This window comes from Salmo salar, chromosome ssa16, assembly GCF_905237065.1.
Source record: "Salmo salar chromosome ssa16, Ssal_v3.1, whole genome shotgun sequence".
NCBI lineage: Eukaryota > Metazoa > Chordata > Actinopteri > Salmoniformes > Salmonidae > Salmo > Salmo salar.
Window position 1 is genome coordinate 18,808,226 of NC_059457.1, and position 126,988 is coordinate 18,935,213.

At 42.9% G+C, this 126,988-nt stretch overlaps 6 protein-coding genes and 2 non-coding genes across 14 annotated transcripts in view; 1 reads left to right on the top strand and 7 right to left on the bottom strand.

Annotated features, from left to right (window-relative positions):
• LOC106573330 (protein NEDD1) overlaps positions 1-13,635 on the bottom strand; it is a 16,195-nt gene extending 2,560 nt beyond the window's left edge. The window contains exons 1-14 of one of the 3 annotated variants that reach the window (XM_014148288.2): positions 13,458-13,635; positions 12,393-12,536; positions 12,070-12,164; positions 11,842-11,958; positions 11,493-11,633; positions 11,054-11,283; positions 10,580-10,784; positions 9,784-9,958; positions 9,508-9,618; positions 9,350-9,403; positions 8,910-9,011; positions 8,377-8,609; positions 3,190-3,373; positions 69-204 (exon numbers count right to left, since the gene is read on the bottom strand). In XM_014148288.2, the coding sequence (XP_014003763.1) occupies positions 69-204; positions 3,190-3,373; positions 8,377-8,609; positions 8,910-9,011; positions 9,350-9,403; positions 9,508-9,618; positions 9,784-9,958; positions 10,580-10,784; positions 11,054-11,283; positions 11,493-11,633; positions 11,842-11,958; positions 12,070-12,164; positions 12,393-12,528 (1,919 nt within the window). In that variant the 5' untranslated portion in view covers positions 12,529-12,536; positions 13,458-13,635. Of the gene's footprint in view, positions 1-68; positions 205-3,189; positions 3,374-8,376; positions 8,610-8,909; positions 9,012-9,349; positions 9,404-9,507; positions 9,619-9,783; positions 9,959-10,579; positions 10,785-11,053; positions 11,284-11,492; positions 11,634-11,841; positions 11,959-12,069; positions 12,165-12,392; positions 12,635-13,457 lie in introns of all 3 variants that reach the window. The other 2 variants (XM_014148289.2, XM_014148290.1) reach the window with 2 other exon arrangements.
• Positions 13,636-24,091: 10,456 nt separating this feature from the next.
• On the top strand, positions 24,092-30,218 carry cssa16h15orf40 (chromosome ssa16 C15orf40 homolog). Its single transcript, XM_014148291.2, has 4 exons — positions 24,092-24,431; positions 29,266-29,395; positions 29,567-29,694; positions 29,788-30,218. The coding sequence occupies exons 1-4, from the start codon at positions 24,234-24,236 to the stop codon at positions 29,878-29,880; spliced, it is 549 nt and encodes a 182-aa protein (XP_014003766.1). The 5' UTR covers positions 24,092-24,233; the 3' UTR covers positions 29,881-30,218.
• Positions 30,219-42,535: 12,317 nt separating this feature from the next.
• LOC106573332 (40S ribosomal protein S17) lies at positions 42,536-49,801 on the bottom strand. Its single transcript, XM_014148292.2, has 5 exons — positions 49,702-49,801; positions 48,621-48,772; positions 45,465-45,570; positions 42,972-43,037; positions 42,536-42,660 (listed from the first exon to the last, which is right to left on the bottom strand). The coding sequence occupies exons 1-5, from the start codon at positions 49,702-49,704 to the stop codon at positions 42,583-42,585; spliced, it is 405 nt and encodes a 134-aa protein (XP_014003767.1). The 5' UTR covers positions 49,705-49,801; the 3' UTR covers positions 42,536-42,582.
• On the bottom strand, positions 43,213-43,341 carry LOC123727934 (small nucleolar RNA SNORA71). The gene has a single exon (XR_006759896.1). It is a non-coding gene; the product is annotated as a small nucleolar RNA SNORA71 (small nucleolar RNA).
• On the bottom strand, positions 45,739-45,868 carry LOC123727933 (small nucleolar RNA SNORA71). Its single transcript, XR_006759895.1, has one exon. It is a non-coding gene; the product is annotated as a small nucleolar RNA SNORA71 (small nucleolar RNA).
• A 4,016-nt stretch (positions 49,802-53,817) lies between the features above and the next one.
• LOC106573333 (casein kinase I) lies at positions 53,818-118,557 on the bottom strand. 2 transcript variants are annotated; one of them, XM_014148293.2, is made up of 14 exons: positions 118,263-118,557; positions 96,724-97,065; positions 90,843-90,883; positions 90,507-90,576; positions 74,492-74,643; positions 74,077-74,311; positions 70,376-70,461; positions 69,934-70,018; positions 69,301-69,449; positions 68,817-68,924; positions 65,424-65,537; positions 64,257-64,363; positions 62,818-62,841; positions 53,818-61,597 (listed from the first exon to the last, which is right to left on the bottom strand). In XM_014148293.2, the coding sequence occupies exons 2-14, from the start codon at positions 96,893-96,895 to the stop codon at positions 61,543-61,545; spliced, it is 1,398 nt and encodes a 465-aa protein (XP_014003768.1). In that variant the 5' UTR covers positions 96,896-97,065; positions 118,263-118,557; the 3' UTR covers positions 53,818-61,542. The 2 variants fall into 2 exon arrangements, with proteins under 2 accessions (XP_014003768.1, XP_014003769.1); XM_014148294.2 differs by lacking the exon at positions 62,818-62,841.
• Positions 118,558-119,440: 883 nt separating this feature from the next.
• Positions 119,441-121,416, bottom strand: pclaf (PCNA clamp associated factor). Its single transcript, XM_014148295.2, has 4 exons — positions 121,162-121,416; positions 120,465-120,548; positions 120,080-120,254; positions 119,441-119,609 (listed from the first exon to the last, which is right to left on the bottom strand). Exons 1-4 carry the CDS (start codon positions 121,205-121,207, stop codon positions 119,573-119,575), a joined length of 342 nt encoding a protein of 113 aa, XP_014003770.1. The 5' UTR covers positions 121,208-121,416; the 3' UTR covers positions 119,441-119,572.
• Positions 121,417-124,376: 2,960 nt separating this feature from the next.
• Positions 124,377-126,988, bottom strand: part of LOC106573335 (cilia- and flagella-associated protein 44) — a 4,263-nt gene continuing 1,651 nt past the window's right edge. For all 4 annotated transcript variants that reach the window (XR_006759691.1, XR_006759692.1, XR_001321318.2 and 1 more), the window contains 2 exons: positions 126,860-126,988; positions 124,377-124,968 (listed from right to left, as the gene is read on the bottom strand). The exon at positions 126,860-126,988 is cut by the window's right edge and continues 47 nt beyond it. Coding sequence is in view for 1 of the 4 variants with exons in the window: in XM_014148296.2 (XP_014003771.1) it covers positions 124,965-124,968; positions 126,860-126,988 (133 nt within the window). In the remaining 3 variants the exon portion in view is untranslated. The remainder of the gene's footprint in view (positions 124,969-126,859) is intronic.

Sequence of the window (126,988 nt, forward strand, 5' to 3'; positions counted from 1 at the left end):
GAACAGAAAAACAGTGCACAAGACGGTTCAGCAACTGTAAGAGATATGCTGTGAGAAGGTGCACCCACCTGAAGTCTTCCAAGGTCTCATGGATCATGTTGCGGATGAACTGGATCTGCAGAGATGTGAGGGGAGTGCCTCCACCCTCTGCTCCAACAGCCTCCACTATTCTCTCTGATAGCGAGGATGCCACTGCCAAAGACACTGACAGGGTATTTTCCATTAGTTTCGTCAACTCACTACCACACACTGTACATGTAATGTTGTGCATACATAATTTCATATTTTACAATACTGAACAAAAATATGAACGCAACATACACCAATTTCAAATATTTACTGAGTTAAAGTTCATAAGTAAATCAGTCAATTGAAATAAATAAATTAAGCCTTAATCTATGGATTTCACATGACTGGGAATACAGATATGCATCTGTTGGTCACAGAAACCTTTTAAAAAAAGGTAGAGGTGTGGATCAGAAAACCAGTCAGTATCTGGTGTGACCACCATTTGCTTCGCAGAGTTGATCAGGCTGTTGATTGTGGTCTGTGGAATACAGTATATAGCCTCGCTACTGTTATTTTACTGTTGTTTTTTATTTCTTTACGTATCTATTGTTCCCCTAATACCTGTTTTTTTTGTTAAAAATTGCACTGTTGGTTAGGGCCTGTAAGTAAGCATTTCACTGTAAGGTCTACACCTGTTGTATTCAGCGCATGTGACAAATAAACTTCGATTTGATGTCCCACTCCGTTTCAATGGCTGTGCGAAGTTGCTAAAATTGGCAAGCACTGGAACACACTGCAGTACATATCAACACAGAGCATCCTAAACATGCTCAATGGGTAACATGTCTGGTGAGTATGCAGGAACATTTTCAGATTCCAGTTATTTTGTATAGATCCTTGCGACATAGGGCCGTGCATTATCATGCTGAAACATGAGGTGATGGCAGCAGATGAATGGCACGAGAATGGACCTCAGGACCTCACCAGACATTATCTCTGTGCATTAAAATCGGCATCAATAAAATGCAATTGTGTTCGTTATCCGTAGTCTATGCCTGCCCATATCATATAATATATATATATAATATGATATATTGCTATGCAGACGACACACAATTAATCTTCTCCTTTCCCCCTTCTGATAACCAGGCGGCGAATAGCATCTCTGCATGTCTGTCAGACATATCAGTGTGGATGACGGATCACCACCTCAAGCTGAACCTCGGCAAGACGGAGCTGCTCTTCCTCCCGGGGAAGGACTGCCCGTTCCATGATCTCGCCATCACGGTTGACAACTCCCTTGTGTCCTCCTCCCAGAGTGCTAAGAACCTTGGCGTGATCCTGGACAACACCCTGTCGTTCTCCACTAACATCAAGGCGGTGACCCGATCCTGTAGGTTCATGCTCTACAACATTCGCAGAGTACGACCCTGCCTCACACAGGAAGCGGCACAGGTCCTAATCCAGGCACTTGTCATCTCCCGTCTGGATTACTGCAACTCGCTGTTGGCTGGGCTCCCTGCCTGTGCCATTAAACCCCTACAACTCATCCAGAACGCCGCAGCCCGTCTGGTGTTCAACCTTCCCAAGTTCTCTCACGTCACCCCGCTCCTCCGCTCTCTCCACTGGCTTCCAGTTGAAGCTCGCATCCGCTACAAGACCATGGTGATTGCCTACGGAGCTGTGAAGGGAACGGCACCTCCATACCTTCAGGCTCTGATCAGGCCCTACACCCAAACAAGGGCACTGCGTTCATCCACCTCTGGCCTGCTGGCCCCCCTACCTCTGAGGAAGCACAGTTCCCGCTCAGCCCAGTCAAAACTGTTCGCTGCACTGGCACCCCAATGGTGGAACAAGCTCCCTCACGACGCCAGGACAGCGGAGTCAATCACCACCTTCCGGAGACACCTGAAACCCCACCTCTTTAAGGAATACCTAGGATAGGATAAAGTAATCCTTCTAACCCCCCCCTTAAAAGATTTAGATGCACTATTGTAAAGTGGTTGTTCCACTGGATATCATAAGGTGAATGCACCAATTTGTAAGTCGCTCTGGATAAGAGCGTCTGCTAAATGACTTAAATGTAAATGTAAATATAACCCCACCGTCACCATGGGGCACTCTGTTCACAATGGTGACATCAGCAAACCGCTCGCCCACACAACATTATACACGTGGTCTGCAGTTGTGAGGCCGGTTGGACATACTGCAAAATTCTGAAAAATGACAGAGGCAGCTTATGGTAGAGATATTAACAATTAATTATCTGGAAACAGCTCTGGTGGATATTCCTGAATTGCTCTTTTTTTCTCTTCGTGGTATCCAATTGGTAGTTACAGCCTTGTCTCATCGCTGCAACTCCTGTACGGACTCAGGAGAGGCGAAGGTCGAGAGCCATGCGTCCCCCGAAACACGACCCAACCCAACCAAGCCGCACTGCTTCTTGACACAATGCCAGCTTAACCCAGAAGCCAGCCGCACCAATGTGTCGTAGGAAACACCGTATACCTGGTGACAGTGTCAGCGTGCATGCACCCAGGCCCGCCACAGGAGTCGCTAGAGCGCGATGGGACAAGGACATCCCTGCCGGCCAAACCCTCCCCTAAGCAGGACTGCGCAGGGCCAATTATGCGCCGCCCCATGGGTCTCCCGGTCGCGGCCGGCTGCGACAGAGCCTGGACTCGAACAAGGAACTCTAGTGGCACAGCTTGCACTGCGATGCAGTGCCTTAGACCACTGCGCCACTCAGGAGGCCTGGTGGACATTTCTGCAGTCAGCATGCCAATTGCACACCCCCTCAAAAAGGAGACATAGTGTTGTGTGACAAAACGGCACTTTTTTTTAGAGTGGTCTTTTATTTTCCTAGCACAAGATGCACCTGTGTAATGATCATGCTGTTTAATAAGCTTCTTGATAATCCATCCACCTGACAGGTGTGGCATACCTTGGCAAAGGAGAAATGCTCACTAACAGGGATATAAAAACATTTTTGTGCATATGGAAAAATAATGGGGTCTTTTATTTAATCTCATAAAACATGGGACCAACACTTAACATGTTACATTTATATTTTTGTTCGGTGTAGTTATGTATGCTATAATACATGTTATGCTAAATTCATTGATATAGCATATTATCTACAGCTCTCACCCACACAGACAAATAACAACACAAACTCACCTGGTACAATAATGGGCAGCGCACCATTTAGGGGCGTGTTATAGCTCAGCTGGGCCTGCACATCATTGGTCCTCAGGCCGGGTTCAGGGGTGAAGAACGGCGGTGCTGGTTGGCTGTGTGAGGTCTGGGCTGATGACGTGGTTGGGGCTTCACCCTCCAGACTGGAACCACTGCCCTTCTCATACTGTCAGTCGAACAGACAACAGGTGAAGAGCAGCTTGAACATTGTCTCCAGTTTCAGTACTGCCTGGACTGCAACTTGCTTAGAAGCCATTAAATCCTGCATCCATAGTCCTATTTTGAGAAGCCTTACAGTAGAAGCCAGGCATAAAATAATGCCTATTTCAGAGGGGGTTTGCTTATGGGTGGGAAACAACTTTCATCTGTATAAGAGGTTGACTATTGTGTACAGTGCCTTCAGAAAGTATTCACACCCCTGGACTTTTTCCACATTTTGTTGTGCTACAGCCTGAATTTAAAATGAGATTTTGTGACACTGGCCTACACACAATACCCAATAATGGCAAAGTGGAATTATGTTCTTAGATTATTTTAAACAAATTAATTCAAAATGAAAAGCTGAAATGTCTTCAATCAATAAATATTCAACCCCTTTGTTATGGCAAGACTAAATCATTTCAGGAGTAAACATTTGCAGACATTGAATATCCCTTTGCGCATAGTGAAGTTATTAATTACACTTTGGATACATCCAGTCAATACAAAGATACAGGTGTTCTTCCTAACTCAGTTGCCAGAGAGGAGGGAAACCTCTCAGGGATTTCACCATGAGGCCAACAGTGACTTTAAACCGGTTACAGAGTTTAAAGCCTGTGATAGGAGAAAACTGAGGATGGATCAACATTGTAATTACTCCACAATACTAAGCTAATTAACAGAGTGAAAATGAAGCCTGTACAGAATAAAAAAGATTCCAAAACATGCATCATGTTTGCAACAAGGCACTAAATCTAATTTTATTAATCACATGTGCCGAATACAACAGGTTTAGACCTTACAGTGAAATGCTTACTTACAAGCCCCTAACCGACAACGCAGTTTAAAAAAAAATACGGATATGAATAAGAGATAAAAGTAAAAGGTAATTAAAGAGCAGCAGTAAAATAACAGTAGCGAGACCATATACAGGGGGGTACCGATAGAGAGTCAATGTGCGGGGGCACCGGTTAGAGGTAGTATGTACATGTAGGCAAAGTTATTAAAGTGACTATGCATAGATGACAACAGAGCGTAGCAGTGGTGTAAAGGAGGGGGGGGGGGGGGCAATGCAAATAGTCTGGGTAGCCATTTGACTAGATGTTCAGGAGTCTTATGGCTTGGGGGTAAAAGCTGTTTAGAAGCCTCTTGGACCTAGACTTGGCGCTCCGGTACTGCTTGCCATGCAGTAGCAGAGAGAACAGTCTATGACTAGGGTGGCTGGAGTCTGACAATTTTTAGGGCATTCCTTTGACACCGACTGGTATAGAGGTCCTGGATGGCAGGAAGCTTGGCCCCAGTGATGTACTGGGCTGGTCGCACTACCCTCTGTAGTGCCTTGTGGTCGGAGGCCTAGCAGTTGCCATAGCAGGCAGTGATGCAACCAGTCAGGATGCTCTCGATGGTGCAGCTGTAGAACCTGTTGAGGATCTGAGGACCCATGCCAAATCTTTTTAAATCTCCTGAGGGGGAATAGGTTTTGTTGTGCCCTCTTCACAACTGTCTTGGTGTGCTTGGACCATGTTAGTTTGTTGGTGATGTGGACACCAAGAAACTTGAAGCTCTCAACCTGCTCCACTCCACTGAGAATGGGGGCGTGCTCGGTCCTCTTTTTCCTGTAGTCCACAATACTCTCCTTTGTCTAGGTCACGTTGAGGGAGAGGTTGTTGTCCTGGCACCACACAGCCTCCTTATAAGCTGTCTCGTTGTTGTCGGTGATCAGGCCTACCACTGTTGTGTCATCGGAAAATGTAATGATGGTGTTGGAGTCGTGCCTGGCTGTGCAGTCATGAGTGAACCGGGAGAACAGGAGGGGACTGAGCAGACACCCCTGAGGGGCCCCTGTGTTGAGGATCAGCATGGCGGATGTGTGGTTACCTATCCTCAACACCTGGGGGCAGCCGTCAGGAAGTCCAGGATCCAGTTGCAGAGGGAGGTGTTTAGTCCCAGGGTCCTTAGCTTATTGATGAGCTTTGAGGGCACTATGGTGTTGAACGCTGAGCTGTAGTCAATGAAAAGCATTCTCACATAGGTGTTCCTTTTTTACAGGTGGGAAAGGGCAGTGTGGAGTGCAATAGAGATTGCATCATCTGTAGATCTGTTGGGGCGGTATGCAAATTTGAGTGGGTCTAGGGTTTCTGGGATGATGGTGTTGATGTGAGCCATGACTCGCCTTTCAAAGCACTTCATGGCTACAGATGTGAGTGCTACGGGTCAGTAGTCATTTAGGCAGGTTACTTTAGTGTTCTTGGGCACAGGCACTACGGTGGTCTGCTTAAAACATGTTGGTAGTACGGACAAGGAGAGGTTGAAAATGTCAGTGAAGACACTTGCCAGTTGGTCAGCGCATGCTCGCAGTACACATCCTGGTAATCTGTCTGGTCATGTGGCCTTGTGAATGTTGACCTGTTTAAAGGTCTTACTCACATCGGCTGCGGAGAGTGTGATCACACAGTCTTAACGGAACAGCTGGTGCTGTCATGCATGTTTCAGTGTTATTTGCCTCGAAGCGAGCATAGAAGTAGTTTAGTTCGTCTGGTAGACGAGCTAAACAGCTCTCGGCTGTGCTTCCCTTTGTAGTCTGTAATGGTTTGCAAGCCCTGCCACATCTGACGAGCATCGGAGCCGGTGTAGGACGATTCGATCTTAGTCCTATGTTGATGCTTTGCCTGTTTGATGGTTCGTCGGAGGGCATAGCGGGATTTCTTAGAAGCTTCTGGGTTAGAGTCCCGCTCCTTGAAAGCGGCAGCTCTAGCCTGTAATCCATGTCTTCTAGTTGGGGTCACTGTGGGGACGACGTTATCAATGCACTTATTGATGAAGCCAATAACTGATGCGGTGTACTCCCCAATGCCATCGGAGGAATCCCAGAACATATTTCAGTCTGTGCTAACAAAACAGTCCTGTAGCTTAGCAGCTGCTTCATCTGACCACTTTTTTTAAATCGCTCTAGTCACTGTTGGTTCCTGCTTTAACTTTTGCTTGTACGCAGGAATCAGGAGGATAGAATTATGGTCAGATTTGCCAAATGGAGGGCGAGCTTTGTACGCGTCTCTGTGTGTGGAGTAAAGGTGGCCCAGAGTTCTTTTCCCTCTGGTTGCACGTGACATGCTGGTAGAAATTAGGTCAAACGGATTTAAGTTTCCCTGCATTAAAGTCCCCGGCCCCTAGGAGTGCTACCTCTGGGTGAGCGTTTTCTTGTTTGCTTATGGCGGAATACAGCTCATTCAATGCTATCTTAGTGCCAGCCTCTGACTGTGGTGGTATGTAAACAGCTACGAAGAATACAGATGAAAACTCTCTCTGTAGGTAGTGTGGTCAACAGCTTATCATGTGATACTCTACCTCAGGCGAGTAATAGCTCGAGACTTCAGTAGATATCGTGCACCAGCTGTTATTTACAAAAATACATAGTCCGCTGCCCCTTGTCTTACCAGACGCTGCTGTTCTATCCTGCCGGTACATCGTATAACCAGCCAGCAATATGTTGATATTGTAGTCATTCAGCCACGACTCCGTGAAGCATAAGATGTTACAGTTTTTAATGTCCGTTGGTAGTTTAATCTTCCGCATAACTCATCAATTTTATTCTCCAAGGATTGCACGTTGCTTGCAGAATGGAGGGAAGTGGGGGTTTATTCGATCACCTACGAATTCTTAGAAGGCAGCCGCCCTTCGGCCCCTCTTTCTCCGCCTCCTCTTCATGCAGGTCACGTGGATCGAGGCCTGTTCCCGAGGAAGCAGTATATCCTTTGCGTCGGGCTCGTCAGAGTCGTGAAAGGAAAAAAAGGATTCTGCCAGTCCGTGTTGAGTAATCTCAGTCCTGATGTCTAGAAGTTATTTTCGGTCATAAGAGACAGAAGCAGCAACATTATGTACAAAATAAGTAACAAACAATGCAAATAAACACAATCGGCTGGGGGAACGTAAAACGTCTGCCGGCGCCATCTAACACTGCAACAACAAAAAAAGAAAGTGGCACAGCAATTCATTTTTTGTTCTGAAAACAAAATGTTACGGTTGGGGCAAATCCAATACATTACTCAGTACCACTCTCCGTATTTTCAAGCACAATGGTGGCTGCATCATGTTATGGGTTAACTTGTAATCATTAAGGACTGGGGAGTTTTTCCAGGACAAAAAAAGATACGGAATGGAGCTAAGCACAGGTAAAATCCTAGAAGAAAACCTAGTTCAGTCAGCTTTCCACCAGACACAGGGAGATGAATTCACCTTTCAGCCGGACAATAACCTAAAACACAAGGCCAAATCTACACTGGAGTTGCTTACCAAGACAGAGAATGTTCCTGAGTGGCCGAGTTACAGTTGACTTAAATCTACGGCAAGACCTGAAAATGGTTGTCTAGCAATGATCAACAGCAAATGACAGAGCTTGAAGATTTCTCAAAATAATAAAATGGGCAAACGTTGCAGAATCCAGGTGTGGAAAGCTCTTAGAGACTTGCACCATTGGCATTGATTACAGCTGTTTCTACAATGTATTGACTCGGATGTGAATACTTAGGTAAATTAGATATTTCTGTATTGATTTCCAATAAATGTACAAACATTTCTACAAACATGTTGTTTTCACTGTCATTATTGAGTATTGTGTGTATAAAATATAACTTTAATTCATTTTGAATTGAGGCTGTAACACCAAAATGTGGAATAAGTCAAAGGGTATGAATACTTTCTGAAGGCACTGCACATTTTGACAGGAAAAACAGAGACTAAATCAGAGGTTTCATTTCTGGTTCTGGGGCCTCCCTGATCGACACATTTTTGTTTCAGCCCAACACCCTCACATTTGATTCAAGTAATGAACGTCCTTAAGTATTTGTATCAGGTCTGATAGTGTTGGGCTGGGAAGACCCCAGGACAAGAATTGAATACTCCTGGTTCAAATGGTCTGTGTCAGCATTCCAAGTTGGTCAAGGTACAACAGCTGATTGAATAAGGTAGACTGACCCTTTTTGAGTCCTGTGTGTCTGTCTGCGCTGGTGCAGGAGGCATGGCTAGCTCCTCTTTGATTGGTGAAGGGGTCTGGAAGACAGGCAGGGGGCTGTAACAGCGCCCTCCTCCAAGGGTGCCCAGGGGATTCTTGTGGTGTGGGGGCCCACCAGAGTAGGTAGGGAGGAAGTCCAGATTGTTTCCTTTCTTCCCATTTGATGCATCTGCAGTCATTCCATGGGTTTTGTAATCTGCAAAGATCAAGTGAATCAATGGCATTACCGTACCTACAGACTTCCAGTCATTACGCTAATGCTAGTTAAGTGTTGGCTCACGAAACTACCGATAACTTCCTCCATACTGCAGGCGGAGACAAAAAAATTGTATCCTCAAGTTCATCTGACTCTGGGTAAGTAGAACAAGGTAAACGCAAGAATCTCTCAGTTTCCCTCTATTAAAGTGGAAAGGGTTTGGAAAAGTTTGCAGGTTTGTGAAGCTATGCAGAACAATGTGAACTTTGAATGTCAAGAGAAACACAAATGGAATCTCACCCTCTCGAACAGGAGAGAAAATGTCCAGACTGTTGCGTCCCACTTTGCTGAACTTCTCCATGCTTTGCTGCCCTTCTCTGGAGAACATATCCAAACTGATCGCTATGGTACATACAAACAACAGCCACAAATGTGGTCTCAATCATGTACACCAGTATATATGAGATGTACAGTGGACAGTGAACTTTATTGAATGTTTATAGCAGTGTTTCTCAATCCATTCCTGGATGAACCCCACATGGTGCACATTTTTGTTCTAGCCCAGCACTAACACACCTGATTCAACTACTCGCCAAGCCCTTGACTAGTTGCATCAGGTTTATTACAGAGGGATAATTGAAAAAGACGCACGTCTTCAACTCATGGTTAGTGGTGCAGGGTCCTCATGACCATTCATTCAACCAGAGAACTGTAAAAGAGGACATGGCAAATACACCTACCATTCCCTTTGATTCCACCAGGAGCATCACCACTCATCCCGTGGGCTTTGTAATCTAAAGATAAAGAAAACAAGCTGTCAGTTTGAAAAGAAAACAGAGAGGAGAGAGAGAGAGACTGACAACTAAATTGAAGAGTCAAAGACAAGTGTGGAGCTCACCGTCTCTTACAGGGGAGAAGATGTCCAGGCTGTTTCTACCCACGCTGCTGAACTTGTCCAGACCAGGCAGGCAGTCAACACCCAGCTGGCCCTCTGCCTCTCTGTGTGTGCCTACATATATATTCACACACACACACACACACACACAATCTGCTCTCTGGACCTCTAAGCTCAGGTTTGACAACCACTGGTCTAGACCATGAATTAGAAATCGGCTGGTGTTTCAGGTCAGGATGTTGGCCAGGAGTATATTTGAGGTACTAGAGCGAGTCTGACCTGTGCCCTGGGCTTGTCCATCCCCTCTTTCTACTGCATGGGGTGCAGGCAGGCTAGAGGGGGGTTTGGAGGTGGAGCTGGGGGTAGTTACTGGTAGGTAGGTACTACCCAGCCTGGTTGAGATCCTCTTGCTTGTCTGGGCGCTGGAAGACTTGCTGGACACTATTTTACTGGACTAACAGGGGAATAACCAAGGGACATGGTTAGCTTGAAAGGGTCAAGTTTAATTGATCTCAGGTAACACATGCCAGTTAAATACCTACAAGCTACAATACTGTCTCTGTTGAGATCTGTATTTACGTTTTAGAAGCATTTTGGTCCTTAATTAGTCAGGAGCCCATACAATGCAGGGCTTACAGTGCATGCTGTCAAGAGATACATACTGAACTGACAAAGTGCATTACTCTGGGCAAATGCTTTCTGTAAAAGCAAAAGGGCACAGCATTTCCCATCAAGTGAAATAGAACACTCAATTCAAAAGCATTTGTGTCACAATAAGTGTCAAACTATTTACATAAATTAAGGAATTAAAAAGACTTGGTTCCGTACAACATGCACAACAGACCAAAGAAAACCCACATGGTCTTGGCGTGTCCCCTTGCGCAAACAAATGTCATCCCAAAATCTCAAAACCAGTGTCTTAGTCACAGTACAGCTGCAGTCCCAAACAAAAATCTAATTTGAACTCAGTTTAGGAAATTCCAATTCAGGGATTGTAAAGATTGCTGTTTATTTTAAACTTTTCAAATCTTGTGACTGGAAATAATTGATAAGTGCGCTGTGGTGTGTAGCCTACCTTAAGGTGTCTGCTCTGGGAGCTCTGGAAGCGCAGGCTGGTGATGGAGGTCTTGTGTGCAGTGGCAGTCTTGGTAGGGGCGCTGAGGTTGCGCAGGTCGTACAGGTACAGTCTGCCCTGGGTGGAGCCCACTACCAGCCCTGCCCCATCTGGAGTGAAGTCAATGGCCGTCAACGGGGACTCCACACACATGTTGCGGAGAATACTGCGAGAGAGGGAGCGGAAACAAAGAAACGTCAACACTGTACTTGAAAGCACAAGAGCCAGTTTTAAAGTCCCCTTTGCGCTGTTGAAGAACTAATCACTAGTAAAGGACAGCTTCATTGACAAAATACAAAATAATGTGAACGTGTTTTGACCCCCCAAAAAATTGCAACAACAAAGCTTGTAAAAAAATACCAAGGTAACAGGCTCTCTCTCAGTCAAACAGTATCTCTAAACTTGTTTGGTCAATACTAAACCCCATGCTCTTACATCTTGCTGGAGGTGTCATAGCAGATGATCTTCTTGTCCAGGCCCACGGTGACAAAGAGCAGGTCGTTGGCAGGAGAGAAGGCCAGGCCCGAGGCGGGGGCCTTGTGGGCTCCATCAAACACGTGCAGCTCCTTCTGAGTGTTGGCGTCCCACAGGACCACAGAGCCGCTATCTGACACACTGCCCAGCAGGGAGCGCTTAACCACAGAGTACTTCAGGTCGTGGATGGGCTAAGGTGGGAGGAGCGTAATTTTAGACCTGAGGCATCTTAATTGTCCCCATTTTTGTCATTGTCTTCTATCCTTCAGCCTCATATTGATTTGATGACCAGTAACAACCCCTAGCCCCTACCACTCAGGCACTGGGATAGAATTGGCTAAGTATACGCAAAGGGTCATGGTTACAGTGTTAAGTGTGTCAGGTCCAACAGAACACTCACCTGGTTGGTGCCGTGTCCAAAGGCATTACTGGACAGGTTGGTGGTGATGCTGTGCAGGATGATGTCACCACTGGTTGAGCCCGAGGCGATGTAGCTGTCACTGCCGTTGAAGGACACGCACGTCACCTCCTCTTTATGGTCCTGGTGAGAGAGGGGAGGGACAGGTGAGGATGTAGATTGCACCTCGAGTCCTTGAGCCTCTGTGCTAGTAATACAGGTAACTCTAAAATGCCTCAATATCTACACCAAAAGCTTGGACCAGGTGTTCAGGTGAGATGTGTTCAAAATATAAGTACTAGAACATAGTTCCCATGGGTAGGGTCACAGGTCCTGGTAAGACTGAGGGTACCTTGAGGGTGCGATGAAGCCTCTTGGCCTTCAGGTCCCAGATGTTAACAGAGTTATCAAGCCCCCCACTCACTAGGTATTGGGACGTTGAGTTCAGACTCACACGTGTCTGCTTTTTCTGAGGACAAAAAAATATTATAATAATGTGACAACATGCGGGAGGGTAATGAATTAGAATGGAACTGAAAGAGTATTTACTGGCCCTGGCTGTCAGGCCGCATACACTCACCCCCTCTGCAAGCTCCACCACTGGGATAGGAGAGGACTTGAGACTGGATACCACCAGCTTGTCTCCTATACTGCTGGCACTTACAAGATACTGATCTGAGGAATCAAGTCAAGGCAACTGACTGCATATAGTCATTTATGTCACAGAACAGAACTGGGTGGATGAGAAAAATGACCTAAAAAAGAAATAGTTTGCATGAAGGTGTGGGGGCTGCTCACCACTATAGTTCAACTAGAATGTGACGAGAGCAAAGGGAAAACAAAAAAAGAATCCATTATAACATAGGTACCTGGACATGCCCAGAGGGTTAGTAAGAAGGATACTGTTGCTGCTCCAGCACACTTGGGCCACAGGGTGTGTAGCGCTATGCGGGTTGAACTGTTCCAAAACTGTCATGGAGGCTGAGTCCCAGATCTTAACACAGTCGCCCGACGACACAAGATGCGTCACCTCCTCCATAGCAACGGCTGCAGAGACACAAGGACTGCTGTGAGTGATGCCGCACACACACTCCCCGTTGTCAGATGGATGCAAAATGAGATGCGTTTACTGAGAAGTAACGCCGCTGCCAAGAAGCAAAGATGTTTTGAACTTGCAGTGGGTGTCTTTTCTCTGCAGTGAGACTGATATGACAAAGACCCTGAGTGATCAATGATAGAGAACTACCTCCCATCTACAGAGAGAAAGCCCATGTTAAGAGAATTATTTCACAACAAATTTTCAGAGAAGCGAAAACAAATAACGTTAATGACGTAGCTAATAAATGAGCAAGCTATACAGAAGAAATGCATAATAAAACAAGTTCAAATGACATTTCAATTGGTAACAGGCTATTTAGGTTCGCTAGCCCAAATGGAGATTTGGACAAAGCTGAGAAAAGTTCTTATCAAACATTGCTACATGCACTATCAGATAACTACTCCGCTTCTAGTTACGTTAGCTATGTTTATCAAGTCACAAGAACATTAGCTAGCTAGAACCATTAGTAAAACAGCTAGCTAACGTTAGCCAACTAAGCTAAAATGTAAACAGCTAGCTAAGTTACAGTAGATAAGTTAGTTAGCCTGAATTGGCAAGCGAGTTGGTGGTTCTTTTGACTATTCAAAATTATCAAAATGTGCAACAAAGCTGCTGTAAACACCTAAGTTAAATGGATAGCTAGTGAACCTACTAAAGTTAATTAACTAGTTAACCACAGGTAGCTAACGTTAGCTAGTTAGTTGAGACTACTTCTGCGAAGAAAGAGTAGCTAGCATGTAAACGTTAGCTAGCGGCTAAATTTGAAAAAGTTGCTAGCAAACGTTAGATTAGCTAAATAAAGTTGAAAGTATAGGGTTTGGTTATACTATCTAGCTAACGTCATTAGTCAATTCATGGCACTCACTTACTTGTTACTGATTTCCTTGTGAAATTGTCCTATGAATTGTCACAAACAATTACAATAGTGTGCAATTGCAACCCGCAATTGGCTGCGATCCTGCATGTGGGCATTCCTGCATTTGCAGCCAGGACAGCGGCCCCCCGAAGTCCCCAGTTCCAGTTGGGAAGCAAGCCATCTCATGTATACAGAGGACACTGGCGGTACTACAGTTTAACTGAGCCCAGAAAGACAACTCATAGACGCCCCCATAGAGAACTCTATTCCACATCAGGTAACTGATGGAAGCAGTAAAATTGTATTTAAAAAACCCAGATAAAATACACCTTAAGGAACAGCGGGGGACTGTGAAGCAACACAAACATAGGCAAAGTCAGATGCATTACACACAGGTACACATGGATTTTGTAAGTGGTAGTGGTGGAGTAGGGGCCTGAGGGCACACAGTGTGTTGTGAAATCTGTACATGTATTGTAATAAACTGCCTTAATTTCGCTGGACCCCAGGAAGAGTAGCTGCTGCCTTGGCAGCAGGTAATGGGGATCCATAATAAGTTAAGACGTATTTAGACTGTGTTGTTTGTAACTACCCTGGTAGGTTGACTGACAACCTGAATCAGGTTGCAGGCACTGGTTACAGTTTAAATGTTTTTCTTGAGTGGGCAGCTTGATGAAAGCCAGTCAATATTTAAATCACCCAGAAAATATACTTCTCTGTTGATATCACATACATTATCAAGCATTTCACACATATTATCCAGATACTGACTGTTAGCATTTGGTGGTCTGTAGCAGCTTCCCACCAGAACGGGCTATAGGTGAGGCAGATGAACTTATAGCCATATTACTTCAACAGTATTTAACATGAGATCCTCTCTAAGCTTAACAGGAATGTGGTTCTGAATATAGACTGCATCACAACCCCGTTGGCATTTCTGTATTTTTGGTAGATGTTATAACCATGTATTGCTACCACTGTATCATCAAAGGTATTATCTAAGTGAGTTTCAGAGATCAGAGTCAGAATATGAATGCCATCCGTTACAAGCAAGTTGTTGACTTCATTAACCTTATTTCTTACTAAGCTACATATGTTAATATGGCCTATTTTTTAGCACTTTTCTGGGTTACTTGATTGTTTTTAATGCTTTATTGGGAAGGTTATCAGAAGTAGACTTGCTCATGTTATTTATATTGGAGCTGATCGTGCACGGTGAGCTGCACACAGTGGACTTCCTACTAGGGGACACCACCTCAGTGCTAACAGTGTAACTCTGGTTCATTGCACATGATTACTGCATACAATAGCTGTAGGATCAACAGAGTTATTCAGGGCAGTTAGGGGGACATAAATTAAATTACTTACATTGTGTCTGCCAACGCCCCTGGGATAATGTACATTTGATGCAGCATTATGACAACTCAGTGTCACAATGGTAGGGATTAACTGAACTGGTCTTGAGTACATTTTCTGAAGTTCTGAGCTAGCCCTCCTGATATTGTTTGACCCCACATGGACTACGACAGTGTCAGCTCCCGGCATCTGTCATAGAACAGTCGGAAGCAGCCTTGTAATGTCATGTACTCGTGCTCCTGGGTAGCACAGGATTTTTGCACTGGGAACCAAGATGTTTCTCACCATCGAGCTGTCGATGATGACAGCTGGTGAAACAGCCGAGGAGGTCCGGCCGTTCTTTCGCCTCGAGTGATTTAGAAGACCCCTCAAGGACTGAAGGGCGGTGGGGCCCGATGGACCTGAGCTTGCTGTAGTATCCATTGTGGATGATGAATGGGCCGGGTCTCTTGGCAGCCTCACGGTCTGATGAGGGTGGCAGCTCTGAGGATCTGAACCCGAGGTAGAAGCCACCGGAGAAGGAGACAGAACAGAGGACCAAGGCTCAGGTACCTCCGGATCCGATCTCGAATTGGAAGCCCCTAAGGAAAAAGGCGCTGGAACCTCTGGATCCAGGGTGGCAAAGCCAGCTCTAGTCTGTGTCCAGTCCGGGCTGAACATCTCCAAGGAGGCACCCGATGCCAGAGGAAGCTTTCTTCGACTTCCATGGCACGTGACATATCTCCATGGTTGGTTGGTTGGGTCGAGAACAGAAACATCCCCTAAGTCCATTCTCCAGGGAAGGGGGAGACTCCTTCGGGGAGGGATCCCTGCAGAGTCCCGTCCATTCGGCTGTGGAGAGCCAACACAGCAGCAACACTTCCACCAGACCAGAGCGGCGTCCGGCTACTGGGGTGGAAGGAACGCCATAATATCCTATGTCATGTCTAAATAGAGTGTTGTGAACATTGGCTGAACATTGGCTAATGCTGACCAAAAGCTCAGTTTTAATGGATGATGTCTGGTGAGAGTAGATATTCCTCAGTTCCACCATCCCACTCAGCTCCTTATTATAGCACACTAAGGCAACACCCATAATAAAAAGCCCCATTGGCCAAAAATGCAGCCTACCACTCATGCCCTCCTCCTTGTTTGGCTCAAGTAATTTGTTTCCATCCAAACCTCCATACCTCTTCCTCCATTTGCGTCATAGAGAATGGGTTCTCTGGAAACTGGAAAAACAAAAGATTTTCAGTATATTACTTGGTATATTTTTGTCAATAAATATGATTGTTTATCTTGGTAACCAAATTACATTGTCTCTCAATAGATCGGGCTACATTTACATTTACGTCATTTAGCAGACGCTCTTATCCAGAGCGACTTACAAATTGGTGCATTCACCTTATGATATCCAAAGTGTCACAACCAAATGAAACAACAAATTATTTCCTGTTTATAATTAATGGATCAAGTGAAGGAGAATGACAACACTTGAACAGCACAGTTAAAAAGTAGTAATGGCGCAGAAGGAGATGGCTGCCATCTTACGATCCAGTACCCAATTGTGCTAATGTGTATGTTTTTAAGCGTTATTTGTAACTTATTTTGTACATAATGTTTCTGACACCATATCTTATGACCGAAAAGAGCTTCTTGATATCAGGGCAGCGATTACTCACCCCGTACTGGAGGAATTCTTCTTCTTCAACGAGTCGGACGGGAAGGATTTACTCCAGACACCTGACAAGGCCCTCATCCCCGTCATTCGCAGGAGGAATAGATGGAGATATCGTGGACGAAGGTCCGGGTGCCTTGTAAGGATCCATCGCAGAGAGGGTAATCTACCTTTACCATCAGTCCTATTAGCCAACGTACAATCAATTGATAATAAAATGGACTAACTACGAGCACATATATATTACTAACGGGACATTAAAAACTCTAATATCTTTTGTTTCACTGAGTCGTGGCTGAACGACGACATGATTAACATACAGCTGGCGGGTTGTAAGCTTTTCGGCAGGATAGAACAGCGGCCTCTGGTAAGACAAGGGGCGGCGGCCTATGCATATTTGTAAACAACAGCTGGAGCATGAAATCTAAGGAAGTCTCAAAGTTTTGCTCACCTGAGGTAGAGTATCTCATGATAAGCTGTAGACCACACTATTTACCAAGAAAGTTTACATCTATATTTTTCGTAGCTGTCTATATACCACAGCAGACCGATGCTGGCACTAAGACCGCACTCAATGAGCTGTATACGGCCAAAGGCAAACAGGAAAATGCTCATCCAGAGGCGGCGCTCCTAGTGGTCGGGGACTTTAATGCAGGGAAACTCAAATCTGTTTTACCTCATTTCTATCAGCATGTTAAATGTGCAACCAGAGGGAAAACAACTCTAGACCACCTTTACTCTACACACAGAGATGCGTACAAATCTCTCCCTCGCCCTCCATTTGGCAAATCTGACTATAATTCTATCCTCCGGATTCCTGCTTACAAGCAGAAACTAAAGCAGGAAGCACCAGTGACTCAGTCAAGAAGAAAGTGGTCAGATGAAGCAGATGCTAAGCTACAGGACTGTTTGGCTAGCACAGACTGGAATATGTTCCAGGATTCTTCCGATGGCATTAAGGAGTACATCACATCAGTCACTGGCTTCATCAATAAGTGCATCGATGACGCCGTCCCCACAGTGACCATACGTGCATACCCCAACCAGAAGCCATGGATTACAGACAACATCTGCACTGAGCTAAAGGGTAGAGCTGCCGCTTTCAAGGAGTGGGACTCTAACCCAGAAGCTTATAAGAAATCCCGCTATACCCTCCGACAAACCATCAAACAGGCAAAGCATCAATACAGGACTAAGATCGAATCGTACTACACCCACTCCAATGCTTGTTGGATGTGGCAGGGCTTTCAAACTATTACAGACTACAAAGGGAAGCACAGCCACGAGCTGTCCAGTGACACGAACCTACCAGATGAGCTAAATTACTTTTATGCTACCTTCAAGGCAAGAAACACTGAAACATGCATGAGTGCACCAGCTGTTCCAGACGACTGTGGGATCACGCTCTCCGTAGCCGATGTGAGTAAGACCTTTAAACAGGTCAACATTCACAATGCCGCAGGGCCATATGGATTACCAGGATGTGTACTCTGAGCATGCGCTGACCAACTGGCAAGTGTCTTCACTGACATTTTCAACCTGTCCCTGACTGAGTCTGTAAAACCAACATGTTTCAAACAGACCACCTTAGTCCCTGTGCCTAAGAACACTAAGGTAACCTGCCTAAATAACTACCGACCCGAAGCACTCGTCTGTAGCCATGAAGTGCTTTGAAAGGTTGGTAATGGCTCACATCAACACCATTATGCCAGGAGCCCTAGACCCAGTCCAATTTGCATACCACCCCAACAGATCCACAGATGATGCAATCTCTATTGCACTCAACACTGCCCTTTCTCACCTAGACAAAATGAACACCTATGTGAGAATGCTATTCATTGACTACAGCTCAGTGTTCAACACCATAGTGCCCTCAAAGCTCATCACTAAGCTAAGGACCCTGGGACTAAACACTTCCCTCTGCAACTGGATCCTCGACTTCCTGACGGGCCGCCCCCAGGTGGTTAGTGTAGGGAACAACACATCCGCAACGCTGATCCTCAACACGGGGGCCCCACAGGGGTGCGTGCTCAGTCCCCTCCTGTACTCCCTGGTCACTCATGACTGCATGGCCAAGCACGACTCCAACACCTTCATCAAGTTTGCCGATGTCACGACAGTGTTAGGCCTGTTCACTGACAACGATGAGACAGCCTATAGGGAGGAGGTCAGAAACCTGGTCGTGTGGTGCCAGGACAACAACCTCTCCCTCAATGTGATCAAGACAAAGGAGATGATTGTGGACTACAGGAAAAGGAGGACCGAGCACGTCCCCATTCTCATCGTCGGGGCTGTAGGGGAACAGGTTGAGAGCTTCAAGTTCCTTGGCCAACAAACTATCATGGTCCAAACACACTAAGACAGTTGTGAAGAGGGCATGACAAAGCCTATTCCCCTCAGGAGACTGAAAAGATTTGGCATGGGTCCTCAGATCCTCAAAAGGTTCTACAGCTGCACCATCGACAGCATCCTGACTGGTTGCATCACTGCCTGCTATGGCAACTGCTTGGCCTCCGACCGCAAGGCACTGCAGAGGGTAGTGCGTATGGCCCAGTACATCACTGGGGCCTAGCTTCCTGCCATCCAGGACCTCTATATCAGGCGGTGTCAGAGGAAGGCCCTAAAAATGGTCAAATACTCCAGCCACCCTAGTCATAGACTGTTCTCTCTATTACCGCACGGCAAGCGGTACGGGAGCATCAAGTCGAGGTCCAAAAGACTTCTTAACAGCTTCCACCCCCAAGCCATAAGACTCCTGAACAGCTAATCAAAGGGCTTCCCAGACCCCTCTTTTACAGTGCTGCTACTCTCTGTTTATAATCTATGAATAGTTACTTTAACTCTTCCTACATGTACATATTACCTCAATTACCTCGACTAACCGGTGCCCCCCCCCCATTGACTCTGTACCGGTACCCCCTGTATATAGCCTCGCTTGTTATTTTACTGCTGCTTTTTAATTATTTGTAACTTTTATTTTCTATTTAAAAAATGTAAATCTATTTTTTACTTTTTTCTTAACTTCTTAAAGCATTGTTGGTTAAGGGTTTGTCAGTAAGCATTTCACTGTAAGGTGTACACCTGTTGTATTCGGCGCATGTGACAAATACAATTTGATTTGATTTTAATGGACACCAGCAAGAGTAGATGTTGTGATGGTAACAACTAATGGGGCTCCAAATAGACATTAAACCATTTACTTGGTTTTAAACAACATTGTGCATAACTAACCATGTTCCAAATGCGTTATGACCACTGAACTCCACTAAGACAAGTCTAGTCATGATGTGGGGGATAAGTAGTCCATCTCTAGGTGAGTTTATGACATGTCAATCTATCATCAGCGTCTCCACATGAAGCAGCACCTGGGCTGCATGTTTCCTTTGGTATGGGCTGCATGTTTCCTTTGGCATGGGCTGCATGTTTCCTTTGGCATGGGCTGCATGTTTCCTTTGGTATGGGCTGCATGTTTCCTTTGGTAAGGGCTGCCTTGCCTTCAGTTAACTTCCATGCAATGTCACATTGCATTTACCTTTTTTGCTATGACTGGAAAATATGTATGCTATTGCTTTTCCTAACATCTGACTATTATGATAAATATTAGTTATTCTTACCATAGATAAGGATTTCCCTCTGTGTCTTGGCTTGGACTGTTTTCCATTGAGGGATGAGTCGGTCACTGGATACTTGGTCCACGTGTGAGTGTGTGTGCTGTGTGTTTTGCTGCTTGCTCTGAAGATTCTGAAGAATGGGATGAACTTAAAGGGGATCCAGTGAGAAAGTGGGTGGGACATTATTTCAGAAGGAATGCTGAACTACTCAACTGCAAGGAAAGGCAGTCATAGGTGTTTTTCAGGGGTGTGGTAACGTTATAGAATGTGAACATTTAAAAATATTTTGTATTTATTTATTTCACCTTTATTTAACCAGGTAGGCTAGTTGAGAACAAGTTCTCATTTGCAACTGCGACCTGGCCAAGATAAAGCGTAGCAATTCGACACATACAACAACACAGAGTTACACATGGAATAAACAAAACATATAGTCAATAATACAATAGAACAAAAGAAAACAAAAAGTCTATATACAGTGAGTGCAAATGAGGTAAGTTAAGGCAATAAATAGGCCATGGTGGCGAAGTAATTACAATGTAGCAATTAAACACTGCAAATTTCTGTTAAAGCTGCAATATGTCACTTTTGGGATGACCCGACCAAATTTACATTGAAATGTTAGTTATCGATCTGTCATTCTTATTGAAAGCAAGTCTAACAGGCGGTAGATCTGTTTTATGTGTGCAATTTCTATGCTTCCCGTTCTTAGGCTTAGTTTTTGCGTCTTTTACTTTTGGTTTTGTAAAATATAATATTTTAGTTTATGAACAATATTTTTCACAGCGGTTTAGATGGTACAATGATTCTCTACACTATATTGGCTTGTTTTGTCACCTAAACTGAAATTAGGCAAACTATTTGAATTTTAGCAGCCAGGAAATGGCGGAGCATTTCTGCAAGTTATGGCACAGTATATCACTATACTGCAGTTGTTAACACTGTAGTTATTCCATTTCATACATATTTATGTTGTTTGTAACCTACTGCTGTGTGTTATATGGCTAATGAATGAAGTTCTTATGTAGCTGCCCTTCAACTAAAGTAATACAGAACATGTTGAAGTATACTAGACATAAAAAGTGAGCGAATTGTTATGTGGGCAAATTGTTATGAATTTAATTTTCTGAATGCCTTTACAAAAAAAACGTTTAGAAAACATGCGCAGATAACGCGCAGAGTTGACACCGATGGAGACACGCTGTTGCAACTTGCCATGCGCAGGCAGACCTGTGTGAAATTATCCACAATAAGGATTAGCCACAAAACTGCCATTTGCAGTTCGTCTTCAAAATAAAGGTCCCCAATTGAAAATGATTAAAACGAATACAAATAGTGGAATCATGGCATATTTTGACAAGATAATGCTAAACAAGTTCGGAATGTTATATAAATTCAACAAATGACAAAAATGTGTTCATTTTATCTGTTAATAAAAATCTGTTGAAATCACACTGTGGATGTATTAGACTTTATAATTGCATTGGGGGCATACTTACAGTGCCTTCAGAAAGTATTCACACCCCTTGAGCCTTTACATATTTACAGCTGGAATTGCTAAATGGATTACACTGAGATTTGTGTCACTGGCATACACACAATACCCCATAATGTCAAAATGGAATAATGTTTTTAGAAATCTTTACGAATTAATGAAATTGTGTCAATAAGTATTTTTCCCCTTTGTTACGGCATGCCTAAATACGTTCAGGAGTAAAAATCTGCTTAACAAGTCACATAATAAGTTGCATGGACTCACTCTGTGTGCAATATTAGTGATTAAATGATTTTGGAGCGACTACCTCATCTCTGTACCCCACACATACAAGGTCCCTCAGTCGAGCAGTATTGATGCAAACATGATGCAACTGTAGCTAAGATGAGGTGAGGTCTGCCCATAATAAAGTGCTAATCTGCCTTCTTAACAACACTATCAACAAGGCAGGTCCTACAGGCCCTAGTTTTGTCACACCAGGACTACTGTCCAGTCTTGTGTTCAGGTGTCATAGAGGGACAGGCTGCCCAGAACAGGGCAGCACGGCTGGCCCTTAAATGTACACAGAGAGCTAACATTAATAATATGCGTGTCAAACTCTCCTGGCTCCAAGCAAAGGTAAGATTGACTTCATCACTACTTTCTTTGGTAAGAAGTACTGACATGTTGAATGCAGTTGTGCTGTCTGTTTAAACTACTATCACACAGCTCAGACACCCATGCATACCACCAGGGGTCTCTTCACAAAGTACTACATAGAGCCATGACTACATAGAACTATTCTACATCAAGTAACTAATGCAAGCAGTAAAATCTGATTTAAAAAAACAGATGAAAATACACCTTATGAAACAGAGGGGACTGTGAAAAGGCACATAGGCATAGACACATGCATGCACACACACATGATACCATACTCACTATACACACACGCACACATGGATTTTGTGTTGCAGGTATGTGGTAGTAAAGTAGTGGCCTGCACTAACTGCTGTGAAATCTGTTGTGAAATGTATTGTAATGTTTTTTAAATTGTATGTGGTGCGGCAGGGTAGCCTAGTGGTTAGAATCCCCGAGCTGACAAGGTACAAATCTGTCTTTGTGCCCCTGAACAAGGCAGTTAACCCACTGTCATTGAAAATAAGAATTTGTTCTTAACTGACTTGCCTAGTTAAATAAAGGAAATATATATAACTGCCTTAATTTTGCTAGGCCCCAGGAAGAGTAGCTGCTGCCTTGGAATAATAAATACAAATACAACTCAGTTGCCAGAGAGGAAAGAAACCGCTCAGGGACTTCACCATGAGGCCAATGGTGATTTTAAAACAGTTACAGTGTTTAATGGCTGTGCTATGAGAAAATTGATGATGGATCAACAACATTGTAGTTACTCAACAATAGTAACTTAAATGACAGAGTGAAAAGAAGGAAGCCTTTACAGAACAAAAATATTCTAAAACATGCATCTTGTTTACAATAAGGCACTAAAGTAAAACTGCAAAAAAGGTGGCAAATAAATGTAATTTATGTCATGAATTCAAAGCCTTACACAACACATTACTGAGTACAGCTCTTCATATGTTCAAGCATGGTGGTGGCTGCTTCATGTTATGGGTATGCTCGTCATCGGCAAGGAATAGAGAGTTTTGTAGGATAAAAAGAAACGGAATAGAGCTAAACACAAGTCCTAATGGTGCATGGACCTAGTTCAGTCTGCTTTCCAACAGACAATGGGAAACAAATTCACCTTTCAGACAGGACAATAACCTAAAACACAAGGCCAAATATACACTGGAGGTGCTTACCAAGAGGACATTGAATGTTTCTGAGTGGCCTAGTTACAGTTGACTAAAATTGGCTTGAGGATCTAAGGCAAGACTTGAAAATAGCTGTCTAGCAATGATCAACAACCAACTTGTTAGAGCTTGAATTATTTTTTAAAGAATAATGTGCAAATATTATACAATCCAGGTGTGCAAAGCTCTTGCTGTAATCGCTACCAAAGGTACCAAAGGGATGTGAATACTTATTGTAAATTAGGCATTTTATTTTCAAAAAACGATCTAACATTTCTAAAAACATGTTTTCACTATCCTCATGTAACACAAAAATGTAGAATACGTTGAGGGTTATGAATACTTTATGAAGGCACTGTACAGCCTAACCTATGGATTGTGCACCCATGAAATGCTAATATTTGTGTAAACTCTACACAGTTGTGTTCTGTGAGTGTCAGTGAGAAGGCTGATACCCCATTTCATGAGTGCACAATCAATAGGTTAGTCTGTACAGTGCATATAAGTATGCCCCCAATGCAATTCTAAAGTATAATACATCCACAGTGAGATTTCAACAGATTTGTACTTTTTTTGTGTCAAATTAACAAATTATTGTATTTTATTGAATTTATATAACAACATTCCGACTTTGTTAAGTATTATCTAGTCCAAACATGGCATGATTCCACTATTTCAATGGGGACCTTTATTTAGAAAGCAACCCGGAAATTACACTATTGTTGCTCATCTTTATTCTGGCTAGCTTCACATAGGTCCCAGGCAGCACTCTGTGCAGTAGTTTTGTTAACATTTTCTGACCGCTGTGCCTTGACGTTACTGGAGATTAATAAAACAAATGCACTGTAGTTTGAATAGTCACTGAGATTCCTTGATGTTCACCCAAACCCGTTCTCTTCGTTTAACCCGGACAACATTACTTCAGGTGTTACATTTGAGCAACTTTATCCAAAAGCATCTGTCTCTCTACTTCTGTCGGAGACTGTCCTCATCATCACACCGGCTTGAGGGACCTTTGGCAGCAAGAAGAAATTACTCTGGAAACCATAACATGCCCAAAAAGGACAAAACGGTAGGGCTGTGCTAAAACAATGTCCGTGTAGTACAACCTCCGCCTAGTACAGTACCCTGCCCAGAATTTAGTCACTGCTACTATGCGGCTACAACCTGCGGTACTCAACCCGGCACCTTAGAGACTGCTACACTATGTGCATAGTCATTGAACACTGGACACTTTAATAATGTCTACATACTGTTTTACCCACTTCACATGTATATACTGTATTGTAAAAGCCAATTTATGCTTGATCCGAAAATGTGGTCAGAGGCTTCCTATGGAGGTTGTGACGCAATTACGGAGCCTCTGGGGCATGCAGAGGCCAAATCAAACTCTGTTCCGTTCTAAAATGTTGTAATAATGCGGAGGGCTCTGTATAGCTCCGCATTGACATGCTTGGTCGACAGTAGGTGGGGTGGTACGTGCTGTATAAACACAAATTAACTTCCTTATCAACTTCCTTCACAATAGCTCTGCTCCACTAAGCTATGAAAGCCTTGAAGTCTGCGGAGGCTGCATTGCATATGCATATGTAAAAACATGCATATGTTTTTATTGATTGCTACACTAAGGGATGGTACATTTCATGCTATCATCATGCTTTCATTTGTGTTTGGAGCTCATTATCAGTTTAGAAGTTAGAGTGTTAGCAAGGTAAATGTCCCTTACTTTGAGCCAGTGTATGTGAGGTGAGTTGAGTGGTCGGAAATCCCGCTCATTACTCGCGGAGCGGTGCACCATTCAAGTACTCAATGTTGTTTCCAACGGCTCCGCTAAAAACCGCAGCTCCAAATTCACTCCATTCATTAATATTACAATTTAACCAACACCCATCTATTTTTGTGACTACCTGGACCTACCATTTGGTTTTGAAGTATTGAAACCAAACCATATGATTTTAATGAAAAGTATTTTAATAAACAAAATTAAAAGAAGCACTCATCATTTCAAATAGGCTACATGTCTTATCAAACAGTATATACACTCTAAATAGGTCAGGAGCCAGACAGGGAGACTAATAAGGAAAATTAATTACTTGGGCCAAATTATTTCAATCATTTCAAGGCTATAGCCTACAAAGAAATACATTGTGAAGCATTTGTGAGTGTGACACACTAGGCTGACAGAGACATTAAGCAGTCAACATTTAGTTGTATTAAATCATTATAATCTATAAATTGTGCATATAGACTGACTTACTTATAATTCAATACAAATTAAATGAAAAATGCCTTATTAGGCTCAGTGTCTTTGAATTCCTTTTTGGAAACACGAGTTTGGCCAAAATCTGTGGCTTCAGGCACATGTGATGGTGCCTGGACAGCAGGCCAGCAGTGGAGAATATCCTCTCTGTGCTTGCAGAGCCACTGGGGATGCTAAACACCCTTCGGGCCACTCTTGCCAGGCTGGGCAGGGATGCGGAGTTGTAGATAGGCTTAAAGGTCGGCTAAATAACCCTGTCAAAACGGAAAACTCGAAAGAAGTAATATGCCAGGCATATTGGGCCAAAATTAATGATGGTCTATTGTATAGATAATAGAACGAAAATGAACTAAACATTTAAGAGATCAGATTATTATTATTTTTTAAATACTTTGACACACTTAGCTAGCTACCCACTTTCTTCCTTTCTGTAAAAATGTGCACATAGTAAGTACACCATCATGCTTTCAGGATACATGTATTTTCAGATTCCACAATGATTATGTAGTTGTGGACACGACACCACTGCATTCCATCTTGCTCTTGGTCCTCCTCATCTTTGTAAGTCACCTTGATTTTGCACCTGTGTGCGTTATCAGTTTCTTTATGAAAATATTTAGCGAACTCCATGACAGTAGCTAAAGCATGAGGCTATAGCAGCACACAGGTAGACGACAAATGCATGCTGGGCGGGGCATGCCCTGAGCTTGTGAAGTGAGCACTACTTGGAGTGCTCCTGGAGCGGGCGAGAAGTCCAACACTCCAGCCTTTGGCAAACTCGAAACTCGCTCAAGTTAAATTGGGCACACACTGCTCCTCACTCCAGCTTTGCTCACATACTCTGCTTGGGGCATCTAAGCCCTGAATGATGCCTGACAGGCAGTCCTGTCTCCCAGACTGTGTGCCACCCCCAAGACTACAGCCAATCACATGCAAGCAACAACGCAGCTGACTTGGCTAGTCTTATGAGTGAGCGAGCAAGCAAGCTAGCTAGTCTTGTTAGCTATCTAGCTAGCTAGCTTGTTATCTATGCTGGTTGTTAGCTTACATAACCGATGTGTATAATAGTAAGGGATACTTTTATGGAAAATAATAACATTTACAGAGTGGGTGAGCTCCATTCCTGACAGGCTGATCAGATTCAATAGCAGCCTGAGAGGTTGATACAGTGCATTCGGAAAGTATTCAGACCCCATCCCTTTTCTACATTTTGTTACATTACAGTCTTATTCTAAAATTGATTAAATATTTTTTTCCCCTCATCAATCTACGCACAATACCCCATAATAACAAAGTGAAAACAGGTATTATAAATGTTTGCAAATGTATTAAAAATAAGAAACAGAAATACCTAATTTACATACATATTCAGACCCTTTGCTATGTTTGAACAACTTGATTGGAGTACACCTATGGTAAATTCAATTGATTGGACATAATTTGGAAAGGCACACACCTGTCTATATAAGGTCTCACAGTTGACGGTACGTCAGAGCAAAAACCAAGCCTTGAGGTCGAAGGAATTATCCATAGAGCTCCGAGAAAGGATTGTGTTGAGGCACAGATCTGGGGAAGGGTACCAAAACATTTCTGTAGCATTGAAGGTCCCCAAGACCACAGTGGCCTCCATCATTCTTAAATGGAAGAAGTTTGGAACCACCAGTACTCTTCCTAGAGCTGAGCAATCGGGGGAGAAGGGCCTTGGTCAGGGAGGTGACCAAGAACCCGATTGTCACTCAGACAGAGCTCCAGAGTTCCTCTTTGGAGATGGGAGAACCTTTCAGGAGGACAATCATGTCTGCAGCACTCCACCAATCAGGCATTTATAGTAGAGTGGCCAGACAGAAGCCACTCCTCAGTAAAATGCACATGACAGCCCACTTGGAGTTTGCCAAAAGGCACCTAAAGGACTCAGAACATGAGGAACAAGATTCTCTGGTCTGATGAAACCAAGACTGAACTCGTTGGCCTGAATGCCAAACGTCACATCTGGAGGAAACCTGGCACCATCCCTACGGTGAAGCACGGTGGTTGCAGAATCATGCTGTGCGGATGTTTTTCAGTGGCAGGGACTGGGAGACTAGTCAGGATCAACGGAAAGATGAACGGAGGAAATTACAGAGAGATCCTTAATAAAAACCTGCTCCAGAGTGCTCAGGACCTCAGACTGGGGTGAAGGTTCACCTTCCAACAGGACAACGATCCTAAGCACACAGCCAAGACAACGCAGGAGTGGCTTCTGGAAAAGTCTCTGAATGTCCTTGAGTGGCTCAGTCAGATTCCGGACTTGAACCCGATCAAACAACTCTGGAGAGACATGAAAATAGCTGTGCAGCGACACTCCCCTTCCAGCCTGACAGAGCGTGAGAGGATCTGCAGAGAAGAATGGGAGAAACTCCCCAAATACAGGTGTGCCAAGCTTGTTGCGTCATACCTAAGAAGAGTTGAGGCTGTAATCGCTGCCAAAGGTGCTTCAACAAAGTACTGAGTAAAGGGTCTGAATACTTACATAAATGTAATATCAGTTTTTTTTGTATACATTTGCAAAAATGTCTAAAAACCTGTTTTTACTTGGTCATTACGGGGTATTGTATGTAGATTGATGAGGGGGGAAAAAATATTAAATCAATTTTAAAATAAGGATGTAACGTAAAAATGTGGAAAAAGTCAATGGGTCTGAATACTTTCTGAATGCACTGTAAATCAGTTCCTACCTTGTTGGCTGTTTCATAGGTTAAGCTCCTTGCAGAAAGATTAGCAAACAGTGCATTATGTAAACGATCAAGAGTTAATTCCTGGCATGCTGATTAGATTCAACAGCAGCCTCAGAGGCTGGCAAGTCAGGATGCTGCCTGGTAGGCTGTCTGCATGGAGCCTTACAAATGAAACAGCCTACAAGGCAGCATCCTGATTGAATCTGATCAGCCTGCCAGGAATAGAGCTCACCCACTCTGGTTTATTTGCATCAGCCTATAAAGCGCTGAGTGTTAATCTGCTTGCAAGGAGCTTTACCTATAAAACAGCCTAAAGCATCTAGACATCAGCCTCTGAGGCTGAAATGTAATCTGATCAGCCTGTCAGGAATGAAGCTCACCCACTGTGAGTGTAAATATTATACACAAAACATGAAGTGTCACTTATAATTACACACATATCAGTTATGTAAGCTAACAACCATCATAGATAACAAGCTAGCTTGCTAGCTAGCTAACAAGACTACCTAGCTAGCTCACAAGACTGGCCAAGTTAGCTGCGTTGTTCCTTGCATGCAATTGGCTGTAGTCTTGGGGGCAGCAAGCAGACTGGGAAACAGGGTTGTCTGTCAGGCATCGTTCAGGGCTTAAATACCCTGCGTTGTAATCAACCTGTGGCTGCTTGATGAAGTGGTTATCATGCATCTGAAGAAATTAATAGATGATTCGTGGTACTTTTATTGTTTTGTGATCTCAACAAAACAACTTTTGTTATGTAGTGATCATGAGATAAATAAGTTGTGATCTTGACATAATGAGAACTATTTTTTATTTTATTCATATGTCCTCTCTGGAGAGGTTTGGTTAAGCTAATTGAGTCAAATGAACTTTCATGCAGACCAATGGCTACTTACTACTGTACTGTACAAATGTTGTGCCTCTCTCTTCCTCAGAATAAAACTGTAGGCCTACAGAAGGCGTCAGAGAAACCTTCACCTTCTGGGCCAGTAGCTCGAAACAAGAACGGAGTGGTGACAATTTCAGTGCACGCGAAGCCTGGATCTAAACAGAACGCAATTACAGGTGCACTCTTTTTGTATGCCGAAACATTATGGCAATAGAAACTCAACTATGAGACTAATTGAGGGCTAGCCCCATATTTGTGTGCTCACATTATTTGTGTATTTTTTGTATGTAATAGATTTAACATAGCTAGGCTATGTATTTTTTTTAAAACAAAATGATCTTTCCCAGATGTGTCTATAGAGGCAGTAGGTGTCGCTATTGCCGCACCGCCAACAGATGGGGAGGCCAATGCGGAGCTTGTGCGGTATCTCTCCAAGGTGCTGGAGTTGAAGAGAAGTGAAGTCGTTTTGGACAAGGTTTGTTTATATAGCCTACTGTGTTGCCCATAACAGAACAGTTTTTTACATTTAAACTAAAATGCTGCATCATGTCCTTATGTCTCTCTGCAGGGCTCCAGATCCAGAGAGAAGATTATCAAAGTGACTGGGTCACTAACCCCGGAGCAGGTGTTGGACAGGTTAAAGCAAGAGGCTTCTGGATGACATCATGGAGGACATTGTATTCCTGGTCCTATGCACCTTTACAGTATTGGTTGATTTTCAGACATCTATGGAAAACAGCTCAGATAAAACAAGATAGTAGCTATGTGTTTGCATCAGCTGATACATACACCAATAAATACACAATATGTGACATGCCCTATATGGAAGCATTCTACAATTATTTGAAATGTATAGGGGTCTGAAATGATTCCCAAAATGTTGAAAGAACCCTTGTTTACGGAGGCCATCCTCTCTCTTTTCTCAGAAATAATTAGCTGTCTTATCATCTTTTGCACTATGATAGTTAAAACATTTTAAAAATATATGAATCACAATGAGTCTTGCCTCAGGTGTGGTTACTTATTTGATTGCTATTGATGTGTCATGTTCATACTGATAAAGTTATCTTAAGTTCCCACCTTTTCAGCCCATCTACCTTCAGCGCAAGAGATAGCTCACGGTATGTAGAAATGGCGCTGGAATGTATAGCGTCCGTTTTACGGGCTCCTGTCCAATTCTGCTATTTTGTGTGTTTTTTGCCGCTGATCTTAACTTTCTTTGTACATAATGTTTCTGCCACCGTTTCCTATGACCTAAAATATCTTCTGGACATCAGAACAGCGATCACTAACCTCGATTTGGATGAAGATTTCTACTTCAATCAGTCGGCGGCGGAGGACATACTACCCACCCCGGACCAGGCCCTAATCCTGACACTCAGAAGAGAAAGAGATATAGAGGCTGATGTGCAGGTACCCTGATGAAACTATGGCGGCGAGTTAATAAACCACCTCTACCCTCTGTTCTATTGGCGAATGTACAATCACTGGAGAACAAACTGGATGAGCTCCGTTCGAGACTATCCTATCAACAGGACATGAAGAACTGTAATATCCTATGTTTCTTGTAAACTTGGCTGAACAAGGACGTGGATAATATTCTAGCTTGTTTTTTTCTATGCATCGGCAGACATACCTCATGATAAGCTGTATACCATATTATTTACCAAGAGATTTCATCTATATTTTTCGTAGCCGTCTATTTACCACCACAAACCGATGCTGGCACTAAGACCACACTCAATGAGCTGTATAGGGCCATAAGCAAACAGGAAAATGGTCATCCAGAGGCGGCGTAAGACTGCTAAATAGTTAACCAAAATGCGGACTATCTGCATTGACCCTTTTTGCACTAACTTTTTTTGACTCATCACATACTCTGCTGCTACTGTTTACTATCTGTCAGTTTGTCTACCTCAATTACCTCTTACCCCTGCACATCCACTCTGTACTGGTACCCTTGTATATAACCAACTTATCGTTTCTCATATGTATCTATTATTACTTTTATTTTGACTTTGTTTTACTTTTCTGTTATTTCTTGTTATTTTCTTTCTCAGCGTTGTTGGGAAAGGCCCGTCAGTAAACATTTCACTGTTAGTTCACACTGTTCATGAAGCATGTGGCGAATAAAATTTGATAACATTTGATTTGATTAGTTATATCTTTTAGAAAATAGCTTAGATCCTTTTGCCAGTAAAATGTTTTCCCTGCATTCTATTTGTTGCCCCTAAAACTTACATGAATATACCAAACATTAGGAACACCTTACTAATATTGAGTTGCGCCAAGTTGGCTGGATGTCCTTTGGGTAGTGGTGGACCATTCTTGATACACACAGGAAACTGCTGCGCGTGAAAAACACAGCAGTGTTGCAGTTCTAGACCAAACCAGTGCACCTACTACCATACCCTGTTCAAAGGCACTTAAATCTTTTGTCTTGCTCATTCACCCTCTGAATGGCACACATATAAAATCCTTGTCTCAATTGTCTCAAGACTTACAAATCCTTCTTTAAGCTGTCTCTTACCCTTCATCTACACTGATGGAAGTGGATGTAGCAAGTGACATCAATATGGGATCATAGCTTTTACCTGGATTCACCTGGTCAGTCTGTGTCATGGAAAGAGCAGGTGTTCTTAATGCTTTGTTTACTCAGTGTATGTTTTGTTTATTTTCTTTGACCACATGTAGGTACCAGTATTTATTTCTGTATCTTTTTTTCCCTCATTCTTTTCCCCCGTTTTATCCCCAATTTTGTGGTATCCAATTAGTAGTTAGAGTTTTATCTCATCGCTGCAGCTCCCATAGGGACTCGGGAGAGGCAAAGGTCGAGAGCCGTGCGTCCTCCAAAACATAACCCAACACAATGTCCACTTAACCCAGAAGCCAGCCGCACCAATGTGTCGGAGGAAACACCGTCTACCTGGCAACCGTGTCAGAGTGCACTGCGCCCGGCCCGCCACAGGCGCCGCTAGGGGTCAAGGACGTCCCTGCCGACCAAACCCTCCCCTAACCCGGATGACGCTAGGCCAATTGTGTGCTGCCCCATGGGTCTCCGGTTCGAGGCCGGCTGCGACAGAGCCTGGACAGAATCTCTAGTGGCACAGCTGCAGTGCCTTAGACCACTGCGCCACTCGGGAGGCCCTTTATTTCTGTATCTTATTGTTGTAGTTGTGGTAAATGAAATGGAAATGGCAGTGAATTCTTAGTGACTCCATCTCCCCTGTGGTGTGACAGCGGGACAAGGCAGTCAGCCTGAAAACTACTTTTAATCAGGCTGTGGATTAATATTTGATTCACAGAAGGAATTAACCTTTATTTTGAATGTCCTTTTATTTACTTTCATGCAGCTGCTTACAAAAAACGTGACAGGATGACTGCTATATTGTTGTTTGCCCCCTTACATTTTTAAATCTGATTACATAGTCCAGATAACATGTACAGTAATCCGTTACTATGCAACCTGCTCAGCTCCAGAGGACCCAAGTAAGGGCCTCCAGCCCTGTCGGAAACCGAGCAGCTTGCCACATGCAGGCGCTCCATTCCCTGGGTCTCCCTCATCATGCTGGGCTCCACTGTGTACAACAGTTCCTCATCGATCTGCTCCCTCTCAAAGGCTTGGCAGTACTGGCCCAGGTTGAGCAGTCGCTGGCAGGAGTACACATGTGCCACACTCATGTCCGGTAGAGAGAGAAATCAATTAGAGAGCACTCTAATTAAGGAGCAGAAGAGTGGGTGCCATGAGCCGCCAGAGGAGGACTGGGAACTGGAGTTCTCCAATGAAGGGTTGGAAGTTTGTGTCTAGTGATTTGTAAATATTGCTGCTTTTCTCTGTAAAGTAGGAGGCTCGATTTTCTCCAAAGGTGTTGGCAGAGGTTGATTTCATCATCCTGCTTCTGAAGGCTCATGTCGATTGGCTTCACTCCATGTATTCATGACCAATGTTCCCTCAACATATTTGCAGCACTGAGAAAATGTCAGGTCTGCTGAGCGCAAACTTGAACGTTGTGAAAATTCTGTGCAACCTCCAGTTCTTGTTTACTGTGAACATGGAGGGTGTACCTGCTTTAAGTTATAGTTTTAACAGTGGCCATGTAGGTTAATGTGGCTATTTGATCATAATGTAGGCTTACCAGACTGTCCTACCATCAAAAACAATGGAGAAAATGCATCACATAACATTTTAACATGGAAATAGCTGTTCTATCATTCAGCATACAATAGCCTGAAAATGTTGTGTTGTTTGATGCAAGAAACCACTTTAGAAAATATAATGCATTATTATTCCCATACCATTACTACAGAGAATCACACAAATTATGCTACCCTCTGCCTATTGGCTACTTAGCTTATTCAAGCCTGTCTCAAAATACAACACTGCCACTTTAAGGGGAAAAAAAGCTCTTTACCTGACTCGCTTTTCAACAATGTCTGGAAATGTATATGTTTTGTGCTCTTGTAGGAAGCAATCCCCTATTGCTGACTCCTTTTTTAAGGAGGGAGGCCAGGTACGTATTGCGGAGTGCAAGTGCGTATTGCACAAGAGACAGAGGCTATAAGTTAGAAGCTTACGCATAACCCATCGTTCTTTAGCTAAATATAGGCTAATACTGCATTTAATTTATTACCTGAAAGACGTAGGCTAGGACAGTGTCAAGAAAAAGTATGTGAACCCTTTGGAAATACCTGGATTTCATAAAATTTGATCCGATCTTCATCTAGGTCTATCTAGACCTTTAAACAGGTCAACATTCACAAGGCCGCTGGGCCAGACGGATTACCAGGACGTGTGCTCCGGGCATGTGCTGACCAACTGGCAGGTGTCTTCACTGACATTTTCAACATGTCCCTGATTGAGTCTGTAATACCAACATGCTTCAAGCAGACCACCATTGTCTCTGTGCCTAAGAGCACTAAGGTAACCTGCCTAAATGACTACAGACCCGTAGCACTTGTCCAGATGGGTGGGGGCAGTGTGCAGTGCAATAGAGATTGCGTCATCTGTGGATCTGTTGGGTGGTATGCAAATTGGAGTGGGTCCAGTGTGTCTTGGATGATGGTGGTGATGTGAGCCATGACCTGCCTTTCAAAGCATTTCATGGCTATGGATGTGAGTGCTACGGGGCTATAGTCATTTAGGCAGGTTACCTTGGCGTTCGAGGACTATGGTGGTCTGCTTGAAACAAGTTGGTATTACAAACCGGGTCAGGGATAGGTTGAACATTTCAGTGAAGAAATGTTCTAGCTGGTCAGTACGTCCCCTGGTATTCCGTCTAGCCCTACGGCCTTGCTAATGTTAACCTGTTTAAAGGTCTTACTCACATCGAGAGATAGATCACACAGTCGTCCGGAACAGCTGGTGTTCTCATGCATGGTTCAGTGTTGCTTGCCTCGACATGAGCATAGAAGGCATTTAGCTCATCGTCTGGGTTTCCCTTTGGAATCCTTGATAGTTTACAAGCATGTCAACAGTTTCATTAAGATGAGGTGAGGTCAACTTTGTAGCAAACTCTATAGCAAACTAAATGTAACATTAAAGCACAGCCAAAAAGTAATTAGGAGACAAACATTTAATGAGTGTCTTAACTGATAAGAGACCTTGTTTTGATCAATGGAGGAAGTCAATGGGATTGATTTAGGTTGTACGGAGGTGAATTGCTATTTCTGTTCCTGGGGATGAATTGAGATTGATTGGGTCAGTTGGTGTTATTTAAGTCCTCTCATCTGGCAGTGACATTAGTCCTCCTCAATCACTACTGCTTGATTCAGAATAGGTAAGGCAAGAATTTTCTGTGAGATTTTCCTGGTAATCTGGCTCATTTTCTAAACTTTTTTCAACACAGAGGAGATTAAGGATGGAAGCTGTTGGAGGATGGTGTGTGTTGGGGAAATGGGGGTGGAGGGATAGGGTGTGAGCACAGTGAGTTTTGAAGACGGGCTACGTAGGCAGCGCTAAACAGACCTCAAAAGGAGACAAGCGGGAACCAAATTGTGGCCAATAGCCAGGCGGAAATTGGCAGAGGAACAAGGGGAGGATTTTAAACCCTTTTACTTGCCCCTCTTTTGATGGATATTTATAGCAGGTTTCACAGCACTGAATAGTGCAAAACCCATTTTTATTGTGCCCTGGGCACACAGAACTGGAGAATAAGATTTGGCTTTCATCCTTGATGCGCTTGGTTGAGACGAGATTACATGATGCTGAATCCTAACTTGAAATAACTTTTTTAACACAAACTGTCAATATCAATGCATGATTTTACCAGTTTAAGTTATGTACTTATGACTCAAGTTGATAATCTGCCTTATGCAAGGATGAAAAATACATCAAACACTATATATCCTAATCATAGTACATTGTACAACTTTTTTACCCCGCTTTCTCCCCAATTTCATGGTATCCAATTGGTAGTTACAGTCTTGTCTCATCACTGCAACTCCAGTAGAGACTCGGGAGAGGCGAAGGTCGGGAGCCGTGTCTCCTCTGAAACCAACCTTGACACAATGCCCACTTAACCCGGAAGCCAGCCGCACCAATGTGTCGGAGGAAACACCATGCACCTGGCGACCTGTGTCAGCGTGCACTGTACCCAGCCCGCCACAGGAGTCACTCGAGCGATGGGACAAGGACATCCCTGCCGGCCAAACCCTCCCCTAAGCCGGGCGACGCTGGGCCAACTGTGCGCCACCCCATGGGTCTCCCGGTCGCAGCCAGCTGCGACAGAGATCATAGTACATTGTTGAACAGTCCAATATCTATATCACTGCAGTTCTACCTGCTACCAGTGGTGCTTGTGTTATTGAATACCTAAAAATAAAGTATAAAATAGGTTACTTTAACTGTGTAATAACCATTTTACCATGTCATATCATATTCTTAGTGATTACCTGGTATTCACTATACAATATAGTTCCACCAAAGTTTCAATAGAGTGCAGAAGGGTATTGTGGTTTGTGTCTGCTATCATTTCAGATATGGTCTGATACCCCCCCCCCCCCCTCCCCCTATCTCAATCTCTACTGATTGGCCTGGTGCACCCCTTTCAAATCCACATCACTTAACCAGACCCATAACCTGCCAGTGGACACCAGGGTACGCTCTTCATCACAGCCCATGAAAAAAAGGGATGTAGCATGAAATGGGGCCTTTTATCTGTGAGCTTGATGACCGTCATATAGACGCGTCTGGAAAAATAAAAACCACAAAGAGACCAGAGGAAAGAGTCACCCATACTGGCCTTCTAACACCACTTCTATCTGATCTCTCATCCATGGATTGACCAAGTCCAAATTTGTTAAGCTTCAGAGGTAAGTCAGCAGTGGGATAGAAGGTGGTATAGCTACTAGTCTGTTGTCTTCCATCTTCTCAAGTAGTAGGAGACACATTTTTCTGAGTGATTGTCTCTAGATGGTTGACTGAAGTGTGCTGATGTCACCCTAGCTTCCCATTATGTTATGTTTGCTGAGTGTAATATGTTTACCTAGCCTTATTTTCAGGGGTCATTGAATTCTAGAGGGTTTACAATAGGTCTTCTTACTGAATCATTTCAGGGACTAAATCATTTTGTGGCCTGACCGATGCCACAACTCCTGAACTATCTTGTCTTCATGGCAGATATCACATTTTCATTGTGTAACCGATGTGAAATGGCTAGCTAGTTAGCGGTGTGCGCACTACTAGTGTTTCAATCGGTGACGTCACTCACTCTGAGACCTTGAAGTAGTTGTTCCCCTTGCTCTGCAAGGGCCGCGGCTTTTGTGGAGCGATGGGTAACGATGCTTCGAGGGTGACTGTTGTCTGTGTGCAGAGGGTCCCTGGTTCGAGCCCAGGTAGGGGCGAGGAGAGGGACGGAAGCTATACTGTTACAATTGCAAATGCCTCGAATCCCAGAATGTTGATACCATAAAGGCTGAAACAATCGGAGCATTTTAAAGTCAATGAAAGGCTGTCCTTTTTGGTCAATGAGCTGGAGTGAGCTGGCTGGAGCCCATGTGGAGAGCTGACTTGACTTCTGCAATCGAAAGCGCCTGCAACAATTATACCTCTATCTGTGTGGCGTGTGCTCCTGCCAAGCAGATTTGAATGAACTCCTTGTGTGCCGCTTAAAGTGTGCTTCCCATTTGGCTCAGCTTAATAGCTTTTTCCGGGTTGGAAATTGAAAACCAAACTAACCCAGGCTGATGTGTATTTGTATGGATATTTTGTGATTGGCCTAGCACACTGCTCTCGCTGCCAAGAGGACACACTCTCTTGACCTCCATTTTGGTAAAGTTATGAGATGACAATCACATCTACCTTTTAGAATTTCAATGCAAAACAGAATTTGCGTCAACATAATAATATGAACATATGTTGCAGACCTTATTCACTTCAACATACTGTATTATGTTAAACATGACATGACTAAACATAATCCAACACCCATAATCCAACACTTTTGTGACAAGGACTATGGATTTACAGGACTAAGAAGAAAAGCTCATGTAAATAACAGTATTTATTCAATGACTGATTTGGGGGGCTTTAGCAAAAGCGGTGTCACTCTGCACAATTAACATAGCAACAGGAGTTTGCTCCTATTATGTACCTGCCGAGTCTGACACACACAAACACGGTTTGTTTACAAGGCCCTGTTAACTTGACAGATTTTGAAATACATGGCAGCAGTGACTTTCTGACACCCAAAATGATTAATAGATTAACCTCTTTTGTACATAATATATTATGAAATATTATTCACATTAGTCATGTAATAAACTAAACAAACTTTAATTTAATGCAGAAAAATATATGTAGGTGTACAACAGTATATAGGCTATTCCACTAGAAAAAGGCATATGGTTTATCTAAACTGAAAACATGACGTCTTATCTTTGCACTGTTCCTCTGTGGATAGAAGCGCGTTACAAACAAATATCTATTAGCAAGCTAATCTCAGAGCTTCAGGGAGAGGGGATCATCATCTCATAAAGAGATGCATACACAAAGAAGCCAGTGAGAAAATGTTTTAAACTCTAAGGGGTGGTTTCCCACACACAGATTAAGCCTAGTCTTGGACTAAGAAACACTTTCAATTGAGAACATCAATTGAACAAGTGTCTAAGTGTAGGACTATGCTTAATCTGTGTCCAGGAAACCGGCCTTAAATGCCGAAGTTCCAAATTACTTACAAAATGTAGTCCAATGAATACATAACTGACTGTTCATGGTAGGCTATTCATTGAAGAAACTCTGAGAATACATTATATATACAAAATGGACACCCCTTCAAATTAGTGATTCGGCTATTTCAGCCACACACGTTGCTGATAGGTGTATAAAATAGAGCACACAGCCATACAATCTCCATAGACAAACATTGGCAGTAGAATAGCATTACTGAAGTGCCCAGTGACTTTCAACGTGGCACCGTCATAGGATGCCACCTTTCCAACAAGTCAGTTTGTGAAATTTCTGCCCCGGTCAACTGTTAGTGCTGTTATTGTGAAGTGGAAACGTCTAGGAGCAACAATGGCTCAGCCACGAAATGGCAGGCCACACAAGCTCACAGAATGGGACCGGCGAGTGCTGAAGCGCGTAGCACGTAAAAATCATCTGTTCTCAGTTGCAACACTAGTGAGTTCCAAACTGCCTCTGGAAGCAATCTCAGCACAATAACTGTTCGTCAGGAGCTTCATGAAATGGGTTTCCATGGCCGAGCAGCCACACAAAAGCCTAAGATTACCATGCACAATGCCAAGCGTCGGCTGGAGTGGTGTAAAGCTCATCGCCATTGGACTCCGGAGCAGTGGAAACACGTTCTCTGGAGTGAGGAATCACACTTCACCTGGTAGTCTGACGGACCAATCTGGGTTTGGAGGATACCAGGAGAACGCTACCTGCCCCAATGCATAGTGCCAACTGTAAAGTTTAGTGGAGGAGGAATAATGGTCTGGGGCTGTTTTTCATGGTTCGGGCTAGGCCCCTTAGTTTCAGTGAAGGAAAATCTTAATGCTACATCCTAGACGATTCTGTGCTTCCAACCTTGCGGTAACAGTTTGGGGAAGCCCTTTTCCTGTTTCAGCATGACAATGGCCCCGTGCACAAAGTGAAGTCCATACAGAAATGCATTGTCGAGATCGGTGTGGAAAAACTTGACTGGCCTGCACAGAACCCTGACCTCAACCCCATCAAACACCTTTGGGATGAATTGGAACGCCAACTGTGAACCAGGCCTAATCTCCCAACATCAGTGCCCGACCTCACTAATGCTCTTTTGGCTGAATGGAAGCAAGTCCCCACAGCAATGTTCCAACATTTAGTGGAAAGCCTTCCTAGAAGAGTGGAGGCTGTTAAAGCAGCAAACGGGGGACTCCATATTAATGCCCATGATTTTGGAATGAGATGTTAGACAAGTAGGTGTCCACATACTTTTGATCATCTAGTGTATAACCAACTTTCCAGAACATTTTAACAAATTAATTCAGTTTTGTTTATTCCAATAAAAATGATCAGATAATATATTCAAATATTAAACTGCCCATGTCTGTATTCTATGCACTAGCAAAGACCAATAGAGCAAATATGATTCTGTAGGGCACTTGCTGGATATGGGCTTCCTACCTACGTAGGTTAATTAGATCAAGGCAGAGCAATTCAATATCAAAAGTGAATACAATCACCGAAGAGCAAACAAAAGGATGGAAAACTGCAGGGATTGGTCATTTGAATTTAATATCCCAAAGAGGAAATATAATTTAGGGCGCTTGGTTTGTGAAGCACTTTTCCCGAACAGGACCATGGTGAGCTTCATGCTGTTGACGTCTATAATGTGTGCTGCTGAAACGAGCGACTCTGAAATGGAAGTGGATTTGGAAACAATTAACAATCACGACTTCTATACACAAAAACCGAATCTACCGAACGAAAAACGTCTTGTAAATCGAGCTATATTGTTTCTCTAAATGATGCATATGCTGATGTCGCCAGGCAGTTTTTGGCATTTACATTCTTCAGGACTACCTCGATAAATAGTGGCCTAAATTATTCTACATACAAAATGAAAAGCACACTGTTCCAGAGACCATAATTGGTGTAATTTACCTTTCCTCAAAATGTGAAATATATCGTTTAAAGGACTATTACGTAAACTACACAATGAAAGACAGACCAGTCAGAGCTTGAATTCCTGTAATAGGTTGTGCATTTTATACTGTTTCGACAGCTTGTAGCTCTACATGAAGTTCTAGAAAAACTGCAGACCAAAATAATTAATCCATGGGAAAATACATTTGGCCAAGGTACCACGGTAGGATTCAGTCTTTCTCTTCAGTTTAAATGCAATGTACTATTTTTGGTAAATGACCAACAATTACAAAATGCAGAATGACAACATGAATACTTTATTATGGTAAAGTGTTCTGTAACTAGGCTATTGTAAAGTCTACTCAAATATGTCGTTGGATTATTTCATAAATGCTTACTGCTTTACATGATAATATTGGAACCTACATTATCTTCATTGTTTTAATGTGGCGCTGTCTGCTGATGGTCCGTTTTTTTTGGGGGGGGGGCGGCAGGTCGCCTTGTGGTTAGAGCCGTTGGGCCAGTAACCGGAAAGTTGCCAGAACTAATAAGGTATAAATCTGTCGTTCTGCCCCTGAACAAGGCAGTTAACCCACTGTTCTTTGGCCGTTATAGTAAATAAGAATGTATTCCTAACTGACTTGCCTGGTTAAATAAAATAAATGTAACGTTACCTTTTTCAGCGCGACATGTGAGCATTGAAAAATGTGTGACTGTCCACGGGGAGCTTTCTGCAATTTATTTCTGTTGAAGTGCTTGTGAATGTAGATTACTGGATCTTTCACTGCCATTTAATGGACAGACAAATGTAACAAGCCATTATTTTATTTTTCAAATACAGTTGGACTATATTAAATGTTATGGTGGGAATGTTATGGTGGGAACCAATGAGATAGCGACGCGCTTAGACGTACAGTTGAGTTTAGAGAAACATTTTAGTGTCATCTAAAACGTAGCCGAACTCTACAGATTGCGCATTAAAGTGTCATAACTTCTTTCGTCTCTTCTTGGTCTCTGAATTCTCCGTTTCTAGTGTTCCGTTTCTCATTAAAACTTTAGATCTTTGCAAAATGTTATATGTATTTATAAATGCATCATGAAGCCTATGTTTTAAAGGCAAAGTAATATAGAAATAGGATGTCTTTATATTATGCTGTTCTTGTGATAATATCTTTTGGAGCATTTCAACAACCATACCTCAAACCACAGGGCCTTTAATTTATTGTCATGGTTTTCTGTCATGATATATAAAAAGTATATGTTCAAAATAAGGCTGATTAAAGCGAAGTCCTCAGCCTGGGTGTAAGCTGAAGAACTAAGGGAAAATGTGTCAGGTTCACAAACTTCATTGATCTAAAACTCTACTTATAGTCATGTTTTTGTATTAACAAAATTGTAAATAATGGAATTTAATCATGTCTTTCAATGTCCACTTAAGTGGAAGTGCAAAATGTAAAGACGCCATTTGATCATAGATGGAACTGAGTTTTAAAGTTCTTGGGTCAAATGGAATGTTTGTTCTAATCCACTCAATCCAAAACCCTACAATGGTTTTAACAGTACTGTGCAGTCCTAACTCAAGAGCTCGCGAATGTAAAGTTAAATTAATCTCACTTCACAATGCTGCTGTAGTAGTGAGTAATACAAGACGTATGTATAGGAACCCAACCTTATTGCACAAAGCCTGCAATGACAGGTCAGCCAATTGAAACAAGCACATGAACGAGGACTAAGCACTTACCCAATTCTCATTTTCCCACATAGCATGATTATTGCTTTCCCATTCTGAAAATGGTTCAAATCCCAATTATCCTGCAGTGTGCACTCATGCGTTTCTACTTGTGCTTAACCAGGAATGGGCAACTCCAGTCCTCTGGGGCCAGAGTGGTGTGTCACTTTCTCATTTACATTTTAGTCATTTAGCAGACGCTCTTATCCAGAGCGACTTACAGTAGTGAATGCATACATTTCATTTCATGCATTTTTTTTTTTTACTGCCCCCCCCGTGGGAATCGAACCCACGCGTTGCACACACCATGCTGGCGTTGCAAACACCATGCTCTACCAACTGAGCCACAGGGAATGCTCGTTTAACACAGCTGATTAAACGAATTGCATTCTAAACTGAAGATCATGATTAGCGGATTATTGGAGTCAGGTGCGTTAACTGGGGCATAATTGTGACACCAATCCAGCCCTTGAGTTGCCCATCCATGTTCTAGACAGCAACACCACTAGGAAACACTGCTTTTTGTGTACTTTTTTTATTTTATTATTAAGCGATATTACAAATGCCTAGACTCCTCTTGGTGTCTTGAAATTCATTCCGACAGTTGGCTGGGTGACTTGCAGGTTCGACAAACTGCCAAAGTCCTGGAGGAAGGAGGAAGATAAAATCAAATTTCACCATCAAGTTACCACCAGAATACACCACAGGTTAATGCTAACAATGTAAATGGCAGAAGACTGGTCTTGTAACGCCGAGTAGTTTCACCCTGAAGTTAAGACTGGGGAGGACGTGGAAGATATTTTAAAGATGCAGGGTTTGACAGGTCCTGGTATTCCAACAAACACGGGCAAATCTGTCATGGTTCCTGTACTATCAATGACTATGGCAACAATCATGCCATTGCCACATTTTATACAGGGTTAAAACCAAGGTGTCATCTTCACGCTGGACTTACCAGTAGCTTGAGCATCTCCTTGGTGTCTGGGTCGACCTCGATTATCTCCTGGTCGAGAGCAGACACCTGGAAACAAAAACAAAGATTTAGTTACTGCGCTAATGGCATGTCGGCGCTGTCCACCAAACAATGTATTAACAGTGTGCATATTAAACAGGCAACACTGCCACATGACACCAATTCAACAGCGCATACAGCAGTTACTGGTTGCCTGGGGCAAGATTTGCGGTCTTAACACATTTTTTAAAAAGATATAGGGTTTGACAGGAACAGGTATTCCAACAAACATGGGAAAAGCTTTCAAGATCACTATTCCTGAACTATTAATGACTATGGCAACAGTCATGCCATAGTCACTTTCGATACAGGGCAAATCAAAGAGAATTTCAGATTGATTCCAAAGGTATCACATCCCAGACTGAAGATTCCCAATGGCAGCAACGCAAGGCGATTGTTGATGACTAAAAGCAGTTTATGAGAATGCATCTTATGCATCTAGGCAAAGTAGAAGCATGCATAGTTATCAGGGCTTGACATTAACGCAGTGCTACAAATTGGTTAGGATTCTCCTCTATTCAATACTAGCCATGTCATTCTGACAAAGTTAAAAAAATATATTCTTAGAATAGCGTAATTGACAAGTAATTCCAATGCTGTCAAGAAGTGAATACAATATTTTAACCTTACAAATAGATTAACATCTTAGTTAGCTACCTCGCCCACCTTAGCCATTTGATCCCTGGTTCATTGAATGAGGGAATTATTTTATGAAAACATAAAACGTATTTGGTTATAATTGTAATGTTTCAGGGTGGCCAACCCTCCTCCAGGAGATTCCAGAACTATTGGGTGCGCAGGCTGTTTTAAAATGGCCCTGCTCGAACACACATTGTTCAGCAGGAGATACTGTACAGGAGATACTGTACAATATATTGGATCAGAGACCAGCAGCCTTCCATTGTCAATACCAGTGATAATGAATGAATGTTACGCTGAACACAAATATAAACGCAACATGTAACGTGTTGGTCCCATGTTTCATAACCCAGAAATTTTTCATACGCACAAAAGCTTATTTCTCTCAAATTTTGGGCACAAATTTGGTTACATCCCAGTTTGAGAGCATTTCTCCTTTGCCAAGACAATCCATCCACCTGACAGGTGGTAGAATATCAAGAAGCTGATTAAACAGCATGATCATTACACAGGTGCACCTTCCCTGTGGCTCAGTTGGTAGAGCATGGTGTGTGCAACGCCAGGGTTGTGTGTTCGATTCCCACGGGGGGCCAGTTAAAAAATAAATAAAAAAATGCATGAAATTAAATGTATGCATTCACTACTGCAAGTCGCTCTGGATAAGAGCGTCTGCTAAATGACTAAAATGTAAATCTAAAAAATTGGATAATAAAAGGCCACTAAAATATGCAGTTTTGTCACAGCACAATGCCACAGATGTGCAATTGGCATGCTGACTGCAGGAATGTCCACCAGAGCTTTTGCCAGAGAATTGAATGTTGACTTCTCTACCATAAGCCGCCTCCAACGTTGTTATAGAGTATTTGGTAGTATGTCCAACCTGCCTCAGAACCGCAGACCACGTGCATGGTGTTGTGTGTGCGAGAGGTTTGCTGATGTCGATGTTGTGAACAGAGTGCCCCATGGTGGCGTTGAGGTTATGGGCAGGCATAAGCGACGGACAACGAACACAATTGCATTTTAATTGATGGCAATTTGAATGCACAGAGGTACCGTGATGAGATCCTGAGGCCCATTGTTGTACCATTCATCCGCCGCCATTACCTCATGTTTCAGCAAGATAATGCACAACCCCATGTCGTAAGGATCTGTATACAATTCCTGGAAGCTGAAAATGTCCCAGTTCTTCCATGGCCTGCATACTCATCAGACATGTCACCCATTGCGCATGTTTGGGATGCTCTGGACCGACGTGTACGACAGTATGTTTCAGTTCCCGCCAATATACAGCAACTTCACACAGCCATTGAAGAGGAGTGGGACAACATTCCACAGGCCACAATCAACAGCCTGATCGACTCTATGCGAAGGAGATGTCGCACTGCACAAGACAAATAGTGGTCACACCAGATACTGACTGGTTTTCTGATGTTTGAGTTTGCCTCTACAGCTAGCAAAGAGACATTGTCAGCCTCTACTCATGAGATTCTCACAGGCACACGACTGATGGCCCCATTACCATGGTAACCTTAAAGGGGCAGTTGAAAATGTGTCTGATATTTTGGCTAAAAGTTCACAGAATATTAAATTCAGCAATATACCACATTATTTCTTACTAGTAATACATTTCTTGTTTTAGAAACATTGCTAAGCAATTTCATGTTTTTGGGGGGGTGGTGGTGTAATATTGGCATAAAAATATATTTTGGCTGGTAAAAACGGTGGTTGGTAGATGTTTGTAAATCTAAAGTTGAAAGTTATTTTTAGGCCCTGTGTGGGTGGGGGGGGCACACTTACTTCTGGGACGTAGTTGTCCCTCCTCTCCCTCTCCTCCTCCTGGAGCTTGATGGAGATGCCTCTGACGGGGCCCCTCTGGATGCGCTTCATGAGATGGGTCACATACCTGAGTGCACAATCAAGAATCCAGTTGATTCACATTCAACTTCACAATTGTCACAGCATTCGATCACACCATAGGTTCAAGCTTTTAAAAAATTGCAAGATCACTAAAAACTAGCCTAACATGAGAACGAGGTTTCACACAAGTTTAGATTGTTGCGGATGTGGAAGATGTTTGAAAGATACAGGGTTTGACAGGAACAGGTATGCCAACAAACACGGGAAAAGCTTTCAAAAATCACTGTTCCTGTACTATCAATGACTATGGCAACAGTCATGCCATAATCACTTTCGATACAGGGTTTTAAGTGGCGAACTAGCAATAATTAGCTAGGTCAGGGATATGATAGAATTAATGAGTCTGTCCATCCAAGCCAGTGCAGCAGACTGGCTGTGATTCTCCCATGCTATTACAAGTAGTGTTGAACTCCAACCTGACTGAACTGCAGCATAGTCAATATTAATTAAATGAACAAATGTAATGGATGAGCTACTTCAGGGTTGACCAATATGTTTTATGTTGACAAACTCAAATTCAATCCATAGGCAACACCAGCCACAAAACACAGCATAGACTAGCTTCTTTTAGAATCCGAGAGTGAAATACTTACTCGTCTCCATCATGGAGGCTCAGCATTACCGAACAGTCCTATTACAAGTCCTATGAACAAACTTTACCCGTCGTCTGCTGATTTTGTCCCCATTTCAGGGGTAATCAGACAAAATATACACAGGGAATCATCATCAACCCAACCTTCAGTACACTGGTCTGTTTATCGGTTCTTCACATGCGACAAACACTTGCACAATATGGCCGAGACGAACCGAACATTGTCCCACACAATCAGCTGGCAAATTTCACACAGTTCCAACAGATGGAGAGGAAACGTGCTTAGGTCAATTACGTTAAGCTTACTTTCGGCTATCATTTCCATATTGTGCATCAAGTGCAATGCGTCAGGAGATTGAAAAAACAAGCGACAAAACCTACAGGCGCCGCAAAAAGTCAGATACACTTCTGTGGATACCCCATCTCCACCTCCTACCGTCAAAAAGACCAACAGCACAGACAACCGGTAAAGTAAGTGTAAAGATAATTGTATTCAACATTCTGGCTTGTAGAGACTCCTGCGTCTTTTTCAGGCAGACTTCTTCCAGACTGAATATCAATGGGGTAACCGTGGAAACGGTCTGACTTTCAAGCAATGTCTAAACATGAGTCATTCAGCGCAACAAATTGAAAGGGGAAGAGCAGTGTAAAATAATTTGATGACATGTTATGCAACTCAGTGGTGTTGGTGTCATGATGACAGTATGGGGTATATCTTGTCCAATGTGATAGTGCCTCATCCCATAGCATCCATAAAGATCTCAGTACAAAGGGGAAACCCCTAAACAATCCACCTTAACCTGTTAGGGATAGGGTGCAGTATTTTCACGGCCGGATAAAAAACGTACCCGATTTAATCTGGTTACTACTCCTGCCCAGAAACTAGAATATGCATATAATTAGTAGATTTGGATAGAAAACACTCTAAAGTTTCTAAAACTGTTTGAATGGTGTCTGTGAGTATAACAGAACTCATATGGCAGGCCAAAACCTGAGAAGATTCTATACAGGAAGTGCCCTGTCTGACAATTTGTTCTCCTACTAGGGCATCTCTATCAAAAATACAGCATCTCTGCTGTAACGTGACATTTTCTAAGGCTTCCATTGGCTCTAGGAAGGCGCCAGAAAGTGGAATGAGAGGTCTGCAGTCTCTGGGCGAAAAACAGCAGGGGTTTTTGTGAGTGGTCCTTCTGAGGACAATGACACTGGCGCACGCGTGCACGAGACGACTATTATCGCTATTTTACGAGAAAAATCGCATAAAAATTTATTTTAAACAGCGTTTGACATGCTTCGAAGTACGGTAATGGAATATTTTGAAAAAATCTTTTCACGAAACCTGCCGGCGCGTCACCCTTTGGATAGTTACCTGAACGCATGAACAAAACGAAGCTATTTGAATATAACTATGGATTATTTCGAACCAAAACAACATTTGTTGTTGAAATAGAAGTCCTGGGAGTGCATTCTGACAAACAACAGCAAAGGTAATCCAATTTTTCTTATAGTAAATCTGAGTTTGGTGAGGGCCAAATTTGGTGGGTGTCAAATTAGCTAGCCGTGATGGCCGGGCTATGTACTCAGAATATTGCATAATGTGCTTTCGCCGAAAAGCTATTTTAAAATCTGACATAGCGATTGCATAAAGGAGTTCTGTATCTATAATTCTTAAAATAATTGTTATGTATTGTGTGAACGTTTATCGTGAGTAATGTAGTAAATTCACCGGAAGTTTGCGGTGGGTATGCTAGTTCTGAACATCACATGCTAATGTAAAAAGCTGGTTTTTGATATAAATATGAACTTGATTGAACAAAACATGCATGTATTGTATAACATAATGTCCTAGGAGTGTCATCTGATGAAGATCATCAAAGGTTAGTGCTGCATTTAGCTGTGGTTTTGGTTTTTGTGACATATATGCTAGCTTTGAAAATGGCTGTATGATTATTTTTGGGAGGGTACTCTCCTGACATAATCTAATGTTTTGCTTTCGCTGTGAAGCCTTTTTGAAATCGGACAGTGTGGTTAGATTAACGAGAGTCTTATCTTTAAAATGGTGTAAAATAGTCATATGTTTGAGAAATTGAAGTTATAGCATTTTTTAGGTGTTTGTATTTCGCGCCACGCTATACTATTGGATATTGGTGAGGCGTTCTGCTAACAGGTTAATCATCTTTATGTACATGCCACCCCATCTCATTCACATATACAAAATGCCCACTTACCCACAAACACTACCATGGTGTGATCAAATTACAAGTTATGGTCCTCCTTTTAAAAGACTGCATACAGCCAAATCTGAGTTCTTTAAAGTCACTGCTCTAAAGACTGAATCTGTTCAAAGGCCAGTGGTGCCACCAAGATAAATGGTTGAGAAACACTGCTCACTTGGTCCCCTCCTATGCTCTACTCAGAGACCATATGTCTAAAGAAAGACTCACCCAGCTATCTTGTTGCGCAGCTTCTTGCTGGGGATGATTGCGATCTCCTCGCACACCCTCTTGTTGGTGTGGAAGTCATTTCCCAGCCTGGTGTAGTACTTCTCAATGATGACCCGGGCGGCCTTTTTCACCGTCTTAGTCCTGACTCGTCCCTGTTGTAAAGTTGTGCAAATTACTTTCAGTTTCCCGAATGATCAGAATGGCCCAAATTCTCCACATTTAAAATGTCAGAACCAAGGGTCAGTTGGGGTTGAGGACCCATCAAACACGGGAAAGGCTCTTATTTCACGTTTCCTGCACTATCAATGACCTGGCCACTTCCTATACAGGGTTTAATGTAAGAAATTAAAGTACAGAAGCTGCTGAAATTGTAGGTTTCAGTATTCCCACGGCTGACATGCAACCTACATTTGGCTCTACTAACCAGAATTGCACAAACGTAACTAGCTAGCCCAATACCGTTACTACTTGTAACGTTACTAGTTATCTGGGTTGCAACTTTGTGTAGACTGGCTAACAAGCGAGGTACCTGGCTAGTAAATGGAAGTCATGACTAGTTACACCAGTGATTAATCATAACTAGCAAGCCAGTACTGTACATGGGTAAATAACTACCGGCAGCTAGACCCCTAGTTAAGGTTAACTAGGATGATTTAGCAATAAGGTACCGTTAGTTAGCCAACTAGCCAGTTATGCTTATCAGTATCTCGAATGAAATTCAATTCCCTACACACAGCTTAAACATAGGTGCAACAACACCAAACACACAGCGGATGATTGTGCAACATTGAAGGCACTGCCAGTTCTCTCTACTGATTATAATCTAATCAAGACATGGAGAACGAGGTTGTTCATGGACAGCCAAATGCCAGCGTACTGCTTCTTCTGTTAGACTCTCGGGGAACACTCTACATAAAATTGTTCATAAAAACTGCCAGGAACGGCATTCCAACTCAATATGTCAATGTGATTGAGTAATACATCCAACATTTTACTATTACAGACCTAAATATCATTACGGTTGGTTAAAAAGCGCCGATTACGATAGATTTAGCGGGGTTGTAAATGTTTGAGTACCCACCATATTGAATCGGGTTAGTTGAAGAGGGCAAACAAATTCTTGAGCACAAGTTTAATAAGAGGGCATGCGGAACTTGCAAACCAAGGCAAAAATGTTTTGCTGGCCCCTACTGGTGGAGGAATTCGTGAAACAATTATCAAATTTAGGAAGGATTACTATTCCCAAACTTTTTACATATATAGGATTATGAATTCAAATGAAAAAAGTGAGCTGTGTCCAGCAGTGTACATAAAGGTATTGTCCAAAATAATAAAGTGAAGAGCTACAAAACACACTTTAGGCTACTTTATAATAATGCTTGAAAACAGATACATTTGGTTTCCCCTGTTGAGTGTCAGTCAGTCCGGTCCATCTTCAAATAGTGCAAAAATATTGCACATCTCACATTGTACAGTCTGAGTATTAACATGAGAACCAAATTCAAGTTTCATTGTTCCTTATGCTGATTCTGTCTGTGGCTGATATTGATTCTTATGGAATCATTCTGCCATCTTTGGTTCTCATTCAGGTGATGTCACACCATCATAAGTTCAGTGAAAAGCAAGAGCTGCACACGCCAAAAAGTTAGTAGAGGTGCTGACTAACAGTGAGTAAACTGTAGGCTTTATGAATAAAGACAATCACACACTTTGTATATACATACACGTTTCAATGACACATGCACAAGTTCAGTGAAAAGCCTTTCTGGCAAACTCCAAACATGTAAGCTTCCAGTAATTTATTGGGTAAACCAACGTTTCGGCATCACACTGCTGGAGATGCCGTGAAGGCGGCACTGTGATGCGAAACTTTGGTGGTTTAGCCAATAAATTGCTGGGAGCTTATAGTGTGCAACTATTTATTTTTTATATCCTACACATCATAAGTTAACACTATTCTATTGTACAGTGTATAGAAGTAAAAGGGATGACAATGTTCCCATGTTCATATTCAGACACCTTTTTATACCTCCAGTTCATTAAAATGTTTTGGAGATATGGTTACAAAGGGCTGCACATTTCACACAATGCAACATGGTCACCCCTCATCAACCATGGTCCTGGAGCACTATTTATTTATTTTTTATTTCACCTTTATTTAACCAGGTAGGCAACTTGAGAACAAGTTCTCATTTACAAGTGCGACCTGGCCAAGATAAAGCAAAGCCGTTTGACACATACAACAACAGAGTTACACATGGAGTAAAACAAACCTACAGTCAATAATATAGTAGAAAAATAAGTCTATATACAAAGTGAGCAAATGAGGTGAGATAAGGGAGGTAAAGGCAGAAAAGGCCATGGTGGCGAAGTAAATACAATATAGCAAGTAAAAAACTGGAATGGTAGATTTGCAGTGGAAGAAAGTGCAAAGTAGAAATATAAATAATGGGGTGCAAAGGAGCATAATAAATAAATAAATACAGTAGGGGAAGAGGTAGTTGTTTGGGCTAAATTATAGATGGGCTATGTACAGGTGCAGTAATCTGTGTGCTGCTTTGACTGCTGGTGCTTAAAGCTAGTGATGGAGATAAGTGTTTCCAGTTTCAGAGATTTTTGTAGTTCGTTCCAGTCATTGGCAGCAGAGAACTGGAAGGAGAGGCGGCCAAAGGAGGAATTGGCTTTGGGGGTGACCAGAGAGATATACCTGCTGGAGTGCGTGCTACAGGTGGGTGCTGCTATGGTGACCAGCGAGCTGAGATAAGGGGGAACTTTATCTAGCAGGGTCTTGTAGATGACCTGGAGCCAGTGGTTTTGGCAACGAGTATGAAGCGAGGGCCAGCCAACGAGAGCGTACAGGTCGCAGTGGTGGGTAGTATATGGGGCTTTGGTGACAAAACGGATGACACTGTGATAGACTGCATCCAATTTATTGAGTAGGGTATTGGAGGCTATTTTGTAAATGACGTCGCCGAAGTCGAGGATTGGTAGGATGGTCTGTTTTACGAGGGTATGTTTGGCAGCATGAGTGAAAGATGCTTTGTTGCGATATAGGAAGCCAATTCTAGATTTCATTTTGGATTGGAGATGTTTGATGCGAGTCTGGAAGGAGAGTTTACAGTCTAACCAGACACCTAGGTATTTGTATTTGTCCACATATTCTAAGTCAGAACCGTCCAGAGTAGTGATGCTGGATGGGCGGGCAGGTGCAGGCAGCGATCGGTTGAATAGCATGCATTTAGTTTTACTTGTATTTAAGAGCAGTTGGAGGTCACGGAAGGAGAGTTGTACAGCATTGAAGCTCGTCTGGAGGGTAGTTAACACAGTATCCAAAGAAGGGCCAGAAGTATACAGAATGGTGTCGTCTGCGTAGAGGTGGATCAGAGACTCACCAGCAGCAAGAGCGACATCATTGATGTTTACAGAGAAGAGAGTCGGTCCAAGAATTGAACCCTGTGGCACCCCCATAGAGACCGCCAGAGGCCAGAACAACAGGCTCTCCGATTTGACACACTGAACTTTATCAGAGAAGTAGTTGGTGAACCAGGCGGGGTAATCATTTGAGAAACCAAGGCTATTGAGTCTGTCGATGAGGGTTTGGTGATTGACAGAGTCGAAAGCCTTGGCCAGGTCAATGAATACGGCTGCACAGTATTGTTTCTTATCGATGGTGGTTAAGGTATCGTTTAGGACCTTGAGCGTGGCTGAGGTGCACCCATGACCAGCTCTGAAACCAGATTGCATAGCGGAGAAGGTGCGGTGGGATTCAAATGGTCGGTAATCTGTTTGTTGACTTGGCTTTCGAAGACTTTAGAAAGGCAGGGTAGGATAGATATAGGTCTGTAGCAGTTTGGGTCTAGAGTGTCACCCCCTTTGAAGAGGGGGATGACCGCAGCTGCTTTCCAATCTTTGGGAATTTCAGACGACATGAAAGAGAGGTTGAACAGGCTAGTAATAGGGGTTGCAATATTTTTGGCAGATAATTTTAGAAAGGGTCCAGATTGTCTAGCCCGGCTGATTTGTAGGGGTCCAGATTTTGCATATCTTTCAGAACATCAGCTGACTGGATTTGGGAGAAGGGGAAATGGGGAAGGCTTGGGCGAGTTGCTGTGGGGGGTGCAGTGCTGTTGACCGGGGTAGGGGTAGCCAGGTGGAAAGCATGGCCAGCCGTAGAAAAATGCTTATTGAAATACTCAATTATAGTGGATTTATCGGTGGTGACAGAGTTTCCTATCCTCAGTGCAGTGGACAGCTGGGAGGAGGTGCTCTTATTCTCCATGGACTTTACAGTGTCCCAGAACGTTTTTGAGTTTGTGTTGCAGGAAGTAAATTTCTGCTTGAAAAAGCTAGCCTTTGCTTTTCTAACTGCCGGTGTATATTAGTTTCTAACTTCCCTGAAAAGTTGCATATCACGGGGGCTGTTTGATGCTAATGCACAACGCCACAGGATGTTTTTGTGTTGGTTATAAGGGCAGTCAGGTCTGGAGAGAACCAAGGGCTATATCTGTTCCTGGTTATACATTTTTTGAATGGGGCATGCTTATTTAAGATGGTAAGGAAGGCATTTAAAAAAAATAACCAGGCATCCTCTACTGAAGGGATGAGGTCAATATCCTTCCAGGATACCAGGGCGATTAGAAAGGCCTGCTCGCTGAAGTGTTTCAGGGAGCGTTTGACAGTGATGAGTGGAAGTTGTTTGACCGCTGACTATTACGGATGCAGGCAATGAGGCAGTGATCGCTGAGATCTTGGTTGAAAACAGCAGAGGTGTATTTAGAGGGCAAGTTGGTTAGGATGATATCTATGAGGGTGCCCGTGTTTACGGCTTTGGGGTGGTACCTGGTAGGTTCATTGATAATTTTTGTGAGATTGAGGGCATCAAGCTTAGATTGTAGGGTGGCCGGGGTGTTAAGCATGTCCCAGTTTAGGTCACCTAGCAGCACGAGCTCTGAAGATGGACGGGGGGCAATCAGAAAAATAAAAGATAAAACTATAGGGTGCAGGCTTTAGCTCTAACCTACTGAAACAATTGATTCAACTAATGAACTGCTCATCAAATGAAACTTGAACAAAGTGCATTTGAGCATCCCAATAGACAATGAAAAAGTTCATTAAAATGAATCAGACTACCCAATCTTGTGTATTTCTAGGACAGCAAGAAGTCCACAGCACAAGGACAGAAACACAGTGCCAAGAGTAAAGGTTAAGAGAGATTTTTATTTTACATAAAAAAATGGGTGCAAACTTGAGTTATTTGAAGTAGTGTAGTGAAATTTGGAAAGGTCCCATGACACGTTTCACTTGAGGCCTCTGGGAAGTAGGCATAATAAGACCTTCCAAACCCTTTTTTCTTTCTCCCCCCCCAAAAAAGGAATTCAAAAACCTGAAGAAAAAAACAAAAAACAAGAGGGGGTTTTTCAGGATAGGAGCCCTTAAATAGGTTGGTTAAAGCATTCAAATACATTTTGAAGTAACATTCATGTTTCAACACAATAATATTCACAATACAATTTTAAGACTTGATTCTTATATTCATAGCTTCGAAACCATTACCAGAGAACACGAGACATAAGCTCTCATAGCACTGTACAAGTTTGCGTTCCACAGCTTTGAAGAGGGTGAAAAGAAAACCAGGCTGAGAAAATAGACTCCAATTTGAACATAAAAACAAAATCAACTTCACATAATTTACTATTAAAAATAATCAGTACAATATTGCAGTCTTGTCTCTAACCACTGGAGGTCTACAGTATATAAGCAACTCTGAAAGTAATGTCAGGAAGTCTTCACTTGAGCAGTATTTGCAGCTTGCGCCCTACACAGTTCTGTAGACAAATGCAAGCAACCGTTGATAAATGGTCCCTCAAACACTGAGAAATTGCAGAGATCATCTGGAATGACAGTAAAAAAAAAATGGTCATTGAGGCCCTGGTGGGCCTTGCTCATTTAAGCAGGACAGTATTATTTAAAAGTACACAAAGTATACCAATACAATAACTTTGTGCTTAAAACCAACGACAAGACCTCAGGTTGAATTAAATCTACCCCTTTATGCAGTATGCAGAAGGCATGAGGAGGATACAATCGGCCAAAGCCATCTGACTCCGTGTCATCTTGTGGTTGCTGATGGAGGGTAAAAAGCCATGCCCCCTCTGCATCATCTAGATAATTTAGAGGACTTTTCATACGTACATGTTACACAAAAGTTGGCAAAAAATATTGATAGTGGTTTCCTTAGTAAAAAAAACAACAATAACAAGAAAACAGGGATGATAAAACAATAACTTTGGTGGTTGGGATCAAGCAAAACAAGCAGGTCTAGAATACTTAATGAAAGAAGCAAATCATCTGTAATCATAAGCAATATTACTATAGTAGAAGCCTCATGTCACCTAAATGCGCCAAAGCAAAATAATAATATTTCACTATACAAATTCTGAGATGGTATGGTTGTCACACAAGCATAACATGGCAAATTATTATTTTGAACGGTTTTTCAAAATCACTTGCAATGATCCAGCTAACCCACCGAATGGGTCTAAAATGACACCATTTTAAGAGCAGAGAATAGGGCTCATGTCTACAACACGCTAACATTTCAGCGCCCTTGGCACCAGAGGAAGGCTAGAGGTCAACAAGCTGGCACTGGGGAGCAAAGACAGAGAGAGAGAGCAAAAAGGAGAAAGGGAATGAGAATGTGCATGTGTGTGGTGAGAGAGACAGAAATGGCTTTTCGCTGAGGTATAAATCTAATTCATAGATTATCCTGATACAGTGAGTGACATCTCAAACAAACCCTGCCATTGGAGGGGGTTATGTTAACATGTCATGGAGCAATGGGAATGTAAGGCTTCAAAATGACCCACAGTGGGATCAGACGGCTGTATGGGCAAATACAGAAATATATACTGCCACCAGGGGCGTGTGGAAGTCAGTGGAAGTCCTCTGTCCTTTCAAGAAACCCTAGTCAGCACCTCCATGCTGCACCAGCCTCATAGCAAGTCAAAAGTCCTGGTACAAACACTGTCCTTTCTCCCTGTCCTTTAAGTTATCACTAATTACATATGACTGGACAGGTGAAAGCCATGAGGGAAAAGCCATCCCTTTCACCTGTCAAATCATTACTGATCTAGCCATAGGAGGCTGGTGGGAGGAGCTATAGGAGGACAAGCTCATTGTAATGGCTGGAATGGAATACATGGAACGGAGTGAAACATGCTGTCTCCATATGTTTGACGCTGTCACATATATTCCAGCCCTTAACAATGAGCCCATCCTCCTATAGGACCTCCCACCAGCCTCCTCTGGTTAGATCAGTAATTACTTCAAGGAAGGGAGGAAGTCACCAACAAAGAGTTGAATGAGGGAGAAAGGGCGAGAGATACATGACAACAGCCTAAGCCTGGACTTTTACTCACTTCACAATTAGCCTGCTGTGGTCAGCATTGATGTCTAAAAGAGCCTAAATGACATGTGGGTGAATCAATCAATCCATGTATAAAAACATTGCTCATACGCACATAATTTAGTCCGACAATGGCATGAGTAAATCCTGACATTCCACTCTTTGACTAAGACTTGTCCAATATCTTCCCATTCAAGTACTTTTGAAATAACTTAAATCCACACACAGCACACAAACTCTGCTTTGTTACTCAAAAATATACGGAGCATTTGTTTGTCCATCCCTAAAAAGGCAGCTAGGGAGTGGACATGCCAAAGATAAATGCGTCATCATAGCAAAGACAAAAGTCCTCCTGCACACCAGGGGGCATCACTCAGTGTTAACTTGGGAGCCTGCCAAAAGACAATATAGTAAAAATAATTAACACTGTGCTTGGGTTTCACGCCTGTGTGTCTGTGTACAAGGGAGTTATTCAATAGAAGCATATAAGGAAATTGACAATTCCTCCAGCCTTGCCTCAAGGCCACGAGTTCTTTCCACCATTTCCATAACACACAAATTAAACAGTGGATAGTACCTAGATCACGTGTCAAACTCATTCCACGGAGGGCCGAGCGTCTGCTGGTTTTTGCTCCTCCCTGTACTTGATTGATGAAATAAGGTCACTAATTAATAACGAACTCCCCTCATCTGGTTGCCTAGGGCTTAATTGAAAGGAACAACTAAAAACCAGCAGACACAAGTCCCTCCACGGAATGAGTTTGACACCCCTGATCTAGATGGTAGAGAACGAGACCGGCATCCTAACTACATTCAACAGTAGGTGCAGAAGAAGTAGTGCACTCAATCACTGTTTAAATACCTTCCCCCACCAAAAAGCAAGGTCATTACATTTTGTAAAATTACAGTACATCATACATTTTTTGTTCACATTAACAAAACAATAAATCGAAACAGACAAGATAACCCTTCAGGAGTCAACACTGGTGTTTAACAAGTGGGTTGAATATCATTCTCAAGTTTAGCATTTCACAACCTCAAATGTTTTGACTGCAGAGGCCATTCACTTCCTTTCACTCCGATGACATTACATAGAACAAAAAGGAGGTTCCTATATTTTAAATATTCAAAATCTGCTTTCTCAACCATGTCTGCACTAATATTGATTTAAAGTGAGAGACACCACAGTATCATCTCCCAAAATGCGACCATTTCCACAGGCTAAATAGTGACCACGTTTACATGCGCACAGTATTCCGGACAGTAGATCATATCCTGCTTAAGGTCTTATTGGGGATAAGCTGTTTACATGCACCTTCGAAATCCTGTCCATGGGTATAAACAGAATATTAGTCATTTCAGTTAATATGGGTTAAATGGAAAAGTAACTGAAATATGGACACTGACTGTAGGCTATAACCCCTCACATGTAGCATAATATAATATTAACTCCTGCAGAATTATGGATTTCTTGCAGTACAAATGATACAACAAATTATAATTGTGTCTCGGGAACAGGAGTGGACAAATATGACTTTCTATCAGCATCTCTTGAGAAAATGCTTCGGCGATTGTAATGTGTTTTCTTTGACACCATTATGCAAGCAGACAGTATTTCAACCACATAAAATATGCACCCAAGAAGAACTGAAGTCTTATCAGAAATGTTTCATAGTTCTCAGCTTTTCATTTCCTTAAAACCGGTCAAAATGATGACATTGGTCCTGAGCAAAATGTCCAATCTTCACACTGTTTTGGAGTTATTGCGTTTTCTCCCGGTCCCTAAAAGAAACAGAAAACTTTACTGGTGTTAACTAGATTACAAATGCAGCAGTCAAAGCTGCTGAGGGGAGGACGGCTCATAATAATGGCTGAAACGGAGCGAATGGAATGGCATCAAACCATGTGTTTGACACCATTCCACTTATACCGCTCCAGTCATGACCACGAGCCCATCCTCCCCAATTAAGGTGCCACCAACCTACTGAGTAATGCATTCATTCTATCGATGTAAGACATTCTGGTGAGCACTACTTTAGTCTTCTGGGACAACAAGTTATGACAGAAGAAAAGATGCATGTATTTAACTATAGTTGACAAAGAAATGGCCTACCAAATGTCCGAAATGATACGACCTACCAAATGTCAGAAATAAGCAGAAGTGTCTAAATTAGGGGTGAAAGTAGCCAGTATGCTATACAGTCCAGTACGGAGTATCAGCAAAATAATTTATTATGGAATTATGGTGGATCGAACAGCGCCGATAGCCTTCTCTTTGGAGTGATTTGTTTGACAGATGAAAACATCACAGCACCATAGACTGTACAACACCAATGATATGCGCAACTGAGCCTGTGCAGACTGCGAAAACAGTGATGAGATGTTTACATGCCACAGTATCCCGTCTAAGATCAGCATATCTCAGGCATCTTATCCTGGTTTCACATAACCGGGACTCAAAACTTTTCGGGTTATTGTAAACGGAATCATGGCTGTGTATGTAAATATCTTCAAACGTATTTCCTAACGCCCACATGGCCAGACAGTATTTCAAGGGCCAAAGAAGGCTCAGGGAAATAAATGATAAAAAATATATTTGTTAATTTCATGAAATAAACAGTGATTTATTAGACACAGTGATGATTTAAAAATTAAATTGTAAAGACTGCATGGGGGGCTTTAAGTCCAGGTCTTGAAGGTCCACACCGCAGCACTGCAGATTTTTTTTGTTCTAGCCCCGCACTAACAGACATGATTCAAATACTTAAAGGCCCAGTGCAGTCAAAAACATGATTCTCCTGTGTTTTTATATACATTTCCACACTATGAGGTTGGAATAATACTGTGAAATTATGAAAATGATAACACCTGTTTTGGTGGGATGGAGTTCCAAACCACTCTGCCAATAACAGCTCGTTTACAGTTATCCCCTCCCCACTCAGATCACTCCCCGATAGTCCTAGCAACAAAAAAAAATGGCTTGAAAAATTGCTCTTTGTTAAGAAAGTCTTTCATTTTGACCATTTAAATTTAAAACAATCACAGTAAGGTACTTAATTGTTACCCAGAACTAATTTGATATGGAGATAAAAAAAAAAAAATGCTGCATTGAAGCTTTAACTAATCACAAAAGCCTGTGATTGGTTGACTCGGTTGTGTTAGGGCAGGGCTAGAACATAAATGTGCAACACCAGATGGTACCCCAGGATTGGAGTTGAGAAAGAACGCTCTATAGGAATCAGACTAGTCAACATGCATGTCTTCTTATTGGCTGGTATGTTGTTGCAGTGACCAGACACCTATCCTGATAGGCTCTAATGAGAAGTGGTCTGATTAAGGCATTCCATGTTAAGGCCAGAAGAGGGAGCAGTAGCATCTAAATCAATGAGAGAGCTAAGTCTGTTCTCCTTATCCAAGATTCTGTATACAGACAGACTGGCGGTAGAAGCTGCCCCGAAGTACACATCTGGGATCAGTTCATTCTATCCCAATCCTAGCCTTAAATATTAAGAGGTAAAAAAGCTAAACTGACCTTAGATCAGCATTTGGAAGCAACTTTTCCTTCATCCACACAGACAAATCTAAGTGTTTGTGGATAACAGGGACCCATTTATGGGTACGTGCAATGTTAACTAAAGCAATGCAACTCGTAACTGATCTATTGTCGATATATTGTCTCCCCCGAAAATGAACAATAGACCAAGGCCTAAAGTTGAAAAGGAGCGAGTGGGTTACAAGCAATGATGTGCATTTGCTATAATGAACAGTGCATCAAACACAGGGATCTAGAATTCAAATCATTTTCAGAAATAAATCCCAACCGGGTAACATAATTGGTCCTCGTTCCACACACATCCCTTTGGTCACTCACCAACTGCTGTCTTACATTTTTCTTGCTTATCGTTCTAATTAGCACTTCTAGTAGTTTTTAATACAAATATGGAGGCACCAGGCAAATGTAGTAACTGACTTGTGAGGTGAATAGTACAAGCAGGTTTTTTTCCCTGGCAACAATGCATTAGGAACGTGCTTGTCTTTCGCTGTTCCCTCCTTCTCTTTCTGCTTTGACTACTTATGCCCAATCCCAAATAAACCCTTAGATGTAAAAGAACTGGATGTGTGTTGAGCAATGTGGTGGACACTTCACCTAGCCAAACAGAAGCAAAAGTGGAACTATTAACATATTGCTTACACCTGTCACATCTTTGCAGATCTATGAGGGGACATGAAGCGGTGTCTAGGCTTGGAGCAAGAGGTTACTTTAGGACTTTGTAGTATTTTTTATAAATGGCCGATTCTATGCCAGGAAAATATTTTGGGTAACTCGGATTGTTATGGAAATTCTCATATAGAAACTTCATTGCTTTTTTATTTTAGATAATCATGATGTAAGTAGCAATTTTGGGCCCTTTTTAGACCTATACATGTACGTGAACCGTACACGACACAGACAACATCTTGGTGTCATTATACTCCTTATAGTGTGCTCTAACATAATGGAGTATGTCTAGATTCTGAAATACAATTTTTGATTTTGCTCATTTTAGGACATTGTTTGAAACAATATACTCTACAAGTAAATCACATTTCCAGAGTAGGCTCTCCGCAAATGTTTAAGTTATGATACATTTTATAAGCACCACCAACAGTGAATGGGAAAATGGATTCAAAAGGGAACTCCCTCTGCTGGTGATTTGCTAAATGTGCAATTCTAAAGGAGGGATGTGATTGGTTAATGACCTATAATGTCAACTTCTATATATAAAATGAGTCATACTGTATCTTCCAAAGTACCAGAAAACCACTTTCATTATGATAAAAAAAAAAAAGAGATACAAATGTAAAAAGCATGTCAAACATTCTTCCTTCCAATGAACTTTCTATGTGAGAATTGCAAGAACAATTTGATACTCCCAAAATATTTTCAGGCTGTCCTGATGTAGAATTGCCCTAATATCTCCTACACTTCCAAGACAGTCAAACAGGGCTAAGTGGGAGGGGCTGTGTGGCATATGAATCAATGAACCATTAGGACACATTCATACATCCACACCCATGTACAGACATAAATATGCATGAACAAAAAGCAAACAATTTGGGACAGCTTAAGACCAGCTTTTACTGGGGATGTGAGAGGGTTTGGTGAATGGGGAGAGAGAAAGCGCGAGAGAGAGACATGAGACACAAAAAATATGGGGTCTATAGACTGCAAGACTAGTCTCCTCACTCCCTCAAAGAGAGGGAGGGATATTTGACTTTGATCTCCACTTGAGAAAAATAAAATAAAAAAAACAGAGGAAGATTAAGAGATGTTCTCCAGTATCCAGAGGGAGGGTCAGTGGTCAAATAATCAAAGAAAGGTCTCTGTGGCGAAGGTCATTCAGTAGGTCCGGGTCATTAAGAATCGCATATCTCTCGTAATAAAAAGTCTCTCTCCCAACTACAACTGGAAATGTCCCTTAATTAGTTTCCTTAAAACCAAACCCGCTCAGTGACATCGGACAGAGTAGCAGGAGCTCATTTCTGTCGTGGAGTGTTCTTCTTCCGTTTTCGCTTGAAGAAGCAACAGCACCTGAGGAGAAAGGAATGAGAAGAGGGAGAAAAGGACAGACAGTTACTTGGAAATCTACACTGAGTATACCAAACAGTAGGAACACCTAAGGAATTGAGGCTGTGCCCTCAGAACATCCTCAATTCGTCAGGGCACAGACTACAGGTGTCGAAAGCGTTCCACAGTGATGCTGGCCCATGTTGACACTAATGTTTCCCACAGTTGTCAAGTTGGCTGGATGTCCTTTGGGTGGTGGACCATTCGTGATACACACGGGAAACTGTTGAGCATGAAAAACCCAGCAGCTTTGCAGTTCTTGACAAAAACCAGTGCGCTTGGCACCTACTACCATACCCCGTTCAAAGGCACTTACTGTAAATATTTTGTCTTGCCCATTCACCCTCTGAATGGCACACATACACAATTCATGTCTCAAGGCTTAAAAATAATTATTTAACATGTCTCCTCCCAATCATCTACACTGATTGAAGTGGATTTAACAAGTGACTACCATAGCTTTCACCTGGATTCACCTGGTCAGTCGGTCATGGAAAGAACAGGTGTTCTTAATGTTCGGTATACTCCATGTGTATCTCTCACTATTATCCCTTAAGACTCATGTTGCACTCAACTCAACTTAAAATATTAAAAATGTCAGCTTGTAAACAAACCCAACAGTGACACGTACGGGTTAAAGGGGTAATAAAGAACGGACGTTGAACATTTAACAGGTATAAGAATGAGTGTGAGTGTGACGGTGAAGAAGAAAGCAAACATTCAATGGGGAGGGAATACACCCAGACTCTGTATGCTACCCAGCTGGCCCAAAAACATTTCTGTCATGTTCTGCAATTAGATTGTACAAGGACGCAGGTTAATAACTGTAGAACCAACGTTCTAGTTCTTTGCGTGCCCTGTACAAACACAATTCGCAAATCCGTTCTTGACAGAAAACAAAATCTTTGTGTGGCCCAGGCGTTGTCTTTCCAGTTCACTCAACAAACTCTCAAAAGCTTTACATTTGAGCTACATAACCATCCTTCAGCTCCTCTCAGTAGTGTGAAAAGGATATTAAAATCACATCATGTGAGAGGCCTAAAACCCAATATGAAAGTAACATAGTTATTTGTTTAATGGAAGGGGTGAAGCCAAGAAAGCAACACAGTGCTGGATATGTTGTCTGGTGCTAGTCTGGTCCACTCCCTTTTGAATGGCTGATGTGCATGGGAGCGGAGACTCACCACAGGTTGAGCAATTTCACGCAGCTACAGAGAGTGTGAGGAGAAAAGACATATTAATACTGTACAGAGAGAGAAAGAGAGGGACAACAACTCAAGATAGTCCTTCTGAAATGTAGAACTGCATGCACATACATACACACAGGCAAGAGACAAAACTGTGTCTGGGCAATGGAGGAAAGGACAATCATAGGGAATAATCAGAATAGGGATATCATCTGTAAATCTACTAGATGACATTGAATGTGAAGTTAGTTAATAAGTATCGTATACCTATTTTGAAATGATGATTGAACAGGTAGAACAGATTCTTACTAAACAAGGGGATTTTTATTTTGATATTTTTTGTTTTAGCTAGTTGGTATATTTTCAGAACATTTTAAGAAAATAATTCAGATAATCTTAATAACTTTTCCCCTCATATTGTAATTGAAACTGTAACGGAAACAAATTTGGATTTGTTGCAGATGATCAGTTTATCAGGAGATCCCCCATCAAAACCCCATCCGGTCCCAACAGGTTCTAGCCACAAGAGACAACTTGTTAGGACTTTATCCTGGCTCAAGCAGTTTGACTTCTTGGATCCAATCCTCTTTGACTGAGCTTCAAACTGGTTGGGATTGGACAGTCAGTCAATCTCATGGATTGAGCAAAAGTCATAGTAAAGAAATGACCCCAATGACCACTTGCTGTTGTAAATTGTCTTCCAACACAAATAATAACAAAGTGCTACTGAAAGAGACAGAGAGAGAGCCAGCTAGCTGCGACAGAGCGACAGAGCGAGAGCCAGCTAGCTGCGACAGAGCGAGCGAGAGCCAGCTAGCTGCGACAGAGCGACAGCCAGCTAGCTGCGACAGAGCGAGAGCCAGCTAGCTGCGACAGAGCGAGAGCCAGCTAGCTACGACAGAGAGAGAGCCAGCTAGCTACGACAGAGAGAGAGCCAGCTAGCTACGACAGAGAGAGAGCCAGCTAGCTACGACAGAGAGAGAGCCAGCTAGCTACGACAGAGAGAGAGCCAGCTAGCTACGACAGAGAGAGAGCCAGCTAGCTACGACAGAGAGAGAGCCAGCTAGCTACGACAGAGAGAGAGCCAGCTAGCTACGACAGAGAGAGAGCCAGCTAGCTACGACAGAGAGAGAGCCAGCTAGCTACGACAGAGAGAGAGCCAGCTAGCTACGACAGAGAGAGAGCCAGCTAGCTACGACAGAGAGAGAGCCAGCTAGCTACGACAGAGAGAGAGCCAGCTAGCTACGACAGAGAGAGAGCCAGCTAGCTACGACAGAGAGAGAGCCAGCTAGCTACGACAGAGAGAGAGCCAGCTAGCTACGACAGAGTGAGAGCCAGCTAGCTACGACAGAGCGACAGAGAGAGAGCCAGCTAGCTACGACAGAGCGACAGAGCGAGAGCTAGCTACGACAGAAGACGAAGCACCAGATACATACTTGGCCTCTTCCACCACCTCCACCTCGGCCTGCGCTGTGATAGGTGCGTTGGAATGGGCCGTCATTGGGTCGTCTGCATTCAGGTCCCCATTGGTGGAGGTTACCACCTGAGGCACATGGGGGGGAAAGGTCATATCTGTCAAGCCAAAATAAGGATTATTCTGCTAGGAGGATTAAAAACAGAAAAATACAACATTGACATCTCCATCATAAGGTCAACCAAACACTGACATGATCATAATATAGCCCAAAGTGTCATGATTACATTAAGTGCCTTGCTCAAGGGCACATAAACAAATGTTTCACTTAGTCGGCTAGGGGATTCGAACCAGCGACCTTTGGATTACTGGCCAAACGCTCTTAACCGTTAGGCTACTTGCCGCATTTTGTGACAACTTAACACTGTCACAACATAAAACTGTTTCTCACATATGCACACTAGCTTGCAGTAGGCCTAGCCAACTATCTCAACAACAACGTGTCAAGTTAGCGTTAAGCGGGTTGTCATAAGCTGTTACGATGACATCAGCTGTAATAAATGCTTATGGTATCTCTCCCGCTCGGTCACGCCCATGACAGTAGTATGTAGGCCCTCACCACAGAAACATCAACTAAAGTGAAGTTACCAATCTCCCTCCATACAGTTTAGCCATTGCCAGACATCCATGTGTGGCGCCATTTACCCATCTTATTAGCCTTTACCTCTACCCCTTTACTACCGGTCTCCCTTAATGGGAAAGGTTCTTGTTCGAGTGTGACTGAACGTGTTTGTCTGATGGGCCTTGTGAACCTGTCTCTCCCTGTCTGCCTCCTCCTCAGACAGAGTGTCTGCTTGCTGCTGTGTATGAGGCTGTCTCTCCTCTCTTGCTGCTAAACAGAAACACAACACGGACAGCCTCCGCTGTTGATCATCATAACAGCGTCACATACACATATACAGTACAACATTTTATCTTAAGCGTGGTGAAGGTGGTGCAAGCAATGTGGCGAGGGCCCCACCTAACGATTCAATAAGAAGTTTCTGCCATATTGCTTTCATCTACTATGTCCCTTCTGATCTGTGGGCTAGAGGGCTATCAAGGACATAGGGCAGGTTTTTTGGTTTGAAAGGCAGCCAGTGTACAGGTAGTTAACATTCGGGTCTCTCCGTTGTTGGTTGGTGTATACCTGCACAGAGCCCCCATGCCTGTCTGCAGCCAGGTGGGAGCTGCTCAGGTAGGAGGAATTTGTCTGCCGGTGGGGCTGCGCATCCCATGCTCCTCTGCGGTCTGATGCTGCCATCTGGTTGGTTGATTAGGGAGGCAGATGTGGACGTGGGTGGGCCGAGAGTGAGTGAGAGAGAGAGGAAGGCGCCGACAGGCCATGCAGCACAGAAAAAAAGCAAAAAAAAAGCAAAGGTGAGACGTATTCATGGCTTTGCCACGCGTGTAAGTAATTGAGAACAATCAGGTCAACAAAAAAAAGCTAAGCGTGAAAAGGCAAAAACAATAGCTTTAAAATTAGATACATTTGAGTATTTAAAGAAAAACGTTTTTAGCCAGTTAAGAGAAACCCTGTATGCATGTTAGACATCGTCATCTTTTTTTATTTCCTTATTTTATAACCCTGGTTTCTTCTCTAAGAGACTTGCGTTGTTTCTTTGACCTGAATCCTGGCTATATTGATTGAGAAGTCTGGACCAGGCAGGCTCTGCTTTGTCCCCCTGTAATTCTTTCATCACCGTTCCCTTGGACAGGACAGGTTGTACATGACAGAACATTGAGGGATTAGCTGCTAATGGAGTTGTTGCAGGAGTTTTGGCAGGTGACTTACGCAGTCTGGGAGCTTTCAACTGGAAAACACTGTGTTCATTTCAGACTGGCTGGCATCTCCTGTCTCACAGGGCTGAAGCCCTGGCTCAGTAAAATGACTCACCTGATGGGGTGATCTAGGTCGACCTCCTCAAAACCAAGGACGTTTCCTTTCTCTCCCTCTCATTTCTCTCCCTCTCTCATTCAAGTCTACTCTGCCTTCTTCACCTTCCATCTCTTTCCGCTTTCTCCCTCCACCTAAATCCCCCCTCCATATCAATTCCTTCTCACCCTCCCTCTGTCTCTCCATCTCACAATCTCTGTCTGGCACATACTGTAGCACGAATGGTGGCACAGGTGGAGCACTGATTAGAGATTAGTCTGGGCCTCCTGGGCGCAACGCAGTCATAGGTCAATCAAGTAGCACCACTCAAGCTGCAGCCAATCAGATTTGAGACAAGCTTCCCTGCCTGTCGGGAGCAAAGTTGGAGGACTTCCAGCGGAGAAATTCATTTTGCGGCTCTCCATGCCTCTCCGGTCGAACAGTCAGGCAGAGGCGGATATGGACAAGGTATTTTGGTGCCAACATTTGAAATATCATATGCTAGGATCCCAATATGCTTGGATCCCTATTTTGACCTGAAAGCTGCTTTGCTTCTGTATTTTTCCAAAAGCGAATATGCAGAAAAATATAATTTTCACTAAAACAAGCCAAATAGGACAAACCCAAAACAAAAGATGATTGAAAGCAAGGCATGAACTCCGTGGAGCAGAGGCATCAAGTTGGAACAAACTATATGGTCTACTACTTGCACCAATTTAAATGTTGGATGTATTGTAGTGTAAACTATAAAAGCTTGTTGAGATCAAATTTAGACAATCCCAAAACCATAATCATAAGTCATTCAACTCAATAGCATTGACATGAACCTTCAACAGCTTTGCAGCTCACTCTAGGTCAATTATACAATTACACTCCCCTCTTAAACTCCCCTTTACTTGGAAAGTACTGCTTGCTTGAACACCATATGCACTCCCATATTAGACAGTGAAGCCAAAACTTTAAATTTGGCTCTACACGCCAGCATTATGGATTTGAGATCAAATGTTTTTTAAGGTGACAGTACAGAATGTAACCTTTTAAAAAGTTAAAACAGATGTATGAAAATACCGTAAAATAAAAAGGTGACATTCTGTGCTTGCTGCCTCATATGAAACATTTGATCTAAAATCCAAAATGCTTCAGCATAAAGTTCAAATTGAAAGTTTAGGCTTCACTCTCCAAATAATAGGGAGGGAGTGTATATGGTGTTCAAACAAGCAATGCTTATCGATTGTCCGTGTGTGGCTGGCAGGGTTGTGCTAAATACGGCTGCTACAATCTAGAACCAAAACATTTGATCATATTACTCCAGTGCTAGTGGCTTCCTGATAAGTCTAGGGCTGATTTTGAGATTGTACTGCTAACCAACAAAGCATTACATGGACTTGCTCCTACCCATCTTGTCGATTTCATCCTGCCATACATACCTACACATACGATACGGTCACAAGACACAGGCGTCATTATTGTCCCTAGAATTTCTAAGCAAACAGCTGGAGGCAGGGCTTTCTCACATACAGCTACATTTTTTATGGAATGGTCTGCTGATCCATGTGAGAGATGCAGACTTGGTTTCAACCTTTAAGTCTTTACTGAAGACTCATCTCTTCAGTAGGTCCTATGATTGCGTGTAGTCTGGCCAAGGGTTGTGAAGGTGAACGGAAAGGCACTGGAGTTACGAACCACCCTTGCGGTCTCTGCCTGGCCGGCTCCCCTCTCTCCACTGGGATTCTCTGCCTCTGACCCTATTATGGAGGCTAAGTCACTGGCTTGCTCCCATCGTGTGGTGGGGGAGAACTTCGTGGGCTATACTCGGCCTTGTCTCAGTGTAGTAAGTTAATGGTCTTTGATATCCCTTCAGATGTGCTTTGGCAATGTAGGTGGGGTTATATCCTGTCTGGTTGGCCCTGTTCGGGGGTAAACTTTGGACGGGGCCACATTGTTGTTCCCCCCGTCTCAGTCTCCAGTATCTATGCTGCAATAGTCTATGTGCCGGGGGGCTAGGGTCAACCTGTCCCATCTGGTGTAATTCCCGTCTTAACTGGTGTCTTGTGTTATCTTAGGACACCCTCCCTCTCTGAGGACCTGAGCCCTAGAACCATGCCTCAAGACTAGCTGGCCTGACGACTCCTGGCTGTCCCCGCCCGTCCCACCTGGTCGTGATGCTGATCCAGCTTCTGAAGTTCTGCCTGCGGCTATGGACCCCTGACCTGTTCAACAGTTGTGCTACCTTCTCCCGGACCTGCTTTTTCGACCCTCTCACTCAACCCCCTCTCTTTATTCCTAGGTTCCTGCCTTTCTAGGGAGTTTTTCCGAGCCACTGCGCTTCTACATCTGCATTGCTTGCTCTCTGGGGTTTTAGGCTCGGTTTCTGTATAAGCACTTTGTGACAACTGTCCATTTCAAATCTCTGTCAATTTTTGAATTGGATTCCATGTCCAATTCAACTGAGGAGTAGAAATGGAATTGAGTAGAACCATTGGGGTTGATGACATAGGAAACAAACTGAAATTGCATTCATGAAGTGGCTCCAAAACAAATCTCATTATGTTCTATGAGGATTTGTTGATTTATGAAATGGATTTTAGTATATTTTCGTGAAATTATTGGCATTTTCAGATACAGGCAGAGCTGAAGTGAACTGCTAAGTGAGACTACTGTGTTTACCTGGTTCCGGAGGGGTTGTTGCTGAGAGGGCCTGTCTCTGTTAGCGTGGCTCTCTCTCGTGATGGCAGACGCACCCGAGTCCACGTTGACAGACCCCACTGGAGTAGGCTGAGAGAGCGAGAGACCATTGGAGCAGAAACAACAAAGTAAATATAACGCAGAGAGCGAGACAGCAAGAGACCGAGACAGAGACAAAAAGGCTCAAGTGGAGAACTGCCCAAGGAAAGTATGTCGTCTTCTTTGAAAAAATAGTTTTACAGTATTGTATGGCTTTCACTTGTTTTAAATGTCTATTGTACTTTTGATTTCACAGCTTTCCAGCTATGAACACAAATAAAGTTTACTACACCAAAACATACAGGACTGAACAGTTAACAAGCTGCTGCTAAATCAGCACATTTTCTCTAGTCTCAATAGCCTCAGTATGACTATTGTACGTGAGACTACACTTATGCTATTTAGCACGTGAATGCTAGCTACTCACAATCGGTCTGCCATCCCAGTCGTAGGTGTAGTCAAAAGTGTAACCTTTGCGCTCAAGCAGCTCGGTGAACAGAGTCCTCAAATACTCGTAGTCGGGCTTCTCGAAGAAGTCCAACCGCCGCACGTAGCGCAGGTACGTGGCCATCTCTTCTACAAGGGGTTGATACAGTCAGTCAACATGGTTCAGGCAAAACAAGAGCTCCATCTAGTCACACAGTACCGGACAATAGACTGCATGGAGTTGCAGCACCTTATGTAACGAAGTAGAATAATTTTTTGGGTGGAACACAATTGATCCATTCCAACAGATGTACTTGAGAGACAAGGCCAATATCTTCTGAGAGAAGATAGAGGAGAAAAATGTGGTCAATGAGCATTCAAAGGTCAAGGAAACATTTGCAAACAGTGTCTTGCAAGTGCATATTCTTCTAATCCCTCCCCAATGCGCCTTTCCTTCAAGAATCATCTTCTGCTCACTTAAGCCCATTTCTCAGTACAGCTCGCTCTTATACATTCTATTGCGATTATTTACTGCCACTTTACTACGTATGCCGTGCGGAGCGTGTTTTAGGAAATGTAACCACTTCAAAAGGCATGCACTAGTGTCAAGGTCAGAAAGGAAGATTGGCAATACCTGGAAAGCTTTCACAGAGGACCTCGATGGGAGTGTTGCGCTTGGTGTCGCCAATCTTCTGGTATCGCTCCTTCAGGGTGTCAGCCTGTAGATAGAAGGCACACTGAGTTCAACACACTTTTGCCATCTCATCTCCTTCCCTTCACACTAATGTTAAACGTCCTCAGCAGTCTTTCAATTGCCCTCTTTTTTGCTCTTCTGCTTCGTTTAGGCTAGCATTCCCTCTACCCCTCTCTGAATCACTAGTAGTAGTAGTGCATCACACTCTCCTAATATCTGGGTTGTGATTATTATTTGGAGTACATTGTAGTAAAATGTCATGCAACAGAAAACAAAAATGAGCGTTTCCAAATTGGACAAATTCAGATCGTGCGATCCGTTTTTCTATCCATTTTGTGCCTACTGAAAACAACCCAGCTGATATCATGCCTAGCTCTCCTACCTTGAGTCCTTGCCACGGCAGACTCCCTCGTAGGAAATACATAAACATGTGGCCCAGGGCTTCCAGGTCATCCCGTCGACTTTGCTCTGAAACAAAAAGGGAGGGTTATCCGCTTTATGCTGCAACCGACGTCCAACCTACCTACCATATCCCTGGGTTGGGGCTTATGTAGGACTTTCAATGCACTGAGCTCCAAATTAGGAACAAAATAGAACCTTTCTGATTTTGAATTACATGTGGCTTACAGACATGAAAGGCTATGTATGGTCACATACACTACCGGTCAAAAGTTTTAGAACACCTACTCATTCAAGGGTTTCTCGTTATTTTTACTATTTTCTCATTGTAGAATAATAGTGAAGACATCAAAACTATGAAATAACACATATGGAATCATGTAGTAAACAAAAAAAGTGTTAAACAAATCATAATATATTTTACATTTGAGATTCTTCAAAGTAGCCACCCTTTGCCTTAATGACAGCTTTGCACACTTGGCCTTCTCTCAATCAGCTTCATGAGGTAGTCACCTGGAATGCATTTCAATTAACAGGTGTGCCTTGTTTAAAGTAAATTTGTGGAATTTCTTTCCTTCTTAATGCGTTTGAGCCAATCAGTTGTGTTGTGACAAGGTAGGGGGTATACAGAAGATAGTCCTATTTGGTAAAAGACCAAGTCCATATTATGGCAAGAACAGTTCAAATAAGCAAAGAGAAACGACAGTCCATCATTACTTTAAGACATGAAGGTCAGTCAAACCGGAAAATGTCAACAACTTTGAAAGTGCAGTTGCAAAAACCATCAAGCACTATGATGAATCTGGCTTTCATGAGGACCGCCACAGGAAAGGAAAACCCAGAGTTACCTCTGCTGCAGAGGATAAGTTCATTAGAGTTACCAGCCTCAGAAATTGCAGCTCAAATAAATGTTTCAGAGTCCGAGTAACAGACACATCTCAACATCAACTGTCCAGAGGAGACTGTGTGAGTCAGGCCTTCATGGTCGAATTGCTGCAAAGAAACCACTACTAAAGGACACCAATAAGAAGAATAGACTTGCTTGGGCCAAGAAACACAAGCAATGGACATTAGACCATTGGAAAGTTGTCCTTTGGTCTGATGAGTCCAAATTGGACATTTTTGGTTCCAACCGCCATGTCTTTGTGAGATGCTGTGTAGGTGAACGGATGATCTCCACATGTGTATTTCCCACAGTAAAGCATAGAGGTGGTGTGATGGTGTGGGGGAGCTTTGCTGGTGACACTGTCAGGGATTTATTTAGAATTCAAGGCACACTTAACCAGCATGGCTACCGCAGCGATAGTCCCACTAAGCCCAAACCAGATGGGATGACGTACCATTTGTTTTTCAACAGGATAATGACCCAACACACCTCCAGGCTGTGTAAGGGCTATTTGACCAAGAAGGAGAGTGATGGAGTGCTGCATCAGATGACCTGGCCTCCACAAATTGAGATGGTTTGGGATGAGTCGGACTGCAGAGTGAAGGAAAAGCAGCCAACAAGTGCTCAGTGGAAAAAGAGTTTGCAAAGCTGTCATCAAGGCAATGGGTGGCTATTTGAAGAATCTCACATATAAAATATGTTTTGATTTGTTTAACACTGTTTTGGTTACTACATGATTCCATGTGTGTTATTTCAAAGTTTTGATGTCTTCACTAATTATTCTACAATGTAGAAAATAGTAAAAATAAAGAAAAACCCTTGAATGAGTAGGTGTTCTAAAACTTTTGACCGGTAGCGTATAGCCGCGGGAAGTAAAAAAAAATCTACAAAAGTAGTAGTTCACTGGGCCTTTACTAGTCCTGTATTAGCAGACCAATATAGCCTTCTGTAGTGCAGCCCCCAAAAAATTACAGCGCCGCAATATACAGTATCTCAGTTTATTGCATAAATCGTGCATGCATTGGATTACAATGCTGGTGTGGTAAAATAATCCAGTACAGTTTAATGAATTACAATGTAGGCTAATCCAAATGTAGGCTATGACCACAATGTCAATGGAGAAGGCTAAAACATGGTCAGCGGCAGATCAAAGTAGCGGCACCAAGTCTCTGGGTGGGACGAGTTGTCCATGGTGCTGTCATTCAAGGTCCTTTAATTACACTGTTCGCAAGAGCACAGGAAGGTTGCATTTTGGCTTCTACTCAGTTGGATGAAGCCAGCGGGGACACATGCAGTTTACAGACACCATCGGCTACAGACCTACCACAGATCTGACTTGCAGTGGTGAAAATGACGTCATCATTTCCTCAATCAAGATTTGTACCGACAGATAACAGCCTATCATTACAGGGCTCTCCAACCCTGCTCTTGGAACGCTACCGTCCTGTAGGGTTTCACTCCAACCCTGCTCTTGGAGCGCTACCGTCCTGTAGGGTTTCACTCCAACCCTGCTCTTGGAGCGCTACCGTCCTGTAGGGTTTCACTCCAACCCTGCTCTTGGAGCGCTACCGTCCTGTAGGGTTTCACTCCATCCCTGCTCTTGGAGCGCTACCGTCCTGTAGGGTTTCACTCCATCCCTGCTCTTGGAGCGCTACCGTCCTGTAGGGTTTCACTCCAACCCTGCTCTTGGAGCGCTACCGTCCTGTAGGGTTTCACTCCAACCCTGCTCTTGGAGCGCTACCGTCCTGTAGGGTTTCACTCCAACCCTGCTCTTGGAGCGCTACCGTCCTGTAGGGTTTCACTCCAACCCTGCTCTTGGAGCGCTACCGTCCTGTAGGGTTTCACTCCATCCCTGCTCTTGGAGCGCTACCGTCCTGTAGGGTCTCACTCCAACCCTGCTCTTGGAGCGCTACCGTCCTGTAGGGTTTCACTCCAACCCTGCTCTTGGAGCGCTACCGTCCTGTAGGGTTTCACTCCAACCCCAGTTGAAACTAACCTGATTCATCTTATAAACCAGCTACTTATTAGAATCAGGTGCGCTAGATTTGGGTTGGAATGAAAACCTACAGGATGGTAGCTCTCCAGGAACAGGGTTGGAGATCCCTGTTATAAAATATGCATAAAATGCATCCTCCAATAGCAATGTCTGCTTATGTCCACACATATTGTCTCAAGAAAATGTTATATTTTTAATACACTCAAACACCAAGTTAGACATACCTATAGGCCATCATCACTGTCAATCATGAATGATAATTATTCATGTTTTACCAGTGAAACTGCATCAGTGCACACATGTAGCCTACGGTACTTCATTATTCGCCAGAGAGAAGACGGGGAAGAAACCACAATTAACCTAGACTGCTGTAGCTTCCATATTTGTTTGGTTTGTAATTGTATCGTTTTTGCATGGAATTTTTGTGGTGATTAAATATATTTATTTAGAACAGATCAGAATAAAAGTGAGGTCCCTCGGGCTCCCCCAGCATTACTCACCTGTTTACTGGTGAGGCGAAGGCAGCTGCACTGCGCTATTTCATCAATACTAATGTTTAATTGTGTCGCATCCCCCCTTACACCTGCAGAATACATTTTTTTGCAGCACCCCCACACTACTTCCCGTGGCCATGTGTAAACAGGACAGACTAGAAAAAAATTGCAAAGGCAATGCGCTTCAAATTGCAGAGTTCAGCCAATCAAATATGAGAGTAGCCTATACTGTATCCATGTAAGTACCACACAGGGAAGTTGAGACAAGTTATGTTGTCTGGTAGAGGGGAGAAGTACTGTAGCCCTACCTTTTCCCAAGTGGGTGTTGATAGACATGTAGCGGGCGGTCCCTGTGAGACTCTTGTGCTCCCTGTACGGAATGTGTTTTTTGGTCTCGGGATCGATGTACTCTTTAGCCAGGCCAAAGTCGATGATGTGGATGATGTGCTCCTGCTTGTGCCCCTGACGCCCGATGAGGAAGTTCTCGGGCTTCACGTCTCGGTAGATGAGGTTCTTGGAGTGGACGTACTCCATCCGTGAGAGCTGGGGAGCGTAGTGTGTGTGACGGTCAACCGCATGCACTCAAAAAAAGGTGTACACACAACTCCATGCACACCGAAAAACTGAATGGACATCCACACTGGGACATACAATCAGAACAGACACATGGGCATAATTCACCAAAACAAGCTTCTTTGTCATTTGGATGGGAACTTTACTTACCAGCTGAATAGCCATCATTAAGACTGTCTTGAGAGAGAAGGTCCTGTCACAGAGGTCAAAGAGGTCTTCTAGACTGGGGCCCAGCAGCTCTAACACCATGGCATTGTATTTCCCACACGGCCCAAAGTAGAAGACCTGAGGAAGACCCTCCGCTGAGATAGAGAGGGATGGATAGAGGGCGAGAGAGAGGGATGGATAGAGGGAGAGGAAAATTAAAAAAAATATAGAAAGAAGTCCATTTAAACTGAAATTTGAAAAGACTATCAGTAGAACAAATCATATGACAAACAATTTAGAGTTTGGATTATGCAGTGTTCCATTAGTTTCTTTCAAATATGCATGAGGGTCTGGCAGCGCAGTTCACATGCCCATTTAACGGCTCTACCTGTGAGACCACATACCTGGGTATTGTTTCATCATTAGCCTTTTTGGAACTAGTTTGTACTCCAGTCACATGCAGGACTTGAGACGAGCAGTAGTTATGCTGTACATAACACTTCACAAGTGGCATCTAAAGATGGCCCAAGCGGTTTGGTTGGGGTTTGTTATGAGTGTTGTTCTGAATTGTCTGTTGCAGCTGTTAGAAGCCATCTTCTAATACCCATCTCAGGAGGGAACAGAGAGGAATGGTGACCAGAGGAACCTGGGCAAGCTAATAACGACGGTCATGAAACCCACAACTAGAACCGCCCCCATTTTCTAAAGCCAAGTAGCCATTAGCGCAAAACTACAACAGTGATGGGACTGCAAAAATATCCTGAATTATCTCTGCTGTGTTACAACTCGAGGAGAATTGCTGCAAAAAAAACGATTAATAACAGAGGGAAGGATACATTTTGGGAATTTTAGAGTGGCTCAATCCATTGGGATTGCAACCTGCTCCATACTCCGCTCCAATAACATCCCTGGTGTGATGTTTCTTGTACGAGCTGAGCTCAGCGAGAAAGTGAGCTTTTTCCCCCCTCTCAAAGAGTGCTCTGGACGAGTACGGCGGATGAGTTTGTGCGTTTATCAACAATACAGGAGTGAGAGTGGATTTCAGATATTTTCTCCTGACTGAGCATATTTTAGTCAAACTGTTGTGTATAGGCATCATTTTACTTAAATGTAACTTAAGAGTGCTTCAGAGAATATCATTGAAATTCAAAACGCCATGAAAATGACTGATGTATTTTATTGGACGACAGAGGCTAACTACAGAGGTTGAGAGCTCCAAAACGATCCAATAGCAAACTCCCATCTGTACAGCAAAACAACGTTATTCTGGAGTAGTGCAGAAGTATCCTAGACATTATTTGAGGCTCTGGGAATGATAGTTTCCCGGTGCATCAATGGGGTGAGAGATGCCCAAGTTACCTTTTACAATGATCTGAACAATGGGGATTTCATTCCCAGCACCATAAACAAGACGAGAGAGAGACAGCATGGTGGAGTCGAAGAAGAGTTAATAATATTCCCCTTAGACAAAAGAAAGTGAGAAAGAAGATGAGCCAAGGGAAAAAAAATAGTTGTGGAAAGTGTGTGTCTCCATGACAAGAGGGGCCCAGATAAGCAGCAGCGGAGTAGGTCAACAATTAGCCAACGTGTACAAGCTTGGAGGCTCACAAACAGAGTAATGTGACAGAGGTAAGTGAGCAAGCAGAATGTGGGAGTGGGCAGGTGTTTCCAAGCTTGACGGAGGGAGGGAGCGAGGGAGGGAGGGCGCCAGAGAAATACGAGCTCCTGAGAAAAGCCCAGTGGTCCTGAAGGCCCGCTCTGTGTGTAATGTGAGAAAGGACAACGTTGACGACAGCAAACAGCCACATGTTCTCATGTCTTCTATATGCTGCCTAACTGTCGAGGCATTACAGGAGTTCCACTCTACAAGCTATTAACACAAATGTGATTTTACCTTACCCCTTCCGCTCCCTAAACCAATTCGTATTTGCACCATGTTTTTACCAAGTTTCGGAATGATGAAAATGGCAACTGGTCTCAGATCCCATTAAATTTAAGCAGAGGCGGGATAAAAGCCTGTTAATGCCATGAGAGTGCATCTTTTGAAATGCTTTGGGGGAAAAAATGAATTCAGTCACACAGGAGCAAATGTCGGCTTATCCTGAGACACGCAACCAATCAAACCATTAATCCACCCCCACACTCAAAGAACAGTCAGGCCTGAGTCACCTAGCTAGTCATCAATAATGGCAGCTCTGTCTGTATGCATCTCATGTCATTTATACCTGAATAAAAAAAAAAACTCAATTTAGCTCTCCAGCAAAGGTAGGCACATCAAACATACTCCACACCCACACTGTTCCAAAACGACAACAAACCATGGATCAATGCATGTCAGAGATGTGGAATCTCTCCTGGCTTGACAGCATGTTCATGAGTTTGGGATTATTTCAACACCGTCATTTACGAGTTTCGTCCATTTTTCTTTTTCATTGTCTTTTGTTTGGAGTGCTCCGTGTGAGCAATGAGTGTGTGACTGGTTTCTCTGCCCTGATAACGTGTGTGACTGGTTTCTCTGTCCTGATAACGTTGAAGGACCGTGCCTGAGCACGCACAGAAGTAGGCCTACCTGGCCTGCTGTGCGCCAACGTAGGAAAGTGCACATTTGGGGATGTCTGATCGTCTTAACTTACTACATCCACCACTAATAAGCTGGTGCTCTCGCATTCGTAGAATTTTAGTCTAATTTTTACTTTATCATTTAAATTCTGATCTTTATGATTAACCATGTGACAATGATTGAGGAACAAAAACATTATTGAATTGAAACTCTTCCACAAAAATGCACATAGAAAATATTCAGAAATGACACGCAGGTAGGTAGAAATGGAAGGTTAAATTGTAAGCTTCCCCAAACTTGAAACTCATGAGCCACCTATGGTCTTTACTATAACACCCAATTATATAATGCGGAGGTTGTTGCACACATAGGAGGTCCTGTGAAAAAAACACACCCACTGACAGAAATCATTCACTAGGCCTAATTTAGCTCTCCCTACCACTAGTGTCTCCGTTTTCGACTTCTTCTCCCCCACTGACGGGGAAGGCTAAGGGGGGGTATAAGGATTGAGGCTAGACAGAGAGGAAGAGGCTAAACAAGAGGGATAACTGGGTCAAAAATCGGTTTTCTCCAGCAGGTGGCAAAAATAAAAATTATAATGGCGTGACTGTCAAATTTGGTTAACAAAATGTAATGGATTATTTGCTACGTGTGGCTTATTTGATCCAATAGAAGTTTGGTAATGATTAGGTTGAGTGTACTGACATAAGTAGGACACGTGACATCCGGGAAACTTTGAAAAAAAAAAAAAACACTTGGTATTTCGGAGTTGTGCCTGGTCATCTGCTAAACTCTGTGTCAAACAACTGGTTAAGTTCTCTCAGCCATGATCATACCCAGATGGCATGGTGGTTGGCACACCATGGACCCATTCCACTGACTACTCATTCATCTCATAAAGAAAGGCCTTTGAGCTGAGCCAATGTACTGTGCAGGGCATCTGGTGTCACACACGCACCATTGTGGACTGTCTGTAGTGACGGGTACATTTTCAGAATTGTTTTTGTTACATGGACCACATCAAAACATCAAACACGAGACAAGTCATTAAAAGTGCCTTGGGTCGTGCATGTGAGGCTGTACTACCTCACAGGCTGATATTTATGCAACTCCGCCCATCAAATTCAAATTGCAGATGGAGGGACAGCAAGAATAATTTTGTAATATTTCATGTGGTGGTGCCTAACTGATGCAGCTTTAAAAAAAAGCACATCGCATCCAAAAACACAAATAAAAAACTATTTGCAAAGACTATTTCAAATTTATACAGGCTGATATACACTGAGTGTACAAAACATTAGGAACAACTTCCTAACATTGAGCTGCATCCCCCCCTTTCCCTCAGAACAGCCTCAATTGATCGGCGCATGGACTCCACAATGTGTCGAAAGCGTTTCACAGGGATACTGGCACAAGTTTCACAGTTGTTTCAAGTTGGCTAGATGTTCTTTGGGTGGTGGACCATTCTTGGTACACACAGGAAACTGTTCATCCTAAAATAAACAGCAGCGTTGCAGTTCTTGACACACTAAAACCAGTGCACCTGGCACCGACTCCGCTTAAAGGCATTTAAATATTTTGCCTTGCCATTCACCCTCTGAATGACACACATACACAAGCCATGTCTCAATTGTCTCAAGGCTTAAAAGTCCTTCTTTAAAACCTGTCTTCCCCCCCTTCATCTACACTGATTGAAGTAGATTTTACAGAACGCATCAAATAAGGTATCATAGCTTTCACCTGGATTCACCTGGTCAGTCTATGTCATGTAATGTTTTCTACACTCACTGTAGATTAGCTAGCTGCTTTGCTGGTTAGTTATATCTTTTCAAATTAGCTAACTTAGCTTGCTAGCTAGCTGCATATGGCTGCTATTTGGATGGTTTTTCATCTAACTAGATGATGCAGCAAGAACAGCTACAACTGTTACAAACTTCTTAGCTACCTATTTTCTCTGAAGCAATGTTCTAAATTGCAAGCTGAAATTTACCAGGCTGGTTAGATAGTAGGGTTGGGCGGTATCCAGATTTTCACACCGTCCTTCTCTCACTCCAGGATTTGCAGTATTACCGGTTTAGTACACAAGAGGGTGCCAAAAACGCAAAAAGAAAGCCTATTGGGCTTCCATTACCAGAATGTTAACTAAATTAGCACAAGTAATAGCGAACTTCCATGGAACCTGCTAGCTAAATATGCTAACGAGTGCAAAGACAGGCAATCCAGCACATAAAGGTATACATATATATGTAGGAGCTATCGAATGTCATTTTTGGTGATTTTGGACAAGAGACATTGTGCAAATGAACAGTACTGGCTCTGGAGGAGCATGTGTACAAGCTGTCTCTGTGTGGAGTCTAGAGTCGATAGAGCAACGGGCCTGTCTGCTCTGCTCGGAGAAGATGGGGAAGGAGCAGAGAGCAGATGGGCCGAGAACGGAGAGGAGAAAAAAACGCAAGGAAACCAAAAGATAGCAGTGGCATCTGTACAGATAACTCATCCAAAGGGCTTTGTAAAACTGCTTCTTATTGTAATTTCTACTCGGCATCACACTAATTTTGTGCTTCAACTGCATTTCTCCACTCAGATGAGAATTCACGGACGGGTATTTTATCAGTAGACAGTGCTCTAATTAATGTGTAGCTACTTTTCTCTGGTAAAATGCAAGATTAACTTGAAGAAACACATTAGGATATGTAGCTGGCTACATTCTTTCTATGATGAACAGAAATATGATGGCCATGCATAGGTTTAGCAAATAAATACCTTGATTTTTCATTATAAGCTCATTTAGCCTACTCGTGTGGCTGTCAGTGAAATAGCATTGCACTTCTGTTGCCATCTGATTAAAATTAAGCTATTTTCTGCCGAATGTGTTGCACTAATGTACTTTGTGAAGGTAAACTATAGTTGCATGTCCCTGATCCCTCTATTGAAGCAACAAAAAAAAACACTTGACTGTCAATACCCAGCTGGACTAACCTGTTCCCTCCAGTTGTGCTATTTACAAACAAACACGTGACAGGCTCAACATTCCTGGGGAACTACAGTAAGCTTCATAATGTAAAATAATGTGACAGGTGAAATGAAGAACGTGATCTGCTTAATCTTCTAACATATTGCACAAGTCGATTGCAGGTATTTACTTAAGTAGCTACAAATATTAATATCAAAGAAATAGTTTCAATGGTATTCACGGTATTAAAAAACCAATCCGTGGCTATTTCTAAATACCACGGTATACAGTATATACCCCAAGCCTATTTGATAGATATAATTGCATTTAATTAACACAATGCAGGCTCCTCCCAGGCTGGTCAGTCTACTTCGAGACCTTACCAAGGCTGGTGGGCCTCAAAGCTAGCAGTTTCACCCGAAACCTCTGAGGCTGGTCTATGTGCAAGGCTCCTCGGAAGCTGATCTGAGTAAAATCGGCATAATAAAAAAGGTTCCTTGCAGGCTGGTCAGTGTAAATAGGGGCTTCGTGGGTGGTCTATAATAAAGCGTTCTCGCAAGCTCGTCAGTGTTAATAGGAGCTTTTCTGGCCCATGAATAACGATGGCTCGTCTTTTTTAAAAGCAATGATTGTTCTATAAATGAACAAAAAAGTAAAATGCAACAATTTCAAAGATTTTACTGAATTACAGTTCATAAGGAAATCAGTCGATTTGAATTTAAATAAATTCATTAGGCTCTAATGGATTTCAGATCACTGGGCAGGTGCGCAGCCATGGGTGAGCCTGGAAGGGAATAGGCCCACCTCACTGGGGAGCCATGCCCAGCCAATCAAAATGCGTCCCCCCAGGACGATCCCGCAGACGCAGAGGCCAGATGTGGAGGTCCTGGGCTGGCATGGTTACACTTGGTCAGCGGTTGTGAGGCCGATTGGATGTACTACCAAATTCTCTAAAGCCAAATTGGAGGTGGCTTATGGTAAAGAAATGTACATTCAAGTCTCTGGCAACAGCTCTGTTAGACATTCCTGCAGTCAGCATGCCAGTTACATGCTCCCTCACTTGAGACATCTGTGGCATTGTGTTGTGTGACAAAACTGCACATTTGAGTGTGGCCTTCATTGTCCCCAGCACAAAGTGCACCTGTGTAACGACCATGAGGAAACCTGGCACCATCCCTACAGTGAAGCAGGGTGGTTGCAGCTTCATGCTATGTGGATGTTTTTCAGCGGTAGGGACTGGGAGACTAGTCAGGATCGAGGGAAAGATTAACAGAGCAAAGTGCAGAGAGACTCTTGATGAAAACCTGCTCCAGCGTGTTCAGGACCACAGACTGGGGCAAAGGTTAACCTTCCAACAGGACAACGACCCTAAGTACATGGCCAAGACAACGCAGCTGTGGCTTCGGGAAAAGTCTCTGAATGTCCTTGAGTGACCCAGCCAGAGCACAGACTTGATCCTGATCATACATCTCTGGAGAGACCTGAAAATAGCTGTGCAGCGACGCTCCCCTTCCAACCTGACGGCGCGTGAAAGGAGCTGCAGAGAAGAATTGGAGAAACTCTCCAAATACAGGTGTGCCAAGCTTGTAGCGTCATACCCAAGAAGTCTCAAGGCTGTAATCGCTGCCAAAGGTGCTTCAACAAAGTACTGAGTAAAGGGTCTGAATACTTATGTAAATGTAATAATTCCGTTTTTTTTCCTCAAAACTTCTTCCATTTAAAATTGGAGGCCACTGTGTTCTTGGGGACCTTCAATGCTGCAGTAATTGTTTTTGGTACCCTTCTCCAGATCTGTGCTTTGACAAAATCCTGCTCCACAGATAATTCCTTCAACCTCATGGCATGGTTTTTGCTCTGAATACGTACAACTTTCAGAAGGTGTTTATACCTGCCGTTAACATGCATCCTTTGTCCTGATCTTGACCTGATTTGCAAAATTTAACAAAAAAAATAAAACTAGTTTTTTCTTTGTCATTATGGGGTATTATGTGTAGATTGATGAGGGGGAGGGGAACGATGTAATCCATGTTAGAATAAGGGGTCTGAATACTTCTTGAATGCTAGTCAGCAATGAGTCAAGTACCATTGGTATACGCGCATCAGGGTTAGGGTCACAAATTCAATTCTCTCTTCCTGTAAATTCAACATATTCAATTCCTCTGAATTCCAACGTTGGGAATTGAATTCTTGGAATTGACCTAATTCAATATTATCCCCAACAAAACCACTATTTCCAATTTGAATTCAATCTCAGGCGGATCATGTCACTGTTTAGACAGAAAGTCTAGTTCAGGCCTGATGAGTTTAAAAAAAACGTAGACTTTGAATGTAGGGTGTTCCAGAAAGAGTGGACATAGAAATATTTCTTTATTGAGGTATCAGGGAAAGCTGTGTGCAAAGAGAGCATCGCTGGCTTGAAAGACTACAACTTGGCCCCGACACTTCCAGACAAGGCATGCAGAGAAATATAGGAATGTCTACTGAGCAGAGTGCAAGTGCATCGAACGAGTTGCTTTCTCAGTTGCAAAAGCAGCAAGGACTTTTCACAAAACTGCATTCAGCAAATCGATGGAATTGCGAGAGCTAGCTAAGTACTGTCCCACAAAATTTCCAAACATAAATCAAGCCATTCGCTGAGGGAGAATTCATTAAAGCATTTTTAAAATCAACTCTGCAGCAATACTTTGCCCCGACAAGAAAGAGCTGTTTGAAAATGTTTCCCTGTGAAGACAAACAGTGACACGGCGTGTTGAGGACATCGCAGAGAATATGGATCAACAGTTGAAAGACAAGGTAAAGGATTTCACCTATTTCTCCCTGGCCCTGGATGAGAGCAGTGATGCACGTGACACAGCGCAGTTGTTGATATTCTTACGAGGCATAAGCCCAAAGAGTTTTAAATTACAGAGGAGCTTGCTTCAGTCGAGTCAATGTAGAGCACAACCACAGGGAAAGATTTATTGAAGGATGTTAATAAGTGTGTGGCAAAGCTGGGACTGAGTTTTATAAAGTTATCCAGTGTGACCACTGATGGGTGCCCAAACTTGACTGGAAAAAACATTGGCCTTTTGAAAAGGACACAAGATCTGAGCTGAAACCAGATCAGAAAATGTTTTTCCTGCATTGCATTATTCATCAGGAGGTGCTCTGTAAATGTGCCTTGAAAATGAGCCATGTTGTGGACACAGTCACTAAAGTCGTAAACTTCATAAGAGCAAAAGCTTTAAACCACAGGCAGTTTGTCTCACTGTTGGAAGAGAGAGTCGGGCCATGCAGATCTCCCCTACCACACAAACGTGAGATGGCTTTGAGGAAGGTGCTTAAAAGGGTCTGGGACCTGATGTCGGAGATTGCTGAGTTTTTGCAAATGAACGGAAAATGTGGATTTCCCTCAACTGCAAGATAAAGAGTGGTTGGCTGATTTTGCCTTCACCGTGGACATCATGGCCCTCATGAATGAACTGAATACCAAACTACAAGGGAAGGGCCTTTTTTCACATCAGATGTACAGCCTTGTCAAAGCCTTCAAGGGAAAATTAATCCTCCTGACCCGCCAAGTAGAAGCCAACAATCACCCACCTTCCAACACCACTAGTCTGTTCCCTATCAGATGACCAGCGGGAGTATACATCGCAGCTGCGTGCTTTGAACGGTGAGTTTTCTTGTCGTTTTGAGGATTTTAAAGTGCTGTTGGTTTCCTCTCCTTTCACCTTCAATGTGGATAACGCTCCCACTGACCTGCAACTTGAGCTTATCGATCTTCAGTCTGATGCAGTGATTGGAGAACTATTCAAAACAATGTCACTGACGAGGTTCTATGCATCTCTCGATGAACAAAACTTTCCGAAGATTAGGAGTCATGCTCAGAAGATGTTTGTACTGTTTGGGTCAACCTACGTATGTGAACAGACATTTTTCAGTGATGAAATATAACAAGGCACAGATCATCTCTTACTGACTCTCACATTTCAGCAATCCTGCGCATAGCGACGTCAGAAACTATACCTGACTTCACTGCTCTAGTCAATGCCCATCAGAGAATACACTCCTCACACTGATTGAGTAGTTTAAATGTAATGTACAGCTCTCTCTTTCTTGTGTTTTTGTGCATACCCATTAACAAGAGTTTTGTCCTTGGTGTAGAACGCACAGTGTACTTGTCCCTCAGTGTAGTTCATTGCATTTAATAATGAAAATACCTACCAAAAGGAGAACATGGATGTGGTTTATTTCTGTGCATGTTAAAAAAGTTAAATAAGTAGCATATCTGGACGGATTTACAGTAGGTATACAGTTGAAGTCGGAAGTTTACATTACACCTTAGCCAAAGACATTTTCACTTAGTTATTCACAATTTCTGACATTTAATCCTCGTAAAGATTCCCTGTCTTAGGATCACCACTTTACTTTAAGAATGAGAAATGTCAGAATAATAGTAGAGAGAATGATTTATTTCAGCTTTTATTTCTTTCATCACATTCCCAGGTCAGAAGATTACATACACTCAATTAGTATTTGGTAGCATTGCCTTTCAATTGTTAAACTTGGGTCAAACATTTCAGGTAGCCTTCCACAAGCTTCCCACAATAAATTGGGTGAATTTTGGCCCATTTCTCCTGACAGAGCTGGTGTAACTGAGTCAGGTTTGTAGGCCTCCTTGCTCGCATACGCTTTTTCAGTTCTGGCTTCAATATATCCACATAGTTTTCCTACCTCATGATGCCATCTATTTTGTGAAGTGCACCAGCCCCTCCTGCAGCATAGCACCCCCACAACATGCTGCTGGCACCCCTGTGCTTCACATTTGGGGTGGTGTTCTTCGCCTTGCAAGCATCCCCCTTTTTCCTCCAAACATAACAATGGTGATCATACCCAAACAGTCATATTTTGTTTCATTAGACCAGAGGACATTTCTCCAAAAAGTACAATCTTTGTCCCCATGTGCAGTTGCAAACCGTAGTCTGGCTTTTTTATGGCGGTTTTGTAGCGGTGACTTCTTCCTTGCTGAGCGGCCTTTCAGGTTATGTCGATATAGGACTCCTTCCTGAGCTTTATGACGGCTACGTGGTCCCATGGAGTTTATACTTGCGTACTATTGTTTGTACAGGTGAACGTGGTACCTTCAGGCGTTTGGAAATTGCGCCCATGGATGAACCAGACTTGTGGAGGTCTACAATCTTTTTCCTGAGGTCTTGGCTGATTTCTTTTGATTTTCCCATGATGTCAAGCAAAGAGGCACTGAGTTTGAAGGTAGGCCTTGAAATACATCCACAGGTACACCTCCAATTGACTCAAATGATGTCAGAAGCTTCTAGAGCCATAACATCATTTTCTGGAATTTTCAAAGCTGTTTAAAGGCACAGTCAACTTAGTGTATGTAAACTTCTGACCCACTGGAATTGTGATACAGTGAATTATACGTGAAATAATCTGTAAACAATTGTTGGAAAAATTACTTGTGTCATGCACAAAGTAGATGTCCTAACCGACTTGCCAAAACTATAGTTTGTTAGCAAGAAATTTGTGGAGTGGTTGAAAAACGAGTTTTAATGACTCCAACCTAAGTGTACGTGAACTTCCGACATCAACTGTATCTGTCAACACAGTCATACACATGATGTATAATCCTGTAATATGATTCTGGCCCGCAATGGCAAAAATATATTCTAATGTTGCCCTCCATGGAAAAGAATTGCCCAGTCCTGGTCTAGCTTTACAAATAAATATAGGAATACAGTTTGGAATAATTAAAAACAAACCCTACAGTCAATTTGATACTATGTGGATTAATTCCTTTAACTGGGAAATATAAAAAATATTTTATTCCAATTAAAATAAAATTCCAAAAGGTTAAAACATTTAATAATTCCAATCCAAAAAGTCTAAACAGTCTAATTACAAATTAATTCCAATTCCATAACTTGATAATTTGACTTTCAAATTTAATTCAACTTAAATTCTCCACTTCATGAGTGAATTCAAAAATTGACATTTCTAATTAAATTGGAAATGGCACAAACTATAAATATATCACTCACAGAGAAATAAGTAGTACTGCTCCGTTTACAGTGGGGGGGAACTAATATTTCCGGTTATTGCAAAGCCATTTCACAGCTGTTTAGATCTTGATTAGTGTTATGTTAGCTAGCTAGCTACAAAGTTGCTTTGTATCATGACAAGGTGTAGTACTGAAACTATCGAGGTTACCTAGCCAGCTACACGTTCAAAGTCAACAACGCAGCCACTGCTAGCTAGCCTACTCCACCAGCCAGCAGTACTGTATCATTTTAGTCAATAAGATTTTTGCAACGTAAGCTTAACTTCCTGAACATTCGAGACGTGTAGTCCACTTGTCATTCCAATCTCCTTTGCATTAGCGTAGCCTCTTCTGTAGCTTGTCTACTATGTGTCTGTCTATCCCTGTTCTCTCTCCTCTGCACAGGCCATACAAACGCTCCACACCGCGTGGCCGCTGCCACTCTAACCTGGTGGTCCCAGCGCGCACGACCCACGTGGACATTCTCTCTTTCTCCCCTGACCCATCTGTCTATCTCCTCATTTGAATTCCATGCTGTCACAGTTACCAGCCCTTTCAAGCTTAACATCCTTATCATTTATCGCCCTCCAGGTTCCCTTGGAGAGTTCATCAATGAGCTTGACGCCTTGATAAGTTCCTTTCCTGAGGATGGCTCACCTCTCACCAGTTCTGGGTGACTTTAACCTCCCCACGTCTACCTTCGACTCATTCCTCTCTGCCTCCTTCTTTCCACTCCTCTCCTCTTTCGACCTCACCCTCTCACCTTCCCCCCCTACTCACAAGGCAGGCAATACGCTTGACCTCATCTTTACTACATGCTGTTCTTCCACTAACCTCATTGCAACTCCCCTCCAAGTCTCCGACCACTACCTCGTATCCTTTTCCCTCTCGCTCTCATCCAACACTTCTCACTCTGCCCCTACTCGGATGGTATTGCGCCGTCCCAACCTTCGCTCTCTCTCTCCCGCTACTCTCTCCTCTTCCATCCTATCATCTCTTCCCTCTGCTCAAACCTTCTCCAACCTATCTCCTGATTCTGCCTCCTCAACCCTCCTCTCCTCCCTCTCTGCATCCTTTGATTTCCTCTGTCCCCTATCCTCCAGGCCGGCTCGGTCCTCCCCTCCTGCTCCGTGGCTCGACGACTCACTGCGAGCTCACAGAACAGGGCTCCGGGCAGCCGAGCGGAAATGGAGGAAAACTCGCCTCCCCTGCGGACCTGGCATCCTTTCACTCCCTCCTCTCTACATTTTCCTCTTCTGTCTCTGCTGCTAAAGCCACTTTCTACCACTCTAAACTCCAAGCATCTGCCTCTAACCCTAGGAAGCTCTTTGCTACCTTCTCCTCCCTCCTGAATCCTCCTCCCCCCCCCCTCCTCCCTCTCTGCGGATGACTTCGTCAACCATTTTGAAAAGAAGGTTGACGACATCCGATCCTCGTTGCTAAGTCAAACGACACTGCTGGTCCTGCTCACACTGCCCTACCCTGTGCTTTGACCTCTTTCTCCCCTCTCTCAGATGAAATCTCGCGTCTTGTGACGGCCGGCCGCCCAACAACCTGCCCACTTGACCCTATCCCCTCCTCTCTTCTCCAGACCATTTCCGGAGACCTTCTCCCCTACCTCACCTCGCTCATCAACTCATCCTTGACCGCTGGCTACGTCCCTTCCGTCTTCAAGAGAGCGAGAGTTGCACCCCTTCTGAAAAAAACCTACACTCGATCCCTCCGATGTCAACAACTACAGACCAGTATCCCTTCTTTCCTTTCTCTCCAAAACTCTTGAACGTGCCGTCCTTGGCCAGCTCTCTTGCTATCTCTCTCAGAATGACCTTCTTGATCCTAATCAGTCAGGTTTCAAGACTGGGCATTCAACTGAGACTGCTCTTCTCTGTGTCACGGAGGCTCTCCGCACTGCTAAAGCTAACTCTCTCTCCTCTGCTCTCATCCTTCTAGACCTATCTGCTGCCTTTGATACCGTGAACCATCAGATCCTCCTCTCCACCCTCTCCGAGCTGGGCATCTCCGGCGCCGCCCACGCTTGGATTGCGTCCTACCTGACAGGTCGCTCCTACCAGGTGGCGTGGCGAGAATCTGTCTCCGCACCACGTGCTCTCACCACTGGTGTCCCCCAGGGCTCTGTTCTTGGCCCACTCCTATTCTCGCTATACACCATGTCACTTGGCTCTGTCATATCCTCACATGGTCTCTCATATCATTGCTATGCAGATGACACACAATTAATCTTCTCCTTTCCCCCTTCTGACAACCAGGTGGCGAATCGCATCTCTGCATGTCTGGCAGACATATCAGTCTGGATGACGGATCACCACCTCAAGCTGAACCTCGGCAAGACGGAGCTGCTCTTCCTCCCGGGGAAGGACTGCCCGTTCCATGATCTCGCCATCACGGTTGACAACTCCCTTGTGTCCTCCTCCCAGAGTGCTAAGAGCCTTGGCGTGACCCTGGACAACACCCTGTCGTTCTCCACCAACATCAAGGCGGTGACCCGATCCTGTAGGTTCATGCTCTACAACATTCGCAGAGTACGACCCTGCCTCACACAGGAAGCGGCGCAGGTCCTAATCCAGGCACTTGTCATCTCCCGTCTGGATTATTGCAACTCGCTGTTGGCTGGGCTCCCTGCCTGTGCCATTAAACCCCTACAACTCATCCAGAACGCCGCAGCCCGTCTGGTGTTCAACCTTCCCAAGTTCTCTCACGTCAACCCGCTCCTCCGCTCTCTCCACTGGCTTCCAGTCGAAGCTCGCATCCGCTACAAGACCATGGTGCTTGCCTACGGAGCTGTGAGGGGAACGGCACCTCCGTACCTTCAGGCTCTGATCAGGCCCTACACCCAAACAAGGGCACTCCGTTCATCCACCTCTGGCCTGCTCGCCTCCCTACCTCTGAGGAAGCACAGTTCCCGCTCAGCCCAGTCAAAACTGTTCGCTGCTCTGGCACCCCAATGGTGGAACAAGCTCCCTCACGACGCCAGGACAGCGGAGTCAATCACCACCTTCCGGAGACACCTGAAACCCCACCTCTTCAAGGAATACCTGGGATAGGATAAAGTAATCCTTCTAACCCCCCCCTTAAAAGATTTAGATGCACTATTGTAAAGTGGTTGTTCCACTGGATATTATAAGGTGAATGCACCAATTTGTAAGTCGCTCTGGATAAGAGCGTCTGCTAAATGACTTAAATGTAAATGTAATACAATGATTCTCGTTTGGTCACAAACTGAAATTAGGTGAACATGATCGAATTTTAGCAACCAGGTAATGACAGAGGGATTTCTACATATTGCGCCTAGGAATTTTCTATTCTCCACCTGCTTAGCTAACTTTTGTTTGTATTAAAAATGTGACTGATACAACTCTGATGTACCCATTGATGGATTTATTAGTTCATTGATTAATGACACTTGCTTAGCCAACACCGCCCAAGAGGAAATGGCCAGAACCCGCCTATACAAGACCTTATATTTGAGATTTACATCTGCCTTCCCCCAACACTGACATTATCTCTACACACTGGTCCTGTCAATGACCCACATGCAAAGGTAACACAGGAAGCTGTGTCACAACAGCTGTGCAAGTGTGAACAGACTGCACTTCCTGTGATTGTCTTCAGTGAATGGGGGGTTTCAAACAGAAAGCAGTCATCCCATATAGAACTGGACTACTGTTCAGAAAAATAGTAAAGGTGATTACCATCACATCAGACTTATCAAAAGATAATATAAAAAAGACAACTACAGCCAAATTTGTCAGACTTATAAAAAAACAAAAACAATTGGGTGTGATTGGTAAAATAGCTTAACTGTTAAAGGGAAGCGACAGCACACTCTCAGCAGCGTATTCAGGGAGATACCATGGCAACGTGTCGCCTCCCACAGAGGTTCTGCAGGTGTCTCATCAACACCACAGGACTAGTGCTACTTTCTGTACCTGAGCAAGGAGACTGACAAGTGTGTAGGAAGTTCACTGACTGAAGTGTGACTGGTTGTGTATGTGAGGGAGAGGTAATGTATATGTGTAAGAGAAAGATATCTCAAGTTCTTTCCCAGGCAACCGTTCCAATCATTAAACCACAACACGGAGAACCACAAAAAGACCGTACACCTGCACAACATTACCATGTCCTTGCAAGCCTAAATATTCTGGAGCAAAGTAATGCCTGAGATTCAGGTATTCTGCGTGAGCAACCGACAACAGGAACCACACACCTACATGCAGTCATTTATTAATATTGAGGGCCTTCACCCTATCAGACATGGAGGCACAGTGAAATTGATATAACAGGAGAGCTTGATAATTCTTCTTTTGTGTGACAGTTAAGAACGGGCACAGTCTTCCTTCATACAAAACATCACCAATCTCAGGTGACCTCAAGTCAGTAGGAGTGATTAGTGAGCCGAGGAAGAGAGAGGATGGAGATAAATATGTGGCAAACAGAGTGAAGGTCTTACCTGTGCTGCCTAATGTTTTGTAAAACCGGTACTCCAAATGCAGCTGTGGTGCCCTTGACTTTATTGGTTCCTGGAGGGAGAATACAGAAGGAAACACTTCAGTTGAAGGGGGGGCTTTTCATTCACTACACGTCAAGAATAAGAAGTACACCTAAATAGGTACATTATTCAAATAAATTATCCTTCAACAAACTACTTTCAAATTCAGGTCTACAAATACCTATATATTGTTTAAATAAAATAATATGTAAATAGGCTGTTCACTCGAGGTATGATTTTAAGAGCTGCTCATTGGGTCACTCCACAAATAATACAGAAATAAGAATACATACTTACCAATTTTATTGCAACATACTCATTGGTGTAGAGGTTTTTACCTAGGAAATAAATAAAAAAAACGGTTATTAGAAGGTTGGGTAAACTATTTATTTCCAAACAGATGCGAGGTCGCACCATAGAAATAGAATGAATAGAACGGGCTTGCGTGCTCTAACCCTGCTAATTTGACTGGCAAACTCATGGGTACGGTCACATTGCATTTCAATACCAGGAAGCCAATCATTTCTATCAACTGATACGCTGAGTCGATATTCACATCATAAGGAGCAACACCCCTCTACCACGTCCGCAAATTGGGGAAAAGAACCATTCTTTCCCATTGCACCCCATTGTAAAGAGTCAACTTTGTCGTCGTTTTTTTGTTATACAGAAATCGCAAAACATGCCAAAAAGCTGCTGATTGAAAAAATGGACACGTTTTTGCTGTGAGTCAATGGGGTAACCTAGGTAACCACAGATCGTTTTCCCCACAGGCGGGCAAGGCCGAGACGTTCTAATACTATGCTGGATTGCCATGGTAATGAAGATGCTAACCAATGTGGCTCATGCAATGGACTGTACTTTTTGTAATGTCAGTTGAGTTGACAACAAATCACAGCACAGATTGAAGGGTACACTTCCTGCTTTTACTTCCAGGCATGGGTACACTCAAAATGTCTGCCAGTACACCCATTATGCCATCATTGACTTGAATGGGGACGCCCGTTATATTCATTATACTTCTATGGTGGTACATCCAGTGCAGCCACCAAGGAATCATCTTAACTCCCACAGCTCTAAGACACATGCTTCAGAAATAACAGTGATGACTGAACAAACAGTGACTGGAAAGTCAGAGGTGTGTAAATTTGATAAATGCGGAGGTTCCCATTGGACAGTTGAGGTGAGGAGGACAACCAGGAGCTTCAAATGCACCATTAGGCATCTGAATATGCCCATTGTGCAATACTATTAGGTGCACGTCTTGCACGAAACTAACAACTTCAGATGAATTAATAAAACCAGTAACTTTGGGCCTCCATTTTAATCCAATTACCTGTCTCTTTGTTGGTAATTGGAGAGACTGTATGCCTTGCTCACGAAGTCATATCGCATTACAAAAGGTGTCATCTTGGAGAGAGAAGTGAAATGCGTTTGCGGAGCAAGCTGAGAATGAAAGAGCTAATGCCAACAGTGCGACACCAGCTGGGAAAGTGAGAACACGGCTTGTGTTTTGATGTAATGATCCTGCGCATAGCAGTGCAATGATACTTTATATAAATGTGGGGGAATACATAGGGCAGTGGGAGAATATGTTTCATTGTAGAATTCAAACACTTAGCGTAGCACATTTCAGTTTATGCGTTTTGAAAATAGACCAAACATGTTTTGAGATGCCAGACTTAAAAGGAAAGATTCACCCATGTTGAATGTTATATCATACTTTGCCATCTCTGAACAATGTTCTATTGATTCCTGGAGTCATCTCATGTTTATCTGAGCTCTTGCTGTTCACAAAGGCAGAAATACACCAGCTGCATTTCTGCCTGCTTGAAAGTGCTATATATTGAAAGCTTGACTGCTGACCAGCCAACATTTTTGGGACTGTATTTATAGTGGACTAATGAAAAAAATAAAAGATACTCAGAGGATTATTCCTTTAAATTTCAAAGGGTACAAGGTTTAGTGTACACATGGAGGCTTCTTTCCTGGTTAACACCGGCTCCCAAGACACCTTGTGACATTTGCTATTTTTACAATCCTCCACGTTCAATGTTGAAATGCCAACGATTTGTGGTGAGGTCTCCTGATTAACAAAGTCAAATTTGATGAATTGTAGTCAGAAGATAAGAATACAGGTCTCAATAACAAGTCCCTCCCAAGACAGTTAGTATTCACATCTGCTTTTTAAGATGTCTTGCACCTGTAGGCTTATCTCTTCTCAACTTCAATCTAGCAATAGCAGTCCAGCGTTCTAAATGTCAGGGCAATTTAGGCCATTCTTAAATTCCTCATAAGTGAGTAGATGAGCCTGTGGAACCCAGCCACACTCAGGCTGAGTGACAACGCCACAGGCAAACTATAGGCCTCAGAGAACCTCTGACTGCTCAGCAGCACAGTTCATGCGTGGAGCATACCAGAGAACAGGCCACTCTCTCGCCCACCCCCTCCTGGACTATTATCCACGTGGGAGGCAGCAGAGTAGAATCTCAGTCTCTCAACCAGTTTCAGAACAAACAGTAAAGCCTTTCTGGCTATAGCTCTTCCTTTCATGGCGTCATGCTCCTCACTGTTCTGCTTAGAGAACATGTTCATTAGACAATCCAGAGATCTTAGTCAGTCGCAGGCTACAGGTGATGTGAAATAGGCCCAATGAGTTTAACGTATAAGCAAAAACCGGTAAAAATAAATAAAAATAGGTCTGTTGTACTGTACCCAAATGAACAACATTGTCTCTTCTCTACAAAATAACTGTTTACCATGCAGGTACTGTATGTCCCTTTGCTGACTGGATTAAAAAGGAAATCTTATTATGAATTCTATTATATTCTTTCAGCATACATGAAACAAGGCAACATTAACAGCATATTCATGGGGAAAGAAGCAGAGGGGTCTTCTTATGAGCAGGCACCTCCATGCATAAACTCAGGTAGGGTCGCACAGTTTGGGGAATATTCAGAAGTGGAAACTTTCCATGGGAATTAACTGGAATATATGCAAAGTAATATTAATACCATTTAAAAATGCAGATATTTTTTTGCATTGGATATATTTACCATATCATAAGGAGACAGAAACATAAACCTTTTATCTTATCATAAGTAGACATAATTGCAAATTATTAAATCCTTCCAATAGAAATAAAAAAAACAATTTAGTTATGAATTGAACTTGAATTAAATGAGTTGACATGGGATGATTTCACTGAACAACCAAAAGGGAATACTGTAGGATCCCTAATGACCCATCGCATCTCCTAAAAACATTTTCAACATGCATCTGTAAAATGATAGTCTAGTAACTAAAGCTTTGGTTGTCTTCCTCTCAGGCTTCCATGTCTTCTCCCTGGACCTCCTCAATGTCCACCTCTGGTACATCAGACTCTGAGGCCTCATCTTCACTGTCACTTTCCAACCTTGTTGCGGGTGGCTCATTGTCAGGCTCAAAAAGCCTCACATTTGCCCGGATGGCCACCAATTTTTCAACCCTTGTATTGGTCAGCCTGTTGCGTGCTTTGGTGTGTGTGTTCCCAAACAAGGACCAGTTGCGCTCTGAGGCAACTGATGTTGATGGGATTTGGAGGATGAGGGAGGCAACAGGGGAAAGAGCCTCAGATCCACAAAGTCCCTTCCACCAGGTGGCTGATGAGATACGTTGGCTCGACTGCCATATTGTATCTCCATCCCAAAGCCCTTGCTTGGAAGTGTACTTCGCCAGACTGCCAAGAACCTTGCCCACGTCCAGGCCAAGGTGGCAAGACATAGTGATGACACCATAGGCCTTGTTGATCTCTGCACCAGACAGAATGCTCTTGCCAGCATACTTGGGGTCCAACATGTACGCTGTGGCGTGTATCTTCCCGCTTTTTGATGTATTTCAGTAATGCAGTTTCCTCTGCTTGGAGCAACAGTGAAGTGGACAGGGCAGTACGGATTTCTTCGCTTACATCTGCAAGCAGAGTCTGAACATCAGACAGGACGGCATTGTCTCCCTCAATTCGTGCAATGGCTACTGCTATAGGTTTCAGGAGTTTCAGGCTGCTTACCACTCTCTCAAAATACATCATCCAGGATGATCCTCTTGATGGGGCTGTCCATATCGGCAGACTGTGATATGGCCATTTCACGGAGACTCCTTCCCTTCCAGGAGACTGTCAAACATGATGACAACACCACCCCAACGGGTGTTGCTGGGCAGCTTCAATGTGGTGCTCTTGTTCTTCTCACTTTGCTTGGTCAGGTAGATTGCTGCTATAACTTGATGACCCTTCACATACCTAACCATTTCCTTGGCTCTCTTGTAGAGTGTATCCATTTGTTTTCAGTGCCATGATGTCCTTGAGGAGCAGATTTAATGTATGAGCAGCACAGCCAATGAGCGTGATGTGAGGGTAGGACTCCTCCACTTTAGACCAAGCAGCCTCCATGTTCGCAGCAGTGTCTGTCACCAGTACAAATACCTTCTGTGGTCCAAGGTCATTGATGACTGCCTTCAGCTCATCTGCAATGTAGAGACCGGTGTGTATGTTGTCCCTTGTGTCTGTGCTCTTGAAGAATACTGGTTGAGGGGTGGAGATGTAGTTAATTATTCCTTGCCCACAAACATTCGACCACCCATCAGAGATTGCAATACAGTCTGCTTTCTCTATGATTTACTTGACCTTCACTTGCACTCTGTTGAACTCTGCATCCAGCAAATGAGAAGATAAAGCATGTCTGGTTAGACGGGTGTATGCTGGGCAAAGAACATTCAGAAATCTCTTCCAATACACATTGCCTGTGAGCATCAGAGGTGAAACAGTTGCATACACAGCTCGAGCAAGACAGTCATCAGCATCTCTGACTATGTTCCTCCATTGAATCAAAAAAAACTTTGATTCCAGGAGGCCCATGAGCTGTTGCTATCGATAAGGTGTCTGATTCATCATTTTCACCTCGAATAGAAGTAGAGGGACTTTTGTCAGAGGTTGCTTGTTGTGAGCACTGAGGGAACTTTATGCACTTGGCCAGATGATTCTGCATCTTTTCTGCATTCTTCACATATGATTTGGCACAGTATTTGCAAATGTACACAGCTTTTCCTTCTACATTAGCTGCAGTGAAATGTCTCCACACATCAGATAGTGCCCGTGGCATTTTCCTGTAAAGATTAGAAAAACCGTAAAAAAATATATGTACAATTCCATGTACAGATAAATAGTTAAGCAGTTAGATTAAACAACTCCTTTGTAAGATAAATGTATTAAAATGAAACATGTATGGAAACAGGTGAATTAACACTCAGTTAGCAGGGTCAAGCAAGCTAGAACCCACATGGTAGCAAAAACTAACTAGCAGAAATTGTTAACAACACACTTTGCTGTAGGCTACCATTTACTAGTTTAGAAAAATCACATATGTCATGTAAAATATATTCACCCCACCCAGTATTGTAATCAAAACTTACCAGAAAGCATATAGTCCTTGGCTCAGACAGTGTAGTAGTGTGGGCTCAATAGCATCTCATTAATGTTCAAGATCTGGAGAATCAGCTGTACATGTGATGGAAGAATGCAATGTGCATGCAGAGGGTTGCAATTCCGTTTAATTGGGGATAGTTTAACCAAAATATACCACAAGACCAAGAATTGCCTTATGTGTATCCCATAAAAAGGTTCACTGTTGTAAGCTAACTTTTTTGATGAATTTAAGCAAAATTCCCAAGATTCCCATGATCAACTTCAGACGGAAAATTTACCGGGAAGTTTCCGGACTATTTTTAAGCCTTTAAGGTCACCTCAGGCTGCGAGGTGTCAGATGTGATAATGAGTTGTAGTGGAGGTGCAGGAGGATAGACATTCAGCTCTCAAAGTTAAGTAATTATCCATAACGAAAATGATATGCATCTTACTTGTCGCCAACGTAATCTGTCTCAATTCCAGTGTCTATAGCCTTTGCAGAGTAGCCGGGGCCTGACCTCATCATGATGCAGTGATTGCATCCAACTTTAATCATCGTGTTGAGATATTATGATAGCGAGGGTGAGAAGAGGGCACTGACTGCCATTAGGAATTCATCAATGAACAAGATTTTACATTTCCAAGAGGAATGTAACAGAGGCCCAAAATTGTAAAACCAATCTTCATACATACACCAAAAAAAGTTACAAACTTATTCTTGAAAGGGTGGCGAGTTCTTACCTAGCTTCAGCTCTCCAAAGTTACCACAGCCAATCTTCTTGCCCACACGGAAGTTGGGCCCAACCATGAGTACTCCGGAGGATCCAGAGGGGCGCGAGTGCCCGCTGCGCCCCTGACCCGTCTTGCTGCTGCGCGCCGGTCGCTCACCCTCTTTTTCCCGTGGGTGCTCCATGGCTCAAAATGCCTCCTAGAGGACACGAGGCACAAGGAGATGGTGCGCTCCCTGTCAGGGGCTGCTCCTCAGCTGGGCAAAGGGGCCGGGGCACCGGGCTCTGCCTCTGCCCAGCCCCGTCACTGCGACCTCGACATTGGGGTGGGGGAGCGAGAGCTTTCACAGGTATCCTGGAAAAAAGTGAAAAGGAAATGTCAGAAATTGACCAATTTAAGTGTCCTGCTGAGATAAGCTATGGAGTGACTAGGTACTGAGAAACCATGACAACCCCACCACACAGGGACCTGGAGGATAAAAGAACTCTACAACAAATAAAAAATAAATAAAAAAAGTGTAAGAAAATCAGACCACTTTTACTAGAGTAGCCTACATATACCGTGGAGTCCTAAATTGATATTGTCAGGATGCTTTTTTCCCCCAGAACCCCATGCTTATCCCCAATTTGACAAGCTTGCTGGACAGTTCAGATGTGTGTGCCATCCTGCACTATTCACATATAGGATACAATACTTTACAAAGGCTAATACTTAGCCCCAACCGAGTGCTACATGTTCAAATATTATTACCTCTCAAACTATGTTGTGCACATCTGTATGTGTACACAAAAAAATCAAATACCTTATTTTGAAAATCTATGCTAAGACACTTTTTTTTTTTTTTATTTCCTTTTTCCATTGGTGGCGCTATAAATCTTTCACGAGTCCCAGTCTCATTTCGCCTCCTCTCTTTACAACAGGCTTGACAGCTATCTCAAGATGAACGGTGTAATTCGCAAGACAAATATCACCAAATTCAAATCAGGCCACCAATGCAACAAAAAAAAAGTCTCAGGAGAAAAACTGAAATATGACATCCCATAAATCTCAGATTACATACAGTGGGGGAAAAAAGTATTTGATCCCCTGCTGATTTTGTACGTTTGCCCACTGACAAAGAAAGGATCAGTCTATAATTTTAATGGTAGGTTTATTTGAACAGTGAGAGACAGAATAACAACAAAAACATCCAGAAAAACGCATGTCAAAAATGTTATAAATTGATTTGCATTTTAATGAGGGAAATAAGTATTTGACCCCCTCTCAATCAGAAAAATTTCTGGTTCCCAGGTGTCTTTTATACAGGTAACGAGCTGAGATTAGGAGCACACTCTTAAAGGGAGTGCTTCTAACCGCAGCTTGTTACCTGTAAAAAAAGACACCTGTCCACAGAAGCAATCAATCAATCAGATTCCAAACTCTCCACCATGGCCAAGACCAAAGAGCTCTCCAAGGATGTCAGGGTCAAGATTGTAGACCTACACAAGGCTGGAATGGGCTACAAGAACATCGCCAGGCAGCTTGGTGAGAAGGTGACAATATTTGGTGCGATTATTCGCAAATGGAAGAAACACAAAATAACTATATCCCTCGGCCTGGGGCTCCATGCAAGATCTCACCTCGTGGAGTTGCAATGATCATGAGAACGGTGAGGAATCAGCCCAGAACTACACGGGAGGATCTTGTCAATGATCTCAAGGCAGCTGGGACCATAATCACCAAGAAAATAATTGGTAACACTACGCCGTGAAGGACTGAAATCCTGCAGCGCCCGCAAGGTCTCCCTGCTCAAGAATACATATACATGCCCGTCTGAAGTTTGCCAATGAACATCTGAATGATTCAGAGGACAACTGGTGAAAGTGTTGTGGTCAGATGAGACCAAAATGGAGCTCTTTGACATCAACTCGCCGTGTTTGGAGGAGGAATGCTGCCTATGACCCCAAGAACACCATCCCCACCGTCAAGCATGGAGGTGGAAACATTATGCTTTGGGGGTGTTTTTCTGCTAAGGGGACAGGACAACTTCACCGCCTCAAAGGGACGATGGACGGGGCCATGTACCGTCAAATCTTGGGTGAGAACCTCCTTCCCTCAGCCAGGGCATTGAAAATAGGTCATGGATGGGTATTCCAGCATGACAATGACCCAAAACACACGGCCAAGGCAACAAAGGAGTGGCTCAAGAAGAAGCACATTAAGGTCCTGGAGTGGCCTAGCCAGTCTCCAGACCTTAATCCCATAGAAAATCTGTGGAGGGAGCTGAAGGTTCGAGTTGCAAACGTCAGCCTCGAAACCTTAATGACTTGGAGAAGATCTGCAAAGAGGAGTGGGACAAAATCCCTCCTGAGATGTGTGCAAACCTGGTGGCCAACTACAAGAAACTTCTGACCTCTGTGATTGCCAACAAGGGTTTTGCCACCAAGTACTAAGTCATGTTCTGCAGAGGGGTGAAATACTTATTTCCCTCATTAAAATGCAAATCATTTTATAACATTTTTGACATGCGTATTTCTGGATTTTTTTGTTGTTATTCTGTCTCTCACTGTTCAAATAAACCTACCATTAAAATTATAGACTGATCCTTTCTTGTGAGCAAACGTACAAAATCAGCAGGGGATCAAATACTCTCTCCTCTCTCCCCCCCCCCACTTTTTTTAAATCAGCCATCCCTCCCAGGAGATTGGGGTTGGAGGCAGTTACTGGAACAACCTCCAAGCCAGCATTTGCGTAATTGATCTTATTCCACCTCAGAGGTACAGACTACAGAGGCAGTGCAGATAGGCAAGATAATCTTCAGGGTCTACCTGCCAAGGCCGTGAAGAGGCATGAGAGAGATCAGGAAGCATTAGTTGTCAGTATCCTTAACCTCCCTATTCAAGGGCTGTGGTGGTTTAAGACCGTCTGTGCATGGCAACATGGGGAACCATAAACACAGCAGAGCAGGCCTTAAGAATAGCTACATGTCCCTGGGGATTCTCCCTTTGAAATTTTATGATTAGACCTAAACTGATTTGGCGGCAGTGAAATTGGCATGTCAGTAAAACACTGGAGTGAAGTGACAGGGAGGTGAGGTACTACGCAACAGTAACGCAATAAGAACAGAGGTTGTTGCCAATGACAACACAACCAAAGGTTAACATCTGAAGTGTTGAAAGGTTTTTTGAAAACTGAAAATCTCACATTTGTTAAGAATCAGGGCCTTAACATTGTGCTTCCTGTTCATTTTCCATGCAAGTTTTGTTTGTCCAGAGAAGTGTGGGAAGTTGACGTGACACCTCTTTTGTTTTGTTCATAACTGAAAATGGCAAAAATTGTGATGGGGAGTTTTGGGCTGGGCGATATATCAAATTAATTCAAATGTATGTTTTTGCGTGATATTCCAAGAATCAAGGTTGTTATTTTTCGTTTTTATGTCCGCTTATTCTCATGTTGTATTTTTGGTCTAGTCTCCGTCGCTACTCTGTGCACCTTCCCCATTTACACCAGAGATGTGTATATAATGACGAGATGTACAGTACCATTCAAAAGTTTGGACACACTTACTCATTCAAGGATTTTACATTTATTTTTTACATAGCAGAATAATAGTGAAGACATCAAAACTATGAAATAACAGACATGGAATCATGTAGTAACCAAAAAAAAAGTGTTAAATCAAAATCTAAATATATTTGAGATTCTTTAGAGTAGCGAACCTTTGCCTTGATGACAGCTTTGCACACTCTTGGCATTCTGTCAAATCAGCTTCACCTGGAATGCTTTTCTGGTCCCGTGTGGCTCAGTTGGTAGAGCATGGTGTTTGCAACGCCATGGTTGTGGGTTCGATTCCCACAGGGGACCAGTACGGCGGGGAAAAAAAGGTATGAAATGTATGAAAATGTATGCATTCACTACTGTAAGTCGCTCTGGATAAGAGTGTCTACTAAAATGTAAATGAATGCTTTTCCAACAGTCTTGAAGGAGTTTCCACATGTGCTGAGCACTTGTTGCCTTCTTTTCCTTCACTCTGTGGTCCAACTCATTCCAAACCATCTCAATTGGGTTGAGGTCAGGTGATTGTGGAGGCCAGATCATCTAATGCAGCACCCCAATCTCCTTCTTGATCAAAGAGAACTTATATAGCCTGGAGGTGTGCTGGGTCATTATCCTGTTGAAAAACAAATGATAGGGGGACTAAGTGCAAACCAGATGGGATGGCGTATCGCTGCAGAATGCTGTGGTAGCCATGTTGGTTAAGTGTGCCTTGAATTGTAAATAAATCCCTGACAGTGTCACCAGCAAAGCTCCCCCACACCATCTCCTCCATACTTCACGGTGGGAACCACACATGCGGAGATCATCCGTTCACCTACTCTGCGACTCAGACCAAAAGGACAGATTTCCACCGATCTGATGCCCATTGCTTGTGTTTCTTGGCCCCAGCAAGTCTTTTCTTATTGGTGACCTTTAGTAGTGGTTTCTTCGCAGCAATTCAATCATGAAGGCCTGATTCATGCAGTCTCCTCCGAACAGTTGATGTTGTGTCCATTACTTTGAACTTATCCTCTGCATAAGAGGTAACTCTGCGTCTTCCATTCCTGTGGCGGTCCTCATGAGAGCCAATTTTATCATAGCGGTTGATGGTTTTTGTGACTGCACTTGAAGAAACGTTCAAAGTTGTTGAAATTTTCCAGATTAACTGACCTTCTTGAAGTAATGGACTGTCGTTTCCCTTTGCTTATTTGAGCTGTTCTTGCCATAATATGGACGGTCTTTTACCAAATAGGGCTCTCTTCTGTATACCCCCCTACCTTGTCACAACACAAGTGATTGGCTCAAACGCATTAAGAAGGAAAGAAATTCCACAAATGTACTTTTAACAAGGCACACCTGTTAATTGAAATGCATTCCAGGTGACTACCTCATGAAGCTGGTTGAGAGAATGCCAAGAGTGTGAAAAGCTGTCAAGGCAAAGGGTGGCTATTTGAAGAATCTCAAATATAAAATATATTATGATTTGTTTAACACTTTTTTGGTTACCACATGATTTCATATGTGTTATTTTTATGTTTTCACTATTATTCTACAATGCAGAAAATAGTCCAAACTTTTGACTGGTACTGTAGATATATTTTTATACACACTTGAAGAACAAAAAGCAAATGAAAAATGTTTGTGGTGAAATCATAAGGAAGGCTTACTATTAACAATAAGGACCAAAATGGGCCATACAGCCTGGGATTTCCAACGGTGTGACAGGAAGATGGTGTCACAGCAGAGGAAATAGCGGTCACTCCAGGGGACATATACAAGTTTAACCTATTAATAAACAAGTCTAAACATTTCATTATAATCAAATAACACTTATTTGCATTAGACCTATTTGTATCCTGTTGCAATTTTGATGCTTTTAAGTGATTCTGAGTGCAATATTTATGAATTCATTTCCCCACGCCTGGTTTCTCACTCTCTGCAACCTCTGCGTCTGTCTCTGCCCTCTGGGGAGGGTCAAGTTTCTTTACCTGACCCTAGTGATCATACAGGCAGATATTGGGGAATGGCTGTGGTGCTCCCATTCCTGGTTCTCACTCCCTGCATTAGAACATCCATCCCCTTGGTCCCTTTATGTCTGTCCTACCAGTTTCCCCTCTTCCTGACCGATTGGCATACGTGATCCACCCTGGGAGCCTCCATCAGCCGTGCCTCTATTGGAGACTGTCCCCCCCTGCTCTACCTGGTTGATCCTGCCATATTCTTGTCCCAAAGATTAAGCCAAGTCTTAGTACACACGGCCAGTACAGTGAAACTTTGCATGGCTCATTAAATCAGTTAAGATTCTATTAAATCACTCCAATGTTACTTGAATAACTGTGGCAATTGTAGCGCTAAGATATGCCAACAAGTGTTGGCCGAAAACCGATACGGGGACCCTTCGTGGCACTGGCATCTCATTCAAATATCTGCCCTATCAACTTTCAATGGTAATTTGTGCCTACCATGGTGACGACTGGTAACGGAAAATCAGGGTTCGACTACGTAGAGGGAGCCTGAGAAACGGCTAGCACATCCAAGGAAGGAAGCAGGCAAGGAAATGAGCCACTCCCGATTCGGGGAAGTACTGACAAAAAATAATAACACAGGACTCTTTGGAGTCCCTGTAATTGGAATGAGTACACTTCAAATCTTTTAATGAGGATTCATTACTGATGTTTAGGATTGATGTTTAGAAGCATTTTTACAGTGGTCAGAAACTTCTGAAAGTGTCGTTATGTTTTAACTGCCTGTTGTGTATTGTCCATCGGTGTGACAATGTCCTATGGGGTGACGCCAATAAATGAAAATTAAAAAAGGTGTAATCTTGGACAAAATCTAAAAGACATTGTCAAGCATGAGGCAGGTAACATTATAATAATACACAAGTAAGATAATTGCTTTTATCTAAGTTCAGTGAAATCTTACCTAACATTTTTGTAAAGCTTTACACTCGGTTATCATCATTATACAAGGAAATTGTGTGTTTTTCCATTTCAAATGCCGGAATATGATTACTGATTTAAAGACAGAAGTAACTAATGAGTAAAATAATGATTGTTATTTTGGAAACAAACCATTATATTAAAATGAATTGTAATGTCACACCAGAGGACAAATTCAAGGCACAAATACAGGTTCATTAAACTGGATATAAACTCTAAATTGAAAGAGGCTATATAACATTGAGTTGTAACTCTTTTTTTAAAAACTCGTTTTGGCCATATGGCAACTACCCGTGTACAGTTTCAAACTGTACTTTGGCTCACATTGATACATTCATTATGCTGTAAACATTAGCCTTAGCATTCAACTGTAGCTTATGCTCGTTGACATCAAGCTACAACTAGAAACCAGGAACTGTGTTAAATGTATCCACTAGTGACCTTGTCAAAGTGACACAGAGCCTGTGTTTGTCTGTAGAGGCAAAGTTACAGGACCTTTGCTCTAACGTGGAGGGTATAACTGCCATGAAGATTGTCACTAATATTATTCAAATGTAATATACATTTTAAAATATAGCGTAGGCCTATTTGTAACTTTTATGTAGGCTACCTACCCAGTGAGGGTTAAGGCTATTAACTACAGCCATTACACTGAGTATACAAAACATTAAGGACATCTGCTCTTTCCATGACAGACTGACAAGGTGAATCCAGGTGAAAGCTATGATCCCTTATTGATGTCGACTGTTAAATCCACCTCAAATCACTGTAGATGAAGGGGAGGAGACTGGTTAAACAAGGATTTTTAAGCCTTGAGACATGGATTGTGTATGTGTGCCATTCAGAGGGTGAATGGGCAAGACAAAAGATTTAAGTGCCTTTGAACGGAGGATGGTAGAAGGTGCCAGGCACACCGGTTTGTGTCAGGGACTGCAACGCTGCTGGGTTCTTCACCCTCAACAGTTTCAAGAATGGTTCAAAACCCAAAAGGCATCCATCCAACTTGACAACTGTGGGAAACATTGAAGTCAACATGGGCCAGCATCCCTGTGGAATGCTTTCGACACCCTGTAGAGTCCATGCCCCAACGAATTGAGCCTGTTCTCAGGGCAAAAAAGGGTGCAACTCAATATTAGTAAGGTGTTTTTAATGTTTGGTATACTCGGTAATATGTCTACATACATTTCCCCCCCATACATTAATGAATTAGCCTACACCCACATAGATTTTTGGGAATAGACCAAGCCTCAGTAAATCATGATGGTTTATGTTACAGTTGCCACTACTAGACCTAAATGAAACATTGCAGGACAGGTCTCACCAACCTGCAGAGAACAGTAGGCATTTGGTTAATAATTCATGGAAGAAAGTCAACGTCTTCTGATCCCCCTTTCATTTCCCACAATTGTCTGTTCCATTTCCCTCTGACAATGACAGGAGAGGGCCTTGGTACTGGAGTATGGCGATCTGTCACTGTTCTCCACAATGTGGGTTTGTTATCGCTCTCAGTGACTGGGATCGCACAAATTAGGCCGGCTTCCTATGAGATATTTCCTGCGCCTGGATCAAAGAGTTTCTATCCGCAGAGGAAAAGTGATAGATGGGAAAAAAGCACAGTCGCTGTGAGATGGCCATCAGAAGACAAAGATAGCTTTCTGTGCTTCCTGCACCCTAGATGCAAGACCTTCAAAACTTTGTTTCACTGAGGCCATAACAGTTGGTTACAAAGCTTGGAAGGCCTCATCTAAAAGTAAAACGATACTCGTGCTTGGTTCGCATCCGACAGTGACTGCCCAGCAAAGCATTTTTCCTCCATTGTCTATGAACAGCATTGATGGAAAGGAGTTAGACAGCCACGTCAATCAAACTAGTGCAAATAACCCTTGATGTGCAATATCCAATCAGACCTGGGGTCACAGAGCTTGAACATAATAAACACAAAAGGTACTCAGCATAGAGGGGCTTCTTGAATAATTTAAACCCGTAAAAGGTTGAGTTGGGATTCACCAGTCAAGCGGGGGGAGGGGAGGTGGATACAAACCGTTAAACACATGAGCTGAACAAGTGGCCATTATATCAGCTCCCCTTCCAGTTTACTACACTTGAGACCATTCACACTTCAACAAATAGCTTACTGGTAATGAGGAGGAAAGCTTTGGTAAAAAAACAGTTCCCGCAACACAGTCTAATACTGGAGGAGATTATAGAGTTTGACTAGCCTTTTTCTTTAAGGGTTGTTTTCAGAGCGGTCATGTTCCATGTGCACTAATTCAAAACATTCTAGAATTTCATTACTGTTTTTCAGGTTCTTACTATTTCAATTTTTTCAGCTCTTTTGAGTAACAGAGCTGTGAATTGAAGATGGAGGGGATTTTACACCTCAATCCAGTTAGAGCCCAGTGAAAAGAGGTAGGTGTTTTCTTAAGGTAGGACAATAAACAAAAGTACAGGGGAAGGTGTTTTAAATGGCATTGTGAGAATAAAGGCTGTTTTTTTCAATATAGAGCGTGTGTCTCGCCTGCGGTAGCAAAGTCACTGATTCACACCATGCTCTCTCTACCGGCTATTATGCAAATTCCAGCTCTGTGCACGTCGCACACTTCATGGCTAAGCCTACAAGTGTGTGTGGAAAGTCAGGGATTAAATCGCTCAGTGTGACACAGTGCGTGTGTTTTTCAAATGCATTCTCTCTCTGCCTGAATAAATGTGTATTATTTTTCATCTAGCTGTGCTAAATCAAATGAAACGTCACAGTCATGGAGTGAAGTCGTTATGCAAACATGTTACAATGGACAACTCAAACTAAGAAAAATGAATAAATAAAAGATACAATACAATTCATTCATAACTTTAACAGAATGAAGGGTTCTGTTACATTTGGGCCTTCCCGGGCCTCCTTGTAGATGGTAGAGAGCAAGTCTTGGTGTAATTTTAAACCTTACTTTGTGCTCTGGAATAGATGTTAGGCATATTGGTTTATAAAGAGCGGTTTCAACGAAATTCCTGCTATGATAGTGCTTCCCCTATATTCATTTATTAGCAGCCACCACTGCTAATATCATATATATGTATATTGAAGAAAAAAAATCTGGATGTAAAACGTTCAGTGTAAACTTAAATTGATAAAGTATGTAGAAAAGATAATGGACAGTTATGGAATAAAATAAAATAGCATGGGGGCCTCACTGAGTTTGTTAAAATGTTTAAGTCAATCAGACCGCATTAGAAAACCACAAGACATGGCAAAAATTGTAGAATTGCAGGAAATTAGCTTTAAAATGTATTTTTATCTCAGCACCATGACAAAATGTGTAGAAATGTAGGTAACTAGCTTTGAAACTGGATGAAAAAATAAAGAAAAAAATAAAGAATATAAAATAAATGTATAGAATTGAAGGAAATTAACTTTAAAAAAATGTAACATTTTGTCTCTGCGGCCAAGAGGACGGTTTCAAAAGATTTGATCTCCAGTGTTCTGTAAAATAACAATTTTTAGTTTTTTGTACTTTTACCACTTTTTCCTCCCAAATTTCGTGATATCCAAATTGGTAGTTACAGTCTTGGCATGTCGCTGCAACTCCCCTACGGACTCAGGAGAGGCGAAAGTTGAGAGCCATGTGTCCGCCGAAACACGACCCTGCCAAGCCGCACTGTTCGCTTAACCCGGTGGCCAGCCGCACCAAATGTGTCAGAGGAAACACCATCCAGCTGGCAACCGAAGTCAGCTTACAGGCGCCCAGCCCATAACACGGACGACGCAGGGCCAATTGTGCGCCGCCTCATGGGTCTCCCGGTCACGGCTAGCTGTGACACAGCCTGGGATCAAACCCAGGTCTGTAGTGACGCCTTAAGCAAGTGACACCTTAAGCACTGCAAAGCAGTGCCTTAAACCGCTGTGTCACTCGGGAGGCTTCAGAACCATTATTTTAAAAGCATGGGAACCGGTTAATGTTATTTTACGTCGCATGCATTTTACTCAGTCCAACAAAAAAACAAAATCAAAGCGCCTATACAAAGCACTCACTGTCACTCAAAAACGTCTCCTTACTCTGTCTGCCTGCCAGCTAGTTAAGGATACTATAGTGATTACATTTCACAGTGGATTTATTAACAACAAAAAATGTAGGACTTGTTTTGAATTCTGGTGCGCACCTAAGTTTGTTAGTTAGATCTGGTCCAGGGTGTTGAGCTAGCCCCGGCATTGGGCCAACTCTCAGACGTTCAAAGTTCCTCCATATTAGGCGCTCCTCCGTAGCTAGGTACAGTGAGTTCTGAAAGTATTGGGACAGTGACACATGTTGTTTTGGCTCTGTACTCCAGCACTTTGGATTTGAAATTATACAATGACTAGGAGGTTAGTGCAGACTGTCAGCTTTTATTTGAGGGTATTTTCATCTATATCAGGTTAACAGTTTAGAAATGTCACGACTTTTTGTACATAGTCCCATCCCCCACATTTTATTGGGACGAATTCACTTATACAGTGCATTCGGAAAGCATTCAGACCCCTTCACTTTTTCCAGAAATCTTGGTTTCATCAGATCAGAGGATCTGATGAAACAGCCATCACTAACATTGTGTGGCTGCTGCCAACATACTGACTCAACTCAAGCCACTCTAATAATGGGAAAATTGACGTAATCAATTTATCACTTACCACTTTATATTAGATAATGTTTACATAACCTACATTTTTCATCTCATAACCTACATTATTCATCTCATGTATATACTGTACGCCATACCATCTACTGCATCTTGCCTATGCCGTTCGGCCATCACTCATTTATATATTTTTATGTACATATTCGTATTCATTCCTTTACACTTGTGTGTACAAGGTAGTTGTTGTGGAATTGGTAGATTACTTGTTAGATATTACTGCATGGTCGGAACTAGAAGCACAAGCATTTCGCTACACTTGCATGAACACCTGCTAACCATGTGTATGTGACAAATAAATTTGATATAGCAATTTGCATTTGGTACCTTGGGTCGAGCGTTAGCACCAACTCACAAAACCCCCGTTTCTCGACCGTGTAAATTGGTGCCATGTTTTTGCAGATGTAAGTTGTAACGGCAGCTGTTATCTCCTTCCATCTTTGTGATTCTTTGCCATATGGTGTGCCGCGGGCAAAAGCCTCTTGCAACGTCTGAGTCAGGGTGGGGGGGGGGGGGGTTGTTTTCAGCACTCAACTGTACTTTTTTGGTTCTCATCAGTAGACTCTCTCTGTACTGTTTCACATGATTCTTGCGTAGGTGGTAAAAGAGGTTAGGGGTGTTTGAGCTTGTTGTCGGGACCGGCCTGCGGCATATTTTACATGTGTCGATTTTCTGGTCCGTGTCAGACTTTTCATAACCAAACCTCATCCATGCAACCGAAGTACCCCTCTTCTAGATACGAGCGCCATGTCTCCATGCCACGCTCGCTCTCCTCTGTTTGTTTCTGTTGCAAATTTCCTTCCACACGAACGCAAAGCGTCGTCCAATTAACGAAAAATATTGCCGTAAAGAGTGTGATTTGCGACAACTAAATAAACGAAAGAGCATAATATGAAATGATAAAACCTTTATCATCACATGATATATCGTCATATCACCCAGCCCTATCTACAATACAAAATCCATGTATACGTGTGTGTTAGCATGTGTATGAGTGTGTTTGTTCCTGTGTGTGTGTGTGTGTGTCTCTCTTCACACTCCCCGCTGTTCCATAAGGTGATTCTACAGCTTGCGTCAGTTACCTGAGTTCCATGTAGCCATAGGTCTATGTAGTACTGTGTGCCTCCCATAGCCTGTTCTGGACTTGGGGATTGTGAAGAGACCTCTGGTGGCAAGTCTGCATGGGTGTCCGAGCTGTGTGCTAGTAGTTTAAAAACAGAAAGCTAGGTGCATTCAGCATGTCAATACTTCTTACAAAAACAAGTAATGATGAAGTCATTCTCTCCTCTACTTTGAGCCATGACAGATTAATATACATTTCAATGTTAGCTCTCCACGTACATTTAACGGCCAGCCGTGCTGCCCTGTTCTGAGTCCATTGTAATTTCGCTAAATCCTTTGTGGCACTTGACCACACAACTGGACAGTAGTCTAAGTGTAACAAAACTAGAGCCTGTAGGACCTACCTTGTTGATCATGTTGTTAAGGCAGAGCAGTGCTTTATTATAGTCAGACATCTCCCCATCTTAGCTACTGTTGCATCAACATGTTTTGACCATGACAGTTTACAACCCAGGGTTACTCAAAGCAGTTTAGTCACCTCAACTTGCTCAATTTCCACATTATTCATTACAATATTTAGTTCAGCTTTAGGGTTTAGTGAGTGTTTTGTTCCAAATACAATGCCTTTAGTTTTGGAAATATTTAAAGACCAACTTAATTCTTACCACCCATTCTGAAACTGACAACAGCTCTTTGTTAAGTATTGCGGTAATTTCACTCGCTTTAGTAGCTGATGTGTAGTGTTGAGTCGTCTGCATTCATAGACAAACTGGCTTTACTAGTTAATAACGATTGAAAAAAGTAAGAGGCCTAGACAGCTGCCCTGGGGAATTCCTGATTCTACCTGGATTATGTCAGAGAGGCTTCCATTAAAGAACACCCTCTGTATTCTGTTAGAGAAGTAACTCTTTATCCACAACACAGCAGGTGTAAAGCCATAACACGTGTTCTTCCAGCAGCAGACAATGATCGATAATGTCGAAAGCTGCACTGAAGTCAAACAAAACAGCTCCCAAACTTTTTATCATTAATTTCTCTAAGCCAATCATCAGTCATTTGTTTAAGTGCTGTGCATGTTGAATGTCCTTCCCTATAAGCGTGCTAAAGTCTTAATTTGTTTACAATAAAATAGCATTGTATTCCGTGGCAACCCGTCATTCAAGGCAGATGGGGCAGAGTGACAGTGGACTCAACCGATCACATTTAGACTTGTAATGGGCGGGTCCGTTTTTACAAAAAAAACGTATGGAAACTTGTGCCTTCTCAAAGGCCAACAGGTCACTGCGCAAAAGCGATTAGTAGTTTTTCCCACGGTCTAGCTAGCCATCTTTAGTTGTAGGCTAGTTTGCAGCAGCTGCAGCAGCTGTTATCATAGAAGATGTTGTTGCTCATTTGTTAGCTTCTACACTACCGTTCAAAAGTTTGGGGTCACTTAGAAATGTCCTTCTTTTGAAAGAAAAGCACATTTTTGTCCATTAGAATAACATAAAATTCATCAGAAATACAGTGTAGACATCGTTAATGTTGTAAATGACTGTTGTAGCTGGAAACGGCAGATTTTTTATGGAATATCTACATAGGCGTACAGAGGCCCATTATCAGCAACAATCACTCCTGTGTTCCAATGGCACGTTGCGTTAGCTAATCCAAGTTTATCATTTTAAAAGGCTAATTGATCATTAGAAAACACTTTTGCAATAATCTTAGCACAGCTGAAAACTGTTGTCTGATTAAAGAAGCAATAAAACTGGCCTTCTTTACACTAGTTGATTATCTGGATCAGCAGCATTTGTGGATTCGATTACAGGCTCAAAATGGCCAGAAACAAATAACTTTTTCTGAAACTCGTCAGTCTATTCTTGTTCTGAGAAATGAAGGCTATTACATGAGAGAAATTGCCAAGAAACTGAAGATCTTGTACAACACTGTGTACTACTCCCTTCACAGAACAGTGCAAACTGGCTCTAACCAGAATAGAAAAAGGGTGGCCCTGGTGTACAACTGAACAAGAGGACAAGTACATTAGAGTGTCTAGTTTGAGAAACAGACACCTCAAGTCCTCAACTGCCAATAAAGAGAAAAGCTTAAGATTGTGTCATTGTGCCCATCTTAATCTTTTCTTTTTATTGGCCAGTCTGAGATATGGCCTTTTCTTTGCAACTCTGCCTAGAGAGCCAGCATCCCGGAGTCGCCTCTTCACTGTTGACGTTGAGACTGGTGTTTTGCGGGTACTATTTAATGAAGCTGCCAGTTGAGGACTTGTGAGACGTATCTACAGTATTCTCCTCCATCCTGTCAACAAAAAGATAGGCCCGTGGCTGAACCTAGGTGATGATCCCTGCACTAGAGGGGTAAATGGGTAACACCCAATTGCTGTGATTCCTATGTTGTTGACACATTTATGAAATTGCTTATTTAAGTTACCAGTGTGGTAGTACTCGAGACCAGTCTTGAGTCCGGTCTTGAGACCACGTTTTAAGTGTCGAATACATTTGTACTCGGTCTTGACTCTGTCTCGGACAGTGAAGACTTGTAATTTCTTCCCGAGACCAGCGGAGTAATATATATATATTTTTTTTAACTTATCAGCTTCCATTAAATAAGCGCATAAAACCGATTCGCCAGGCCAAATGTGTGTGTACACACACACACACACACACACACACCACACACACGTTCCTTTCTTAAAACATTAATATCCATTATAGACATGTTTACTCAGTGGCGAACCTATTGGACCTGCCGTTTCCAGCTACAATAGTCATTTACAACATTAACAATGTCTACACTGTATTTCTGAGGATGGAGCTGATTTCCTAGTGTTTTTACAGTCTTATGTCCCAAAATAATTGCTCAAAGAACATGGGGGCCTAAATAAAAAATTGCAATTGTAGGCTTAGATTGAAGACATGGTAAATAGGAGTGGCAATATCGTTCGCTATTATCCTCAGTAATTTTCCATCCAAGTTGTCAGACCACGGTGGCTTGTCATTGTTGACAATTGTTTCACCTCTTCCACACTCACTTTACGGAAGTCAAAATTACAATGCTTGTCCTTTATAAATTTGATCAGTTATACTTAGATGTGTAGTCTCAGCATAAGTTGCTGGCATGTCATTCCTAAATTTGCTAATTTTGCCAATTAAAAACAGAGGGGCGCTGTTTCGCTCGCATGGATGCCTTCTTTGGTGAGAAATTTGCATGAGGCTGAATGTAACAAAAACGATGAAAGAGACGAAAAACAATGTTCTTTTTTTTTTTTATTGCTAAATTTGAGGACGCCTGCCTTCCCTTGGAATCAATGAATACATACCACTGCAAAACATGTTTTATTATCAACTGAAACAAGATGTTTCCCTGTCTTGAATGAAACCCTATCCTAACAAGATTGCATGAAGTTCGCATAAGACGTAATGAAATACATCACGATATAAAACAGGGCATAAGTTGATTGTCACTAGTTACCACAGTCACAAAGTCATAAACCCTTTTTTCGTCAAATTCTGTTTTTAAAATGTGATTAACCCTAAACACTGCTAATCTTATGCATAAACTTAAAGTAAGAACACAAAAGCCATTGACTTTTTGGCTGTGGTAACTAGTGGAAACCACAAATTCCATCGGTAAATCGGGAAACCGGCCGTGGTTGGTTGGCTACCATAGGTAAAACTAGCTACACTAGCTACTTTAGAAAGGGCAGGATGAGCTAGCAGTTGGAAAGACAAATCTAGCTAGCTGAAAAGCTCAACTCAGTAGGGTGTCCACCCAGTGGGTGAAAAAAAATACTTCCCCAAAGCGCGTTATGTAAGGAAAAGAAATCCATTTTACCAATACAAATATGATTACTCATGTTCTGAATCATTCAGTGGGGTCTTTAACCTAATATCCAAAGTGTAGCACTTATTTACATAATACATCTTTTGGGTTGATTGTTTAGCAACAAAAACGACACACGTGCAACCATGGGTAAAACAGCTGACGTTGGCTTAGGTTGTTGACAACATGTATATATCGTCCCCAATGTTGATTGAAAATGTAAATAAATGTGCACAATTACCATTCATCTCAACTACATCGTTACAGTTGTTGGTTAGCCAGCTAGCAAATTTGACATATTAGCCTTGACATGAAATCAGTCAAAACAACAACACATGGTATCAATACCATGATCAAACAAGCTGATTGAGCCATATATAATTCCCCACATGGCAGTTTCTTGTCATCCTTGCTAGCAAGCTGCCGTCAAAAAAATTCACAGACTGACTTCTGCCCCATGGCAGCGCAGGCATCGTTTTCGTGACATTGTCAGCCAGGCTTTCAAAATAAAAAGCTTGTTATACGCTCAGTATTCCATTGATATTTCACAGAGATATGCTTGTTTGTGAGGAATCTTTAAAAAAAAAACATGCATTTCTAATTAATACAAAAAGGTATACTTAAGCAATAAGGCCAGAGGAGGTGTGGTCTAATGCCAAATTACCACAGCTAACGGCTGTTCTTAGCACAACAACGCAGAGTGCCTGGACACAGCCCTTAGCCGTGGTATATATTGGCCATATATCACAAACCCCCAAGGTGCCTTATTGCTATTATAAACTAGTTACCAACGTAATTAGAGCAGTAAAAAAAAAGTTGTCATACCCATGGTATACGGTCTGATATACCACGGCTGTCAGCCAATCAGCATTCAGGGCTCGGCCCACCCAGTTTATTATAACACAACACACACACACACACAAACTCAGCAAAAAAAGAAACGTCCTCACTGTTAACGGAATTTATTTTCAAACTTAACATGTGTAAATATTTGTATGAACATAACAAGATTCAACAACTGAGACATAAACTGAACAAGTTCCACAGACATGCGACTAACAGAAATGGAATAATGTGTCCCTGAACAAAGGGAGGGTCAAAATCACACACACACACACACACACGACTCAAATGATATCCATCTTACCTGGGTCAATATTGTTTTACGTCCTACAGATTTGATAAGAAAGATTACGAGTTCAACTGGAAAGTGAGCATGTTGGGTAACCAGTAGCCTTAATTCTGGCACAGAATTGAGCATAGTTGACACGATGAGAGAAATTAGGTTTGGATGACTACTCGACAATGTGCAATCATTGGACAATACACGAGACGATCACGAATATCCTACCAACGGGACATCAAAAACTGTAATATCTTATGTTTCATGGAATTGTGGCTGAATAACGACATGGATATTCAGCTAGCGGGATATACGCTGCACCGGCAAGATAGAACAACACACTCCGGTAAGACGAGGGGGGGGTGGTCTGTGCATATTTGTAAACAACAGCTGGTGCACGAAATCTAAGGAAGTCTCTAGATTTTGCTCGCCTGAAGTAGAGTATATTGTGATAAATTGCAGGCCACACTACTTGCCTAGAGAGTTCAGCTATTCTATTCGTGGCTGTTTATTTACCACCACAGACAGGTGCTGGCGCTAAGACCGCACTCAGTCAGCTGTATAAGGAAATAAGCAAACAGGAAACCACTCACCCAGAGGCGGCGCTCCCAGTGGCCGGAGACTTTAATGCAGGGAAACTTAAATCAGTTCTACCAAATTTCCATTAACATGTTAAATGTGCAACCAGAGGGAAAATAATTCTAGATCACAAACAGAGACGCGTAGAAAGCTCTCCCTCGCCCTCCATTTGATAAATCCGACCACAACTCTATCCTCCTGATTCCTGCTAACAAGCAAAAATTAAAACAGGAAGCACCAGTGACTCGGTCTATTAAAAAAAGTGGTCAGATGAAGCAAATGCTAAACTACAGGACTGTTTTGCTATCACAGACTGGAACATGTTCCGGGATTCTTCCGATGGCATTGAGGAGTACACCACACCAGTCACTGGCTTCATCAATAAGTGCATCGAGGACGTCGTCCGCACAGTGACTGTACGTACATACCCCAACCAGAAGCCATGGATTACAGACAACATCCACACTGAGCTAAAGGGTAGAGCTGCCACTTTCAAGGAGTGGGACTCTAACCCGGAAGCGTACAAGAAATCCCTAGACCCACTCCAATTTGCATACCGCCCAAACAGATCCACAGATGAAGGAATCTCTATTGCACTCCACACTGCCCTTTCCCACCTGGACAAAAGGAACACTTGTGAGAGAATGCTATTTATTGACTACAGCTCAGCGTTCAACACCATAGTGCCCTCAAAGCTCATCATTAAGCTAAGGATCCTGGGACTAAACACCTCCCTCTGCAACTGGATCCTGGACTTCCTGACGGGCCGCCCCAGGTGGTGAGGGTAGGTAGCAACACATCTGCCACGCTGATCCTCAACACTGGAGCCCCCCAGGGGTGCGTGCTCAGTCCCCTCCTGTACTCCCTGTTCACCCACGACTGCATGGCCAGGCACGCCTCCAACACCATCATTAAGTTTGCAGATGACACAACAGTGGTAGGCCTGATCACCGACAACGACGAGACAGCCGATAGGGAGGTCAGAGACCTGGCCGGGTGGTGCCAGAATAACAACCTATCCCTCAACGTAACCAAGACTAAGGAGATTATTGTGGACTACAGGAAAAGGAGGACCGAGCACGCCCCCATTCTCATCGACAGGGCTGTAGTGGAGCAGGTTGAGAGCTTCAAGTTCCTTGGTGTCCACATCAACAACAAACTAGAATGGTCCAAACACACCAAGACAGTCGTGAAGAGGGCACGACAAAGCCTATTCCCCCTCAGGAAACTAAAAAGATTTGGCATGGGTCCTGAGATCCTCAAAAGGTTCTACAGCTGCAACATCGAGAGCATCCTGACTGGTTGCATCACTGCCTGGTACAGCAATTGCTCGGCCTCTGACCGCAAGGCACTACAGAGGGTAGTGCGAACGGCCCAGTACATCACTGGGGCTAAGCTGCCTGCCATCCAAGACCTCTACACCAGGCGGTGTCAGAGGAAGGCCCTAAACATGGTCAAAGACCCCAGCCACCCCAGTCATAGACTGTTCTCTCTGTTCTCTCTTGTCTAGGACAAAAATGCTTCTCAACAGTTTTTACCCCCAAGCCATAAGACTCCTGAACAGGTAATCAAATGGCTACCCGGACTATTTGCATTGTGTGCCCCCCCCAAACCCTCTTTTTTACGCTGCTGCTACTCTCTGTTTATCATATATGCATAGTCACTTTAACTATACATTCATGTACATACTACCTCAATTGGGCCGATCAACCAGTGTTCCCGCACATTGGCTAACCGGGCTATCTGCATTGTGTCCCACCCACCAACCCCTCTTTTACACTACTGCTACTCTCTGTTCATCATATATGCATAGTCACTTTAACCATATCTACATGTGCATACTACCTCAAGCAGTCTGAGTAACCGGTGTCTGTCTATAGCCTCGCTACTGTATTTAGCCTGTCTTTTTACTGTTGTTTTATTTCTTTTCCTACCTATTGTTCACATAATACATTTTTTGCACTATTGGTTAGAGCCTGTAAGTAAGCATTTCACTGTAAGGTCTACACCTGTTGTATTCGGCGCATGTGACAAATAACCAATAATCAAATAGAGCAGCTATTCCCAAACTGGGGTACGCGTACCCGCAATGCCTCTGGGGGTACGCAAAATAAAAATGTGATTCACATTTTAAAAAATAAAATAGATTTAAAAAATCTTCACATTTTCAAACAGTACATTTATATTTTCCAACGGGGCCAAACATTTAGGTGAGGCTATAATTAAGAAGTTAGACCTCTTCTCTGTCTGCATTAACAAGGACAACACACAGGTCTTTCTATCATTGTATGATTTTTGGTGTGCAATTAACTCATGTTTACGGACAATGTCAAATGTGATATAGTGAAGCACCTGAGTGAGCTGGGTGCGCAATTACGCAGGTACTTTCCTGAAATGGATGACATAAACAACTGGATTCGTTATCCCTTTCATGCCCTGCCCCCAGTCCACTACCAATATCTGAACAAGAGAGCCTCAACGAAATTGCAACAAGCGGTTTTGTGAAAATGTAATTTAAATCAGAAGCCACTGACAGATTTATGGATTGGGCTGCGCTCATAGTATCCTGCCTTGGGATGAAAAAAAAATAATCACACTGTTAATACACTGATGCCCTTTGCAGCCATGAACCTATGTGAGAGTGGCTTCTTGGCCCTCACTAGCATGAAAACTAAATACAGGCAGACTGTGTGCGGAAAATGATTTAAGACAGACTCTCTCCAATACAACCCAACATTGCAGAGTTACGTGCATCCTTTCAAGCACACCCTTCTCATTAACCTGTGGTGAGTTATTCACAATTTTCGATTAACAAATAAAGTTTGATATGAAAGATGGCTAAATAAAGAGCAAAATTATTGATTTGTTATTATTATTTGTGCCCTGGTCCTATAAGAGATTTTTGTCACTTCCCACGAGCCGGGTTGTGACAAAAAAAAAAAACACTCATTCTTATGTTTAATAAATGTATTATATAGTGTGTGTGGCAGGCTTACAATGATGGCAAAAAACAACATTTGAGAGTGCGCTGACCTTGGCGCTAGAGGGGGTACGCAGCTGGAGGTTGAATGAAGGGATACTGGACTATAAAAAGTTTGGGAACCACTGTTTTAGAGGATTACCTACACAATTAACAATTGATTGTTGACCCATTGGTCAACAGATGCATTTTTGATTGACACCTCAATTAAACTAGTAGAGTAGGGGCCTGACGTCACACGCTTAATGTTTCGTGAAATCTGTAGTGAATGTATTGTAATGTTTTTATAATTGTATAACTGCCTTAATTTTGCTGTATCCCAGGAAGAGTAGCCATAATAAATACAAAACAAACTCAGACACTTGGCTAGCTTGGTTCTGACATGGGTTAGTGTAATGTGCCAGATTACTGGACATAGATAACCACTTGTGAAAAACGAGCGTCCCAGTGTCCTTAAATTAGATAACCTAGCAATTTTAGCCATTATCCTCCTAGCTATATCACCAGTTAACGTTAGCTAACTACAGTAGTTAACTAATGACGGAAACTCGCATTTGACAGACAACAAACTAACAGTCAACCACTCACAATCCCATTACATACCATGTATAGTACTGTCTGCACCACACACAAACAAAACAGTGAATGCATTTCCTTGTGGTCCAATGCGCTCTAGCCTTGGTAGGTGGTTCGTTAGCTAACTACAGTAGCTGGCTAAAGGTAATTGTCCAGGCAACGTCTTCAATTCAGGCCAGCAAGTTGCTAGCTAGCTAGCTGCTACTAGCTAAACCTAGCCTAGGCGGCGTTCAGAAAACGCAGATAAGCTAGTGTTAGTTGTTAGCCAATGTTAGCTTGTGGAAATGTTACTTACTTTCAATGTGGTCTTGGATGCATTTAGTAATTTATTTTCCGTGTAGCGATTACACCAGAAACGAGGGAGCGACGTCAATTGGTGTTTTCAGTTAGCATCCCAGAGCCCTCTTCTGTTCGCCTCCACTGATATAAAAATCAAAGATGGTGCATAAACGAAGATAGCTCACTCCGGCTGTTTACCATTGAAAAAAGCAGTGAGTTCCGGTCTAACAGAGTGTCTCCCATAGACACCAATGCAATAGCAGTTGGGTCTTGTGTACTTATGTTCATTAAAAAGGGGGGGAAATGGAGTGTCTCGCTTCCTCTTCAGTCTCTGTAAAAATGGTCCCGAAGCGTTGATCCAACATCCTGCGAGAAAACCAGTTCCAAGTGTATCCTGACAGCACATTGTCATCATGGAAATTACAGGTCAATGTGTTTATGGGTGGCCGGTAGCCTTGCGCTTAGAGCATGGGCCAGCATTTGAAAGTCGCTGGTTTGTATACTGTCAATGTGCCCTTGAGCAAGGCACTTAACACTAATTTGCTCCAGGGGCACTGTACTACAAGTGACCTTGGCATATGACATTTTTCTGTCACACTTGGCACTTCTCAATGATTAAATTGGTTCCACCAACCTTTCCTGCTGATACTGGTTGAAATGCTCATGGTATTGACCAAACATGCAGCACTGGAGGTTCTCCTTACTTTACAAAAGGTCAAGCATTTAAACATAAATTGTAGGGACAACTTAATCTAAGGAAATTTTTTAGCACTAACAACATCAAGCATTGCTCAGAGGCAGTCATCCTCATTACATTTAACAAAAGAATGTGACTGAATCTTTTAAGGTGGGCGCTTATGTGTCCCATTTCATTGATGTACAAGTATGCATTAATCCTGTCCCCAACATTTTGATATCATTCTTAATTATCTAGCGCCATCTACTGGTATGTAGAGGTTACCCATATGACCAGAAAAATATTGGCTAATAAATTAGTAGGGGCATGATTTCCATAGCTGTTGGACATGCAGGGAATCCACTGATATATTTGCTAATTCTACCATCAAGGCATTTCAATAACAAAAAAACATTGTTAGCACAGAAAACCTAAGAAGTGCAATTTAGATTGAGAAAATAGACCAGGTATTGTAAACAGGAAGAGCTTAACAAAACAAACGGTTATGGAATCAGGCATACAAAAAAAAAAAGGTTTATTAAACTTCTGTACAATAACCATGGATTCATCAATTATATACACATAAAATCTGCCAGCCCATTCAAGTACTAGAAGCAATGGCTTTTTAATTGGGACATGACTGGCAAAGCTCATTCATCCTCATCTTCAGCAGGCAGTGGTCTGGATCTGAAAAGTGAGTGGTTGACATTAGACGGGACAGCAATGTTTGGCCCATAATCACATTTGAACAGGCTCTGCAGCAGTTAAAGTCATGATGTGCCAGGTTTCACATTTTCAGGGTACATCACCCAACATACATACACGCTTACAAAGAATCATAAACAGCCAGATGAGCCTTCAAACTTAAATTACATTTTTACAGAAACAAAAATAGCACGAATGCACACATTTCCCATTGATTCTGTTGCAAAAACATTGCCAAGTTATCTATGGAGAACAGACCAAAGCAATATATTAAAGTATCAGAATGAGTTCTTAATATTAGTAACTTTGGCAAGGTTTTTGGAACAGATTCTAATGAAAATGTTTGAGAATATACTCCACTTCCTCCAGATCTGCAAGCGCTAAAAAGGTAGGCATTTTAGGGCTGCTTTTGGACTGGCTCTAAAACTAAGCATAATAGAATTCAAATGTACTTCTTGGATGCCTTGGACACTCCACTTCCTCCAGCCTCTTCATCATCTGACTGGGGGAGCTGGTTCTCTTTCTCAGGCTCCCTGCAGGGCCCACCAAAGAAATCCCCAATGCCTTTTTGCCAAGTTGGGGTGGGCCGAGGACACACAGGATTCCCGCCAGCAAATTTACTCTTCGCTGCAAAACAATGCCAGCATTAAAATTCACAATTTAGAGAATATCTGCCATGACTACTCACCACTTGGACACATTGAGAAAGAAATGCATCTGGAGGCAATAGTTGTTAGACATCTACCAAAAATTGTTATGTAGGTATCTAGCTTACATGGAAATATGGGCTATTAACTAGACAATTTAACTTTAAGCCTGAATGAAATCATGACTCACCAGGCGTGCCTGCTTGAGAGCCGCTTGATGCATTTGCAGAGCTCGAGGCACCCAATGACTTCCTGGGTGCAGATGCAGCCACAGCTGAAAATGGATAAGTGTGTTAGTTAGCAAGCCATTTTATTAAGCAAAAGCCGTGTATTGAAATGCAGAGTTACAGTGTATAGTAGCAAAGTAATCTTCACCGACACATGTGTGTGACTGGATTGTTTAGTTTGGGCGGTGAAATTGGCGCCAGATTGAGGATAATGAATAACAAGTAGTTAGTTAGTTAACGAAAATACTCCAATAAGACATTTTATTATCTTTTTTTTAAAATATAGTATTTCGTTGTAAACAACACGTTTAATAACGTTAAGGTAACAATCAAATCCGGCACAAAAACCATGATGCGAGTACGAACGCGCCTGGGTTAGCATGAGCGCCATCTGTGTTCACAATTCTATTGAAATGGCGGGAGACAAATCTTACTTATCATCTAGTTACCTAACTAATCACTAAAATCCTATATTAGCAGTTACAGTTGTTCCAAAATAATGGAATGCAGGGGTTGCAATTATCTTCGCAAAACTCACTGGCTACAGTAGCTAGCGATTCCAGTTTCGTACAATGAATAACCACTTAACTAACGTTAGCTAGCATGTTATGAATCAAAATAAGTGTAACATAACTTGAAGTTTTGATTGTAGAACATTACCTTTCCTGTAAGTTCCGGGGACACTGTCTGCCTTCGTCCTCACCATGTTAAAACTTTTTTTTTACCCCACAACCTGAAACAAAACTGGACGTACACTTTCAATGTAAACTTCTACTTTCCCGCCTGGGTTTAAATGACGAACCTCCTGGCTCACCTGACGTCATTGGTTACGTGACTATTCCCCTCCCTTCACGAAAGCCTCGCCCGTTTCTTCTGTGCTTGCCTCTGGGCAGCTCAAAGCACGCACCATCTAATGCAAGCACATGCGTGTTAAGTACTTCGATAGGTTATTACATTGAAAACGGCTTATGGTCTGAATAGAGACAAAGCCTCAGATATAAGTGCAAGTTAGGCCAAAATCGGCCTCCCGCGTGGCGCTGTGCCACTAGAGAGTCTAGGTTCGAGTCCAGGTTCTGTCGCATCCGGCTGCGACCGGGAGACCCATGGGGCGGCGCACAATTGGCCCAGCGTCGTCCAGGTTAGGGGAGGGTTTGGCCGGCAGGGATGTCCTTGTCGCAAGGTGTAGGGTGTTTCGTCTGACATTGGTGCGGCTGGCTTCCGGGTTAAGTGGGCATTGTGTCAAGAAGCAGTGCGGCTTGGTTGGATTGTGTTTCGGAGCATGCACGGTACTGACCTTCGCCTCTCCCGAGTCCGTACGGGAGTTGCAGCGATGATACAAGATTAACTACCAATTGGATACCACGAAAAGTTAGGCCAAAATCTTCCTCAATAGAATATTTTCCAACCCGATCAAATTTATTTATATAGCCCTTCTTACATCAGATGATATCTCAAAGTGCTTTACAGAAACCCAGCCTAAAATCCCAAATAGCAAGCAATGCAGGTGTAGAAGCACGGTGGCTAGGAAAAACTCCCAAAAAGGCCAAAACCTAGAGAGGAACCAGGCTATGAGGGGTGGCCAGTCCCCTTCTGGCTGTGCCGGGTGGAGATTATAACAGAACATGGCCAAGATGTTGAAATGTTCATAAATGACCAGCATGGTCAAATAATAATAATCACAGTAGTTGTCGAGGGTGCAATAAGTCAGCACCTCAAGAGTAAATGTCAGTTGGCTTTTCATAGCCGATCATTGAGAGTATCTCTTCCGCTCCTGCTGTCTCTAGAGAGTTGAAAACAGCAGGTCTGGGACATTGTGCCAGCTCTACGCTCCAGACCTCCAGTGCACCTCCACGCACCGTGTCTCCAGTGCGCCTCCACAGCCCAGTGCGTCCTGTGCCAGCCCCCCGCACTTGCCGTGCGAAGGTTGTCACCTGTCCAGGACACATTGTGCCAGCTCTACGCTCCAGACCTCCAGTGCGCATCCACAGGCCGGTACGCCCTGTGCCAGCTCCACGCACCAGGCCTCCGGCGACAGTTCCCAGTCCAGAGCTTCCGGCGACGGTCCCCGGTCCGGAACCTCCCGCGACGGTCCACGGTCCGGAACCTCCCGCGACGGTCCACGGTCCGGTCTACGTCCCGCACCGGAGCCGCCACCGAGGCTGGATGCCCACCTGGACCCTCCTCTATAGAGTCAGGTTTTGCGGCCGGAGTTCGCACCTTTGGGGGGGGGGTACTGTCACGCCCTGACCTTGGAGATCCTTTATTCTCTATTTTGGTTAGGTCAGGGTGTGACTAGGGTGGGCATTCTAGTTTCTTTATTTCTAGGTTGGCTTGGTATGGTTCCCAATCAGAGGCAGCTGTTTATCGTTGTCTCTGATTCGGGATCATATTTGGGTAGTTTTTTCCCACCTGTTGGTGGTAGGATCTTGTTTGTGTATAGTTGCCTTGAGCACTGCATAGCTTCACATTCATTTTTGTTCTTTATTGTTTTTGGCTGGTTCACGTAATAAAGATGATGAACCCAAACCACGCTGCATTTTGGTCCGATTCTTACAACGGCCGTGACACATGGTTCGTTTTTCTGTGTGACTCCTTCATTTTAGTTGTTTGATTGACCTGCTAATCTCGGTTCATCCAGAACTAAAGTATTGCGTAATTGGTCAGATGCTTGATTACCATTTATGTTTGCGGAGTCTGTCCATGACAGATTACAATGAGTTCTAGAGCAAGATTGATAAATGTTCCTCCGGCTCAGCGGCTCCATCAACGTCTTCCGACAAACAACTGTCTGTCACATATGCCAACAGGAAAATAGATCATGCTGCAGGCAGCATAGATTAGAAAAATACATGTTTAGAACTGATAATTGATCGCATGGATAAGAATAAATGCAATTAATTGATTATTTAATGTTATGATGGACACAGCTTTGTAGAACCAAAAAATATGCAGCCTCTGCTCAACAAACTCGAACTCAAGAATTAATTGTTTGTGGGGCTGCAGTTCGTGAACGATGTTGTGTTTATCACCCTCACCGCAGTCAAGCAATGCATTCCACCAAGAGTCGTTCACAATCTAGTCCGGTTGCTGCCACAACTAGACCTCATTTCAAAAATATCAAGAAAGTATTTTATTTGTATGCCTAGCAATCAACAAATGTAACCAACAGTGTTTAAAGCACACTTTTTTTTTGCAAGTCTCAGTCACAAATGAGACTATGGTGAACGACAGTCTTGTAGAATTATGACTCTTGAGTTTTCCCTTCTTCGTTCGCCGGTAGTGTGTTCTGCGTGCTCTGGGAATTACTGGCTCAAATTAACTAAATCAGTCAGAAAAATTATTTATTTGGACTCAACGAGTCGAAAAGATCATAGTCAGTAAAAAGAGTCGAACTTCCCATCACTATTAGTAACCTCACGTGCCATTGTTTTTTGTCAATATTTCACTGTTCTAGGATCAGACTGACATGTGACTGGGGGGACCACTCCAGCCCCTGTACATGTCCTGGGACTGTGACAAAGCCGAGGTCAAGGTCGTACCTGTCCCCCACAGTGAAGAAGAACACAGTACAGTCCATACTCTAGAGCCGGGTTTCCCAAACTCAGTCCTGTGGCCCACCCCTGGGTGCACGTTTTCGTTTTCGCTCTAGCGCTACACAGCGGATTCAAATAATCAAAGCTTGACGATGAGATGGTTATTTGAATCGGCTGTGTAGTCATAAACTAAAACGTACACCCAGGGATGTCCCCAGGACCGAGTTTAGGAAACCCTGCTCTAGAGAGGGAAGGAGAGATTGTGGAGGGGAGGTTTATTGATATTGGTTATTGTTGCATCCTAAGAAGCTGGGTTCTTTTACTGAAGACTCAGAAGCGTACTTATAATAACCGGAACAGATTTATTTCATGTTCTCCTTAACACATTACAGTCGACTACTCTCTACAGTATCTTCAGCCCAACTCTTCCATACATCGAACTTTTACCGCCCTTGCATCTCGTAATCCAATCACTTCAATGCAAGAACAGAAACCCCATTGTCATTTGTTAATTCAAATAACTGAACCCCTACATACAAATCCCATTAGCTATTTGCAACCATTTTAAATCTAAACTCATTAACACATAATACATTTATCAATACACCACAGTTATTATACCCATCCACTTGGTTTTTGATCTACAAGTGGATTGTCTATAGATGGGAGCTAATGATTGATTTCACATTGGTCAACAGTCTGTGGCACTCGCTAGTCCGAATACCCAGTTGCCAGGATCTCTCCGTTGGGTTCGTACGCAATGGCCGTCACAGGTGCATTGTGGGGTATGAAGGCCTGTTTGAGAAGGAGCTCAGCTTCTCCATAGCGACTGCGTTCGGCAACCACCCATAAGATCTGGGGGTTGTAGAGCTCCAGCAGACAGACCACTCCGTCCTGAAAGCCCACCACCACCAGTCCCTCCTCTAGGGTTCACCTACACACACAGGCAGTGGCAAACACTCTCAACACATAGTACATTACACAGATAAGCAAAGCGCTTTGAGACCTAGTGAAAGGCAACAAGGCATTATATAAATTATTATTTTACCATACAGTTAAGTCTGACAACTGTAACTCAGTGCGCTCAAAAATGATTGGAACAGTGATTTGTTGTTGTTTTGGCTGTATTTTCATCCATATTGGGTGAACGGTTTAGAAATTACTGCACTTTTTGTACATACTGTTGTCCCGCCATTTTAGGGGACCAAAAGTATTGAGGCAAATTAACTTATGTGTATTAAAGTATTTGGTCCCATATTCATAGCACGCAATGATTACGTCAAGCTTGTGACTCTACACCTTTGTTGGATGCATTTGCTGTTTGTTTTGATTGTGTTTCAGATTATTTTGTGCCCAATAGAAATTAATGGTGGGTAATGTATTGTGTCATTTTGGAGTCACTTTTATTGTAAAAAAGAATACAATTTGAATATGGTAATCCTGAATTAATTGAGAATAATGATCAGAGAGAAAGTTAGACACAAATACTGTAGGGGGGGGTTAGCATTTTTTGGGGGGGTATGATATGTGTGTCTAACTTTCTCACTCGTCATTATTCAAGATTCATTCAGGATTTCCCATGACCATGGAGGACATGCTAACGTTGCGTCCGATCACAATCTCGTTCATTGGCTCGATCTCAAACAGACCGGTGTCATCATTACAGTCCGCTGTGTCAATACTCTCAATGTCTCAGCCCTGCACAGGGTGGAGGAAGTGACATCATCAGGGAGAAATAGTACACAGCAGGCAAAACTGACCTCGCTTTTTAGGGTTAGCAGAGACCTCTTAGACTGGGGCTGAGAAGACTGTACTATATCTGAAAGGTTAACCTAATGGCTCCGTCAGTGCCAATGGTCATGAGTTCCTCCTCGTCCAGGACAAACTGCTGGATGGTGCCAGCGTGGCAAGTCCTTCCACCCTTATGACAGATCTCCACCTTGATCAGACCCCTGTCCCACACTAGCATGTTCCCCCACTCAGACCCTGACACCACTTGGCACTGTTAGGTTCTAATTCTCAGAGTAAAAACTCAATGGACACTATGAAAGCTAAAACCAAGTTAATTCTTCCCAGAGGATCAATAAAGCTGCATTAGAGGACAACATATTCACACAAGCACTGATATTTAACCCTTCCTCCTATGCTGAGTCTCCTCCTACACATCTGAACAGCCAATGCATCTCTGCTGCTAGACAAAACCTTAGTGATATCTGTTCTTCCTCACTTCATCTGACCTGACCTCTACCCCAAAGTGCTCACTCCTGTCATGGTGATTTGTACCAGACTGTCTCTCTTCTCCTCGGATCCCTGATGGCTAACAATAACATATCCTGACATAATGTAAACATTATCTTTCCCTCAGTGACATGAATAAGTATATTTCATATTCTCAGAACCCAATAGCACACAGACAGAAGGGATGTGATCGGGACAACATAGAACAACAGGAAAAGAGCATATTGCTTTGGGTTTGGGTCATTTTCAATGAAATAGCAGGAATTGAATGATAAGAGCAGTGGACAGACTTTCCCCCACGATATCTGTCAGGGTAGTCTACTTAAACCTTTCCAGAAGGCCTTTCAGTTTGAGACCAGTAAAAGTGCTGGCCATTTTCCAAAACCTAGAAGAATGCATGATAAGAGATCAACTCACATGGTGTACGACTCTGTACACATAATAAGCCATTTATGTATTTATTGTCCATATTTCATGATGAAATCGGTTTTCTCTTTGGGGGGTTTGGCGTTCTATAAAGTACTTTTTGACAAATGTATAAAAGTGCTAGTACACAAAAACATTTTGATTGATTGATTGCTACTGACTTCATGTGTCCTGATCCGGAGGTGGTGAGTTGCCCGGCGTTGTCAGGTGAGAAGGTGACCCTTAGACGTCCTGTGAGAACGAAGGCCTTGCAACACAGCATCGCCTGTTCATGCCTCCACTCCCACAGT

Excerpts from the sequence above, each read along its gene's own strand:
- cssa16h15orf40 (XM_014148291.2), top strand. The coding sequence starts at position 24,234 with ATGTTCACCCAAACCCGTTCTCTTCGTTTAACCCGGACAACATTACTT. Across the intron at positions 29,396-29,566 it reads TAAACAGAACGCAATTACAG|ATGTGTCTATAGAGGCAGTA; the intron begins GTGCACTCTTTT and ends GATCTTTCCCAG. Across the intron at positions 29,695-29,787 it reads GTGAAGTCGTTTTGGACAAG|GGCTCCAGATCCAGAGAGAA; the intron begins GTTTGTTTATAT and ends GTCTCTCTGCAG.
- LOC106573332 (XM_014148292.2), bottom strand. Across the intron at positions 45,571-48,620 it reads CTGCGCAACAAGATAGCTGG|GTATGTGACCCATCTCATGA; the intron begins GTGAGTCTTTCT and ends TTGTGCACTCAG. Across the intron at positions 43,038-45,464 it reads GGGACAACTACGTCCCAGAA|GTGTCTGCTCTCGACCAGGA; the intron begins GTAAGTGTGCCC and ends TTTTGTTTCCAG.
- LOC106573333 (XM_014148293.2), bottom strand. The coding sequence starts at position 96,895 with ATGGAGCACCCACGGGAAAAAGAGGGTGAGCGACCGGCGCGCAGCAGC. Across the intron at positions 70,019-70,375 it reads TGCCGTGGCAAGGACTCAAG|GCTGACACCCTGAAGGAGCG; the intron begins GTAGGAGAGCTA and ends TTCTATCTACAG. Across the intron at positions 68,925-69,300 it reads ACTGGGATGGCAGACCGATT|CCTACTCCAGTGGGGTCTGT; the intron begins GTGAGTAGCTAG and ends TCGCTCTCTCAG.
- pclaf (XM_014148295.2), bottom strand. The coding sequence starts at position 121,207 with ATGGTGAGGACGAAGGCAGACAGTGTCCCCGGAACTTACAGGAAAG. Across the intron at positions 120,549-121,161 it reads CCCCGGAACTTACAGGAAAG|CTGTGGCTGCATCTGCACCC; the intron begins GTAATGTTCTAC and ends ATCCATTTTCAG. Across the intron at positions 120,255-120,464 it reads CTCTCAAGCAGGCACGCCTG|CGAAGAGTAAATTTGCTGGC; the intron begins GTGAGTCATGAT and ends ATTGTTTTGCAG.